The sequence below is a fragment of the Erigeron canadensis genome, chromosome 3 (assembly GCF_010389155.1).
Source record: "Erigeron canadensis isolate Cc75 chromosome 3, C_canadensis_v1, whole genome shotgun sequence".
NCBI classification, from domain to species: Eukaryota; Viridiplantae; Streptophyta; class Magnoliopsida; order Asterales; family Asteraceae; genus Erigeron; species Erigeron canadensis.
The window spans coordinates 31,505,078-31,634,438 of record NC_057763.1 but is presented as its reverse complement, the minus strand read 5'-3'; the positions used below and the strand labels follow the sequence as shown (position 1 = coordinate 31,634,438).

The 129,361-nt window shown below is 32.3% G+C and overlaps 13 protein-coding genes, 1 long non-coding RNA gene and 1 pseudogene across 19 annotated transcripts; 10 read left to right on the top strand and 5 right to left on the bottom strand.

The window, feature by feature from the left end:
- The first annotated feature begins 2,048 nt into the window (after positions 1-2,048).
- On the top strand, positions 2,049-5,587 carry LOC122593963 (nudix hydrolase 10-like). Its single transcript, XM_043766439.1, has 9 exons — positions 2,049-2,192; positions 3,350-3,576; positions 3,658-3,723; positions 3,839-3,976; positions 4,091-4,168; positions 4,359-4,409; positions 4,886-4,920; positions 5,010-5,118; positions 5,248-5,587. The coding sequence occupies exons 1-9, from the start codon at positions 2,126-2,128 to the stop codon at positions 5,428-5,430; spliced, it is 954 nt and encodes a 317-aa protein (XP_043622374.1). The 5' UTR covers positions 2,049-2,125; the 3' UTR covers positions 5,431-5,587.
- A 2,605-nt stretch (positions 5,588-8,192) lies between these two features.
- On the bottom strand, positions 8,193-10,948 carry LOC122591917 (F-box/kelch-repeat protein At3g06240-like). Its single transcript, XM_043764141.1, has 3 exons — positions 9,982-10,948; positions 9,269-9,308; positions 8,193-8,649 (listed from the first exon to the last, which is right to left on the bottom strand). The coding sequence occupies exons 1-3, from the start codon at positions 10,946-10,948 to the stop codon at positions 8,193-8,195; spliced, it is 1,464 nt and encodes a 487-aa protein (XP_043620076.1).
- Positions 10,949-22,983: 12,035 nt separating this feature from the next.
- Positions 22,984-25,889, bottom strand: LOC122594392 (protein LEAD-SENSITIVE 1-like). Its single transcript, XM_043766857.1, has 3 exons — positions 25,673-25,889; positions 24,356-24,621; positions 22,984-24,078 (listed from the first exon to the last, which is right to left on the bottom strand). The coding sequence occupies exons 1-3, from the start codon at positions 25,774-25,776 to the stop codon at positions 23,348-23,350; spliced, it is 1,101 nt and encodes a 366-aa protein (XP_043622792.1). The 5' UTR covers positions 25,777-25,889; the 3' UTR covers positions 22,984-23,347.
- Positions 25,890-42,087: 16,198 nt separating this feature from the next.
- LOC122594411 lies at positions 42,088-55,374 on the top strand. Its single transcript, XR_006322985.1, has 3 exons — positions 42,088-42,308; positions 53,779-54,874; positions 55,291-55,374. It is a non-coding gene; the product is annotated as an uncharacterized LOC122594411 (long non-coding RNA).
- Positions 53,846-55,648, bottom strand: LOC122594410 (fasciclin-like arabinogalactan protein 2). The gene is made up of 3 exons (XM_043766873.1): positions 55,252-55,648; positions 54,357-54,872; positions 53,846-54,214 (listed from the first exon to the last, which is right to left on the bottom strand). The coding sequence occupies exons 1-3, from the start codon at positions 55,646-55,648 to the stop codon at positions 53,916-53,918; spliced, it is 1,212 nt and encodes a 403-aa protein (XP_043622808.1). The 3' UTR covers positions 53,846-53,915.
- Positions 55,649-58,246: 2,598 nt separating this feature from the next.
- Positions 58,247-62,796, top strand: LOC122593160 (nuclear transcription factor Y subunit B-3-like). Of its 2 annotated transcripts, none has more exons than XM_043765529.1 (2): positions 58,247-58,951; positions 62,602-62,796. In XM_043765529.1, the coding sequence occupies exons 1-2, from the start codon at positions 58,395-58,397 to the stop codon at positions 62,633-62,635; spliced, it is 591 nt and encodes a 196-aa protein (XP_043621464.1). In that variant the 5' UTR covers positions 58,247-58,394; the 3' UTR covers positions 62,636-62,796. The 2 variants fall into 2 exon arrangements, with proteins under 2 accessions (XP_043621464.1, XP_043621465.1); XM_043765530.1 differs by lacking the exon at positions 62,602-62,796 and adding an exon at positions 62,143-62,552.
- A 1,990-nt stretch (positions 62,797-64,786) lies between these two features.
- LOC122593285 lies at positions 64,787-66,121 on the bottom strand. The gene is made up of 3 exons (XM_043765676.1): positions 65,885-66,121; positions 65,705-65,774; positions 64,787-65,117 (listed from the first exon to the last, which is right to left on the bottom strand). Exons 1-3 carry the CDS (start codon positions 66,042-66,044, stop codon positions 64,973-64,975), a joined length of 375 nt encoding a protein of 124 aa, XP_043621611.1. The 5' UTR covers positions 66,045-66,121; the 3' UTR covers positions 64,787-64,972.
- Positions 66,122-67,931: 1,810 nt separating this feature from the next.
- LOC122591514 (alpha-1,6-mannosyl-glycoprotein 2-beta-N-acetylglucosaminyltransferase) lies at positions 67,932-69,749 on the top strand. Its single transcript, XM_043763780.1, has 2 exons — positions 67,932-68,136; positions 68,290-69,749. The coding sequence occupies exon 2, from the start codon at positions 68,309-68,311 to the stop codon at positions 69,614-69,616; it is 1,308 nt and encodes a 435-aa protein (XP_043619715.1). The 5' UTR covers positions 67,932-68,136; positions 68,290-68,308; the 3' UTR covers positions 69,617-69,749.
- Positions 69,750-75,626: 5,877 nt separating this feature from the next.
- Positions 75,627-80,544, top strand: LOC122592909 (phytochrome C). The gene is made up of 5 exons (XM_043765239.1): positions 75,627-75,722; positions 75,851-78,017; positions 78,464-79,277; positions 79,722-80,018; positions 80,097-80,544. Exons 2-5 carry the CDS (start codon positions 75,917-75,919, stop codon positions 80,329-80,331), a joined length of 3,447 nt encoding a protein of 1,148 aa, XP_043621174.1. The 5' UTR covers positions 75,627-75,722; positions 75,851-75,916; the 3' UTR covers positions 80,332-80,544.
- Positions 80,545-81,145: 601 nt separating this feature from the next.
- On the top strand, positions 81,146-84,402 carry LOC122591916 (putative pentatricopeptide repeat-containing protein At5g09950). Its single transcript, XM_043764140.1, has one exon. The coding sequence runs from the start codon at positions 81,146-81,148 to the stop codon at positions 84,257-84,259; it is 3,114 nt and encodes a 1,037-aa protein (XP_043620075.1). The 3' UTR covers positions 84,260-84,402.
- A 304-nt stretch (positions 84,403-84,706) lies between these two features.
- Positions 84,707-87,519, top strand: LOC122593258 (pentatricopeptide repeat-containing protein At5g39350). Of its 3 annotated transcripts, none has more exons than XM_043765645.1 (2): positions 84,707-84,850; positions 85,194-87,519. In XM_043765645.1, the coding sequence occupies exon 2, from the start codon at positions 85,230-85,232 to the stop codon at positions 87,273-87,275; it is 2,046 nt and encodes a 681-aa protein (XP_043621580.1). In that variant the 5' UTR covers positions 84,707-84,850; positions 85,194-85,229; the 3' UTR covers positions 87,276-87,519. The 3 variants fall into 3 exon arrangements, with proteins under 3 accessions (XP_043621580.1, XP_043621578.1, XP_043621579.1); XM_043765643.1 differs by having other exon boundaries at positions 84,708-84,850; positions 85,096-87,519; XM_043765644.1 differs by having other exon boundaries at positions 84,708-84,850; positions 85,093-87,519.
- A 7,149-nt stretch (positions 87,520-94,668) lies between these two features.
- Positions 94,669-96,560, top strand: LOC122591915 (annotated as a pseudogene).
- Positions 96,561-97,883: 1,323 nt separating this feature from the next.
- On the top strand, positions 97,884-101,408 carry LOC122593082 (putative protein FAR1-RELATED SEQUENCE 10). Of its 2 annotated transcripts, XM_043765427.1 has the most exons (4): positions 97,884-97,975; positions 98,546-99,580; positions 99,880-100,323; positions 100,656-101,408. In XM_043765427.1, the coding sequence occupies exons 1-4, from the start codon at positions 97,973-97,975 to the stop codon at positions 101,262-101,264; spliced, it is 2,091 nt and encodes a 696-aa protein (XP_043621362.1). In that variant the 5' UTR covers positions 97,884-97,972; the 3' UTR covers positions 101,265-101,408. The 2 variants fall into 2 exon arrangements, with proteins under 2 accessions (XP_043621362.1, XP_043621363.1); XM_043765428.1 differs by lacking the exon at positions 97,884-97,975 and having other exon boundaries at positions 98,268-99,580.
- A 14,203-nt stretch (positions 101,409-115,611) lies between these two features.
- LOC122591914 lies at positions 115,612-118,151 on the bottom strand. Its single transcript, XM_043764139.1, has 4 exons — positions 117,799-118,151; positions 116,914-117,681; positions 116,461-116,829; positions 115,612-116,254 (listed from the first exon to the last, which is right to left on the bottom strand). The coding sequence occupies exons 1-4, from the start codon at positions 118,149-118,151 to the stop codon at positions 115,612-115,614; spliced, it is 2,133 nt and encodes a 710-aa protein (XP_043620074.1).
- A 6,064-nt stretch (positions 118,152-124,215) lies between these two features.
- LOC122592288 (glucose-6-phosphate 1-dehydrogenase, chloroplastic) lies at positions 124,216-127,963 on the top strand. 2 transcript variants are annotated; one of them, XM_043764482.1, is made up of 10 exons: positions 124,216-124,531; positions 125,072-125,331; positions 125,420-125,514; positions 125,619-125,733; positions 125,817-126,022; positions 126,438-126,587; positions 126,674-126,794; positions 126,982-127,211; positions 127,275-127,475; positions 127,560-127,963. In XM_043764482.1, exons 1-10 carry the CDS (start codon positions 124,303-124,305, stop codon positions 127,804-127,806), a joined length of 1,854 nt encoding a protein of 617 aa, XP_043620417.1. In that variant the 5' UTR covers positions 124,216-124,302; the 3' UTR covers positions 127,807-127,963. The 2 variants fall into 2 exon arrangements, with proteins under 2 accessions (XP_043620417.1, XP_043620418.1); XM_043764483.1 differs by having other exon boundaries at positions 124,217-124,531; positions 125,177-125,331.
- Positions 127,964-129,361: the final 1,398 nt, after the last annotated feature.

The window sequence follows — 129,361 nt, the reverse complement described above, 5'->3', positions numbered from 1 at the left end:
TAGACTGTATTTAAAGATCAACCATCGATATATGGTTTGATATCTAGAGAACTTGAGACCTAAAGTTTTCATTTCAAATCTTGGTACGAGTAAAATGTTATTACTTGGTACGAGTAAAATGTTATTACTTGGTACGAGTAAAATGTTATTAGGACTAGAGACAATGGTTTTTCTATAATAAATTTTCTTTAGATTTGAAATTGAATATATGAAGACATAATGTCAACTAACCCAAATTTATCATTAAAATAATATTTTTGAAGAATAACCGGTTGGATAAAGATCTTATAATAAACAATTAAATTAAATTTATGTGTTTTAGTTTCATCAAAATATTTCTAAAATGTAATTGTGTCGATTGATTCGTTTACAAATTAATCGTGTGTCAATTTCATAAGGAGAAACAGGGGCAAATTTCAAAGAAAAGGTAAAACACTTAGCATAACAAAATAGAAATTCAAAATTACTAAATAAATAGACTAGTTTTTTTTTTTAATCAAGAGATGATTACATACGAGAAAATCAATAGATTAAATTTGGAAAGAAATTTACATGTCATTAATCTTATAATTTTAGACAAACTTTTTAACGGTAATGATCATTTCTTCCAGTTTGTTAATATTCCAAATCATATTCTAATCTTCAATCATAATGACAACGAGATGGTACCCGCACAATGCGATAACAGTGGCGGCAACGGGTGGTGATGGTGGCGGTGATGGTGGTAAAGATGTGATTATTAATCTAAAACTAATTAATGTAAATGGCAGTGTAGTTATTTTATGGTTAAGGGATGTATCTGTTGTAAATAATTTTATTAAGAGTAGTATAAAGATATTGAATGAAAATATTTAAATTAATGAATAATGAGATAGATATATATATAATTAATTAAAACATTAAGAGGGTGTTTAAGATTGAATTTAAAGAATTATCTGATTATTGCGTTTGCATAACGTAATTAATGGAAAAAAATGTTTGGCAAAAAAAGTACTCGTAATTATCTGCGTTTTCACATAGAAAAAATGCAGTTTTTAAATGTAAAAATTATTTTATATAATCAATCCCAAACACCCCCTAAATCTCGGATCATAATAATTTAACTTAAACATCAAAGCTTATATTATAAAATCGCTATATATTTTTTCGAAGTTTATTTTTCAGTTTTTTTCTACCTATATGGCTATATTCAAAACCTGATACAGGTATGCACGTCATCAATCATTAAATCCCTTGTTAAACCATACACATCCTTAAATTTTGATTTTTATATGAATGCATGATAGTTAAATAATAAGACACGCTAACATAATTTTATATTATATTTTAAAACAAAAAAGGGAAGAACATATATAAAAAAGATTGATATTCGCACCATAATTTTTTATATTTTTACCGCAATGTATAAATATAGCAACATGCGGTATAACTATTTAATACACGGTTGTGGTGAAATAATTAAAAAGATTGGTACGAATATCAATTCTCATATAAAAAGTTTAGACAAACCTAAATATTAATATAAAATTATGTGGATTTAATCCAAATCGAGCCAAGGAAAAAAAAACGACTTAGTAAAAAGTAAAGTTAGTGAAGTAACCCCCAATACCCTTTTTACGGGATGTGGGTTTCAATACCGTCTTTGACGATGTTGAGAAGATTGAGATGTAAATAATATTACCCTTACCAAAAGTAGAAATGTTACTTTCAGGTTCCACCAAAGATAAAAAATGACCTTCAACCTTGTTGAGTATAATAATCGAACGTTTAACTTCAGAAACAACGACTCCCATTTGATTCAATTATGCTCCAAAACAAAATGGGCCCGAATGGGGTCGGGATTGCCTGTTTCCAAAGCCGTCCCTGTTAATTTTATATTGTAGCCTTTTAGATCAAAACAAGTGAGGAATGTATAAGAAGGTTTACGTTTAACAAACCCAAAATACGTTCAAGCACGTCAAGTACCCCGAATTAGACGCTTTTGACTTTCTTCATATTTCTCGGTCACAATCTTCGCACCTTTTTTTCTTCTATCCATCCATATGGAATCCTAGTCACATTCTCCAACCCATTTAATTATTTCAAATATATATATAAATTTCCCTCCAATTTATTCGATCCATATATGCTGCAGATGTTCAAATTTTCTAAACAAGGAAGCTCATTATTGCCCGTTGCTCGCAAATTTCATGGTAAATAAATCAATTTCTCTCTTAATTAATTAGCTATATCAAGACAAGCTTCTAGCTAGCTAGCCAGGTCAAGAATACCTATATACGTACATATGATTATAATAGTATATTCAACCATCAGACTTGACCCTTCTAGTGTCAACACTATGTTGAATGATTCTTCTTTCTGGAAAGGTGTAAAGATATAGTATAAAATATATATTTGGTCTATATTTAACTGCTACAATATGATATAGTATTCAATATATCTGTTGAAAAATATACTGGCTTCTTATATGTCATTGCTTTGAAAGTGCTCAGGTATCCCGATAATATAAATTGGTGCGCTAGTCGTTTAGTTAAATGCATAGATTTGTACTCAAAAATTTGTATACGCGTAATAACATCGTTGGAGGTGCAAGGAAGATATCAAGATCATTAACTTTTACTACGAACTTTAATCCAACCGAAAGAAATTTTTTTGTTGGTTATTCGTCGTCTTCCTTTAGTGGTTCACAAGGTACAATTTGTTGAAATTGATTAATTAAAAAATGTCATTATTCACATTATTTCTATGTGTTGGTGATTTTAGTGTCACTGGTCTTTTAGTTTGATTGTGATTATATTTGAGAACTAACGAGGGATTTTGGGGTTAAACTAATTCAACTGTAACTATTTACAAAGTTTAATTTGGGGTCAAGGGGTATAGCACTACCCCTTGCCTTGCCGGGGTCTGGGCAACACCTCCTAGTTGGGGTCCCGTCAATTTATCCCAAATGATGATTCCTGCTAAGACGAAAGATCATGTTAGTTGGTTGGTTGGTAGGTTGGTGTCTCTTTGGTTTAACTGTTCTCACCAAGAGTCACACATGTTGGCCAATAGGTGCAACCTTTCCTATATGGTCTTTATGTCAAAGTTTGGTCTCAAAAGTTCACATATATTCATGTTTACCATAGCTCTCGTTTCGTGAGAATCAATGTGGATGAAGCATATATGTTACATAAATTTTGTTAACCGCTAAAATATTTTGCCCAAAGATACATTAACATACACATTTGGTGCTCAGAGTTAGATGTACATGTGTATGCTAGATATATAATTACTTAAATCATGTATATGGAAATGGAAGCAACACATGTAATGAAGTAGTTTATTATTTGTCTCAATTTATATTCAGACTTGAGAGATAAAGCTAGAAGTGCATTCAAAGTTAGATCTACTACAAATATGGTAACGAACATGATAAAATCGTCAAAGGTCTCAGAAAATGAAGTTGATCAGGTTGATATGTTGAATGCCACGTATGATGCTTATGAAGGAGTTATTGTGAATATTAAAGATAATATGAATGAAAATGCCTTTATCAATCTACTTCAAACATCACTATCCCAATGGAGGCTGCAGGTAGTTTATGTGCTTTAATGTTTTTCTTCCAAAATCCATTTAGAATATATTTCTATATAAAAGGTTTTATATATCTTGCAGGGGAAGAAAGGAGTTTGGCTAAAACTTCCTATTGAACATGTAAATCTTGTTGAACCTGCAGTGAAGGTAAACAACTAAATATATTACAGTATATAATTAATGTTTGCTTCATACATCTGAAGAAATAAAACCGAAAGTGGTAAGTAATGTCTAACTGTGATTGGTTTGCCAAACTCATCAGGAAGGATTTCGGTACCATCATGCAGAATCAATATACTTGATGCTCGTGTATTGGATTCCTAAAACTAATAATACACTCCCACCAAATGCTTCCCACCGAGTTGGCGTTGCTTCTTTTGTCGTGAATGATAAAGGGGAGGTTGATTTAAATTTGTGCATTCATCACCCTTCCTTTTTTCCATTTACTGGACCAGAAAATTTGATATATGCAACAATATATACTATGTGAAGTTGACGTCGGATCGTGTTTTAGGTTCTTGTAGTCCAAGAGAAAAGTGGAGCGTTCAAAGGCACAGGAGTCTGGAAATTACCGACTGGTACTGTTGAGGAGGTATGCACTATATTTTTCGTTAATTGTTTGCTTTTCTTGTTTTCCTTTCCAGTGAGTAGTTGAAGACTTGAAACATAGCTTGCGATTACCGGTGAGAAAATGTCACTTGGACAAACAAAACCAAAAGACAAAGCTGGACCAAATAAAATTATGTTTCATCCGTATCATTAATCAAGTATTCTGTTTTCAGGGTGAAGATATATGTGCAGCTGCAGTTAGGGAAGTCAAAGAAGAGACTGGGGTATGTATTCTGTACTATGGTGTATTGATGTATTATCAAGAGAGTTATAGAGTAGAGTAGAGGTGGCACTGGACCACTGGTAGTTGGCACCGTTTCAACCATTTATATATAAATGGGCGAAAATCAGTTATGTTTTATCTCTAACGGGTCAAATAGCTCTGTTAAAATTGAAATGGGTCAAACATGTCCATGTGTGGCCAATGCATATAAAGTCCTAAATCACTTTATCCAAAAAGTGTATCAATATACTGATAATATTTTCTTCTGTTTTAATCATATTCAACACGCTACTTATGTTTATGTATTATACAAGTTGGTACAAAAGGCGGTTTTTGGTCAATTTGTACAAAAGTTTACAAGTTTTAATAAGTGACCAACCTGCTAGACCTTGTCCCATTTTGCCACCTTTATAATGTAGAACCAGTCAGCTTTATTAGTTAATTCAATCTAAAAGCTTCTCTTCATGACCTCTACAGATTGATACAGAATTCGTAGAAGTCCTTGCATTCAGGTAAGAAGCATAAACAAATAAAGTAGCAAAACACTTTTACTAACTCGTAAGCTTAAGTTGACTTGTATATTGTAATAATGAAAATACAGGCAAAGCCACAAATCATTCTTTACAAAGTCGGATCTAATGTTTGTTTGCATGTTAAAACCAAAATCTTTGGATATAGAGAAGCAAGATTCAGAGATTGACGCAGCACAGGTAAGACCAGTTATAAATTTATAATCCATCACTAAGAGCGCTACTTATCCCGTCATCAAAATCACCTTTCTACAATTGAAATACATTCATGAACTCACCTGACATTCCGACCCATTATTATTCTTGCAGTGGATGTCAGTGGAGGAATACGCCAGCCAGCCCTTTATAGTAAAGCACAAATCCTTTGACTACATTGCTAAAATATGTATGGAAAAAATAGATAACAAATATGTTGGCTTCTCTGCATTGCCTACAGCAACTGCTACCTCTACTAAGAAGAGCTATTTGTACTCTCATTATCACGACCAGTGATCTGATTCCAATATTCAACAAACGCCAACAACGAAAAACTTCCAAAATTCTTTATTCTTTATTGATAAATCTCAAAGATGGAAAACCACTAGAAGTTCACCTTTGTTTTACTATGTATTTAGTATATGAATGAAATATGTACCTTATCATATCGTTTGCCTACTTTTACAATTTTTGATTTAAGATGGAACTGAAGTCTAGACACAGTTGAACCAACAAGTGATTTGTAATCAAAATATTCAAGAGTATATCGCCAAGATCAAAGAGGGAATACAATAAGAAAAGTTATTGAGCTATGTAACTCTAAATTATTGCAAACAAAAACTACATACTTTATACAACAAAAAGTTAACCATACACCACAAAAATGCACTCGGAAGCTGCTGATGAAGTTCAGTCATCTCTACTATGCAATTTCCACGATAAGCAATTCTACCCTTCAGGCATCATCATGCATTCCGCCTTCAAACTATAACTTGTACCTTTCATTAAAAAAGCTATCTTTAAAGTTGTTGGTCAAGTGGCTCGCACAATTTGCTGATATGTGTAGTTATCTTTCTGATGATTATCATACTTGTATATCTGCATCTGGGTTGCCACACTATTAGCTAGTTGACAAAGGCAAAAGTCTGGTAAGATGGCATGCTGACATAATGCAAGTGATCGAATTGTATGCAGTCGATAATGGAGAAAATAATACTACATGGCTATATATCAAGTCTTGATAGAAAACGGCCCTTAATGGTCCTGCTTGTTTGTTCTTGTTGGTTTTGAAACCTCAAGATGGTTAGTGAAATTGGCATCCATGTTTGTCAATTGATGTCCACCTCCAGGTCGTGCCATGGTCTGCCAAAAGTAATCTACTAATTCCATGCTTTATGGTTACACAACCTCACTCTAATAAGAAATTTGTAATCAAACTATCAAAGTATGCAAAATGAGCCATGAGAAAGGAAACATGTCAAAATGGGTTGGGCAGGTCAAACATTGCCTATGTGGCCCAAATCTGAAAGTGTATTTGTAATGCATATTACCTCGTAAAATGCTTTATCCAAAACATTAGATTTTAATTTTGATCTTCGTTTTCGCAATCATATTTCAACATGATACTTATTTATTAGGAAATTTTGTAGGTTGATTCAATTTCAAAGTTGCATTTCTTGACTTCTCCAGATCGATACAGAATTCCTTGCATTCAGCTAAGAAGTGTTAAGTGAACAAAAACCTTTCAAATCTTCAACTTTGTTTCTGTATCATTAGCAACTTGTATTTTGTAAAATGAATTACAGAAAAGCCACAAGTCATTCTTTACGAAGTCGGATATTATGATTGTTTGAATGTCGAAACCAAAATCTTTGGATATTGAAAACCAAGATTCAGAGATTGAAGCAGCACAGGTCACGCCTGCTATAAACCATTGCTAAATATGCTACTTATCCATTCATCAAAAGTCTGATCTTTTTATGATTGAAATACATTCATGAAATAACTTGAGCTGTTATTACTCTTGCAGCGGATGCCAGTGGAAGAATACACTAACCAGTCCTTTATAAAGATACACAAATCCTTTGACAATACTGTGGACACATAACAAAAAAAAAGACAACAAAATATGTTGGCTTATATTTCTTATAGCGACTGCTACATCTGCCAAAAAGAGCTATTTCTACTCTTATTATCAACAGCAGTGATCTGATTCCCATATTCAAGAAACGCTTAAAAGTGAACTATCTGCTGCTTCACCACCACAGGGTGAAAAAAGAGAGATTCAGTGACACCGGGACTCCTCCAGTGGCATGTTCTGCCAAAAGTAACCTAATTCCATGTTTTATTGTTACACAATCTCGAACCAATTAGGAATTTGAAACCATTAATCATGGGTACATCAAATGATACTGTAGGCCTAGTTTAGCTTACGTGTTAGTCTATGTAGTGTATTTCACATAATCTGGTTTTTTGCTAGCTTGGAATCAATTATACTATACTGCCCATATAAACATAAACTATTTATTTAAAAAATCTGTTTCTTTGAAATTAATCTGAAAACTTGCATTAAGTATCAACCTACATGTAGAAAACACCGGACAGACTACAAAATCAATTAGGTATACTGTTAGATACAAACTGACATGCACAAAAGAAGATCAATTCTAAAACCATTATCCAGCGCACAAATTAAAACATGCTCATTGCTAAATAACTAAAGAGAATATGAACATCATGGTAAAACTTCATAATTGACCCAAGTCTAATAATCATGAAATAATAGTATGAATCATATAAAATTGTTTCAACCAAAGAAATAATAAATATGGCTTGTCTCTTGTTTGCAGGATTGGAGCCTTATTTGTAGCCTATTTCCGTCATTCAATCAACGATGCCAATAATGTCTCGGTCTCGGCTTAAAAGTTTTTCTATGGATTTTTAAACTTTGCTCCCTTTTGGATTTTGTTTCCCTGTGAATAATTAAATTTTGTTCCTTTTTGGATTTTTCTCTGGTATCAACCCTTCTGCAACCCGTACTACCATGTTTTCTTAGTGGTGCTACCCAAACAAGAGAGTCGATATAGTGAGCAACTTTGGTGAGTCCAAATATGTTAAGACAACTACTAAAGTGTGCAACCTTGGTTGTATCCGGATCGTACAAGGATAAAGGATTAAAAATAGTATTTCTTTCAACTCCATAAAGGAACTTGTTATTTAATGTAAATCCAATTGGGTTAATATTAATACCACTAAACTGTGAAGACACGTTATGATGTTTAACCAGCTACTCCATACTCATTCATCACCCACACCTCAAATTTACCATGTCTCGTGTGTGACATTAAACAAAGCTTTCCAGCCCAGGAGCCCAAAACCAAATCATGTCTTGTCTTTCTATATGCACACACCCTATTCAAATCTAATTTTGAGATGGAATCTGGAAGAGATATCACACTGAACGTTTCCACACCCAAGTCAAATGCTATGATCTCCAAGAATGCATCCTGATTAACAACATAGTTACGGAGCCAATGAACATGTCCATCATGACCATCTATACAGACTTCGTTAGAAGAAACATTAATCTCACGATCAATATTATTGACGGGAAACTTTTCTTTGACTGATTTCCACGAGTTTTCTCTCGTACTGTACACCTCAACTAATTCTGCCGGCCTATCAAACGGAAGCTTGACAACTTTGTAATCATCAGTTTTGGGATCATATCCGAACCTACAAAGTTCAACAGGATAAAAGTCAGTCCCGGATAATGGTGGTAGTCACTAGAGCCGATAAAGAAGGGTTCCAAATACTTCAATTTATATGTATATGTATATGTATATAGACTTGCAAATAGATAAGATAGGCCCAGTTTTATCCCCGGGTTATTTTTAAATACTTTTTTTTTTTTTCGAATACTTATGTTGTAACTTGTAAGCCTCAAGTTGTAGTATCAACCCATGTCTTCAACAAACTCTTAGAAGTGAACTATCGGTTGCTTCACCACCACAGCGTGAAAGAAGTGAGATTCAATGACACCGGCCATCTACAGTGGCTCATGTAGACAACAATTGCCCGCCTCCAGGTCGATTGTGTCATTCTGCCAAAGTAATGTAATTTCATGCATTACGGTTGCACAATCTCAAACAGATAAGGAATTTGAAACCATTCATCATGGGTACAAGGCCAAGTTTAGCCTAGATGTTACTCAATGTAGTGTCATTTCACATAATCTAGTTTTTTGCTAGCATGGAAGCAATTATATATACTATACTGCCGATATAAACATAAACTACTTGGTAAAAAATTTGTTTCTTTGAAATTAATCCGGAAACTTGTATCAAGTATAAACCTAAATGTAAAAACACCAGACAGACTTCCAAAGTTGACCACTAGTTACAGAATCAATTAGGTATAATGTTAGATACAAACTTACATTCCCAACATATATAGCAAGTAGCAACACAAAAGAAGATCAATTTCAATTCAGTTTTCAAAAATCATCATCAAAACGCACAAATTAATACAAGCTCATTGCTAAATAATTAAAGAGAATATGAAAACCTAATAATCAAGAAATATGGATCATCTAAAGTTGTTTCAACAAAAGAAACAATAAAATATGGCTTGGCTTGTCTCTTGTTTGCAGCCTTATTTGTAGCCTTCTTTCCATCATTCAATCAACCATAGCAATAATGTCTCCTAGATGCTGCAACCTGGGCTGAATCTTTTCTTATGGATTATTGAATTTTGGTCCCTTTTTGATTTTTTCCCCATGAATTCTTAAATTTTGCTCCCTATTGGATTTTTTGCTCATGGCGTCCCTTTTGCAACCCGTACTACCATCCTTTCTTACCGGTGCTACCCAAACAAGAGAGTCCATATAATGAACAACTTTGGTACATCTAGATTCATTAAGACAACTACTAAAGTGTGCAACCTTGGTTGTATCCGGATCGTACTAGGCTACAGGAGTAGACATTTTTTTCACATAAATATTATTTGTCCATTCTCCAAAAAGGAACTTATTATTTAATGTAAATCCAATTGGGTTAATATTAATACCACTAAACTGTGAAGACATATTATGATGTTTAACCCAAGATTCAGCTACTCCATACTCATTCATCACCCATATCTCAAATTCATCATTATGTCTTGTGTGTGACATTATACAAAGCTTTCCAGCCCAGGAGCCAAAAGCCAAACCATCTTTGCTATATGCATACACCCTATTCTCATCTAACTTTGAGATGGAATCTGGAAGAGATATCACACTGAACGTTTCCAAACCCAAGTCAAATGCTATGATCTCCAAGAATATATTTTGTTGATCTACAAAATATCTGTGAAGCCAATGAACATGACCACCATGACCATCTGTACAGACTTCGTTATAAGAAACAATCTCACGATCAACATTATTGACCGGAAACTTTTCATTGACTGATTTCCACGAGTGCTTTCTCATACTATACACCTCAACTACTTTCCCTGGCGTATCATACAAAAGCTTGACAACTTTGTAATCATCAGTTTTGGGATCATATCCGAACCTACAAAGGTCAACAGGATAAAAGTAACGGTCAGATAATATTGGTGGTAGAGTCACTAGAGCCGATAAAGAAGGATTCCAAATATGAATGACGGGGTGATAAGAACGACCAGGTTGAGTAGTATAAAAAGATATTAGACCATTAACCGAACCCAAAACACAGCTATTACGTGTACTAATTGAATCTAGAGATGGGAAATTAGCAGGTAACTTAATACGATCATTGACTTGGATGTCGGGTGATTTCAAGAGGTGTGCAGTGAATAATGGTTTATCTTTGTTATCAGCATAGTTGAAGACCAATACAATTTCATCGACATCTTTCTTGTGGTTTTGGGTCGTCATATGGGTTTTGATGAAGTCTGGTTGCGATAAAAGAGCAAACAACGATTTAGAAACACATCTCATCATAGCAAGTTGTTTGCTCTGTAACCGAATGAATATGTTGGTTAGAATATCCCACGAAAGTTTTTCCATTGTTGATCGATCGTTGGCGTATACTTGCATTAATTAATGATGTTTGTTTCCATGATCGCCTCTTCAATATATACATACACCCGTCCCAATATTACTCGTATAAGGAAACTTTATATATACGTCTGTCCCAATATATTAGGAAAGTTTATATGAAATCATTATTATGTGGCTATCCACATTCGTAACTCCCAGACTATTTATTATATCATTATGATTGTATTTATTGTAAAGACTCTTATATCTCTATATATAGTCATCTTTTGTAACTAAGAGGGGATCAATATCAATGAAAATCATTCTCTCTATTCTCTATTGTGTATATTATACTTTGCTATTAGGTCGTTGTTTTACAACACGTTATCAGCGCGAATAACTCTCGAAATTCAATGCTTGATTTAACATATCCTCATGGACAATTAAGGGTTGTAGATCTGATTGTGTGTTCCAGTAAACAATAAAGTCATTGGACCAAATCAGATTACACGAGTTTTGGTTTTGACGGCATCATTGAGGTAAGTTATTCAACCTTTAAGTCTCAATTATTTGTTGATCTAAAAGAAAGAAAATGTTCATATAAGAACCATCAATGTCTATATGTTGGGTTACGTTTGATAGAAACAAGTTTGATTCCATGATTGTGTCAAATGGATAACTAATATATTTAAATGATAAACATCTTAATATATAAATATAGATTAAAGAGATTTATATGTTTATACGTATTGAACATTATTTTATATCTTTCTGTGTGCTTGTTTTGTCACGTACAAAAGGAAAATGGTAAGCAAATGAGATTTTTATGTGCTCATATGTACTGGACATTATTTAGGTTCCTAAATCAATAACATCTTATTATATGTTAATCATGTGCTCTTGGCCTGTTATTCTGTTACAACTATTGTTTCTTCTTTTCGAATAATTTGATAATTATATGAAAGACTGTCAAATAAGATGAGATTACCAAATTATATTTCCATACCAAATACTAGTTCATATCTTGTACATGTAAGAATTCTCTTCATATAAATTACATTAAAGGTGAAACAAAAGCCAATATTTTGAAAGTCCTTATGTAAAGGGAGGCATAGGTATACACTACACTAGATGTAACATTTGCCTAATTTGACTTATTTGACTTGTAAGTTGACGTGTATAAGTGTGGCTATATGCAATGTAAGTTTCATGATTTATGGAATTCCATTTACTTTACTCGTGGACTTAAGCATGTTAAGGACTAGCCAATTTAGTTAGTCGATATATTTGAAGCTTCATTTGACGGTTTAATAACGTATAATACGCTAGACGAGACTTGTTGGTCGTGTGAATTTACTTGTGACGTAAGACGATTTGTTAATTTACTAGAAAACGTAATCGGGTGGACCCATTGACCCATTTGGATTGACCCATTGACTTTCGCTATTTATTTATGTAACATTTGCCATTTTCACCCCTGACCCTATCCCTAACTCTTCCACCAAAATTGTAACACTCGTTATTTTGACCGGTCAACTCTAGTGAACTCGTAAAACGGAAATTTGACAAATTGAAGTAAATGAAGTTTTGTAATGAAAAACTCGGCATGTGAATAGTCATTAGGAGCGTAATTTAAAAGTATGTGACATTGTGTCAACAAAATACTTGAACAATACTCAAGTTAAAAGTTTTAACTAAACGAATAAATTGTCGGGAGAAACTGGAACTAGCCGTGAGAGTGTTAGTGGGGAACAAAACCTTCCTTCCCTCCTTTCTTCCCCTCATTTCTCACACCCTCTTCTCTCTCTACTCACTTTTTCTCTCTTCCTTCTCTCTATTATCCAAGAACACCCTTATCATCATTTTCTTCCTCTTTTCTTGTAACATCCGCGAATTTTGACCCTTTGACTTTTATGTAAAATGCTTAGTAAATTTAAATAAAGAATGATTTAGCTCCTTTGAGATTAAATAATGGGCAAAACGTTTGATGGGTCACTTGACAACTCGTTGGACGGTATGATTTTAGACGACAAAAGGGCAACGATTTATTTGAACTAGTAATGTGTGAAGCGGGTCAACCCATGACCCAAGACCTGTGACCCAACCCCATTCCCCTTATCCCCCTCCAACCTCCACCACCCCTTTTCATTCCCCCCCCCCATCTCTTTCTCTCTATCTTCCTCTCAAGAACACACACACTTCTCTCTCTCTCTCTCTCTAGATTTCTATCAAATTTAAAGAAGCTTAAGCAAGATTAAGAATTAGAATAATAATCATCATCATATCAAGAGTTTGGGTTTCAAAGTGGAAGAAAACACCCATTCGGGTCAAAGTCGGGTTTGAACACGAGGTGAAGGTTTTGGTAAGTTAAATTCATCCCATAATTATCATTTCATGCTTATTTACAAGTTTCTAGTTGGTTGCAAACGAATTCGGGTCACAAATCGGGCCAAAATGCGATTAGGGTTTTCTAGGGTTTCAAATGAGTTTAAAGATGATTTTGGTCTTGATTTGAGTGTTTGAAGCGGATTCGTGAAATGGGTTGAGTCTAATTATGTTTATGTATGTACATTTATGTTCAAAATCGAGTTGAAAAGGTCTTTTGGTCGATCTCTAGGGCTAAAATGGTGGTTGGATGTGTTTTGGGTGTGTTTGGCTCGACTTCCTGCTGCTGGTGCTGATCTCAAGGGGCTGCAACGCAGTCCACATGCTGCGGCGCAGTTGAAAGGAGCTGCGAAGCAGTTAGATGCTCGACTTTTTGACTGCGGCGCAGTCTTATGATGCGACGCAGTTGGGGACCTGTTTCATCTTTTCGTTTCCTAGCTTCTTTTCTAATGTCCTAGGATCGTCCCGAACTTTCCGGAATGTACTCTTATGACCTCATTGGTGCCCTACACAAGACAAACCATTTGTTCAAAGTCGAGAGTCACTTTTGGAATCAAACTTGAAATTTTAACTCAAACTATATAAACGCATATACTTATAACGTTTGATCCGTAAGTCCAATCGAGTCATATGACCTACCGTTGGAATTGTAAGAGAGTCTAGATTCTTTTGGTATCATTTATGTGGGATGAATCTTTCTATATTTCTAAAAATGTCGAGTCTAAGTGTCTTATTTAGACTCGGGAAGGTTGTTTAAGCGTTAGTGGGGTTGTGACTCGACTTGAACTTGCTAGACCAACTTGTTAAGGTTATAAAAGTTGGAATTAATTGTAATATGATGTACATTGATAGGTTGTGGACACGTGGCGATCATTGAACGTTTATAACCCGAATTTAACTTGTCGTTTTGCTTGGAAACCAAGGTGAGTTCCGTAGTTCCCTACTCGCTTGAGATTCGGGCTGGAAAGTGCACCCATACATGTTTATTGATGGTTTGATTTATTAATGGTTTGATGGTTCTAATTTATCTATTTGCACTAGTTATGATTAAATAGTGTGTGTTGAATGTTGATTGAATTATGGATTGACCGATGGATTGTTTGATGAATTGATTGATTGATTATGCATATGATTGGATTATAGTAGTTATTAGGATAGTTGTGCATACATGGATGTCGATTATACTTTCAAAGAGTTTGGTATGTGGTGGGAAGGCTGCGGGTGACCCTATATATAAGCATCAAGAACTCGTTGGAAGTAGAATCCTCCTAAGTGTATGTATGCATGGTTTCGGTTGGTTGGATTGATGGATGATTATTGATGGAATTGTGATAAAGGCAACACACTTAAGCTTCGATATGGATATTGGCTAGTTTGTGGGACTTTGTGGTAAACCAAGGTTTGGGTCGGTTTGGGGAAATACATTTGGGATGCATTGGTTGGTTGTTGATGGTTCTAAAGGCAGGTTGTTGAACCGTAAGGCCACTCTACGAGTACTTGGGACATTGGCATGCATATCATACGCAATTGACATTGGCATGCATATCATACGCATTTGACTTTGACATGTATATGATTCCTATTTGGCATTGATATTGTGAGTGTTTACCATTACACGCTTGTTATATCATGAAATCTTGATGGGTTGATAGTGTGGTACTTGAACGCTACTGGTATGCTTGATCTTCCTTATATGTATTGTGATTATTGGCGATGGCTTCATGTGATCCATCTCTACGAACTCACCAACCTAGTGTTGACTTTGTTTAGTGCACTTTTCAGGTATTCGTGTGAAGTTGGAGTATTGATGGCTACTTGTTGTTCCTGCTAGAGCTTGGATTGGGACTCCCATGGATCCGTGATCCGTTGTCCACGTAGGGTTCATGTATAGTATTTATGAAATTAGTTGTAATAACCCGTTTTATTTCTCATTCATGACTTCTTGTTTACTTTGTATCTTGTACCTTAAATGTTGGTTTGGATTCACCGAATCCTATATTTTCATGTAGTTATGATCTACGATAATTCCACTGTGTGCTATATAATTTCAGTGATATTTCGGGCTCTAGCCCGGGGTGTTACATTTCTCCTTTAATTTTCAGATTTCTTCATCATCATAATAAGCAAATTAACTAGTAACTTGTACAATAACAAAAATAATCTTCAAAGATTCAAGATTTCCAATTTCATTTAGGGAGTTTTTCATCTTCAAAGTCTCTAATCCGAATTTGATTGTCCAAGGAACTTTGGTAAGTGTTTTTCATCTTCAAACTACTTGTTTATGTAGATACAAGTCTTGGATTACTAGCTATTTACAAGTTTTAGTCAAAATTAGTGTTCTTGAGCATTTAGGTCAAAACTAGGGTTTCAAAGAGGGATTTGTGATTTTGGAAGTGGGTTTGTGTTATGAATTGATGTTTATGCTTATTTATACTTGTAATTAGTTTTGTCAAAAGATTGAGCTTCGATCTCACTACTAAGTTAGTCGATTTTGTGTCAAAATTCGTTCAGGTCGAGCACGGCCGCTCAGACAGACGCACCTTGCTTGTGGCCGTGCTACATGCCCAGTTTTCTCATACTGCAGACGCTCACACGGCCGACCGTGCTAGCGGCCGCACTTTTTCTGTCCTTTCCTCAAGTTTTTCGTTCGGTTATCGGTCGACTTTTAATGATCCAAAACTTGTTTACTAGTCTTATATCATCATTTTAAGGTCAACAAAATTGATTAAACACATTCCTAAACACTTTGATTTTTTTACGTCAAATTTTGTTACTAATTAAGTCATTAAATTGTATTTAACTAAAACTCTTCAATATGGTTTAAGCATTCTTGGATCACTTTTAGATCACCCTTGGAAATTATGGCGTAGTTTAACTAGTTAGACCTTACCGTTGGGATGCCTTTGTGATATTTTGATATTGTAAAGTAGGTTGTGATCGTTGTTGAAGTTTGGTTGTGGACTCTTGATGACCGTTGGACATTCTTAGCGTGATGTTAACTTGTTGTAGCCGCACAAGGTGAGTTTCGTAACCCCTCTACTCAATTGAGATTCGGGCTGAAAAGTGTACAAACTTGTTTGATCGTTGACTGACTGATTGATTGTTCTATGGACGTATTGACTTATCACTTGGTTGATTTTGCTTACGTTATGAATACATGTGTGGTCGTTAACTAGATACATTATGATATGATTCGAGACGTTATGTTGTGGTGCTTGTTAATGGATGTTATATGTGATGTAGGACGTTATGTTGTGATACGTATTAATGGATGTGTATATGTGATGAAAGTCGTTATTGTATACTGTTGGACGTTATACTATATACATTTATATATTATATATATATGGACGTGGACGTGGACGGTGGATTGACGAATCCACACCCGGTATGATCATTGCCACATTATAACAATATTTTGTTAGAAAGTATATTATTTAAATATTATGTAAGACGTAGACGGTGGATAGACGAAGCCACACCCGGCATGATCATAACCGTGGATTACGGGTTGTTTAACCCGCATATGGACGAATATTGGACGATATTATATGTATGGACGATTATTGAATGTTGACGTTGACTTGTATTGATTTGTGATAACGTGAAACCTTTTAGGGTTTCATTGGACGTGATTAAGTACTCTAATCCTCGTATATTGTTAACGGTTGTTATCCTGACACACTTGTTTCCTATTACTTGCCCCTACGAACTCACCAACTTTATGTTGACGCGTGTTAGTACACTTTTCAGGTGAACAAGTTAGCTCATAGACGTATTGGATGGTTGATTGCTTGATCATGCTAGACTTGGACTTGAACTTCTTGGATCCGTGATTCATTTCCCGAATTAGGGATTATGCTTATGTGTGATCCGGATACTTGCATTATTGAATGGTTTGTATGGATTAGTTGATCCTTTTTATGCATTTAGACTTACTCTACATAATTTTCATGTCATGCTGTGTTTTTCTTGTGATACCCCATGATTCCGCCTTGGTGGGGTGTTACACTAGATCTATTTTCTAATCATCAATAGTAGAAGCACGTACTCCACAAAACGGGTTTACTATTACGCCGATGTTGGTTCGTTTTTATTAAAATTCTACTTGATAATAGAACTTTGTCCATCAATTCAAATACATTTTCTTTCTTTAATATATATACATTCAGTGGTTTTTTAGTCCTTGTTATAAAAGAAAAATGAAAGGAAAATTAACGGCATATCCATAATCATTGCTTTCCCTATGGACAAATATAGTGTGTTAGTTTTGTTAATTACAGTAACTTTTGATGAATCTTTCTATTATTCCACGTTGATTGGTAAATTAAGTGTGATTGCTATTCTATAGTTATCTATGTGGTAAATTACATATTGATTGGTACATTCTTGTTAAATCAAAGATCACCAGATCTTTAAATAATGTAATTGTAAGTTTTTAATCTATGGGTTTGTCTTTATTTGTATATTTTGGTAAGTGGACGATCACATGGATCTCTATTTAATGTATACGTTTTATCACATATATTTCTTTAGTTTTAAATTCTTGTCAAAATATCACTTTATATCTCTAGCAAGTAATAATTATGATTGATTCTCTATTGAGAAATATTAATATTAAAGAGACAATTGTGCTTTTATTACGGTTGATCTTATATTTTTTAAAGATCACGTTTTATATGTATATAATTGTTTCAAGGAAATTAATTTAATTTTTATACGACTTATTAAATGTGACCTTAGATTTTATGCTTGCGTAAATCTATTATTATATATTTGTTGATAACAATGTAGTCTACATGCATAGTTATAATTAAATTAAGATATGCATTAGATTATCACTTTTTAAGTATTTTTTTTAATTCAAGGCTATTGTCCTAACGTAGAAGAAATATGTTATTTTCGTATGGACAATAATAATCTATAGTTTGAGAATGTGATATAATGTAGTAGCATTTATTTATGCACTAATGTATATAGTTGGATGGTTAATGGTTAATATGTATTACATTTACCTTTGTTATTAATTGAATGTATTAGATGAAATGAAATCTGTTAAACTTATGGTTAATCACTACATATAGATCGTATTAAAGGCTTAGAAACTTAACCCATATGTTTATTTTGGTTATAAAATAAGCACAGATATAGACCAAGTTTGTTTTCACTTGCTTCAATTATTTGATACTCATGCATATAAGAGATGTTCTTTTCATGTTGGCTTATCCATATTATAAATGTCAGTAGCATTATATATTATAGTTTATTTCACATGAAAGGGCCGACGAAGAATTATCTATGAACAATTAAAGTCTCTATATCATATCTATCATATTTCATGAATATTAATCTTATCAAATTATGCTCATAATTAAGTTAAATTGTTAGACATATATTACGAGTATAACTTATGAGTATATGATTTGTCTCTCTAATGTATATGATCTCAACACATCATGTTGTTTCCTAGTAAAATGCTATGTTGATATAGTAATAGATTAATTTCTAGACTATGAATTCTATGTCTAGATTGATATCAATGCATATGGCATAATTCATGAACAATATGTGACGTTTGATAAATAGTGAATTTTCTAAAGTCCATTATAAATAAATTGACATTTTGATATTCAATATTGGTAAATGAGAATGTCTTGACTATGTAACTAATGCTTATTGAGATTATGATTCCTTATCAGTAAAATGGCTACCGATTATTATTGTGAATTGACATATACTTATGGTCAAGCAAAATAACGAGCTATACTAAAATGATACGAGTATATATTTTGCTCAATTCTTTGAAGAGGATGTGATAATAGAATGATTCATATGATGAACATGGACTAAATGTGCATGGCTTATAAAGATGTGGTTTATTTGTTTATGTTGAAATATTTTGATAACTAATCAATAATATATGTGTGCAACTTAAATTTAATATTTATTATATGATCATAAGCCAATGCAATATTATACTTAGTGTATACTAAAAGCTCTAGATCGAGCCAATATAAATTTGTTATGAGAAACAAACATCAGTGCAATTGAAGCACATGTGGTCATAAACTATATGTTTATGCATCAAGATTAATTGATTGATTGGCATGACCGGTCGGACCATCCCGGATCATTGATGATGCGAACGAAAAAAAATTTGAATTCATTATCGAATTTGAGAATGTTTGCTTAATACAAGGAAGTATATCATTGCCAACTGAAATAGGGATTGAATTCCTTGGTTTTATGGAACAAGGGAGATGTATGTAGGCCTATACATTATCCAAGATACCATTTAGTATTATAAATCGATACATCGTCTAAATGGGTCATCAAATTCGCAACATGATGTTTGCGTAATTAATTGCTCGTCTTATAAGATTGAGAGCATGTTCCATATTATATTGGCAATAATGATTACTTTTATAATGATCATTTGAGAGCAAAATGAATGATTTATAAATTGGGGTCATGTTATTTTACATGCAATAATATGAATTCGTATCATGCCAATATTTTATTGTATTTCCTCCCCACTGAAATTGGTTTATGGTCAGAAACCAAATATGTCTCATATAAGAGTTTTTGGTTATGCAATATATGTTAAAGTTGCATCAACGCAGTTTTATATTGGTTTATAGTGCCAGACTTATAAAATATCAAAAGTTGCTCCATCACAATGCACACTGATGAGACCTCTAAGAATATTGTAAATAATGTTGGGAAAATAAGCGTGTCTTAAAAGTATGTAGGCGCGTGCTTTGATTCAGTTAGAAAGTGTCTGATAAACTAGACACTAGTATGACTATTTTGGGTATGAGTTAAAACATGAAAGATGTATATGTAATCAATAAAGCCATTTATGGCTTAAGCTTCTCATAAATATGATCTGGATTTCCCAACATTAGGGGGAGATGTTCCCAACATTAGAGATATATGAAAAGCAGCTTGAAATTGAAATAAGTAAAATTGAATTATCAAAGATCCTCACACCAAATAAAATGAATATGGTGTTCATTGGATAGTTCATATATTACATTTAGTAATTGAAGTTCACTGACCAAAAAGAGTGATCAAATCATATATACAAGCTGCTAATGCTCCGATTGGTAATGAGTATGCATATGTTAGAAGCATAGTACATGAGCCGATTCCAAATAAAATCCTCGAAAGAAAAGGAGCAAGAAAAATAAGATGGTCAAATTCAAGGTATGAAAGACCCCATTAAAGATTATTGATGAATCAAGACATGAATGTATAGAGAAATCTCAGGTACCTGAAAAAGTGAATATTAAACATTGAGATCTCAATAAACAATATCATGTCTAGAGAGTTATGGAATCGATCGAATAAATGAAATCGACGTCGATAATAACTTTAAATTTGATATAGCGCTAAGTACTATGAATAAATATGAGGATCTTGAAATCATGCATGGAAATAAAGTTCTAAGATATATATGATTGGCCAAAAAAGAAAAAGACGCAAAAGTTGGACCTCGAGTCCGTACACATGAAAGTGTAACTTTTTATGATATAATTGATGAGTGCGAAAAATAAATGACAAAATCATATGTATGATACACAAGGCATAATATTCTGATGGACATCCAAGATGAAGTATTACGAATAAATATATAGTGGTTGTCCATATATGATAGAACTGGGTCATTGTGAAATTTATTATGGAATAACAATTTTTCGCAAAAGATATAGACTTGATTACGATGAATTTTATTCTCAAGTGGTGGATGCAACTTTTGATATTTTATAAGTCTGGCACTATAAAACAATATAAAACTGCGTCTTATGAATTATTTTGAGCTATGGAGATATTATATATAGTGCATAAAGTATGCGTTGTTCGTTAAATTGCAATATTGCTTGAAGTATATAAAATGCACGGAGCATGTCTAATGACCCAAAGATGCTATAAACATATTTGAAAGGTTCTTGAGGACAACACGTTTTGGTAAAGTCTCTTTGAATATATAACTTGTAGTTATGAGATTTACTTGCCCAAGGGTATTAAAGAAATATAAAACTTGAATAAGTTATGAGTGCAAAAGATCTCTATAGCAAGTTTATGTTTGAACGTGTGTGATGCAAAATCTTGATAAAACAAAGTCGAACATTCTAGTGATGAATAACTACTCAAAAGGAATTTATATGACGAGGAAAATATTTTTGTGGGCTATATCTATTTATTGAGTTTACTAAATAATTTGTATATATGATCGCTTGGTATTGATAAAGATCACTTTCATTCATCTTCGACGTAACCAATCACGCTGGGACGTGCCATACGTGTTAAAAGTGGAGATAAGTGCTTAATTGAAAATACTATCTTTGAGTAGCATCGGGACACTATAATATGCCAATATATTGTTTTTCGTTCTAGTAAAGATAGAGATCTTATTCCATAAGAATGTATTAGAATGGGTAAAACATATCACCTATGAGGCGATAAAGGTATATAAATTTATATTATACTAACCCATCAAAGAAGTTTTATTTATTTTGGTAATGCAGGATGGTCCATTGTACACATATGTGTTTATAAGTCTTGACATCAAGTTTATGATATAAAAGATGATAAACATGAAGATAATGCATCATGGATTTTTTCAACTATTCAGGATTGTATATCAATGAAGCTCGTTCGTGATACTAACGACTCAAGTGTTCAAGTGATGTGATCATAAGAGGGAAAAGATACGCGCTGCACTCTTTTTCCCTTAGCCATGGCTTTGTCCCATTGGGTTTTCCTGACAAGGTTTTTAATGAAGCAACATCCCCAAGCGTATCAAAAGAACTATGTACTCTTTTCCCTTCACTAGGTTTTGTCCCATTGGGTTTTCCCTAATAAGGTTTTAACGAGGCATATTCTTTTAACTTGTGGATAGCCAAGGGGGAGTGTTATGAAATCATTATTATGTGGCTATCCACATTCGTAACTCCCAAACTATTTATTATATCATTATGATTGTATTTATTGTAAAGACTATTATATCTCTATATATAATCATCTTTTGTAACTAAGAGGGGATCAATATCAATGAAAATCATTCTCTCTATTCTCTATTGTATATATTATACTTTGCTATTAGGTCGTTGTTTTTCAACAATATCGGTATTCTTGTATCTTAACACTTTTTGTCTTTTTCATTCACGCGGTTGTACACTTGTACGTGAATATTTTGTGTTGGTATATTTTTTTTTGAACTCCAGTGTATATGGGCTAGAAAGATAAGACCGGCCCAGTTTTATCCCCGGCTTTTTCATAAATAAATTCTTAAAAAGTTTATCTTTCTTTTATGTTGTTGTAATTTGTAAAGTTTGTAAACCTCGTGTTTTTATTACTGTATTACTGTATAATATAATAATAGAAAATAAATGAATTCTTTCAAAACATATCATTCGTTTCATCATTTGCCACAACATGTTAATCCAACGATACAATTTTTTGAATTGGACTACCCATATGAGCTTGCCAATCTTTCTGTCAACATTCAAAAAAACAGCCTTGCTTCTTTCCTTTTTTTGTCAAAATTCAAGATCATAGAGAAAATGCAACGGCAAAAGCTATTGACTTGCATAACTCTTAATTTTCGAAACACCTAATGACATAGCAATTTACACAAAAAGTTAACTATACCACACAGAAAAAATGCATGAAAAAGTTGATGATGAAGTTCAATTGCCTTTTATGCAATTTCCACAGTAAGAAACACGTCACACTAATAATAACAATGGGTTTGAAGTTTCATGGTAATGAGAGGTACAACCTGGCTCACCTGCATAAACAAAAGACCCTTCGGAAATCCCATCTCCAAATGATATTAACAAACTCGCAAACCCTTCACTTGTGCCGTAGTCAGGACGCCTTCAATACCATGATTTACATACTGAATACTTTCAAAAACATGATCATACAGGCATACAAACAAATTATGAAACACACCTTTTCTTAATAAGCAGTTTCTAATAAAAATGACTGACCTCAATGACCATAAGCTTATCAAATACATGCTGTCTTAATTTAATGTCCAGCATTGATCTCATCTTCTATTCTCTTCAACTCTGGACTATTTAATACTGCCATCATTGACTCTGTACGTGTTCGGATATTTTCAACATCTAAAAAGTGCAACGGCAATCTCCTAAATTTAACCGGAAGGGCATCAACTCGAACACCAATGTCAGAAGCATATCTGTTTAACAGATGACTCACTAGAGCAACTGAAGCCACAATAGGGGTGCCCATGAATCTTACAAGTGTCATAGAAACAATGACTGACAACGGTAAAACAAGCCAGCTATTCACTTTACCACCGATTCCACTGGGGAGATCTTGATCATTATGAACTGCAAGGCCTGTCTTGCAGTACAAAGCAAAATCCTCACAGTTTTTCATAACCACATCATAAGGTCCAAATCCATATTTTAGTAGATGCATAGCTCTCTCAATTACTGGTCCAGGTGGGTCTGATTTCGCAGTGGTGCATGTGCCACCACGGAGTTTAAGGAAGAACGCATATGTTCCCACTTCATACTGAAAAAGGTACAAGGATCTGTTTCGGCTAAAACAGTCTAAACAAAAAACAACCACTCCATTTCCACAACCGTGAAATCCACACCAAGGTATCGAACATGAGGCTTGATGTATTGGACTACTAACTATGAAACCAGAAAACAAACTATTGATGGAACCAGAACTACCATGTTCTGAGGCGCTTAAGTGGACAACCATGTTCTTAGCAACATAAATGCCTGTATTAAATTGCATTTTTATCCAACACAAAAGACTTATTAGAGAGTAGACACCTAAATCAAAAGATTATAAACAGTAGGTGGGTTGGTGGCTCATTGGTAAGGTCACCTTTGGGAAATCCACCATGGTTCAAATCTCACTTCCTATATTAATAGAAGTGGATTATTGGGGGGGAGGGGGCTCCGCATACTACTAACTAATTACTAATTCGTTGCTCAAAATAAAATAAAATAAAAGATTTTTCAAATGCAAGTATAAAGAGAAAAAACTACAGACCGTGGTGGGAGTAAACGCAGCCTGCTGTCCAAGTGTAGATATGGTCTCCGGGCTTGATTGCGCTTTGTTTCACTTGGTGAGACCACAGAGGGTTAACTTTGGAGGTCCTAGAGCGAAACTTCAGAGATTGGGGAAAGATATGGGTAAGATGATAAAAGGATTGGCCGAGAAAATATGCTTGAGCACCCAAAAGTAAGGCAGCTCTCATACTGTCCTTTGTTGAATGCACTTCAATCCAAGTTTTCCATTTTGCGGAAGATGAGGTCCTGAAGACAGAGTTGTCAAAACCAAGTCCAAAAGTTTTTTAAAGGTTAAAGATCAAATTTACCACTCGAAATACATGAAAAGAGTAAATTTGCCATTCATATTTTGAAAGGCTCTTATTTGCCACTAAAAAAAGTTATTTGCCATCAAAAACTTACCACCGATATTTTTAAAAAGACCTTATTTACCACCAGATACTTTGATTATATCAAAACTATTATTGTATATTTTAAACATGATTATAAAAGCTATATTTGCTACTCAAAATGCATGTAAAGAGCAAATTACCACTCATTTCTTATAAGGGCAAATTTGCCATTCATAATGCATGTAAAAAGCAAATTTGTCACTTAGATTGATACTAAGGTGCAATTTTGTCATTTTTGCTATCAAATTGATGATTATGTAGCTGACTAAGAATCTAGGGTCTGACATGACACATATTATTAGGAATGGCAACGAGTCAGGTGTCGGTCGGGTTTAGAATTTAAGTGGCAAATTTGCCCTTTACATATATTTTGAGTGACGAATTTACGCTTATAAAAAATGAGTGACAAATTTGCTTTTTACATGCATTTTGAGTGTATACTTTCTCAAATATGTTAGACTGTTAGGAATCATATATTAGGCTAACGATTTGATAAGATATTATGTATTTAATTATCTTGTTCAATTAAAATTACATATCAAAGCTGATAATCGGATCATTTTACCTTTAGTATGACATGTTAATCGAAAAGTGGTCAAAACCGAAACTGGCACTTCCGCGTTTACATTTAGTATGATGCAATAACAACCTTAATGGCAAATGCGTCAATTTAGCCAAAATTTATTTTTTAAATCCTCTTTTTTTTTTTAACACTTTTAAGGTTTATTTGAATTGCTAAAAATTTGCTTCATTTTTTATTAATACTCGTATTTAAAATAAAAAAACACCCATCAATTGTATTGAAATAGATCCACACACAGGGAGTAGGGGGGGAATATACATCAAGGACCTAGCTAACATTTAATTAAAATTAAATTAAAATGGATATAATAATAAAAATATACCTGGCAGGTGGGGCGATGAGCGGAGAGAGGTTTGGAGGGGTGAGACGGAGAGGGGAAGTGAGGTTGCGTGATTTCTCATTCAGAAACGACAACATTGTTTCCATATCGATCCAACCCCCAAATTGTGTGTGTGTGTTAATGAAACCAGTGCGGCGGTTTATAGACTACCTAAAAGGGTTTACGACAATTTTCCAGTCAAAGGTTTTTGCGAGGGAAAAAGGTGGGTGTTCGCTTGGTTTTTTTTTTTCTTTTTCCCCCTTAGTTTTATTTTTTTGTATAAAGAAAAAAAGAAAGCATATTAAACGATCTTGTAACTTTTTGTCTTTATTTGATTCTTTTTGTTTTTGTTTGTTTTTTTTTTTTTAACGTTTGTGTCGTTACATCCATATGGGCAGACAGTCACTAGCGACTGATCCATGAAGTCAGGGATCACAGGGGAGGGAAAATCCACCAATTAACCGCTACAGAAGGCTCAACATTAAATTGGAAGTAAAACCTCGTCTGCTCAGACTCGAACCTTAGTCTTCCAGGATCTAAACATCACTGCAGGACTTCGGAATACCGTTGGAGTTTTAACCCATTGGCGATTCTTTTTGCAATATCAAAGATGTTTGTATGTATCTATTAATTAGATATTTGTAGAAATGATGAATATGTTACGAGTATTATGTAGTGGAATAATTGAAAGACGTTAGGGAATGAGGAATTAGTTGGTTACTATTTTAATTTTTTTGAAATCCGTTTATTCTTAGTTTTTTTTCTTGATATGTAACAGTAAATATAGTTTTTAAAATTATGTATTTATTTAAGGAAAAAAAATATGATTAATAACACTCTCAAGTATTAATGGAGTTCATATGAGTTCGAATCCAAGAAGATTTGTTGTTCCATATTTTGGATGAATATAATAAAACTTCATGACCAATGGACCAATTAAGTCCCCGTTGGCCGGTTTTAAAATTATATATCTATAATTAGAAATTGATATATAATGTACAAATTGATATTTTTTTATTTTTTCCATTAGAAAAAACGATTAGAAAAAACGATTATAAAGAAACAATCTAAAAATCTCTTCATTATAAATTAAAATGAGTTTCAAAACTTATATCTTTATCGGGTTTTAATTTGATATGAATGTAAAGGTTAGGTTGATTTTTTTTAACATTCAGCCAATATACGACATCGGGAAACCTCACTCTATTAAGGTGAAGTTTTGCACGTATTTTAGACAACGAGATATTGACTTTGAGTCGGTACAAGTACTCAAAGAGAAAAACCCTAAAATTAAACTGATACACATTCTCTAAACGAAACCAAATAAACCAAACATTTTAATTAATTACATATCAGATCTTTTTTTCTAAATATTCTCATGCACAATAAATAAACACTTTACTTAGGTAGTGTTTGATAATTACTTAATTAAAAAATCATGACTTAATTTTAATTAACTTAATTCATTAAGTCAATCAAATATGTTTTTTATTGACTTAATAAGTAAAAAAACAACTATATTAACTGAATCTATACAAACATTATGTTTCTATACAGTCACTTAATGACTATATAAACATACAAGCCCTTAGAAAAGCTACCAAGGTCCAATGACTCACATATAAGGTGGTTGAATATTAAGGGTGTGTTTAGTTAGGGATTAGTTGGGAAAAAATCTTTTGTTTTTCATTTTTGTTTTTCAAAAGATATGAAAAACATAAAACGCATTCAAATCATAGTTTTCCATAAATATTTTCTACGAAAACAGAAAACACGATTTTATTGTTTTTTACTTTTTCATTGTATATTTTCTAAACGTTGAAAACTTCAAATTTTATTTTCCATTTTATAATTTTGAATGTGTTTTTAAAATTTTTAGTTGTTTTCTAAAAATGGAAACCTCTTTTTATTTTTTAAAAATTAAAAATAAGAAAACTGAAAAGGAAAATGATAATGGCAGCCCTAAGGGATGTTTAGGGCTGTCATTAACAGCTTATTACATGCATAAAAAGTAGTACTTTATATATCAATAACCGTCTTCTGAATTTTTACAAGACAAAGTACAATTTTTAATGAATCAAATTAATTAATACATAAGACTGTCATTAACAAAATACTACCCAACTAAACGCATCTTAAAATATTCAAATTCCAAGAGATCGGAATTTTGTCCCGGACCAAAACTTCATAATACATTTATTTTGCAATTTGTCTTTAGGTATTTTTTGATAATGGAGATATGGTTCTTTCCTAAAATACTATTTGTACCTTTGCGTATATTTTATTTCGTGAGCCCTTGGAAGTTGGCAGTCTATCCTTAAATTAAATTGTCAGTCAGGTGACTAATTTGATAATGTACGTACGTAGCTTAATTTGTCTTGTATAGTCAAACTCGATGACCCGTATATCTATCTTCATCTTGGTTGCCACATTGCATGCATGCTAGGTGGCAAAATACTGTGGTCATGTAGCATGCTTACGTGTTATAAATGGCCAAGTTCCATTGATCATGTTACATAGTAAGTAATAAATACCCTACGTATATGGGTTCTATACTGATCATTTAAAATCTTGGTTAATTTCATGTTATCATTCTCAAGTGAAAACAAGATAATGTCTTCAAAACGTGTTATGGTCTTACTAGTTTGTTCTTGTTGGTTGTTAATTTGCAATTCAACTTCAACCTCAAAAAAACCACAAGATGGTGTATCGTCAGTAACACCACCAGTTGCATGTCAATATCCATGCACTAATGCTCAACCCATACAGCCACCGCTGCCGCCACGTGGAGGAAGCGTGATATATGATACTCCACCGCCTCCTGTAGGCGCGAATTGTCCACCAGTGGCTCCTGTTATGTGTTGCCAAAACTCACCTCCTAATTATTATACTCCTCCCATGCTCCCTAATTATGGCAACTATACACAAATTGGCTCAAGCTTTTCAAATACACCAACATGTTCTGTTGTTTTTATGGGTTTGTTGCTTTCTTTCGTCTTTCTTTTTTGTGTTTGAAGAAGCTTTAATTAGGACCTCTTATTCGGTCGAGTTATGCAGGTATATATGTTTTTAATTACTTTATTTTTTTTTATAAAGTCCTACTCCGTATTAACTAATTAGTAGCCCCGCACGCAAAAGTATTAGGGCGTGTTTAGTTGTAGAAACACCCCTTGTTTTTCATTTTTGTTATTTAAAAATCATAACAAAATAGAAAAACGTGTTCTAATCATAATTTTTTAATAATGTCTTTCAATAAAACAAAAAACAATGTTTTTCAATTTGCAATAGTCAGTAGATCACTTTAAAAACATCTTTTTCTTGTTTTCCATTTTTTATTCCCCCTTTCTCTCTCACATCTCTAATATGTTTTCTAGTTTTTAATTAGAACACGTTATCAAAAATTTTATTTTTTTCTAGAAAAAAAACCACTTTCATTTTATTGAAAAAATGGAAAACTATAAACCATTTTCTACCACCATGCCCCAAGAATCCCTAGACAGGGTATTTGGATTTTTTTTTTTTTCAAAAAAAGTCAAATTCAACCTACTAAATAAAAAAAACAAGGTGAAACAATTAAAATTAAACCTTAGATATATATAAATATATTAAAAAAAAGAAAAAAAAATTAACAAGCATGTTGGTAAGCAGCGATAACAAGTAGTGTACTAGCGAGGGTGATTACAATATTATGTTTTTATAAATAAGAAAACAGTGATTTAAAAATGAATTTAAAAATCAAATAAAGAGGTAGGTAGGTTATTCGTAGCTAGTATAGTAGCTGCTTTCAAACTTTAACTGTAGATAATAAATCTTCAAATGTAATATACAAAATTAGTGTTATATATAAAATGAAATTAGTGTTATATATAAAATGGGGAAATGATGTTAGTTAAAACATACAATACCTATCTTAGGTAAAGTAGTGGGATTATGTAAAATTTAAAAGGATGTTATGTAAAATTCAGAGGAACTATATATGTTAATCAAATTCAAAGGTTTAATTTGTAACTTTTTTAAAAATAACAGTACCTAAGCTTAGGTAAAGTCTATAGTATAGATCATTTTCCCATATAAAATTGCTATTATTATAGATATATTAATATTATTCTCCGCGGTACTACAAGATATTTTAAATAGAAATCATTTTGACATTGTTACTTAAAAGGACATTTGGGGTTGAGTTTTGAAATGGACTTTTAGATTATTGCCTTGTAAATAATCATTGTTTAATGTTTAAAAAAAATTACGAAAATTTGATTATTGGCGTTTAATAGGTTACGACTTACAAAACTCACTTTTTTTGAAAACAACTCTCATTATACGATACCAAAACACAATTATCTAAAATTAATTTCCTACCACTTAATGTACCCTAATAGCTTTATTGTACCCTCCAAAAATACACATCACCACCATTTATTTTGATTTCTTTCTGAACCGTGATTTATGGCAATGCAATTTTTCTTTATTGCTTTCTTATTAAACAATTTTTAATTGATATCATCCGAATTTTCTAATTCTTTGAACTTTGAAGCATCCAATGATTCATATATAATATCAACAATCATTGTTTTTGTAATTACGAGGGCTTAAGTGCCCGTGCTACGCACGACGGATTTGAAATATATTGGTTGCATTTATTATGTTGACAATTTTTAAATCGTTAGTGAAACCCAAAGTTTAAACAATTGATATAAAAGAATGTAACAAATACTTAAGGGGATAATACATGTTATATAATTCATGATACAACGACCGTTTAGTTACATAAATACATACATATACATATCCTCCATAATAATCCAAAAACATATGAGAACCTGAATTTCCCACATTTCAGTTTAAGATGAATGAGGTTGAATGTGCTCCACAGAGTATCACAATGTTGTTTATAATTTTATCCTTTCTACCGGTCAATTTTGGAAGGGATTGATGTGGCAACTACGTTTACCATTGACCGGGTAGCATCAAGTTGTAGATGGTGAATTCTTAGCTCTTCCTTTATTCCTGCATCAAGAACCAATTCCACTTGTTTACATGACATAATACCTGCCAAACATGCTCAAATTCAAGAAAAGATGATGAAATGCTTAAATAAAAAAAATATCATTGCAAAATAACAATATATATCATGACACATTAAAAAAATAAGTCAGTTGTTTTATACAAAAGGCACAAAAAAAGGCTAAATATTCAAAATAAAAGCTTGTGTAAGAAGGATTGAAATAAAAGCTCTAGCTCATAACCTCATATCCAAGCTCTAGCTCCAAGCCTCTAACTACAACCCCAGCTCAAAGCTTTTGTGCAAAAACTATATATAAATTATAAAATAGAGTAGAACGTAAGAAAGATCACATTCTTCTTAATGAAGGACAACTTTGGTTTCTTCGGGTCAATTCCCTTAACTCGAGTCTTTTGCCTAATAGATTTTCTCCTAGTGACCTCTTCCAGCCGGAGCGTTCATAGGTTCTTCAAGGTAAAGGACCGTTTGGATTGCGAATTCTCTCCATTGTACATTTTTCTTAATTGCGTGGCTACTCTCATAGGCGGAACTACATGGAGTCTAGGGGTAGCCTGGGCTACGGGTCCGCTAGATCCATGTAGTGTAATTTGAATAAACTGTTGTATCAATTTTTAATCACTATTGGTGCGAGAATAAGACTTTGTTATAATGCTTGATGGTACATGTGTAGTTTCATTATATACTTCTAAGAAAGGAAGATGTAGTAAGGTTTTTGTGGAGTGAAAACATGGATTGATTGAGGCCAAGAATGCACTGCCCCAACTAATCTCAGCAATTCCTATTTTCAGATTTGCAGCTTAACCTGGTGTGGACGGACTAAATTAATGGTTGGCAGGTTTCTAAATTATTAGGCTAAAAGTAATGGGTGCATTGTTTATGGTTTCTTAAGTTTATTTTTCCACCAACCTTGTTCCTAAAAACATCTTTTATGTCAATTCAAAAGAAGTACATCATGTAATCCGTTTGTCCGAGTTTTACATGTGACCAAGTCGAAATGCATCAGCTGGTGTTCATGCTTTTCGTTTGTCACTACTGCGGAAATTGTTTCTCAACAAATTTTAACTTTGGTTCAGCCCAATCAAGTTAGCCACCTGTATATACATTTGTTACCTTTAAATTCATTTAACTAACAGCTAATCATTGGGTATATAGGGGTGTTACCTCAAGTTGCTTGGCCAACAGCTTTTGCTGGTCATTTCTCCAACCTTTCCATGCATTGTCTCATAAAAGTATTTGCAGTTCCATCAGACACGGCAGGTTGCAGCCTATACCTATTGGTCAAAATAGTGGGATGTTGTTAGCCACTTAATTTACTTTTTCGCCAAATAAAGCTTTTTTGGAGTTAGAGGTAAAAACATAACCAATGAACATAGTATATGACTCATAAGCATACCTTGGGCGGGGCAAACTCACACCGGTATTAATTCTAATTTTTGTTAAGAAAATATATATTTTATGATAGTAATAACCTAATCTTATAATAAAGTATTTAGAAGGTTGTATGCAGACTTGGGCTACTTGCGACCCATTTGACCCATTCCCTTTTAACTAATTCTTGATTTTGCCCATGTGAGACTATAACAACCTTAACTGACCCATTTTAATAGCTGAGGGATCGGAATTTCTATCTCTTTTCTTAGAAGATATCTATAGAACTGGAAATTTTGACCCATTTACTCACTTATAGGCGGGTTGAGTTCTATTGTTTTTAATCTAAAGCAAGTTAAAATGGGTCAAACAATAAAACTATCTGAAAAGAAAGAGGATCAATAAGTCGACCAGGTTGAAAGTCAACCAGCTTGTATCTTCAATGCATACATCATGTCACAACCCTCCTAAAGTGCTTTCAAAAAAAAAAAATTAATTATAACAGTGAAAACTTAGTTTTCAAGATCATTTTGACCAATTACCCAATTCGTACCGCATTTAATAACATCATCCTCTATACCCTTCACGTATGTTGATTCTCACTGGAAAGAAGTACCTAAAGTACGGTGCCACATGCAACCAGATTCCAGTATCCCAAATAAAGCTAAGAAAGGGGAAGCAAACCTTTTATCAATGGACTGATCAAGTTGTTGCAAATCAAGGCTGACCGTTTTATGACGATATTCTGCAGTATTTACAATATAGCATATCATCCTTGCTTCTTTATGGGACGTCTGCATTCATTGTCACACAACATTAACATCACCAACAGTAAGTTAAAATAAAATGGGTTTCTGCAACTGGCTGATCTAAACCTCATCAATGCACTTATCCAACATGTACACCTTAAAATTGACCACCATTAACACAATTTGGCCTTCTAACCTGTACATCTTTCCATCTCTCCTAACTTTTGAACCTCATCAGAATATCTAAAAACATACATTCTCATTACTAAAGAAGATACAATATCAATTCCAAAAAAGCACCTCCATCTATTTTTAAAGTAAGTTGTAATACCGAATCATGAAAAACATACATGAAACAAACATTTAACACTTATGTAAACAACAGCCTGAATACCGGTCTGAGATTCAGTATGTCGGCAAGAGAGCTACCTAAAGTTGCAGCATACCTAGAGAAACAAATGAACAAAATTCAGTTGTCCTTAACATGAACATTTAGACATAGTTACTTACATTATCATGATATCCTCAAAACTCGATGCGATTGCTCCTATTAAAGGTATGTAGATAAGAATTGGTGAAAAATATAGTTACAAACATGGGTAATACATATAAATACAATAAAGTCAGTACTCATGTACCTTTCTTGTATATTCTCGACATCCCACTTTAGGCATGTCGTCACCACCGCAGGCCCATCAGACCTTCCTCCAGCTGGTCCAGAAAAAAAACATCACCATCTTCCTTCAACATTTATTGGCAACCTGGATATTTTTTCCCATTTAACACCAGAATGAACGGAAGGAGACTGGTGTACATATAATTACTAAAGGAATAGTAAGCAAGCATCTATATTTTAAGATACCATGAATTGGATTTAAGAAGGGTTACTATAAATTCCCTCAAGGGTCAATTGTATTCCCTTTTACGTAAATGTAATTAGTATTAACAGAGTAATTGCTGATTAGAAAAACCTTACCCAGTCTCCCACATAATCGGAAAGCAACAAAATCAAACAACCTATAACAACTACAATAGTATCAATTTGTTAAAAGCAAATAGTAATATAAGAATTCGGATTAAACAAATGAAACACATATATTTAATCTTGAGAAAACATATCTGAATATGCAGATGAAAAACTAAACGGGTTCACCAAAGATGTGAGATTCAATGAGAATTAGATATAGGCAGATAGAAAACATACCTTTTTTTGCAGCCAAATTAATTGCTTGAGAATGATGATTTATATGTTTTTATTGTTGTTGCTGTATAGATTGTAGAATCCCAAAAGATTGGAATCTCAAACGATTGTTTAACTCCAAAAAAAGTGATCATTAATATAGACTACAATGAACCACAAGTAAGAAATCATTAATATGAGGAACATGATCGGATGTAAAAATTTAGTGTTGCAGTAATAAGACACCATTAAGAAGAGAGATTACTATATGCATAATTGAGGGTCATCATTATCATTAACTGTCAATCATGATGAGTATAACATTAAGTATAGAGATTAAGAAGAGGAGGAAAGTTTCAATGTTGATTCAGAAAACTCAGTTTTTATATTATATAAGGATTATATTTATTTCTTTTTATTAAATATCCATGGAAACCAACTCCACTTAGGTGGGTTGGTCAGAGGTATCTTCTAAATTCACTATGTGGGTCTCGGATGTGAGTTTTTTCCAAAGTCTCGGGTTCGAGTCTTGAGTTTCTCATTTCAAGGTATTTGAGTAGGGGGTTGGAGGTCCAACGAATTATTGGTTAAAATTGTCTCCAACACGTCTGAATCGAAACTAACTTTAAAAAAAAAAAATTAAATATCCATAGAGTTGAAATGCGTGCAAGTTTTTTTTGTCTTTTCTCTCAGTTGTGAAAACCATAATTTGACATAATCTTTTATTATTTTATAATCTTACTAGGTTAGTCTCGTGCGTTGCACGTTTATTTATTTCTTGTCGATTCTTCATAAATTATGCCGTAAGGATTTAGATGAATGAATATATATCATAAAATAAATGTTGTAATAGATTCAAGCAGAGAATATATATGTACTAATTGCATATTGTCACTAAGAATTCAATACTCGAACTCTTACACGTGTACTCAAGGGCGTATGTATAGTGTTGGCAAGGGGGGGTAATGCCCCCTATGGAGTCCAAATAAATTAGATTTGTCAATGTTAAATTTTTAGTGAAAGCCCAAATGCTAGTAAAATGCCCCCAACTCAATTTTGTAATGCCCTCATCCCACTCCTTCAATTATAATAATCTACACAATTAAAAGTTGATTGTACATAGTGTGAAAATATAACAGAAACACGAAACATTAGTATTAGTATCATCAATATTTCAACAACAAACATAACAAAGGCAATCAAATCATTTTCTCCTTATTTGCTCCATTATGTTGTAGCTCCTCACTTGTCCATTATACAAACTCAATTTTAAATATGATCAACGGAATTCCTAACATAACTTACAATTTTCTAAACCTTAATATTCAAGTTACTTTGTTAAAAGTATGACCCTGAGTATTTGCAAAGTTGCAATAACTTTAAGTACTTGCAAAGTTGCAATAAGTTATATGACTAAATGTCTAAATTTTTGATTTTTTTTTATCATTAGTAGCAATTTATGTAATGTAGAAAAAAAATAATAAATAAATAAAAAGATCCCCTGTTTTATTTTAAAGGATGTATCGGATTGTTTGTTTCTAAATTCTTAATTTTTTTTCTTTAACCAAAAAACTGTTTGTTTGTAGCATATAAATGATTTTAGTTTTTTTTTTTTGTTTAATGTTAGTTTCTATGCTTTTTTTTGTTGCACCATTGTTGTTTGTCGCAGTTTTTTTTCTAGTAAATTGCCTATTTGGAAGTTTTTTATTTATTTCAGTAAATTGATTGTTTTGCTGCTATATTATAGGTGTTCATTGTTTTTTTTTTCGAAATTTTGTTTGTTTTGAGGCAGTTTTGATGTTATTTATAAGCTATTCGTTGTATTTTTTCTCCGCTCATGTTTAATGGTTTTAATAAGGATTGTCAATCATCTAGTAAATTTTTTTTGCCCCCACTTAAAGAAATTCCTGGATCCGCCTCCGCGTGTACTCCTATCCTGGATTCTACGTACTACTTCAATGCATTGAAACAAAATAAGAAAATGCAAGTTAAACTACATGTGTTAAAATATGCAATAAAAAAAACAAAAGTCAAACTCTGAACTTGTCCTTTCATCTGTTCAATCAAATAAAATACAGAAGTTTTGTTTTTTTTTCTCACTGACCAAGTTATTCGCAAAATCAAATAATTATTTTTTCATTTAACTTGCTTTGTTTGTTCTCTTTTCATTCCAATGGTTAGGACCAAAATAACCAATAGATTTTATTTAATAATAAATCAACTGAAACAAAATGTGAATATAAATTAAGTGAAAAAAAATGTCTTCAAACATCAAAGACTGCCTTAAATCATGATATATTTATACTTGTTAGTATACCTTTCATAGTATAAAAATGAAGAAATTTTTAGCTTCTAAGTTCGGTTTCATTATTTGCTTGAGTGAAGATATATATTCATAAATTCAACCAATTGAAAGAAGCAAGTATGCGGTGCTACCTACATTGAAGAATAAGTATTGGGGGTCGGAAGAAATTAAACAATCATCATTGTAGACCAAATAGTATAAGTGTTTTACTTATTCACGAATCACGATCCACACGGGTTCGACTTTTGTATGCAACATTTTTTTAATATGAATGACGTGACAATTACTTAGATAAATTGACAACTTAGTTATGAGATGGCATATATATTAGGTCCATGTGGCAGCGTGTCGAGATTTTAAAGCAAAGCGATATGAAGATGACACGTAGGAAAAAGATGATGTGGCGAGCAAAGAACCATGCCACGTATGCACTTTGAGATAGAGAATTATATATATATATATATAGATATGACATGAATACAATGCAATACTCATGTATGTTGAGAACACACTACAAATAATCACACATACATTTTGTTAGTATTAAGTCATAAAATCACTTTGATTAGTGTTTTTATTGTCATTCTACTTGTTTATTTTTTATATAGTATATATTTGCCAAAAATTCAAATAGCTCATTATTGTAATATCAACCAACATAATTAAATTTAAACATTATCTTTCAGTTTTGTTATAGTTTGTTATCTAATTTTAATTATTCAGAATGCAAAATTAATCTTCAAAAAGTAATCCTATATTTTGATCGATCAATTTGTTATTTAATTTGAATTCACGATGATACTAATTAATCACTCGACTTTTAATTCAGGTGCGTGTCATTTTCAATCGAAGGCTTTCGACAAATGTATAAGAACGCTATATATTTTGAATTGATTTTGTTACAGTTTGTTATCTAATTTTAATTATTCAGAATGCAAAATTAATCTTCAAAAAGTAATCCTATATTTTGATCCATCAATGTGTTATTTAATTTGAATTCACGATGATACTAATTAATCACTCGACTTTTAATTCAGGTGCTACGTGTCATTTTCAATCGAAGGCTTTCGACAAATGTATAAGATCGCTATATATTTTAAATTGATTTGTCACTGCTCAGTTGTGCTACCATTTCGTTCAATAATTCATGACAAAATATACTTGTTGAGGTGTATATATAGTTTTTTTTCTTTTTTTTTTCACTTCAGTACTTTTTTTTATTTTATAGTTAGAGAAACTATAATTTAAATATAACACATCTATCTATTATATTAATAAAGAAAGATTGTGATTACATAAGATATTTTTAAAGTTGTCTTACCACACATCTTTTTAATTTAATTATGACATCATCATACTTTTTTTATTTAAAATTCAAAATATCCTTTTTTAAATATGTATTATTAATATAGATTTTTATTAAATGTTCACATTATTATGTAAGATTTTAATCACCTTATTTTTTTTGTTATAATAGGCCGAAAAGTATGGTGTTTTTTTCCCAGATAATGTTTAATTTTTTGTTCTTTGCCAACCGAATGTGTTTAATCATGTGTCCACAACTACACAACTATTGTTTCTGTGTAGTTTCGTTTTTTACATAATAACTTATCACAACTTTTCAACTTATTTAACGCTGTTATTATACATTTTAATATGACAACATATTTTAAAGCTACCTGAGTATCATTTGGTTCATTTGCAAAGCGTTTATCAGTTAACCCGGGTTAGCTAGTATATTACAAAACTAGATTATTGTCCCGCGTAATACGCGGGAAATACATTAAAAAATATATTAAAAGTTATGGATATATAAACATATAATTTACCATCATATAAAGTTGTTATGAAATACATTTTCAAAATCTATGAGGTTGGTGACTCATTGGTAATATCTTTGACCTTGGAAGTATCAACCTGGGTTCGAGTTTCACTTCTCACATTTGTGATGATGGATTAATCGAGCGTTTTTCGAGAGTCATGGTTTTATAACATACGTGTAATTTAAGAGTAGGATAGAATAATGTTAAAAAAAAAAAACCTAAAACAGAATTAATGTTCTTTTTAATCGATACGTGGAACTTTATTTAGGCTGAGATATGTCCTTTTAAATATTTGTGTGTAGCCCTAGTAAGACTGGAAACAGGTTTTTTTTATCCTAATTAACCGTACAATATCCGTTCTATGGGTATTAATAGTTTAAGACTTTTAAAAAATATATCAAACTTTTCCTCCATATTTGTGTTTATTAGCATAGTTAACACCAAAATAGAACAATTATCGTTAATGGATATATTTGTATAAAATTTAGAATTAATAATATTAACTTAAATTATAAATATATGGGGAATGAATATATCTTTATCTTTAACCCTTTTATAAACAGAATTGGATTAAGATTTTAAACATATTTTTTTCTCAAAATGCCCTTTTAGCATCTTTATGATTCCTAAATTGTCCCTACACACACTACAACACTATTTAGTGCATGTATAAATGTTATATTGGTTTGTTTTTTGCTTTATTATATTAGATTAGATCACTATTTTTGTTATCAATTTGTAATTGATTATAATTTAATTAACATTGATCTTTGTATATGATTTTAAAATAATCGACAAAATCTCATAATCTATATTTTTAACATACTTTATAACCAATAAATTTATCCAAAAAAGTAGTTATAAAATTATGCCGTAACGTGCAGGTACTATTGCTCATATGTATATAATATATACAAATTTTTACCCTAATTAACCATTTTTAGCCAATGGGGTTGGTGGCCCATTAGTAAGATTTTTGACCTTGAGATGATCTACCTGAGTTCGAGTCTTACTTTCCACATATGTGGGGGTGGATTAATAAGGGGTTTTTCAAGAGTTCTGGTTTCGAGGCATATTTGTAATTTAGGAATAAGAGTATAATATAATGTCGTTAAAAATAAAAAAAATTTAACCATTTTTAGCAATAATAACATCAAATCATTTTTAGAATCATATCATATCATATAATCTATATATATACAGGTATCATTATCTTGTTTACGCACAAAAAATTATATATATTTTGGTATTGTTTTTTTGAATAAGGGAAAATCAGTGGCTTCTCAATATATGTTTACTCTGGAATTGAAGTTGGCCATATGAAAAGATATACCGGCCCAAATTTGTTCTTAAAAAAAATAATCGATGGCTTCTCGTGTGCTTTTTTATTTGAATTCTTATGTTTGACTAATAATCTTTTGAACTCACCATTGATTATAAAGTTACACCTGCAACACCTTTGTCATAGAAGTTTTTTATAGATTTGAATAATTCTTAACCCGCTAGACTAAAACATCAACAGTAAATACGAACATCAGGATATAATACTATTCAACAATTCAAATCCAAAAAACCACTAAAGTAGGAGCAAGTGTCCCAAATTTACAGCTTTATAGGTTTGTTGTCAATAATCACCATGTAACAAACCATGAAAACACTAACTAAAGACCAAAGCGTGAATTGAAGACTACTAAGACTGCTAAATTATAAACTTGTACACTTTTAAATGTTCAAAGTCAAACTTTACGCACTTTGACCATATATATTTTTGTTTGTATTACATAATATTTGATGAAAGTTATATGAATTGATTGTGTTTTAGATGTTTGTTTCATTGGTATAACTTTCAACAATTATTATATAACAAAAATAAAAATATTTACGGTCAAAGTTCGTAAAATTTGACTTTGAAAATCTAAAATTGGACAAATTTAGTGGGACCCATTACGAAGAAAATATATACATAAAAACGTCACGTTATGATTGCCATGAATGTTCAAACCACGAAATTGATTTAAGTATTGATTGCAATATCATTAAAGGACGTACTTCTCGAATTCCATAATGAAATACCACCAATGATTTCAATGACAGATTACCGTCATCAATTCAACATATGTAAGTTCTCACACATGATAATACAACACCACATCATGACTGCCATGAATGTTCAAACTTCAAATTTGATTAATTATCCAACTTATACATATATGAAGTATAATATTCCGTTAGTATTTAAGAATTTATGAATGATGAATACGTAAAGGAAGATAAAAAAAAAAAATTGGAACGTAATTTTTTTGATTCATTACTTAATAAGTAACATTATATTAATAGATCTAAAAAAGGCAGATGAGGTCATCATTTAATCCCAAGGCCACAATTTAAGAGTTTTTTCATTTAATAGTTGAGACTTTTTTAAAAATGAATTTTAGGGGCTGTTTTATATTTATTGGGAGAAGAAAATCACTTGTGTAAATCTTTCCTTTTATATAAGACAAATCTCTTTTTTTCTCCTTGTACTTTTTTGAATTTTTTATTTTTAAACTATCTAAAATGTCATTACTAATATCTATTTATTTCTAAAAAACTATATTACCACTCGAAAACCCAATATATCTTTAATGAAATTAATTTACAATATCTATCTATATATTATTAAAGTACCTACATTACTCATATCACATCACGATTTACACCACTCGTCGTTGATTTCAGTTGCCACCACCGTTGCTCGTCTTCGCCATCACCACCATTTTCACCGTATTGCATGACATTCGTCTAGAAAAAAAAAAAGGGCTTAGGCCCATGTTATCAATGAATACCCCCTATCTTCATTACCGTCATATCATTCAAAAATACTCCTAACATCAATGACACATATCTTATTAAGTTTGATAGCCATACTTATAGAATTGGAGTTAATCCAATGAGTATTGTTTGAAAAGTTAAAAATAAAATAAAATGTTGCATTCAATCCTTCGACAGCACTAACACATATTAGCCTTTGATACAATGTTTTAAATACCGGTATTTTGGTCGTAGATCGGGTACCCGGTACCGGTATTACCGGTATACCGGTCGGTACGTACCAGCACGGTAATTTAATTTTTGTATTTTTATTTTTATAGAAATCCTACAAACTTGTTACAATTTAACGAAAATAGTCAAAATACAAGTACAATCCACTAAAAAGTAATACCAAATAGGTATTTCATAACAAAATATAAGTTTTAAAGTTTACAAATAACAAAACATAGCATTAAAGTATCAAAAAATATTTTTAAAAAAAATTCAAAAAAATAAATCAAAATACTGGAAATACCGGCCGGTATTGAATATCGAAAATATCAGACAAAATACAGGGATAGTTGTACCGGAGTACTACCCGATATCCGGTATTCCGGGTAATACCGACCAGTACAAACCGGTATTTAAAACACTGCTTTGATAATTTTGTTTATCTTCGTATTTAAGGATCATTAATATTTAAAAAATATTTTATATTGAAAATGGTTAGTGAAATATGTATGTTATATCTTTTATAATGATAATGATGATGTAAAATTTTAATACACATAATTCTACTAAAAAATTATGATATTATTATTTGAAATTATTTTTTATTTTAGATGATTAGTAGGTCGTGTTTATTAAACTTGAGTTTAATAATGATGTAAATTAAACATAAATAAATATATTTAATTAGTGTAATAATTAACATTTTAAAAATCATATTATTTTTTTTATTTATATATACGATATCAAATTACAAAAAGTAATAAATAATAATTTTAAACGAACAATTGGTATTTTAATTTTTGATTAGGAAATAACTTTGTTTTTATTTTTACAAAAAAATAACCCGCGTCCATCCAACGCCAATCCCGCGTCCATCCAACGCTTTGGGCTACAAAAACTATAAATACAACTTCTCACCCGCACTTGTTATAAACTCTAACCTCTCTGATTTCAAAACCCTAACGAACAACTGATTCCGGTTGATTTCAAAACCCTAATTTTATATATATATATATATATATCCAACCGTTCTGATTTCAAAACCCTAATGATACTAATTGTTCAATCAATCAATTATTTATATTTTATTATTAAAGAAACTGCTGAATATTAATCATCAGAGTCGAATAGCAAATCGAAGGATTTATGGATCTACATTGCCGTACACCAGTTAAGTTTTCTAATTTATGTTTTTTTTTTTTTTTTTACTTCAAGTTTTGATTTTTTCAATATTTAGATTGGTTAAGAAACTATTATTATTAGGGCTTGTTTGGGAGGGATATCTTTGTTAAAAAAAAATTAACTCTTTTTTTTTTTTCAAATTTCTTGAAATTTTTTGAAATATGTGTAACTTTTTTTTGGGATTTATCGAAAATTCTTGAAATTTTTTAATATTATATCAAATTTCTCAGAAATTATCGGAAATTATTTATAGTTTTAGTTGTATCATGTTTGGGGGTGAATTTTCAATGATCTGAAAACTCGATATTGATGGATATGTCACTTAAAAATTCTTAGCATTTTTTATCACTATTGCCAAATACATATTTCTGGTTAGTACAATTTAGAAACCGAAAAAGTGATTATATTTACTAGAAGAAAGACTACAGAGCAGTTTGAGTGTGTTTCCAACTGCACAAGGAAATTAGTAACAAAATGTATGGCGTCTCCTGGAAATATATTATGTGTTCTAGTTTTAACTTGTATGCTTTTTGTTGCCGTATTTTATTTAATTTTGAGTTGGGGTTGTTTTAGTTTACAATCTGGATTATATGTGGACAACCTTTTCCCTTCGGTTGATGACGACTTACATGCCTATTTTCTATGGCATTTTAGTCGTGAGATTAGTACTAGTGTAAATGGCGTCTTTTGTCATTGACTTCAACACTTTTCTCTGCTTTTTACTTTCTCAAATGGGAAGTTTTCTAACAAGCCCCCTAGTCTGACACTACCATCCTATGTGGCAAGTGTTGCCTCACCTTTGAGGATTTCCAATCATTTCACTAGAACAACTCAACACTTGTGTCAACCTATTTTGTCCTTTAAGTATAACCGTGTAAGTAGGTTGTAGTACTTTCTCAATACAAGGTCTCTTTGCTGTAGTTTTCCATCGGATTTACCGTGGTCCATTGGTCTATGCCTTTTTGGAGGTATCTGTCGTGATATTCAATCTTCTGCACACGGCTGCCTCATTTACTTTGAGGGTGCATTTTTGGTATGCTTTACGATGTAACTATGGACCCTTTCTATCGGTATGCTTCTCTATGAAGTTATGGACCCTTCCTGTGGGTATGCTTTATGATGTAACTATGCACTCTTACTTGTCGGTATGCTTTACGATGTAACTATTGATCCTTCCTATCGGTATGCTTCTAGATGTAACTATGGACCCTTCTAGTCGGTATACTTTACGATGTAACTATGGACCCTTTCTATCGGTATGCTTCTCTATTAAACTATGGACCCTTCCCGTGGTATGTTTTAAGATGTAACTATGCACCCTTCCTTCAGAGTATTCTTTACGATGTAACTATTGACCCTTCCTGTCAGTATGCTTCTATATGTAACAATAGACCCTTTCTGTCGGTATGCTTTACAATGTAACTATGGACCCTTTCTGTCGGTATGCTTCTCTATGAAACTATGGACCCTTCTTGTGGGTATTCTTTACGATGTAACTATACATCCTTGGCTGTCGGTATGTCACGATGTAACTATTGACCCTTCCTGCCAGTATGCTTCTCGATGTAACTATGAACCCTTCCGGTGGGTATGCTTTTCGATGTAACTATGGACCCTTCCTGTCGGTATGCATTTTGAAAAGGTACCAATTATGTAGCATATACTTCATGAAACTATAGAGATAATGTCTTTCAGAAATTTTCTGTGCTTTCGATTTTGGAAAGCCATCGATGTTGTTTGATGTTTTCATATTGTTTCACAATTATCACCTGACAAGAGAGAATCTGGAATCCCCTTACTAGAGCACTCCTAACAGTCACTTCAATCTGTTTTGTCCACTGAGGTTCATCGGGTGTATGTTGGTTTTTTTATGCTGTCGGGATTACTTTCTTTCTCATGGGTTCCCATGGTTGGTTGCTTGTTTCCAGAGGGTATTTATATTTAATCATCTGCAATGACTTCTTTGTTTCCGTTTTCAGTACGTTGGGTCTTAAGATATATCTAGCTTTAAATTCTGGGTATTATATATTGGAAAGCCATCGATGTTGTTTGATATTTTCATAGTGTTTAACAAGTATCACCTGGCATGAGAGGACTTGGAATCCCCTTACTAAACCACTCCTGACAGTCGCTTCAACCTGGTTCCTCGGATGTATGTTGGTTTTTTAACTTTTTTATTTAGTTGGGATCATTTACTTTCTCAGATATTCTATCATTTGTAATGGAATCAATCATCTCCAATGGCTTCTTTGTTGCCTTATGATTTTTGGCAATCCCATACCATCTTTGCAAGTGCCACCTTACCTTCAATGAGATGCAATCTCTTTATTGAAACAAATAGATTGGTGGCCACTTGCTTGTGGAGGTATGGGTGATAATATATAATCATCTGCACGTGGCTACTTTTTTTATTTATTTGTGGTTTTGCTAAATTTTTTGGTCATTATTTTTTATGTTATTTGGCATATATGATTGTGATCCTTTACTTGCCACCTCACCTTTGATGAGATGCAATCTCTTTACTGAAACAAAGAGATTGGTGGCTGCTTGGTGCTTGCTTGGAGTATGGGTGATAATATTCAATCATCTGCACGTGGCTGCTGTATTTTATTGTGGTTTTTGCCAAATTTACTGGTTTAGTATAATTATGTCATTTGGCATGATTGTCATCCTTTACTTGGAGGATTCCTTATGTGACATCCGTCACCAAAACCAGTCATTTATTTTAGTCTGTAACTTACATTCTTAATTTCTTGACTAGTCAATGTGCCTACATAGTATAACAAACGTAGAGATGTGTGATCATTCTAATATGTGACTACTATTATTTTATTTTCCAATAATTTAAGATTTAGTCACTTTACATGACATATAGTTATATGTCATATTCATTTCGAGAAATTCATAAATCTCTATACATTATTTAATGGTGAGTCAAAATTTATAATCATCAAGGTTAATTATAATATAGTAATAATAATAATAATGGTTATATTATACAATTAAATTGGAAGTTAAATAAATAAAACAAATTAAAAATTTCAAATGCAATTTGACTAGTTTATTTTAAATAACAAAACATATCCATCCAACCTTATGAATTGGAATTTACGGCTGAGGAGTCACAATCCCATCCCATTTAAATTATTCTTAATAATAATAATAATAATAATAATAATAATAATAATAATAATAATATAGCCTAATTATATCCAAACTCAAACACTCATCTCTATAACAAATATAAATGAAATATCCTAAAATAAAAACTAAAACCCTTTGTTTTTTTTTCTTCTTCTACCATCGAACAACACAAAATAAAATGGAGCACCATCATCAAAATCTTAATTACTCTTTGTCATAGCAATCTTGGTATCTTAAGGAATGATCATCAATCTTGGGGTAAATTACTTATCTTTTATTTTTTATATATATAACTATATTTTTTATTTATTAATCTTTATTTATAAGTAACCTATTTGATGAGTATATATTATGGCATATTTATAATAATGAATGAAACGGTTTTTTTTAGGGTTAAATCAAAAGCTTGAAGTATAAATCATATTAATGTTAAAAGTTTATGTATTTATTGTATCATAATAATTAATGTAATTAGAGAAATTCAATTATGAAGGCATGAAAATCATAATAACAGATGTAAATAGGTGTTGGAAAGATTTGAAAGTTTATATATGAATATTAGTTGTAGTAGTTTTTAAAATAGTAAGTTTGGGTTATTTCAGAATCTGGACAGATGGACAGATTCGGTTTGTTAACTTTGAAAGGTCGTATCTTGGTCATGGAAGATGGTTAAGTCACGTTTTTGGTGTCTAAAATTAAGTTCAGAAAGTCTACTTTCTGGTGGAAGTGGTTTCGTGTCAAAATATGAAGTTTAAGTTTGTCAAACGAATTTTATAAGAAAACTGCGCAAATCTGAGTTTTCCGAACAGATTTGAGTCGACTTCAAATAGTCATATCTTGGTCGATTTTATGAACTGGAAGTTTATTTTTTTCCAGAAACATTTTTAAGATGTTAAGAGTGTACAGTAAAAATTTGGATTTTTTTTGAAGCTTCGAAGGCCCTTAACATTTATAAAACTTTTCTGCGCGCAAACAGTGAAATTTCTGACTAGTCTGTGATTATGGAATTTTTTAAAAATAGTTAACGTGCGAAATAAATTAAGTAAAATTCATGTAAGTTTATATCACTCTAAGGTTACAGTAGTTAAGATTTGAAAACTTGATTGTTCGTCTCATCCTAATAAAAAATAGATAAAGTTACCAAAAATTTCAGTGAATAAGAGCTTGTAGAATTAAATCATAAATCATTAAAACAAATACTCTATATTAAGTTATGTGACTTGTAACTTAATAATATATGACAAATCAGTTGGGAATATTTTCAAAGTAGCCACATATATATATATATATATATCATCAAATACGGGTTACAATGGACGGTTTTTGACCATGTCCATAATTGTAACTTGTTCATATATACGTTGTGTAGATTCTAGCGACCTTGTTGGACTTTGCACAACTGCTTACTGATTGAGGTGAGTTTCGTGGCCCCTTTTTGTATTATTTCTTTGGGGGAAAATGATGCTCAAAATATTTTTATTTCTTTACTAGCTGTGCCAAAACTAATTTGTTTATTGGACATATACGTGTACTTATAAAATGTGTATGTTAGCTTGCTTGTGTTGATTTCTATGATGCAATAGATGTCTGTTGATATCTATTGAAGACTATTGGATAACTATCGACCATCTTTATACTCCAGCTAGTAGTTGTTGGTATTTAATGTGTGATTGAGTTGTTGGCAGGAGTAATGGGGATTGTGTTGTTGGATAACTATGATGGCATTGATCAGTATTCAGTATGCATACATGCTACTACATGTTTATATTTACACTATTGTCCAAACTTTATATATCATGCACAACAAACTCATTTGAATTACTTTAAACCTACGAACTCACCAACATTATGTTGACATTTTCGAGCATTCATTTTCAGGTAATAACAATGCTTAAGGAGACTGAGTATAAGGACTTTAGGAAGACTAATAAAGAGATCCTTCATGGACTCCTAGTTGCATTTGAACATTGAATTCTATTTGCTACATCATTTGCTATTCGTTGGGCGTGTTGCCTAGTCTTATCCCGCTTTTGGGAATTACATTTATGGATTTCATTTAGTATAACTCTATTATAAATTTCATGTGCTATGTTATGTCTTTTCGTCATATCCTACAATTCCGCCTAAGGTGGGGTGTGACAACTTACTTTCTCATTAAGTAATTAGTCCTATTATTGGTTTCTTGTTTGAGGATGGTATAGAAATTCAATTATCTGCAACGGCTTGTTTGTGTCTTAAGAACTTTGCCACTTCCATACTATCTTTGCAAGTGCTAACCCACCTTCAATTAGATGCAATCTCTTAACCGAAACAAAGATTTTGGTGGCTGCTTGCTTGGATGCATAGGTGATAATGTTCAATAATCTGCACATGGCTGTCGTGTTTTTTGCCGAATTTATTGGTCATTATCTTTATGTGAGTCCGCATACTCTGATCCTTTGCTTAGAGTATCACTTACTACTTTCATCAGGCCCATGGTTGCTTTGCTGTTTTCTGGAGGGTATTGATATTCAATCATCTGCAATGGCTTCTTTGTTGTCATATGTTATGTTACTCCCATACTATCTTTGCAAGTGCCACCTTACCTTTGATGAATAAAGAGATTGGTGGCTACTTGCTTAGAAGCATGGGTGATAATATTCAATTATCTCCATGTGGGTGATGTGTTCTTTTGTATAAAATTTATTGGTCATTAACTTTATGTCATTTGGCATGATTCTGATCCTTTAGTTGGATGATTACTTACCTAGTTACTTTTTCATTAGTTCCATTATTGGTTTTTAAGAACTTTGTCACTCCCATACTATCTTTGCTTGCTTGGAGGTATGGGTGATAATATTCAATCATCATGCACACTATAGATATTCGGTTATAGTTAGCTACATTCTGTAGCACTTAACCCTTTTTCTTATAGTCTTGTTTAGTACAAGTGACCAAGTTTTTCGATCTTGACTCGCATACTCTTGTTTTTGAACAAATAACCAAGTTTCACGATCTGGATTATGCGTGGATAACCTTTTTCCTTCGGTTGATGACGACTCACATGCCTATTTTATTTGGCATTTTAGTCGCGAGATTAGTTCTAGCATAAATGGTGTCTTTTGTCCTTCACTTCTACACTTTTGTTTGATCTTCACTTTCTCATAACAGAAATTTATGACATGCCCTGTAGTTTGACACTACAATCTTATCTGACAAATGTCACCTCACCTTTGTGGAATTGCAATTTTTATAACCAAGTCAGCTCAACACCCGTGTCAACTTGTTTTGTCCTTTGACTTTTTGAGGTTCACTGGTCGCATGAATTGCTTTCTCAGTATGGGGTCTCTTAGCTGAAGTTTTCCATCGGCTTTACTATGGTCCATTTGTAGGTGCTTTCTTAGAGGTACATGTCGTGATATTCAATCATTAAACACCATCTCTTTCGGACTTACTAAATGAGATTTTTCAATAAGCCACTTTGTCCAACACTCTTATACTCTTTGAGAAGTGTCGCCTTTCCCTAGGAGGACATGGAATCCCTCCATGTGAGCATCTTAAATCCTGTTATGTGTTGTTTTGTTCTTTGAGGTTTGTCAGGCGTCTGGAGATTGTTGACATTACAGGATTTTTTTTTTTGATATGACCTACGTTGGCCTATTGGTGGTCACTTTCTTGGAGTTGTGAATTATGATATTCAATCATCTGCAGATGGCTGGTTTTTCTTCTGGGCTGTTTGTTAAAGTCCTTTAGGAATTACCATTTTTTCAGTTGACATATGTCTAAGAGTTTTGTCAAGTGTTTTTTGGTTCATTTATAAATCACTTACTTTCATTTTAACTTTTATATTCGTTGCTTTTGTTATTGTTTAGTCTCATTGCATTTTTTTCATTATTTTGGGTATCTTTTTTATTGCAAAGGGTATCAGCATACCAAGTACTCTTTTGTAAACTTATTCTTTTTATAATTTCGCTTTGTATTTTAATGATAGAATTGTTTTTGGCACCAATGATTGCTTTTCTGGGTGTGTGTCCATCTTGTATAGTTTTGTTTTGTTCTCTAACATTTTTAATGGAGTTGTCCTTGGAAAGCTGTCAACCATATCTGTACTGTCAAACACGTACAATCTCCCATGAGGACTTAGAATACATTTACTAGAACACCCCCAATGGCCGCATCAACTTGTTTTGTTCATTATGATTCATCTGTTGGTAGGTTTTTGACGTAGGGGGAACATCTTTCTTGATCCAGATGGCATACCATTGGCTTACATCTGTCCTGTGGTTGCTAGTTAGAACAGCTGAACAGGTTTATATTCAATCATCTGCAGTGGCTTATTTTTTCTCATATGCCTTTTGCCATTCTCATACTATCTTATAAATTTACAACACCTTCGAGGACTCACAATACCTTTACTAGAATACCTCACCACTCCCTACAACCTGTCTGTCCTTTGAGATTCACCAGGTGTATGAAGGATCTAGATGTCAAATGGATTGTTTTCTCGATATGGCCCGTTTTGTTGTGATTTACATCACTATGGCTTGTTGTGGGTCACTGCTTGGACATATTCTAGTCATAGTTGATCATCGGCGTATGGCAATTTTGTTCTCTGATGGTATTTCCCATATTTGTTGGGTATTAACATTATATCAGTTGGCATTATGAGTGTGGTCAGAAGTATATTACCTATTTTAGGTGTTCTTTGTTTGGGGGTGATTTTCAAATGATCTGAATACTCGATATTTGACGGATATGTGACCTAACAATTCTTAGTGATATATTGCTCATGCCAAGTACATATTTTTGGTTAGTCCGTTTGTACGAGTCAGAAACCAAATGATTGATTATATAATTGCTAACCAAATGATTGATTATATGATTGCTTTTAAGTACTTATGCATCTTCTAGAGACTTGTGTTAATGGGTTTTGTCTTTAATATTGCATAAGTATTTTGAAAATGCCTGTATTCAAGTATTTTTACATATTGCTTTGCATCTGCAAGTTATGATCTTTAAATGCATTCTCACATTATGTAGGCTGGTGAAGCATGCAACATTAGACACTTGTAAGCCCAAGTGCACTTATAAGTTAGCCCCCGTTGGCACTTCTATTTTTAAAATCTGGAAATCAAACATGAAGGCGAAGGATAGAACAAAATCTTGATTGTAATATTTTGTCTAATCACTGAGGATTTGGAATTCCCTTATAACATGCGTTTTTCTTTTGAGGCTTTCTGGGTTTATGGAGCTCGTTGATGTGACACAGATTGCTTCCTCAATATTGGTCCTTCCATTTTGACTTGCCTTAAGGCTCAAGTGTCACTTTTTCCAATTGGTTATCACCTGCATGGAGTTGTGGGTAATAATGTCTTTTGTAGGTCTTTCTTATTTTAATAGTTTGTTAGAGACCTAAATTGAGTAATGTGGCCATGCTTAGCAGGGGTGAATTTGAGCAGCAAATTTTGAATGTGTTTGAACTTTTTGGGCATAATGACTTGTAAGTCTTAGTGTTGTGTTAATAATTTGTGTGCGTGTTCATTTTAGGTTATGCAAACTGCTAAATTATGGTCGAGATTTCTGTAGTAAATGGGATATTTTTCGCTGACATTTCAACTTTGATGCATTTCAGAATATTTTTCATGTCTTGTTGCTTCTCATCAGTTCCCCACTTTTTTTTTTAATAATTGTGGCAAGCCCCTTAGTTACATCTAATTTATTTATGGCATGTATGGAGTAATTTCTTGTTTCTGCATGTGAGTTTGTTACTGTTGGTTGTTATGAGAGTGTTCATAGGAGACCATGCAACCATGTACAAGCATGCAAAATGCCCAGGTTAAAGAGTTCTCTCTGACTATGCTGATTTTTCAAAGGCATTGAATTTTTGTTTGAAATCAAAATGGTAATCTTTGACTTGACAATGCTTATTATGTGGGTGATGTATTTGGCAAATGTATCATTATTCTTATACAAGCCATTACATTGTGGTTTATAAACTAACCATTTGTAATCTATGAATATTCTTGGTCGGCTTATTCAATGGACAGAAATTTGAAAACGTCTTCTGTGTTACAGGATTGCTGCATCTCTATGGGTGGACTTGTTTTTAGTTTTGTAAGTTTTTATTGGAAGCCCGAAGATGGTCTATACATATTTTTTCAGTTAATACGAGTATTTGCTTTAGACATTTGTCTAGGATGTTGTTACTAGGATTATTAAACTATATACTCTTGTATAAACATGGTATTTTCTGGTCATTTTGAGTGTCTTTCTGCAGTAGAATGCTCCCTATTATATGGAAGTCCTTTTTTCACAAGTTAGGAGGTATCATGTACCAAATATATGTGCTTAAATGCCCAAGTTGCAGGCTATCTGTGATTTTGCCGACTCTCATTAACGGTATAAACTTCTTTTCAAATAAAAAGGTGTTGTCTGACTTTTAATATGGATTTCTGATAAATTCTGAGAGAATATTTTCTATTCGAAGATTATGCTATAAAGTTAGAACTTAAAATCTTTGCACATTGATTTGTCTGTGTATGTGAGAGCCAAGGGAACTTTAACGTAATATGTGAACAAGAAATTGTATATGGTTTACCTTCACTAACCATTTGGCATGGCCTTTGATTATTGCTGAAATGGGGATATATATAGCACACAATCTGTTTTTTAAAACATAAAAACACTATCATATAGCTTTGTATGTAAAACAATAAATTTGTATAAAGCATACAAGATTCTTTAGAATTTCCCCATCCGAGCCTACTTGGAAAATGTTTGATAATCTTTGAATGTGTTTACAAGTTATATGTTGTATATCTGTATCGTGTGTGTTTTGACTAACTTGTAAGCTGATTTCTTATAATCCTTTAAGTTATGGCTTAGCACACACTCCTTTCCAGAGTTTCACAATGACTGATATCTAAATTATGTGTTTTCAGTAATCTGGGATATATCATGTAAAATCTGGTTGGTATTCAGCATAATCAATCGTAAGTGTAACGAACCTGTATAAATGGAGCGTGCTACTTCACATACCAACTAATTGAGAGCAACATGCGACAAATATGTTATATGCATTCTCATTGTATACACTTATTCTTAGAGCCATATAAATCTAGAATTGGCCTTTGGCCTAGTTTTCAAGGTGATCCGACAGCCAAGAGTAGTCTTTCTGTCATGCCCTTTATCACAGGATGGTTTGGAGTATAAATGCTCTGCTGCATCTGTGTGACGCAATTTCTCTGATGCTGCCTTTTATGTCAATCTGCACAAGGTATTCTGGCCATGTATCCGAATTGTAGATATTGTGGTTCTAGTTCATTTTTGTACTTGGCATAAGGCTAGTCAAAACTGAAAACCCTTTATGGCGTCGGAGGTTTATGCACATCTATCAAATGTATTTTTTGTTTTAAATTCATTATAAATGTATATGCAATCATCTGCAATGGCTTATTTTTCTGTTATGCTGTTTGCCATTCCCATACTATCTTACAAGTTTACCACACCTTTGGCGACTTGCGATACCTTTACTAGAATACCTCACCATTCCCTTCAACCTGTTTGTCCTTTGAGATTCACCAGGTGTATGAAGGATATTGGTGTCAAAGTAGATTGCTTTCTGGATATGGTTTATTTTGTTGTGATTTCCAACACCATGGATTGTTCCTTGGAGGTATTGTAGTCAACATCAATCATCTGCACGTGGCAGATTTGTTCTCTGATGGTATTTGCCATATTGGGTATTATCATTATATATCCTGTACTTGGAACCCCTCATAACCTGCTATATAACATGTTTTTTTCTTTTGAGGCTTTTCCGGTGATCGTTGATGTAACACAGATTGCTTTCTTGATATTGGTCGTTGCAACTTGCCTTAAGGATCACTTTTTAGATTGGTGGTCACCTGCATGCGGTTTTATGATATATCTGGTAGTTTTTTTCTTATTCCAATAGTATGTTATAGAGAGCTAAATTGATAAATGTGGTCATGTTCACGAGGGGTGAGTTTGAGCAGCAAATTTTGAGTGCTTTTGAACTTTTTGGGAATAATGACTTGTAAGTCAGTGCTGTATCAATAATTTGTGTGTTCTTTTTAGGCTATAGAAACAGCTAAATTATGGTTGAATTTTGTCTGCAGTATATGGATGTTTTTGGCTTACATGTTCAGCTTTGATGAATTTCAGAAATCTACTGTATGTCTTGTTGTTTGTCATCAGTTTCCTTCTTGTTTATTGTTGCAAGTCCCTTATTTACATCTAGTATAGTTATGGCATATATATGTATGAACTAATTTTTGGCCAGTTGTTTCTGCATGTATATTTGCTACTGCAGGTTGTTACGAGAGTATTTGTTTATAGGAGACCATCAGATAATTTACAAGCATGCAAAAACGCCCAGGTTAAAGATGGAGCTCTCTCTGATTATGTGAATGAATAACATTACGAATGAATAAGAGGAAAAAAAGTTATTTACAAAATGAATGTGACAGCGAGAACCAAAGCTAAAACCATTGATGCCACCACCCTCTCACCAGAATTAGCCTTTTGATCCGCTGCATCATCATCATGATAGTCATCCAAAGAGTCCGGCCCAGGTGCTTCCGCTTCCACGCTATCCCCCTTCTTCGTCGCCTTCTTTTTCATTTTTGCGGCCTTAGGTGTTGGCGCTGGCTCATCCGCCTCCACCACTGCACCCTTAAACAACTCACGTGGCATCAAAACCTTATCAATCTTATAAACCGCAACAGGTTCATCATCAACAACTGTACCTATATATTCCATTTAAGTAAACATGCATAATGGTTTAGTTAATCAATTAAGTTTATGAAAGTCCATTTTTAATTAAAAACATCTTAAAATATAGTATACGTTAGACATTTTATATGAGACAGAAAGAAAACAAAATAGTACCTGTAATTGTTGCAGTCACCACTTTAGTCTTCAACTTCACATCATTACCATCATTTTGCACGGTGAAATCGTACTTATTTTTGCCTTCCGTAGCCAACGTGTTCATCAACCCATTACTTGATCTCAGCATCCCCATTGAATTATAAACCGGAACACCATGGTATAATAACAGAGACGTTTTTTGGTCTGCCGTTAAGTTTTTATATTTTGGTGCAAAGGCAGTAATGGCATCATCACTTGGACAAAACACAGTTACTCCCCCGTCAACTGTACTTAAAAATGTACCTATGGCTCCAGATGTTGATAATAAATCGTAAAACGATTTGCATCCGTCTCTTTGTAGTAATGATGTTAAGTTTAGGTCTGGTGCTGAAGTTGGTGCTTCGGCTTCTGGCGAGTTTAGAATTGAACTTATTTGGATTACAGAGATGTTGTATGGCATTTCTAAGATGGATTTGACAAAAACGACGTCGGTTTGGGATGGATTGTCTTCTGGAGTGAATTGAACTTTACCACCTGTAAGATTGGTACAATATATGTATTAAAAGCAACTATTATATGTACCTGTATTATATGTACCTTTAGATAAATATTGGAAACGTATCAATTCGGCATAAACACCCAATATACGTGAGTATGCTCTTATACAGAAAATATACTCTCTTTGACCAGAAAAGTCAAAATACCATACGGGAAATATCAATATTACGGGAAGTATCAATGCATACTTCTTGTATGTATACTTCCTAATGGTGAGTGTTTAATACCCACTGCGGTAAGTATACATTGATATTTAACGTATACGAGCATACTCATCGCCGTATAGTGGGTGTTTATGTCCAACTGGGATGTTTTTATAGTAGGATCCATATTAATATCCAAGTAATACTATTACCTTTAACATCAGTAATATGAACATAACCAGTGGTGCCAGGGGCTTCACCAGTGGCTTGATACATGGTGGCAGTGGAGGTTGACCCTTTAGTGACTTGATGAAGCTTTTTTGATCCAAAATAGTCAGCAAAGACATGAAGAGAAAGTACATTTTTTATAGTTACAAGTGACAGGCCTTTGGCAACCAAAGCGGACATTGCGGCATTGTCAACCGCGCAGACCGTGATGGTCTGACGACGGTTGATCTCTCCCGCTAGGTGAGTGAGAGTGAGGTAGTGGTTGAAGGTTGAAAATTCTGGGTTTTTGTCGAGGATATGGGTGATGTTATGGGCATTTATTGTGGTGGAGAGACAGAGGAGGAAAAGAAAGGAGAGAGTGAGAGCCGGCAACATCGGCATTTTGCCAGAGATGCGACCGCCGATGATGGTTTGGGGTGGTGAACGAGAGAAGTTCAAGAGGGTGGTGAGTGATGAGTGATGTATTTTGGTGCAAGAGATTTGTGTGTGTACATTTATATATTTATATTTCTATTTGAAACTTGTCAACATTATCATGCAAGTATTAAGACCATAGTGGCAAATTAAGATCCAGCATATGGCAACAGAAATGAATATAATAATCACCGAAAATTATTGTTCATTTTTGAATTATTGCAATTGTAGAAATGAATATAAGGAAAAAAGAGAGAGACGTTCGATCACTATAGCTAAAATAGCGTTGTCCATATTAGACCCATCAATATTTTTTAGCCATATATAATAAAAATACATATTTTACAATACAATGTACAATTATATAAAACATGTATTATGTAAAACATGTATTGTTATAGATAACTAAAAGTTGTTCACTCCTTTTGTTCTTTTCTTAGTTTTTTATATATGTTTTTCACAATCACACCTCAACTTCTATTCTTTTCTAAAAGAAACAAAACTTTGTTTCTCTACTCTTAATTTAGATTCTACTAAAACCAAATACCAATAGTTGGATTGATATTCAAAAAACTTGAGATTTAAAAGTATTGTGTAGATAGGTTCAAATGTTAGTGTAAACAAAATACTTTCAGGACTGAAAACAAAATTTACTTAAAATGGATCTCTAATGTTAATATGTCATTGAAGTTGGAAATGTATGGAAGCAATGAGGTTATGCCCATTTTTTATATTATCCCACTAAACAGACCGTTAATATTATTCCAACTCCTTAAATCCATTCAAAACCTTCAATCCAAACGTACACATCCAGCATCCTATATTTTAAACACTCGACATTTATTTGCTTATAATCATAGAGCAAAGGCCCTTTGTAACATAACGAGCACAAAAATATTTGAAGATATTAATTAGTTGAGGGATGTAATCGAGAACTTGAGGGTGATCGGTGGCAACATGGATTGTCGGTGGTTATGCCACGGTGTTCACGTACTGGTATATGAAGATGCCAATTACAACTATTTTCACAAACATTATACCCACAAAATGCCAAAGCATAGGCATTTTTCTAATTTATCTAGCTTTAAACTCTATTCGTTTAATATAAACTCTAACTAGGTAGAGTTGAATCTTACCAACAATTTTCTTTCTTTTTTATAACTTGTTTAAGTTTAATCTTGTGTTTATACACCTATCAAATGATGACATTTCTATCTACAAATTGATTTGAAGTAATCAAGGAATGATCAATTATAAACGAGAATATAGTCACAATGAAAAATAAAAGTATGTCGGTCATCAAATGCTACATGAGTAATTAATATAAGTTTTCAAGTTGGTGTCATTGAAGATTCTCAACTCTACATGTGACACAACGTGAAGAACTAAAATTTAATGTATATGCTATGACTTTACAACTACTCTTACTATACATATCTTTGGGCCAATACCACTCTTGAACTTAAGGAGTGTTTGGTAGGATGGAATGGAAAGGTGGAAATGGAATGAGAATCACTTCCTTTGTTTGGTTACACAAGAAAATAGAAAAGAAGAGGTAGAATGGGGAATCATTTCTATTCTCATGATTCATCCTAAAATGGTAAAGAATGGTGAAAATAGAATCAAATTACTTTTTTTTTTCTCATGCATTTAATTATTAATTTCAATTATTTATATTATGATATTATAATTAATTTTTGTTAAAAAAAAATTTCATATTAATTTGTTTAGTTTTTATATTTCTCTTATTATGATTCTCAGTTGTTATCAAACAATGTAATTATTTTCTTTCCAAATACTCATTCTCTTTCCTACTATTTTCTTTATTAAATTTTCATTCTCAATGATTCCCTCCTACCAAATGCCCTCTTAGACTTTCTCTATGGGTTATCTTTCTAAATTTAATGTACTTTTGGATTAAGCAAGTGAGGTCCATATATAATTTGGTCCAGGCTTTATTGTCTTGATTCTTGAAGTTTAGTCTTGAGTTTCATTATTATTTATTAAATTTTTCAAATTCAGATTATCTGGTAAAAATGAGTTAATTAGGTTATCCAAAAAAAAACGAGAAATAAATGTATGCAGCCTAAACAGTGTATCTTGGGATCATATCCAAGCCTTTCCTTATCATCTACAGTATATAAGATTATACCTAAAGAAATTCAAATTAACCTAGTAAAAGAGAAGTCGATAATGTTAAACATATTGGTTAAAAAAAGAGTATGTCTTCACATATTATAGCACACATATATGCTAGTATTACTCCTTGTCCGAAGATTGTATTCTATAAATTTAGGATACAAAATCATCATTTATGCAATGTACAATAACGAATAATATATCGAAGTGTAACCTTTAACTTAAAGTCCTCGAGAAATAAAGATTCCAATACGATTTCAAACAAATCAAGAGTCACTACCCCAATCATCCATACTTGAATTCTTTACCCTACATTCCAATCCAACCATTTTCCTACATCACTTTTTTCTTATCAATAAATAACCATCTTACATTCCGCCACGTGTAATTATCCATATATAATCATACTAGCATCATTACATTACATTACAAACCTTGAACCAAATCAAACAACCAATCATAATATCCTAACTCTCTCAACAAAATCTTAAATACTTCTCTCATATATTCTCTCCCGGATAGAAAACTAAATAAAACATTTTTTGTTAATTAATTGTTACGTACAAATTAATTAATGGCGGATTCCGACACCGACAACAACAACGAATTATCGGCAAGGGAACAAGATAGGTTCCTCCCAATTGCTAACGTAAGTAGGATCATGAAAAAAGCGTTGCCTGCTAATGCAAAGATATCAAAAGATGCTAAAGAAACAGTTCAAGAATGTGTTTCCGAGTTTATTAGTTTTATAACGGGTGAAGCGTCAGACAAGTGTCAGCGTGAAAAGCGGAAAACTATTAATGGTGATGATTTGTTATGGGCCATGACTACTTTAAGTTTTGAAGAATATGTTGAGCCTTTGAAAGTTTATTTAGCTAAATATCGTGAAATGGAAGGCGAAAAAACAACTATGGCTAGTGGTCGCGAAAAAGATGGCTCATCAGATGGTGGTGGTGGCGGCGACGGAGGAAATTCTGGTGGTTTTAGTGATTATGGTGGTATGCATGGGACTAATATAATGATGGGCCGAGTTCAACAACATCAAAATATGTATAATTCGGGTTCAGGTTCGGGTTATCATAACCAATCCGTGAATTTTGGTAGATCGGACAGCTTTGGTGGAAATTCTAGGTAAAATATTTTATTTAAAGCCAACTTTTTTTTTTTCCCTTTGAATTAATGTTAATTAATAATTAAGATAAAGATAAAGTGATTAACATGAGGAATTTAAAAAAGTGAATATGGATCATCAATCAATCATCTTTGTTTTTTCGTTGTATATATAGTGATGATTGGATTTTTGTAAACAGTTACATGATTGTCATTATTTGGGGATATAGAAAAAGCATTGGTTTACAATATACTTGACTTAATTATTTTATGTTTTTTTAAAGGGGTTTGCTAAATACAGTCTTTAAAGCTGTGTTTAAGGTGCATAAATTGTTTGTACATTTACCATGAAAATTAGGGCGGATTTTTAATATGGAAAATACAATTTTTTTTATGCACGTTAAATACAGTCCTTAGGCTGTATTTAGCATTTCCCTTTTTTAAAAAAATGACATTGTAAGCGAAACATCAGATGACTATGGTTTGGAAAGAAATATATCGAGAATCACGTACTCATGTAATGTTATTAAGCTTTCTAACAGCTTTTTTATTCGAAATGATTAGTTGTTCAATTTTGTATCTTAATATATTCGATCTCTCTGTAAATTAATTAATTGTTATATATTGACATATGTGTGTATTTTTATTTCCGAAACGTATGTTATTAATTAATCTCACAATTGACATGAAATTCTCGTATTTATTGAGATGTACGTATTTGATCGTTATTATTTGATGAAAAAGGGCTTTTTAATGTTTGGAATTACTATTAAGCTTGACGTACAATTTGTCATTGTCCTCTCTCTAGCTATATACACATGTAAATTATTCTTACTATTAAATTGTACGTATTTGTACTATATAAATTTTGCTCCTCGTGCATAATTTCTTATGCTCCATTTATATTAAGGTAGACGTGCATATAGGATTAAAGGGTTGATTAAGGAAATTGTGAAATATGTTATAGTTGATCACTAGATTTTAGACCCGTGTTCAACACTGGACACGGGTTTACGATATTATCAATATTAGATCTTCGTACATTTAAGTCATAAAACTTATAATTTTGAAGATATACGATTTTAAGTGTTATACATTGCAAGTTGTAATACAATAATCATAGATTCGTCACTGTCATTATTAGCTGAGACATATTGATGGAATTGATTGTCATTGTCATTCCACAAGGCACATGCTATAATAATTTTTCTATAATAGATTTTTGTTAAAAATAGTTATACTCATAATATGATATTATTGTAAAAGATAATTAATAAATAGTACTTGACATTAAGTATATGGACTTGATCATGATGCGAACCCATAACACGCATAGGTTTACTTTTATTTTTTCCCCTAAATTACACGTATGTCTGAAAACCAGGACTTTCGAAAACCCCTATTAATTCATCCTCCTAAGGTCAAAGACCTTACCAATGGGTCACCAACCCCATTAGCACGCATAGGTTCAATCACTTGTCTTATAATAATTGGATAACAATTAAAATTGTTTTCATATTGTTTGATAAAAATTAGGACTCTTGATTTGAGTGACAATTATAACTTTAAACATTAATACACAAAACTAATATAACAAAAAAATTATGTACCTTTTTGATTGAGAGATATAATGAATTTTAAATAGAGTTCATATTGATTTGGATTTAGTATTCAAGTAAACTTCTGTTTTAAATTGTGTTTTGTTTTGTGATTGTCTCATGTTCTGTAATTTCTATTGTGTTTAGGATAAGGATGTTGTATATCATCATTTGTTATTATGTTGTGATATGTATCTAGAGTTCAAATTGTATTTTTATTAAATATTAAACTACATATTAATATTTATAATTTATAAAAATCTAATCTAATATTTGTTAATAAGTCATCAGGTTTTGAATATAATCTTTGTAGACATTATCTCATATGTTGAAATTTTTTTAAATAATTAAATGATTGTAAATTTTAAAAATTCTTTCAAGTTATGGCTAAAATAAATATAAATTAAGTATTCATGGCTAAAAAGTGTAAATTATTGAGACTTTTTCTACAAATTAAAATATATACTAATATAATAATTTATTTAGATAATGTTTATTATGATTTTTAATTTATATTTAATATAAATGATGACATAAGCGAAAGTCAATTTGATGAAATTGAGTGATTTAATTGGTTAATAAGTCATTAGTTCAACTATCTTATAATATATATTAAGATTATTTAATTATGTTGAGTGTTTGACATTATATATGCTTTAGTTGTGTGGATATCAAATTTAGGAATGCAAAGTGACTAGTTATCTGGCATCATGCCTATACTTTATGTTGGGCCTTTTGGTTAGTTTAGTATTTTTGGTGCTAATCCAATCAAACATCCGATAAATATATGATATAAAGCATTAGACGGGATAAACAAGAAGTTAAGCAAGATAAAGAAGATATATAAAAATAACCATATAATAATAATCATTTATATATGCAGGGGAGGCCGGTCTCCGGTTAGAGCATATGAAGGGGGCATATAATTAGTAAAAAAATTCAACATATATAAAATACTATGATTTTATTATTGTTATAAAGACTCATTTATATATAAAAAGAAATCTTATATATACAAAATTTTCCAAGAGCTAGGGACATATATTTCTCCAACTCGACTTGGACATTTAAATTCTTGTGACCCCATTGTATTTATGCATATGCATATTTAATCATGCAAAGAGTAAAACAAAAAGCAATGTATACTAAGGTATAATCATTTTTTTTTTCATGTCAAACTTGACCACTAGCTACATACAAAAGTGATATTATTAGTACAAACATACTTGGCATGTGATGTGATCCGATCAAACAAGAAATAGAAGAAAACGAAGACATAGACATGATTTAATTGGTAGAAACTATATCTATAAACTTTTGTTTATAAAATTAGAATTACTCATTCACATTACTTTTCTTCTAAGGCTAAGAGGAGTGGTGAGGGGCGATCCACCCCAGTTTGCCGGTTGGTTACACCACCCCACCCGACAACTTGAGTTTTTGGTGATTCATTTGGATTGGTTTATTCATTCTTCTTTTTCCCACTTTTCAAGGAAAAGGCATCATCCTTTTAACTCTAAACCACACATTTCATTTTAATAAAAAAAAATAATAATATTCAATTATTATCCTATCCCACTATTCAGGCAACTCTACTCTCATCTTTTTTCTCAGGCAACCCTTAACAATTCAGGATACCACATGACGCTCTTTGGTGCAAGTAGCCCAACCCCCGACAATTTCACTCCTCTTATACTAGACATCTTATTAGTTGACAGTGACTTTTCTAAAACTTTGTTTTAACTCTATAACGAACATATATTTTGGCAGAGTGAGCAAAGTCCTGTGCGATAAGACGTGGTTTGGCTACTTGCGATACTTTGTTCAACCTCGATATTGAAATACCTATACGGCTTCCTAGTGTAGCATGACTTAGTCTTGGACTATTTCGTGTATATAGACTTATCTAATTAAGTAGAAAATTAAATGTTATATATATTTGATGGTTTTGAGCAGATATGATGCGTATGGATATTTCCAGTTTGGGTTACGATTTCCTTAATTTGGCAGCCAAATTAACTTCAATAAGGTTGTTCTCACTCGTTCAATTTTTTTTTTTTTCTTTTTGAACAGCCAACGAATATTATTAATTCTAGCAAGATGCTAGAATAAATCCGAGTACAATCTTCTCACTCCCTCGATGCCACTCCATTTGGAGAGTTGATTCATAGTTACTACTTAGCTTACTGATTACCCTGCTTAATGGGCAGAAACTGAAACCATTGTTATATTTAAGGAGACAAAGTGAAAAAGATAGAGATAAGACGCTTTTGGGATAACTATGAGTGCACTAATTAATTCAGTGGTCCTCTTTTTCTCTATTTTATTCATTTCAAAACCTTTATTGTCACTAAATAAAAAAACTTTGGCAAATATATATCTAATCAAGTTAATGGTATGATTAATTAGAAAGTTAATGTATAGGTCCGACGTGTCTTTGGTGAATATATACATATGAATTTGTAGATCAAACTCAAGTTCCATACGCATATAGTTAATTGTATGAGATCGAGCGAGCATAAAATCGTTGAATGATTCTAGTTGTAAGGTCACAAATTTATTTGATATCTAATTAATGTATATGTCAAAATGTTTTCGTTGGTGGATGATATAGATATGTAAAAACAATTTATAACTATATGTGTATGTCATGTAGATCTGTGTTTTGTGTCATCATAAGAAAATTGTTCAATTTGTTCATTTTTTTAATCTAAGATGGTACGTTAACAGTACACATCTAACGTTTTGATTAAAAAAGTTAATGAATTGAACCTTGTAATCTATACTCCCTGTTAAAAATTATTCACCCTTGTTGAAAGTTTATACAATTTGGGACATGCAATTTTACTTTTGTGTCCTTGGTCATCTCCTTACTCCAACAATCTGAATTTTTCAACTCCCAATAAAAATTACCAATTAATGATATATTACATTATCAGTCCTTATTTTTTAAAATATCTAAATTAACTCTTTACATCAATTACTTTTACATCAATTATTTACACCACTTGACGTCACCTTTACTACCAAAAATCGTCCCCCACCACCACACCGTCGCCGCCCCAAACAGGCAAACACCGCCGCATAGCGTGGGTACCATGCTATTCTCATTAAAAAACCTGAGAGATGCTTTGGAGGTTTCCAAGATTAAGAAACCTTTGATCCAAAAGTCAAATACCATTTAAGGTGGTTTGCTAACACGTACAGTAACACGTCATGTTATTCAAGAACTTTAGTCCATTTAAAATCATCGTTAAGCTAGATAGCTTAATGAGCATTCATGACAATATCCTGAACTTTTGTACTCAATTTTATAGATACCTAGATAGGTAATCCCATTTATTCGTTTCATTCATTTCTCCTTTTCCCATGTTACAAGATCAAACGAATATCGGTCCATCTCAAGCCCATTCTAATGAACTTTGGCATGTTAACTTATTACCTCCTGCAAATTAGTAGCAAACGTTAGCCCATAAGCCCATTCGTTTATAGCAAATAGTTGTATAAGTATATGTACTAATGGTGAAATAACACAAATCATTATACCAATTGAATGTGAACAGTGGTATTTTATCTTTATATGCATCTTTAAGTTAAATATTTAGTTTAGTAAACAATATACAACACTTGGGTTTGTTCAAATCAAGTGCTCTCATGTTGTAATTTTAAGTGAGATTATTTTTTTTTTACTTTTAAAATTTTAAAATGACAATTTACCCCCTCTATTCATTGTTAAACATCTTTTTATACATTTTGTTATAACTTCTTTTCTCTCTCTTTTTTTTTTATGATTTATGATTCTAATAATACTCGTATTTTTTTAATATTCTTTTTGTAATATTAAATGTTTTAACATTCATTTCCTAATAACATTTTTTTTAAACATTTAATTTTTGTAAAAAAAAATAATTTTTGGTAACATTTTGTTATATATATATATATATATATATAAATTTAGAATTATTTATCTTAGACTTTTTGTTGTATTTTTTTATTTAATTTTTAATTTTATTTTTTTTAATAACGTTATATCTCTTACACAATTTTAGAAGTGAACATAAACACGGCTTTAAATAAATTGGACACGTAACAACGTGATTGTTATTTAACATTTGTTTTATTTTGGATTGAACGAATACTACATATTTCTTTAAGAAAGTTTTTGATTTCTTTCATCCAGGCTCATTAACGCATACGCTTTTAAAAACCGATGGGCGGCTATGAACCACCTAGTTATCACCAAACAAGCTCAATAGAATGGATTCACAACTCATGAATCATAAATTTTGTTATATCTTTTCCTCATACAAAATACATGTATATATAAGTCGAAATAGACAAATTCATGTTGTTAAACTCATAAAATTTAAATACTATGCGCGATCTTAAACCAAAAGATCAAGAAATGTATCATGCCCATATCAATTTCTCATACTCGTTAAAATCATCGAATAGGTGTCTTGATCCAACCGTTGAGAAAAGCAATGGCTAAGATGATAAATGGTGTAGACATGCCAAGAATGATAATGTAAGGTAGGGGCGTCTTCATCGGATTTTCCCCTTCCCTTTCCCCAGCCGTTTGCCAATACCTACACATTACAAGTATCAGAGTATATATATGTTAGATGTTGTAATTGATATACATGGCTAGCTATTTTCCTTAAACCAATCATCAATAGATGAATCAGTACTTAAGGAACTTGAGACTTTAAGGTATTCGGGTCAAATCGGCTATCAGCAAAATGTTCTCAGGATTGGGGTTTTACCGGAGTTGGGTATATTTATATAATTATATGTAGAAATAATAAAAGAGGTTTTTAAAAGTGTGGGTGTTACAAGTTGATATGCTCGATTGTATAGATGGGCCATTTTCCATAAAAATGAGTAACTATTTTTTTTTTTAACAGCAAACTTATTATCTAACTAATACACCAAATAATACATCAAATTGCTCCTATATATGAAGACTTGAACCTTATAAGCTAACTCCAAGAGAGGCATGCCTCCCACCACTTGAGCAAATGCCCAAGGGCAATGAGTAACTACTTAGGAGAAAACAATCTACATGGAACTACTAGTAACTTGGGCTAACATATAGTCTAATAGCCAATGGTGCATCAGTGAGTCACAAAAGCTTCAATTTAGTCTCTAAGAGGTCAAGAATCGAAGTACTTACTGTTCGGGTTCTTGTTCTTTAGTAATGAACTTCTTCTTTGAATCTTTAATGACTTCACCATCATCTCCTCCTGCAAAATAACCAAAAACCCATCTCTAAAACAACAAAAAATATCCAAAAAAAAGTCCAATTTGATTAAAATAATGTAAACTGATCATTAGAAAGGAATATGAGAGAAACCAAGTTTGGCTTGAAGTTTGAAGAGGCGATGAGTTGGGTGTGTTTTTGGAGGGAAAAAGGATTGATATGGAAAAGGTTTTGGTGGGATATGAAGCTTGGTAGCTAATGAGGTTGCTGATAAAGAAGAAGAATTAATTGAAATGGAGATTTTGGCAGCCATTTTTGAATGGGAGTTTGGGTTGTGTTGTGTTTCTGGTATATCTATTGAATTTTGGATATGGAAGTAGTGGCAGTGAAGCCTTTGTGTCCTAATTTCCTTTTTCAATTTTTTTACGTATATATTTTAGCAACTAAAATATTTGCAAAATTAGATGATTTATTAATAGAATTTTACTACTAAATTACTAAATGGATATCCGCATAATGTGGAGGTGATAATGGTGGTGGTGGGGGCGATAACGGAGGTCTGGTAGTGATTGTTGTGACTATTAGTGATAGTAACGATGTCGAATGATATAGGTTGATGTAAATTTATTGATGTTTTTTTAGAACGACATTTTAATCTACTTCTATTACTAAATTACACGTATGCTTGAGATGAAACTCAATACTCTCGAAAAATCCTTATTAATTCACCCTCATAAATATGAGAAGTTGAACTCGAACCCAGATGGATATCCTAAGACCAAAAATTTTACCAAAAGGCCATTAGTAGTAGATGTTATTGATACATGTTTGAGAAAATATGACAAGTACGGTGAATGAGTTAATTGTGAATGTAACATAGCATCTTAATTACACTACATCGTATTCAAAGGTAGTTATATAATCATGATGACTTTATGAGGATGGGTTGGTTAGGTGATGCATAGTTATCAAATGTTTACTAAAGTTTTATAATAATAAATTAATTATTAAATTAAATATTAAATATTGAATTATGACAAAGTTGATGTATGAGATCTTCATGATTAATAATAATTTTCAATTATGTTGAATAAAACAATTTTAAACTTTCTTAAAAAGTAAAAGTGTATTTTATCATTATAAAACATTTTTTTAAATAAAAACTATTAAAAAAACATTCAAATACCAAATTAGAAAAAAATAAACTTTTGAAAAAGCATTCAAATACCAAATTACTGTAATTAGGGGAAAAAAAGAGTATTCTATCTTTGAAATAAAAGTTACTGAGAATTGTAGATATGCGATTTATAAAGTGTAATCATAAGCTACAAAAAAGAAAATTTTGTTTTCGGTTGAGATATTTCTAAAAATTCATATATGAATAGTATTTTTTTTTCATGTTTTCATTTTAAAAAAAAAATCCAAAAAACGCACTTTTTTTGAAAAATTTTCTTTATAAAAGTACATAAAATACAAAAATGTTTTCAAATATGAGTTTTTCATAAAGAAAATATTATATTAAAAACATAAAACTCATACTTTGAACATATAATGGCAAATTTTCAAACTCATTTCAAAAATACTGATTTTTTTATACATCTCATTTAGCTTGTCTGTGTATATAGAAGTTTGTTTTGAAACCCGGCATAAGATCAAGTTGGGTTGAGCTAAATAAGATCAGATCAGGTTCTATATATAGAGTATTAAATAAATATAGATTTATATGACAAATTGACAATATGTTTAGATTTTTACTCCTTATGTATGGATCGTATAGTTGTATGATTCTACATTTCTACTCACGATCTTATAATCCAACATACGATTCTATTATATTTAAGATCTTATTACAATCCTACATATTTTTTTGGTTGTTATCGAGGTCTTGATAATAATGTTATATAATTAAATAATAAAGTTGAATTATATATTTAAAAAAAAGTTTGTATACATTAAATAGCTCTAAGGTATTTATTTAACATTTCTTTAAAAGAAATATAATTATATGTTATACTGTTGCTATGAGCTATAGATAACATTGTGTATATCAAGTTGTTAATCTTAGAATAATATTAAATGAAAATGTAATAAAATTAAATGAAAAGATAGATTTAGAAAGAAAATAATACATTCAAAACATCCAATGCATTACCATTGACCGTTTACTTACAAATTCAGTCAACAACACCTGGCTATGAATCTAGTCCCCATTTTACCATTTCTTGAAGTTTCCAATTTTTGATTAAAATTATCATCTACTCTTCCTAAACTCATCAAAATCTTCACTTTCCCAAATACAACAAAACCCATGTTTATTGATCTTCTAGCTCACCAAATTTGAACCATAAACCCTAGCTCATTTTCATGGGTTTTATGTCTTGACCATCAATCTTTCATAGTTTGAGGTTTTTACCACTTACCCTTTTCATTATTTACTGTTTACTGTATTGGGTTGTTATCAAAATTTAATCTTGCTTAGTTATATATACATGAGTAGTTTCTTGATTATTTGTTAGATCGCATAGTTTTGCCCACCAACTGTTTGTTATTATGTCTAGAAATCACATTGATAGAGCTATGGCGAGTTACAAGAAACCCCGGATTCGAGACGGTGCGGTTCGTAGGTTCCTTTTTGTAGTATCTTTAACTTTGGCTTGTGTTCTTATGTTGTTGTTTTTTGTTGGGATGAATTTAGGCAGTAGTGGTAGTAGTATGTTTGTGGAAGAAACTTCGGTTGAAATCGATAGTGTTAGTGAATTTAACTTTAATCTTAGTAATTTGGTTGAGAGTATTAACCTTCCTAAACATAATTACTTGTCAAAAATGCTGGAGAATAAAAACCAGCTGCCTCCAAGAAACATGGAGTTGTATCCGAGTTTGGCTAAAGACCGCATAGTGATTGTTCTGTATGTTCACAATCGGCCTCAGTATCTTAAGTTAGTGGTGGATAGTCTTTCTTGTGTGTCGGGTATCAATGAAACGTTGTTGATTGTTAGTCATGATGGATACTTTGAAAAGATGAACAAGATTGTGGAGGATATTAAATTCTGTCAAGTAAAACAAGTATTTGCGCCTTACTCACCTCATATTTTTCCAAATAGTTTTCCGGGTGTGTCAGTTAATGATTGTAAAGAGAAAGATGACCCGGTTGAAAAGAATTGTGAAGGGAGTACTGATCAGTATGGGAATCATCGGTCACCTAAGATTGTGTCATTAAAGCATCATTGGTGGTGGATGATGAATACGGTATGGGATGGACTAAAAGAGACAATTGGTCATTCTGGTGATATTCTTTTTATAGAAGAGGATCATTTCATTTTTCCTAACGCATATCACAACTTGAAGATCTTGACGGAATTGAAACCAAAGAAATGCCCCGATTGTTATGCTTCAAATCTTGCTCCAAGTAATGTGAAGTCAAGAGGTGAAGGTTGGGATAGTTTGATAGCCGAGAGAATGGGTAACGTTGGCTACACCTTTAACCGTACAGTCTGGAGGAAAATACATAGAAAGGCTAAAGAGTTTTGTTTCTTTGATGATTATAACTGGGATATAACAATGTGGGTGACTGTCTATCCTTCATTTGGTGGTCCAGTTTACTCTTTGCGTGGACCCAGGGCTAGTGCTGTCCACTTTGGGAAATGTGGGTTGCACCAAGGTCAGGGAGAGAATGCTGCCTGTGTTGATAACGGCATGGTGAAAGTTGACACTGAGGAGATCGATAAGGTTGCCAATGTTAAACCCGAGTGGCATGTACATGTGATCAGTAACCAAGAAGGCTATCAAGCTGGATTTAGAGGGTGGGGAGGTTGGGGAGATAAAAGAGACCATCAGTTGTGCTTGGATTTTGCCAAAATGTATCACACAAGGAGGAAAACGTATTGAACGGTATGATTATTTAGATATTTTGTTGTACGTAGGAAAAAAATTAACCGTTACGTGCTTTGTAATATGCCATAGGCACCATACATGTTATTTTAGTTTCTGAAAATGGAATAAAGATTTTTGCTTACTATTATGAACTTACTGATGTTTAATGTGCTTGCACAACCATTAAGCGAAGCTTGATTGCAAAGTAGCGTCTCATGATCTATGGACCTTTGAGGTTGTACAGTTTGTTTTTATAGCATAGAGATTTAGCATGTGACAGTACGACTGATAGAGCTAGTTGTACAACACACGAATTACTGATTAGACTTCAGAACACCGGATAGTTGCCATATCAGTAAGATATGACACAAGCCTTCAGAAAAAGAATAGAGTAACATATGACACAACAAAAGATCAAAGTCTATGCGGTGTGCATAACGAGCCACGGAAACCTTAACATTTTGTTCATTACAAGTTATACGAGTAGTATTTTTTTGGAGGGGATAAATGCTTCAAAATGTAGATAACTTTGATCGAAAAGTTACAGTGTGCACGAACTTTTAGAAACCTTTATTGTATGCACGAACTTTGTAAAAATGTTCATGTAACTAACTATGACCGACCAATTAAAAACTTGCACGTGACAACTCATATGAGGTTACACATATACCATGTTACATGATTTGAACATTTTTACAAAGTTCGTGCATACAATAGAGGTTTCTAAAAGTTTGTGCACACTATAACTTTTCGGTCGTAGTTACATACATTTTGGTGCACTTATCCCTTTTTTGGGAGGGTGTGCATTGCAAATCAGTAGTGATAAGAGCATACGGTATGGAAAGAAAACCCCGATCCCGAACATCTACATGGTAATCAGCGCCGAGCTATCTTCCATCCCTCCGCCATCCGGCACCAAACACTACATCAAGATTCTTCATGTTCATGCCGATGTTCGGTGTTTTTGGTTTGCTTTGTCTTTAGTAAATTGATTGGATGCGTCTTTTTTTTTTTTTTTTCCATTCCTTCTCTCTTGTTCTTTTTTGTTTAGTATTTGCATATATTTCTTTCTCCTCTCCCAATTTTTCTTTTGAATTTCTCTGTTTTTCTTGTACAGTCAAAATATATAAAGATATGTGTATGTATGTAAATTGCAGAGAAAGTCACATGGAAAGATGAAATCAAAATGTCAAATAATGCAGCCACTTGATATTCTTTTAATTTAAATTTTCAATTAAAACCTTAAATCATTATTATATTTACATAATAGTTTATTTTAGTATTATGTTGTTTTTCTTTAATAGGTTTATACTTTTATGATTAATATGATTTATACTCAATGGATGAAATGATAAAAGTTGATGTAGTGTTAATGTGCCGTTCTAGATGATCCTGCGTGAGTAACAATATGCTCTAAGAAGTGCTTCTACTAATTTTTTTTTTTGTGTGGTGTAATATGAGAAAATAGAAGTGATATTTTTAAAAATTGTAATGTAATTTAAATTTGCTATTTTGTTTTCTAAAACTTATAAATAATTAATGACTTTAATATGTTTAGGTTTCACAGTCATTATTAAAAATCATTAAACACCAACGAAAAAAACTTAATTCCAATACATTGTATGGACGATATACTAGTATGTTTACAAACATGCCTATATGTAAAGATTCAAGACAGATGTTTAAAATAAATGGGGAGATAAAAGAGTAGAACAAGTGAAATTTATGTGTTAAAATAAAAAATTTAAAAGGATTAGAATATGTAGATGTTGAAATAAGAGAAAATGATCTAAATAGTTATATCAGATGGTGTATGTGCTACTATAGCCACCTACATAATAATTTACTAATATGGTCAAAGTATTTTTACTACCTAACAATTTATGTAAGAAATATTATCAACAATTCAAAAACTAACACGCGATGTGTTGGGTCCACATTTTGTACTATGTATATAGAAAAAGCATATAAACAAATACTAAGTTTTTAATCCACCATTTTGTTTAGAAAATATTTAGGTATATAGATATATAGAAAATGTACGCCTTAATTATTAAGTTCTCATAATAAAAGCTGGTCACTGTTTCGAAGGTTTTTAGCAACTTTGATATTGAATCTTTTAATTATTACAACTTTTTTTTCCGAACATTCAGTCGGTATATGACATCTTGGAAAACCTCACCGTATAATAGTGAAGTCTTGCACGTATCCTAGACAATGAGATATCGACTACGGGTCGTTACAAGTATTCGGATGAAACAACTCCAAGGTTTGCCATCTCTAAGATCAAACTCAAGACCTTTGGTAAAACTGAGAGTGTCTTAACTTCTGTCTTTATGGTGTGGATAGAAGTATAACATTTTTTTTTATTGAAAAGCTTTTGATTGATCAATTGCAGTATACGAATGATTTGCTAAATTTTTGTACTTTCTTTTATGCTAATCGATATATCTTGTTCGTTAAATATTAAAGAACTTTTAATTTGTGGTTCTAAGTCATGATTGATAGTTCAGATACATGTTTCATGTCGTTAACACTTACGATGGTGGCAAAAGTTTTCATTATGACTTTCACTCTAGCTATATGTATTTATATTAAAATAGATACCCATTTTGTATGCATATCCATTTTACAAACAAGCTATTACGATGGTGGCAAAGGTTTTCTTACTTAAGTTGTTAGAGCATCAGGTATGGATACAGGATGCAGAACCATCCAGACTACCATCTCAGCGTCACATAAGTTTTCATCATTTCATCAGTTCTAGACAGTTATGGATACAAAACCATCCAGGACGCAGAACACCACTTTACCATACTTTATTTAATATATCACATATATTATTTTTTAACTATGTTTCATTCAATAGTGTATTAATAAAAAGATATTACTAATAATAGATTCATATATACTGATTACTGACATGTATATATAAAAATAAATAAAGGTCAATATTTAGTATTAATAAATAAAAGTCTGCATGTGATAATTTCATTGCAATTCATACGAAAAGAAATAAATTGTATGAACTAATAGAGAGCGAATGAGACTAACTAAAAAAATGCAAAAATGCAAGTAGATATCTTCATTGAATAAATAAATAAATAATGAATATCTAACATGCAAATAAACAAATAAGTTTAGCTGTTCTATATTAAATAAGTTATTTTATCAATAGATGGGGCCATCAATTTAAAAAAAAGCTAGATGCCGAACAATGGCAAAGAAACCACGGATCTTCATGTGGTGCTCGGCGCAGAACAAGGCAGAGATGGAAACTTGTTAGGCACCGATTGCCATGTAAGCTTTCGGGGTCGACATTTTGGTTCCATACCCTATGCTCTTAGGTAGGAAGAATTCTTGGACCATATTAATAAAATTTTATGTAGATGTCCAAAATAAGATATATATGTTTAAATATGACTATGTACGTAATTTTCCTTTAAAATAATCACCAAAAATTAAGCGAGAAAAAAAATTTCATATATTTAAAAAAGAAAATTTAAATTTGCTTTATTAGATTAAAAAATATTCATAATATTTTTATGACTGGAAATAAAAATTAAACGATAAAGATGAAATAGTTATATACTTCAACATTATTATTGATTTAGGTTTACACTTAATATATTTTTGTTAATTCAATAATGTTTGATAGATAAAAATAATAAATAAGAATAAAATAATAGGAGAGAGAGGCGGAAAAAGTTTTATTAAGAAAGTTTCTGAGTGTATTTTCTTACTTCTCGTTTAGTTATATAATATCAGATTATTAGTAATATAATATCAAATTATACTTTCTATATATTGAAATTTATGATAAATTATTTTATACACGTCAATAACTTATATAATTGTCATTATCAAGACTCATTCATCCAAACGAAATGTTACCTTTCGGTGGTTACCAAAAGTTCGAGTTTATAGAAGTTTGAGCATGTTTTGATGTAGTTTCAAATGTCTTGTCTTGTTTAGAATGTTGCCAAAAATTGAAATTTGTGACACATTATATTAATCGTGAATGCATACAATCGAAGGGGGAAAATACACACAACTCAGCCACATTTGTACTCGTGGTGTCACCTTCTATGTTTAATCCCTTGTGGTGAGATCAAGTTCGATAAATGAGATTGATGTTGGATTTTTATACCTTTTTACTTGCGACAAATTGTTGTTTGGTACAAAGTGTCTTAGTAAAGTAAGAACATCAGTTTTAGAAATTTCCCACTGTATCTAAAAAAGATTTGTTTATCTAATAAGGTTTATCATATGTTTTGTTATTACATATCAACCCTTGCTTGAGTTGATCTAACAAAAATTGCCACTTTATAATAATTCGGAATTAGATATATAAGTGAAAACTAGAAATTAAATTAATTAGACATGTGTGATTTAATACGTTTAATACGTGATCATATATAAACACTAGATTATAATTAAAAGGGTTTGCTAAATACAGCTCTTAGGGCTGTGTTTAAGATGCATAAATTGTTTGTACATTTACCATGAAAATCAGGGGGCGAACTTTTAATATGAAAGGTACAAGTTTTTTTATGCACGTTAGATACAGTCCTTAGGGCTGTATTTAACATTTCTCATAATTAAATTAACAAACCCGAATTCATGTTCACCTCGATTGACCATACTTATAGCAAAATAAAAAAAAACTTGGTACACCTATAATTGTATGCTTTATTTTATTTTATTTTTCCTTTTAATTTAATTTTCTAGTTTCAAAATGATTTTAACGTTTCTAAACCGTTCAAAACGTTATTATCATAAGCAAGATATTGTTCATTCAAAACTTAATAACGTTGGATGAAACTTTATACAACAAAATATTAAACGACTATTGTTTTACACAAACAAATATTTCAAATATGGCTAGATGGATTGATATTTCTGTCTTAATCAACTAGACAAAAAGAGTTTCTCGAATCATATAATAGTTACTTTGATAAAAGCTAATTTTATAAATATATTAAAGCCAAACTTCGTACATGACTCTCTACAAATGGTCCTCAACTCTCCATCTCGTCCTCAACTCTCCATCTCTCCTCTTGTCTTCTTCACCCTCTATTTCTCTACTTTCTAATAAAGTAAATCCCTCACCCCTATTAAATATTTCTGACTTTAAAATACCTTATTTATCCTTGGATTTTTTTCCCCTCTACGTAACTACCCAAAATCCCTAATAAAACAGACTATCTTCCCCATTACTGTCGTTGCATCGCGCATATACCATGCTCGTTTACTTAAAAAGAGAATTGCTTTTCTTGTGTAGTCGACTTCAAATGCCTCAAAATATACTCCAAACAAGCCAACCAAGACAAAGTTAATACAAAACTAAAATAAAGTTATCTTAAAATGATTGCATTTAAATTAATGAAGTTAATTTTAATATTAAATTGATTGCACCAAAATTCCAGCCCAATCCAACTGACAATTTTAGGCCAAATCAACAAATATGGAAAGAAAAAATGTTAAAATAAAGATAGTCGGCCTCACATTCACGTGCAACTCATTACATACCCTGCAAATTTATATGGGTCATTTTGTGGTCCCACTAATCTTTCCCAAAACAATTGTTTTGTAACAAAATTATCATCACAAAAGTTAGGAATTTTATTTTTTTGACTTCTTATTTTTTTCTTCTTCTTTTCTCATATTGAATTGAAGTTCTATTATGTGTCGCTAATAAAAGTTATGGGCTTTGAGTGTTCTTTATGAAGAAACTATATTTAAAACAATAATAAAGCTAGAATTATATTTTCTTGAAGAGATAATAATTTTATCTTTTTAACTTATTTTTTTTTCCAAAATTTTTTTTCCCTTAGGTTTTGTTTATTTTCTGTATATTGAGTTCAAGTTTTCTTTTTCTTTTTTTTAGTAGTTTTTTAAACAAGTTTACATATTTATATTAATTTACCATTTTTGGTTGATATTGAAGTAATGGGTCACTGAATTATATGTTTTTTGAGTGTTCTTTATTGAGGAAATATATGTATAAAAAAAAGGCCAAATTATTATCTTGTTGAAGAGAATATAATTCTATATTGACCCTTATCTTGTTTTGTGCTTAAAGTTGCAAGCTTTCTCTAGAGAAGAATCTAATCTTGAGGTGAGTTGTTCATATTCTTGATCTTTATCTGTGTAACTTTAATCTTTGTGCTATGCATTTGATATATACTGTTTGATTCCAGTTTCCAAATTGGGTTTTAACCTTTATATATTTTCTTGAATTATTAGGGGAAAAAGTTTCAATCTTGATTAAGATTCAAGGGATCTTGAATTTCTGTGTCTGAACCCATAAAAATGTCATCTAAATCAACTAGTAGAACTCATTGTTCCAAAAGTAGTTCATCAAGGTTGAAACATGGTGCTAGAGTAGTATTACAGACCCCAATTGATGCTAAACTTCATGTCGATTTTGAAGAATCCGAAAGACAATTTGATTACTCGACTTCTGTCGATGTTAATGCCTCGACTTCAACTAGTAATGTTCCATCGTCGACTGTATCGTCTTATTTACAAAAAATGCAAAGAGGGAGTCAAATACAACCTTTTGGTTGTTTGATTGCCATTGATGAACAGAGTTTTGGTGTCATAGCGTATAGTGAAAATGCCTTAGAGATGCTTGATTTAGCTCCACACGCAGTCCCCAGTATAGAGCAACAAGAGGCTTTAACATTTGGGACGGATGTACGAACCCTTTTTAAATCCTCAAGTGCATCTGCACTTCAAAAAGCAGCTAACTTCCAAGAGGTTAATCTGTTGAATCCTATATTAGTTCATTGTAGGAGTTCAGGTAAACCGTTTTACGCCATTTTACATAGGAATGATGTGGGGTTGATGATAGATTTAGAGCCTGTGAATCCTGCAGATGTGCCCGTAACTGCTGCTGGAGCTTTAAAATCTTATAAGCTTGCAGCTAAATCAATATCTAGGTTACAATCTTTACAAAGTGGGAATATATCACGAATGTGTGATGTGTTGGTTAAAGAAGTGAGTGATTTAACCGGTTATGATCGTGTTATGGTTTATAAATTTCATGAAGATGAACATGGTGAAGTTATTGCTGAGTGTCAAAAACCCGATCTTGAACCTTATCTTGGCTTACATTACCCTGCTACTGATATCCCACAAGCTTCAAGGTTTCTTTTTATGAAAAATAAGGTTAGAATGATTTGTGATTGTGCGGCTCAATCCGTGAAGGTGGTTCAAACCAAGAGTTTGTCCCAGCCGTTGAACCTCTCTGGGTCTGCTTTGAGGGCACCACATGGATGTCATTCGCAGTACATGGCAAATATGGGCTCGATTGCATCTCTTGTGATGTCTGTAACGATCAATGAGGGTGATGATGACGATGAGGATGATGGTGAGGAATCTGAAAGTGGAATCTATCAGCAACAAAAGCAAAAGGGGAAAAGATTATGGGGTTTGGTGGTTTGTCATCATTCAACTGCTCGATTTGTACCATTTCCTTTGAGGTATGCATGTGAGTTTTTGATTCAAGTTTTTGGTGTTCAAATAAATAAAGAAGTTGAACTGGCTGGTCAATTGCGTGAAAAACATATCTTGAAAACACAAACCGTGCTTTGTGATATGCTTTTGAGAGTTGCTCCTATGGGGATCATGACTCAATCGCCTAATGTAATGGATCTTGTTACATGTGATGGGGCAGCTCTATACTACAAGAATAAGTGTTCATTACTCGGGATAACTCCAACAGAATCACAAATCAGAGATATAGCAAATTGGCTTCTGGAAGAGCATGCAGGGAGTACTGGTTTAAGTACGGATAGTCTCATGGATGCCGGATATTCAAATGCTTTGATTCTGGGACCAGCTGTTTGTGGAATGGCGGCTGTCAAGATTACCTCGAAAGATTTCCTTTTTTGGTTTCGGTCCCATACAGCTAAGGAAGTGAAATGGGGTGGGGCAAAACATGATCCTGATGATAAAGATGATGGAAGAAAAATGCATCCACGATCGTCATTTAAAGCGTTTTTGGAAGTGGTTAAGAACCGGAGTTTACCATGGGAAGATGTGGAAATGGATGCCATTCATTCTTTACAATTGATACTTAGGGGGTCTTTGCAAGATGACGAGATGGTAGTTGATGCTGCTGCTGATGATGATGGTATGAAAACAATATGTGTTCCCCCCATTGATACGAGCATACAACGGGTTGATGAACTGCGGGTTGTAGCTAATGAAATGGTTCGGCTTATTGAGACAGCTTCGGTTCCTATACTCGCAGTTGATGGTAATGGAAATATCAGTGGTTGGAACGATAAAATAGCCGAGATTACTGGATTGCCATTGGATCAAGCTGTTGGTGTCCCGCTAGTCAATTTGGTTGTCGATGACTCGGTTGATGAAGTGAAAATGATGCTCTCCTCTGCTTTACAAGGTAATCTTTTGCACACACGTGTTAACGGCTTTCCAATAGAGGTGGCAAATGGTTTGGTCCAGTGGGTTGGTTAACGGGTGACAGTGGATAATTTTTGTTACAGGTTGAGCCACAACACTTTTTGTCTATAGTTTCAGAATATATTAATATACACCTGTGGGGAATATGATTTGCAAAATATACATTATTTCGATAATTATCAACTTTATAGCTTAAAATGGTTTAGGAGGTTTATATACATTACAACTACACTTTGGACAACTTTCTACCAAATTGACCATTTTTGTACCATGTATTTTTCTTGTTCTCCCTGACTAACCCGTTAGATAAGACATAACCACAAATGGGTGGATTAACCACATCTAATAGTTTGTGTTGCTCTTGTATTGTCTTTGTTCTTATATGTAACCTTGTGTGTGACAAATGATGTATGCTGTTCAATGCAGGGATCGAGGAGAAAAATATTGAAATTAACCTTAAATGTTTCGGTAGTCAAGAAACAGATGGTCACGTGACACTTGTTACAAATGCTTGTTGCAGCCGTGATTTAAGTGAAACGATCGTAGGGGTATGCTTTGTCGGACAAGATCTAACAGGTCAAAAGTTAATCACAGACAAATACACAAAAGTCAAAGGTGATTATACTAGTATTGTGCGTAACCCATGTGCTCTTATTCCCCCGATCTTCATGATGGATGAGTATGGTAAATGCTTGGAATGGAATGATGCCATGGAAAAGTTAACCGGTTTGAAGAGGGAAGAAGCCAGCAACCGTATGCTTCTTGGTGAAGTTTTTACTGTTGGTAGTTTCGGCTGTCGGGTAAAAGAAGATACTCTGACAAGGCTCAAAATATTACTAAATGAGGTAATATCTGGGTTAGATTCAGATAAATTGTTGTTCGGGTTTTTTGACCAAAATGGTAAGTACGTGGAGGCGTTACTTTCTGCCACCAAAAGAGTTGATGGAGATGGAAAGATTACGGGGGTTTTGTGTTTTCTACATGTAACGAGCCCTGAGCTTCAACATGCCATGTTGATGCAGAAAATGTCTGAGCAGGCTGCTTTAAATAGCCTTACAAAGGTGTCTTATTTGCGCCATGAACTAAAAAGTGGTTTAAACGGGATCAAATGTATTGAGGACTTGATGGTAGCAACAGCATTGCGTGAAGACCAGAGACATATTGTGCATAAGAGTCACTTGTGTCGAGAACAATTAGCACAGATTGTAGATGATTCCGATATAGAAAGCATCGAACAATGGTATTGTTTTCTAACTGATCTTATGAGATCTTTTATTCATATTTTGATTTTTAATATGTTTGGATGTACATTTTGAAATAGATTATCTCTTGACTTCGATTTGAAGCTACAATAAGCAAATTTATGTATCGTATTATAGAAAGTTTCAACTTATTCAGTTTTCCCTTCTAAGCCATCGAGCTTTAGATAAATAATTTTGAGGGACTTTTATTTCCATTCCACAAAATGCGCCTACTTTTTTCATAAAAAATAACCCTTTTCATATTTTATCAATGAATTTCCATAATAATCAGAAGTTGGCAACACTCATAAAATCTGATTAACTGATTAGTACAATATGAAATGGCAGTACCACATCCAAACACCATTTATCCATTTTGTATTAGCCCGTTCTGTTGCATCTTATTTATATCTGATTATTCACTATCACATGATGTCTTTCAGCTATTTGGAAATGAAATGCGCGGAGTTTAAACTTGGGGAGTCTTTGGAGGTGGTTTTGAACCAAATCACGATCCTGAGCCGTGAACGGAAGGTGGAGGTCGTTTATGATGCACCCGAACAAGTGTTATCGTTATCTGTATTTGGTGACAATTTGAGGCTTCAACAAGTCCTTTCTGACTTCTTATCAAATGCTCTCAGTTTCACTCCTCAATATGAAGGATCTTCAATTCAGTTTCGTGTGACTCACAGGATGGAACACATAGGAACAAAAATTCAAGTTGCACATCTTGAATTTAGGTGAATGATCTCGCCATACTCTCGTGTTTGAAATATTTATATTGAATCTATACATAACAAGTGGTTTTGAAATGGCAGAATTACCCATCCGGCACCTGGGATCCCAGAGAAATTGATTCAAGATATGTTCCACACCAGCAGAAGTGTCTCAAGAGAAGGTCTTGGACTTTACATAAGCCAAAAGCTCGTGAAAATCATGAATGGAACGGTACAGTATCTCAGAGAAGCCGATAGAGCTTCTTTCATTGTTTTGATCGAGTTTCCAGTATCACACTTGTCGACTGCTGGCAGTAAACGCTCAAAAAGAAACTGATAAAACGGAGGCCATTGAGTGTTTCAAGTCAGAGACATGAAAAGTTTGATTGGTCCACCGTGTTTGTAACCTGGTCCGTTTTTTTTTTTTTTTTTTGGTTTTTGTACAGGAGAAGAGAAGATGATGTTCATCAAAGTTTCATGAATTTCTTTGTACCGGATTTTGAATGTTAAATATTATATATAGTATACCATAGTGTTGTAACTTGTAACATGCATAATCCATTTGTTACAATTTCTTCTTGTATAAGTTTATGTTATAGATAGAAGCTATTTCAAGGAATAATCAAATCTTGGTACTGATTATATATTGAATATGATTGCATAAAAATTCTTAAATCATAATTTTTTATTTTTATTTTATTGTTTATGACAATGATTTTAGTCAAATATTTCTTTGTGTGTAATTTTGCATCTTATTTGTTCCTGTTTTATCTTTTCTGATACTAGGCTAGTGTTCGGACAATTTCAAGTAATTCAAAATAAATAAATAAATAAAACTTTGGGGTTTGTTAAATACAACTCTTAGGGCTGTGTTTAAGGTGCATAAATTGTTTGTACATTTACCATGAAAATCAGGGGGCGGACTTTTAATATGGAAGGTATAAGTTTTTTTATGCACGTTAAATATAGCTTTTAGGGCTGTATTTAGCATTTCCCTAAAACTTTTTATGAAAGTTCGAAGAAACTTAAAATTCTTTGTAAGACCATCTTTGACGCTGAATGTGTTATTTTGTTTAAAATCTATACACATATATATTACTAGTGAAGTAGTGATTTTGAAAACTAGAAATAAATTTACAAAGAGTGTAACAATGTTTCAAAGTAACACTTTATTATTAACACACAAAAGGCTAATACACAATTCGAAATGTGTATACCTAACATTGGCGCCATTATTTTTTCACACAAAAGAAACCTTTTTTATCAATATCCCTCAAACCCCAAATCCATCAAAATATGAATCACTTCTTAACAAATATCAATATTCTTGTTCTTTACAAGATTCAAAGCAACTTCATTTACACATTTTTAAAAGTGGGTATACTTGTGATGTATTCTTGGTCAATACCCTTATCAATATACATACACGAATCGGTGATATGGTCTCTGCACGTAATGTGTTTGATGAAATGCCTGTAAGAAACTCGATTTCTTGGTCTTGTTTGATTTCGGGGTATACAAGAAACCATATGGAGGGTGAGGCTTGTAATGTTTTTAGGGAGATGATTTGTGAGGGGTTCCCGCCTGTTCATTATGCTATTGGGAGTGTTTTGAGAGCTTGTCAGGTTTTAGGAAGTAGTGGGGTTGGTTTCGGGCTGCAAGTTCATGGCTTTGTAGCGAAAACTTTGAACGCTTTTCATGAGGTAGTGTGTAATGGGTTGATTTCGATGTATGGGAATTGTATGGGTTCGGTTGATTGTGCTTCTCGTGTTTTTGATGAGATGGAAGTTAGAAGTTTGGTGTCGTGGAATTCAATTATTTCGGTTTATTCTAACAAGGGAGATACAGTTTCCGCTTTTAAGCTCTTACATGGTATGCAAGTTGAGGGGTTTCGCCCAACTGAATATACATTTGGAAGCCTAATAACGTCAGCTTCTCTATTATCAGAACCGGGATCATTTTTGCTTCAACAAGTGATGTGCACAATACAAAAGTCTGGAATTTTATATGACTTGTATGTGGCCAGTGCTTTGGTGAATGGGTTTGCTAGGGCTGGACTAATTACCACAGCTAAAAAGATTTTTGAATCGATGGATGTAAAAAATGTAGTTTCGATGCATGGACTGATGGTAGGATTGGCAAGACAAAAACGCGGAGAAGAAGCTGTTGAAGTTTACATGGGGATGAAAGATTTAGTCAGGTTAACATCCGATTCTTATGTAATTCTTCTGAGTACTTTTAGTGAATTTTTTTCAGTTGAGGAAGGGAGAAGAAAGGGCAGAGAGGTTCATGGTTATGTTATCCGTAATGGGCTAATTGATTCTAATGTTGCGATTGGAAACAGTCTGATTAACATGTATGCCAAATGTGGCTCAGTTATGAATGCCGCCTCTGCGTTTAAAGCTATGATAAACAAAGATGAAGTTTCATGGAATTCAATTATTACTGGTTTTGATCAGAATGGTTACTTTAGGGATTCAATTATGATGTTTCACGCAATGAAGAGAAATCAATTGAAGCCGGCAAATTTTACTTTGATCAGTGCTTTGAATTCGTGTGCTGGTTTGGGTTGGCTAAGGTCAGGAGAACAAATACATTGTGAAGGGGTTAAGTTGGGACTGGATACTGATGTTTCGGTTTCAAATTCTCTCATTGACTTTTATTCAGAGACGGGATGGATAAACAACTGCAAGAAAGTGTTTTCATCGATGCTTGAATATGATCAGGTTTCTTGGAATTCCATTATTGGTGCATTTTCTGATTCTGATAATTTAGTTCCAGAAGCTGTTGAATATTTCATGAAAATGATGCGTGGTGGGTGGCAGCCTAACTTGATAACCTTTGTAAATATCCTTGGAGCAGTATCATCTCTTTCAGCAAGTGAACTGGTGAGACAAATTCACGGGTTAACACTAAAATACCGTGTTGCTGATGATAAAGCAATTGAAAATGCAATTCTTAAGTGTTATGGTAAATGCGGACATATGGATGATTGTGAGAAAGTTTTTTCAACTATGGATGGTCGAAAGGATGAAACGAGTTGGAACTCTATGATCTCTGGCTACATACACAACGAGCTACTGAACAAAGCTATGGACTTGGTTTCAGTTATGCTGACCAATGGTCAAAGACTAGATCGCTACACTTTGGCGACTGTTCTTAGTGCATGTGCATCAGTTGCAACACTCGAACGTGGTATGGAAGTCCATGCTTGTGGGATTAGGGCTTATTTGGACTCTGATGTTGTGGTTGGGAGTGCTCTTGTTGACATGTATTCAAAATGTGGAAGAATTGACTATGCTTCACGGTTTTTCACATCTATGCCTGTTAAGAATGTTTATTCTTGGAACTCGATGATATCTGGATATGCAAGACATGGACATGGAGACGAATCTTTAAAGATTTTTAAGAAAATGAAGCTAGAAGGTCAACTTCCTGATCATGTGACTTTTATTGGTGTCTTATCAGCTTGTAGCCATATGGGTTTGGTTGATCAAGGGTTTGAGCATTTTAACGACATGAGTAAAGTATACGGGCTAAACCCCAAAATGGAGCACTTTTCTTGTATGGTAGACATTCTTGGACGGGCTGGCGAGTTTGATAAAATGGAGGATTTCTTAAACAAGATGCCAATGAACCCAAGCATGCTAATCTGGCGAACCGTACTTGGAGCTTGCTGTAGAGCAAGTGGTGAAAGAACCACAGACTTAGGTAGGAGGGCCGGGTCAAAACTTTTGGAACTGGACCCTGATAATGCTGTAAATTATGTGCTTCTTTCTAACATGTATGCAGCTAAAGGTAATTGGGAAGACATGAAAAAGACTCGTTTTTTGATGAAACGAGCTGCAGTGAAAAAGGAAGCTGGTTGTAGTTGGGTAACCATGAAAGATGGTGTTCATGTTTTTGTAGCTTCTGACAAATCACATCCTGATACCGATGCAATCTACAAAAAGCTCAAGGAGTTGCTAGGAAGAATGAGGGAGATGGGGTATGTACCCGAGACTAAATATGCGCTTCGTGATCTTGAAATCGAGAATCAAGAGGAGATCTTGAGCTACCATAGTGAAAAACTTGCAGTTGCCTTTGTTCTTACTAAAAATTCAGAAATGCCCATTAGAATAATGAAGAATCTTCGCGTCTGTGGTGACTGTCACACGGTCCTCAAGTATGTTTCAAAGATCGTGGGGAGGTTAATCGTTGTTAGGGATTCACATAGATTCCATCACTTTTCTGATGGTAAATGTTCTTGTGGGGATTATTGGTAGGGTAGATCTGTTAGGCTTACAAGTTGTAAGAAAAGATGTTCTCTTAACAGTTTTAGGATCATAGTTTTTCTACATTCATTTGTTCCATGTTATTATATCAAACCATATGTATCCAATGTAATGACCAACAGCGAGATAGAAAATAGAACGATTTTGTCTTTGCTATGTCGTTCTTTTAAAATAGAAAGATTTTGGCTTATATAATATTTTGTATTTATGAATGTCATATATGAAATTGTACAAACTTTTAAAAAAGGTTTTTAACCTTAGGAGGATCGTTCAGGATTCGAGTCTCACTTCTCACATTTTTTGTGATGGATTAATAAAGGGTTTTCCTGAGTGTTGAGTTTCATCTCAGACATACAAAGATAGAATCTTTCTAAAAACAACATCTAATGTGTGTGTAAATCAAAATCACAAAATGGACCAGTAGAGATAATGGGCCAACTCAGTGGAGTACAAGGCCCACTTAAAACATAGTACAGTCCATATTACCAAACTAACTTTACTGCCCTAATTCTTGATTTCTTCCCGGCTGTCCATTATCGCCGGTGACTTTTTCCGGCGGTTCAAACCCTAAAATTCATCACGGTACGTTCTAAGTCCTCTATATACTTGCATGTAATAAAGTTTCTGACTTCGTGTAAGTAGTTTGAATTTGGAGCTCATTGGGAGTTAGTTCAACTCCTTATAACTGAATTTGTTGAAAAGATAGTTTTGTATGAAATTAAAGTATCTGAAACTAGCTGAAATATATCTTCTGTTGTAAAAAAAAAAAAAAGATTAAGTCTTTGTATTAGTTGTGATGATTCTTGTAAATATTGAAATTGTAGCAGGTACATTTTGTTATTTATGGATGCCGTTGTCTTAATTGTTAGTGTATGATGAAAATTGGGAGAAGTACCGAAAATTTTGACCCTGGTATCTTTTTCAGTAGCCATTTAACTTAACAGGTACTCCTGAATAAGTCATGAATGGCACGTCAAACGCACTTCTGAATATTAGTAGCTTATTCACCCGCACTACAGTCCCAACCGCGGCTCATGTTGAGTCTTTGCTATATAGTTATGCTGCAAAAAAATCTCTCACGGACATCACGAAACTCCATGGCCATCTCATCATATCGGGATTCCTTGCACAATGGGAATCTAGCTATGTTCCTGGTCTTCTTGCATCTGGGTATGCATTATCTGGTCATGTTCCGTATGCTCGTCAACTTTTTGATGTATTGCATCTGAGAACTAAGCGTGCGTACAATAGTATGATAAGGTTGTATACTGAGAAGGGATATCCGTATAATGCACTGGAGGTATTTTTGGAAATGTTTAAGTCAGGAAGAATGAAGGCAGACAGGCTCACCTACCCTCATGTGGTTAAGGCTTGTGCTGAACTATCGATGTCTCAGTTTGGTTTATCGGTTCATGGTTTGGTTATAAGTACCGGTGTTGATTCTAATACATTTGTGGGTAATTCATTGCTTGCAATGTACATGAGTTTTGGTGAGCAAGATGGGGCCAGACGAGTTTTTGATGAGATGCATGACAAGTGTGTGGTGTCTTGGAACACTTTGATAAGTGGGTATTTCAGAAATGGATGTGCTAACGAGTCTTTGAGGGTTTTTAATGAAATGGTTAATGCAGGTGAGGATATTGATAAAGCCACTGTTTTATCAGTACTGCCTGCATGTGCATATCTGAAAGAGTTGGATGTAGGGAGAAAGGTTCATGATTTGGTGAAAGAGAAGGGTTTGGCGGAAAGTTTGTTTGTTAGGAACGCTTTGGTGGATATGTATGTTAAATGTGGTCAGATGGACGATGCGCGAATTATGTTTAATGAGACTAGTGAAAGAGATGTGGTGACGTGGACTTCCATGGTAAATGGTTACATTGTGAATGGTGATGCACAAAGTGCCATATCACTCTGTCCATTTATGATGCTTGAAGGTGTAAGGCCTAATGCATTAACTCTTGCTTCTTTACTTTCAGCGTGTGCAGCTTTGAAGGATTTGAAGCAAGGTAAGAGCTTTCATGGATGGGCGTTGAAGAACTATCTTGATTCTGATGTTAATGTGGAAACTGGACTGATTGACATGTATGCTAAATGTGCATTTGTCACTTATAGCTTCAGTGTGTTCAATAAAACATCAAAAACAAGAACAGCCCCATTTAATGCAATTCTTTCTGGATGCTCTGAAAATGGGCTAGGTAGAGAAGCAATAATGTTGTTTAAAGAAATGAGGCTGGAAGGTGTAGTAACCAATGAAGCAACTTTAAAAAGTCTTTTACCTGCGTATGCGATTACAACAGATCTTAAACAGGTAACAAGTTTCCATGGTTATCTAATAAGATCAGGGTTTCTTTCAAAAAGTGATCTGGCCACTGGTTTAATCGATATATACTCAAAATGTGGAGCTCTAGAACAAGCTCACATGGCCTTCAATGAGGTTCCTTCAAAAAAAAGAGATATTATATTATGGAGTGTGATTATAGCTGGTTATGGGAAACACGGGAATGGGGAGGTAGCACTTTCACTATTCAATCAAATGGTTCGATCTGGGGTGGAACCGAATGAAGTCACATTTACTTCTGTTCTGCATGCGTGTAGCCATTCAGGTTTGGTGGATGAGGGTTTGAGCTTATTCCGGTTCTTGCTAAAAGATCAGAAAGTCAACCCCCGTCCTTCCCATTACACCTGTATTATCGATCTTCTCGGTCGAGCAGGGAGGCTTGAGGAAGCATACGAGTTAATTGCAACAATGCCCACTGCTCCTAATCATACAGTTTGGGGTGCGTTATTGGCTGCGTGTGCTGTTCATGAGAATGTGGAATTAGGGGAAGTGGCTGCAAAGTGGCTTTTCGAGTTAGAACCTGAAAACACTGGTAATTACATTTTGATGGGGAATATTTATTCTGCTGTTGGGAAGTGGGAAGAAGCAGAGAACATGAGAAACTTGATTGATCAAATCGGACTCAGGAAATCTCCGGCTCATAGCTTTATAGGGGGCAGACATGGATGAAGCCAATTTCTGTACAAAGTGCTTTTGGGCTTGTTAAAAGTACATTTATTAGTTAAAAACGATTTCCAAGTTAATTGTACAACAATACAGCTCTCTAAATATGGTTGAATCTGAGAATAGACAACTCTTGTATTATACAACAAGATTGATTATAATGATAAAATCAATGTACATATGCTTTTATCATAGATCAAGTCATCTAGTATACACAAAATGAGTATAGGCTCCCGAACAGGGTTGATTATGTTGTGTAATATGTATGATTATTTATGGGATGGCCGGCAGATGTTTGATAATGCCTGATATAGATCTGGTTTCTTTTCCAGCTATAAGGCCAGCTTACCAAGAGAAGATATGCTTCTCAAACCTTGAATCTTCTTGTGAAGATTATAAGTTCAGGTATTTATATTGTTAATTGTGTGAAGCAAATCTGCCGAGTTACAAAGAAACTGGAATTGCCAACCTGAAAATTCGTTTTACTTTACATGACCATGATTGCTTCAGATTGAAATGATGGCACTTTTAACTCTAATTAATAGTGAGTGTTACTGTAATGCATTAACTTCAACATACCTTGATTAGGCCAAGTTCCCTGGTAATCCTTACAAGAAAAACCTCCTTGTTTATGTAAAACTAAGAACATGTCATGCTCCCTTTCATGATATATACTTCTATGACAATCCTTTTCTAAAAAGTTGTCTCTTTCTTCAGAGGAGTTATTGATGTTTCTTGGCGGTTCTTTCATTCGATTCCAAGACAATTTTGGCTTGTTTTTCCCCCCACAAAGTTCCATCTATTTAAAGTTCAATCATGTCAAGGGAATATTAGGTATTAAAGATTCACTTTTGAACAGGGATTACCAAAATGGGTCGGGTGCTCAAATGAATTATAGGCATTCTATGACATTTCGACTCTCTAGATGTATTTCCTTCGTCCATTTATGTTTATCTAATTATAGATGTATACTATGATCTTTTAGCCTTAAATCCACGAGGGAATTCGGGTTTATAAGGTGATCAAGAAATAGGATAGAGAAAATGGGTGAAATGAAGAATACATTGTTACTAATGGTTAAGTCATTGAATGCAGATCTCTCTGGTAAACGATATCAAACATGGTTCTTGTGGGTATGTCATGTCACGCTAATAATATAAACCTTTATATGTGTACCTTTTATTCTCCAAAAAGATTTGATTGTATTTCAAGTCCAGGGTGTTGCAAAGCATGGAACATCTATGCGTGTTAGCGTGACACGAAGCAAGAAGGAAACGATTGCGTGCTTTGAGGACCAAAAGTCAGCTTCGAGTGTGGATACATGGGGCGAACTCTATCATTGCTGAGACCACCATTCTCTGGAGCAAATCTTAAACAAAAGTTAAAGTTTGTCATGACCCTTATGTTTACTTGCAGAAATACTACCCCCTTTAATGTTGTTATTATTATTTTTTTGCATGAGAACCAGAGAAAAATCAACCGGAAGAATATGACGAGCATATGTTCTGATTTAGGCCCATTATAACTGCCTGTATATGTTAAAAAAAAATTAATTGTCTTTATGCCGTTATGTTCCGGCTCGAGTAAGAATAAAAAGAGCCAAATGAATCCATATCTATCCATCCATATATGTTCCAGCTTTTTTAAGTTGCAAATTTTGGTCCTTTATGTTTCGAAATTTAAACTTCTGAAAGATTTTCATCACAACAATTAAATCGCTCGATCGTAGCCAGGGTCTTTGTCCCTTAGACCCGCTCCCAGGGGCGTTCTCCTCTCCGCCGTCTTCGCTCCTAAGATCATAATAAATTCAAATAAATGTGCACTTTTGCATCTTCATACTTATATGATGTCTTATTATGGTGAAATTGGTCAAACAAATTATTCCATTTACATTAATTTATCCAACAATTTCATCTTTGAAAATGTAGTTGATATGACAATAAGAAAGGTTAATTTCGATCTTTGTTGTGGTCATACTTTCATTTCATATGTATGTCATTTCTTTGCTCAACATGGGTCAAAAAAAAGGGTGGGGGTGGCGCACCATGTGGAGGGGCAAAAAGGTTTGTGGTATGTCCAAATTATTTCTAACGTTTAATAATCTTTTATATACACGGTTAATGTATCAAAATGATAGTTGTTTTTTTTTTTTTTTTTTCAAATAAAACTCAACTTATTTTTCATTATCTCAAAGGTAAATTAACTTGATTATTGTTATATTAAAAATAAAATAAAATTTACAATCTTCTATAACCTTAGTGAGCAAAACATAATTTATAAACTTGAATATTGGGGACTACACATTTAAGCGCTTACATATATCCTCAATTCCTCATATAAATCTAGCATAAAACACAAGTCATATTAAGCAAAGTATTTAATAACAATGACTTTTTATCAAAATGTGAATGTTTTAATTTATATAAAAGAAAGGTTGTCATACCTTAAAACTTTAAAAAGGTTGTCATACCTTAAAACTTGAACAAGATAACACTTTATACCAATTATATAAACATCTGAAATAAATATTCATTAGACTTTTTCATATCTTGACCGTTTAAGTTATTTTTAACTTGGGAAATCTTTACCCAATATAGATATAAATGAATCGTGTAAAACGTGACCTTCCAAAACGGTGACAGGTTACCTCTTTATCTTTAATAATTAAAGAGTGCTTATGTGGCTGCACACTCACAATCTTAATCTGGGTTTACATACATCATATGACACCACCAGAATGTATCTCCATGACCCCATTGATCCATATATACATCAACATCGATCCATATATACATACATATATAACAGATTATATACAACAAACCATATGAACACCACCAGATTATATAATTTCAATATATACATCGATCATATGAACACCACCAGATCCTGACAACAACATCGATCCATATATACATACATACACCAGATTATATAATTTCCAAAGCACATTTGTATATCCATCCCTACTTTCTCTCTGATATTTTGTTGTTGAAAAGATTTTGACATGAAAACCACCCAACAACTACCTGACGTGGTTATCTCAACAAATCTGACCACCTACAAGGTTTTGTTTACAATATAAGTACTACTAATAGCTTCCTTAGGATATTCCGACCAAAACCTAGAAAGTCCCACCACCACAGCCTCCCACGCGCCGCCTTACACATCGCCGGAATCTACAAGTTCCGGCCAGATATAAGTTTTCCCGGCGAGTCTAACATCACCGCTGCTGCCATTTTCTAATTCGGTAACTTCCGAACAAACTCATCTTATCAATTTCAATTTTGCTTCCTCCGCCGCCATCTGCCGCCGCCGAACGCCGTTTTAGATGCTTTGTGGGCTGTTAACCTATTAAGAAATGAATAATGATGTTTCTGCGAACAAAAATTTCATCTATTAAGAAATGAATAATTATGTTTTCATTACTGTGAAACACATATGAGGGTATACAATATCTAATATGTGGGGTTACTGGGAATTTGATCAATAATGAAAAGGTTGGGAATATATTATTTTTGGGGATATATGTAAGTTAAATATATGATGTGGCTATTGATCTAGAACCACGTGGCAGGCCAGCTGGGTTGTTACCGGCAAACATAATTTTCTAGCCGGTGACTTACATTATTCATTCAATTTACCGGGTTTTTTATATACAATGAACTCAAATAAAGTTTCTTTCTTACAATAATAAATGAAAAAATGAAAGACAAGTTACATACCCACCAAAATACTTTTCCAAACAAAAAACATATGTAAACCCAATGCCCATATTTGGTTTCTCTTACCTACAGTGTTCTCACATCAAAATTAATTTTGATGAATGAATTGTTATATATGAATTGTGAAACGCGGGGGACATATAAAAGTATTACATTTATACATATTAAAAGCTAACACAGTCATAATAAAAAGAAATACTTAAAATTTATAGAAACTGATACAATCTATATCTATATATATATTAAAACAGTAGTTAATCGAGCCTTATGAAACACCTTTCAAAGTCAAAGTTATGTTAAAAATTTGTCATGTAGGATCTACCCGATGTGGCAACTCTATATTTTATTTGTATATATCTATTTAATTTAAATACATTTGAATTAATTAATTAGGTAAAGATTATATCAAATAAATATTACAATATATTTATTTAAAAAACTAATTAATAACTCCATTGATATATTTTTAGAATTATATTAAACTTTGATAAGATATTCTATAAGATATTATGCATTCAAAATCAAGACATGTTGTTTTATTATTTTTCAATTTATGGTCAAGTCTAAGTATAGTAACTTACTCGATTTTAGACTGTGTCTTATCAATATTGAATCATCATACATTTAAGTCATAAAAGTTTATAATTTTGAAGATATACGGTTCAAAGTTTTATACTTTGCAAGTTTTAATACAATAATCATATGTTCGTCACTGTCATTATTAGCCGAGACATATTGATGAAATTGTTTGTCGTAGTCATTCCACAAGACACATGCTATAATAATTTCTTTATAATAATTTTTTTTTGAAACCAATTGTACTTATAATGTGATATTATTATGAAAGATAATTAAGAATTAAAATATAACATGCATATGTTTATTTTCAATCACATGTCCAATGATAATTAGATAGCAATTAGGATTGTATTTTCATATTCTTTGATAACAATTAGTATTTTAGATTTGAGTGACAATTGTAACTTCAAACATTAATACGCAAAAATAATATATAAAAAAGGAGAAAATTATGTACCTTTTTATTGAGAAATAAAATGAATCTTGAATGAAGTTCATATTGATTTGAATTTAATATTCATGTAACCTTCTGTTGTAAATCGTGGTTTGTTAATATTTATGTTTGGAATATTTAATATTCATGTAACCTTATGTTGGATAAAGATATTGTATATCGTCATCAATTATTATGTTTGGAATATATATATCTAGAGTTCAAATTGTATTTATATTGAATATTAAAATAAATATTGATATTTATATTTTATACATATCTAATCTAATATTTGTTAATAAGTCATTAGGTTTTGAAATAATTTTTTATAGACAATACTTCATATGTCGAAATCCTTTAAGTTAATTATATGATTGTAAATTTAAAAAAATTCTCTCAAGTTATAGTTAAAAATAAATATAAATCAAGTATTCGAGGCTAAAAAGTGTAAATTATTGATAAAAACAAAAAAAATGTAAACTAATGAGACTTTTTTTTACAAATTAATATAATATAAATACTAATATAATAATATATTTGGATAATGATTATTAGGATTTTTAATTTATAGTTAATTTAAATGATGACATAAGTGATAGTCAATTTGATAAAATTGAACGATTTGATTGATTAATAAGTCATTAATTCTATATATTAAGATTAAGATAAGTTGTTTTCTTATTAATATTTATACCGTAATAGTTAGGTTACAAACAACTAATATGTTTTTTTATTTGTATTCGCATAACCATAAATATAAAGAACACTTTAATATTATGTTAACTAAACCAAATTTGATTAATTATCAATATCAATATTAATAGTTTTGATAAATTAATTAAACTGCCGCACATCGTGCGGGTAAAAGACCTAGTAATAAATAATTTTAGAATAGTCACAATTAATCTAACTACCTATAGTCACAAAATTAATTTTAATATGGTTAGATAAATAAAATATTAATTTTAATTAATATATGTATTCTTCGAGCATTTTATATGTAGTTGAAGGAATAAAAGAATATTTGACTGAAAGTTGAGTCAATGATGATGTCAACATGTTGATCCAAGGGTAAATAAAAAAGGAAGAAATTCAACAAGGGTTCAGATTACTTTATTTTTAAATTGAAGTTTTTCTTTTAATATTTATTAGAAAAGATAATAAAGCATCATTTTATAGTGTACGAGAAGTATTTTATATAGTGTATTCTACTTTTAGTCAATGTTTATTATCACCTCCTTCAATACTAAATTTGTTTTGTTTATTATCACCTAATACTAAATTTGTTTAGTCATATGTTTATTATTACCTACTTTAATAATATATTGTTTAATTTAATAATTACTCATGTAATACACGATATGAACATATTAACGTCGAATATAATATTATTGTAGTTATACCTAAAACATATTGAAATATGATAGTAATATTATTATTAAAAAATGTTTTGTATTGAAAATGTTTTATTAATACTACTCGTATACTATATAAAGATTCTATAAATTTTTTATATAAAAGAGAAATGCGAAATGACCATCAATCCGTACAGATTTAATACTATTAAGACTATCATATACTATATACAATCATGCAATAAACAAATCTGAAACACTCTCAACTAAGGCTGGCATAACAGGTTATACGAAACCTGTTAAAGTCTGACACGAACACGATCTGTTAACAATTCGTGTCATTTTTTTCAGACACGAACACGACACGTAAATTAACATGTTACCTGTTAAACCTGTTAAGAACATGTTAACATACATCTTATCTTGATTGATAACAACCACACAGCTCTTTTGATTTTTACAATCCACAACAAGTTCCTATGATTTGTAACATACATAATTGGATAGATTTAAAATTATGTCAAGCAAACATGACAAATTCAGAACTCTAATATTATGACTTTCTTTTTGTTACTTTAGTAACACTACATTATAACCAATTAACCAGAAGAAAAAAAACAACATCAAAGAAAACAAAGTCATTATCAAATCAAATTAACTTAATAAGCATTTGGGTAACAAAAAGAAATTTTCTTCTATTGTTGAAGGACATTCCAAAGATACAATCAGTTTAGTTAAGCACAAACATCTCGTCGTTGCAGTAGATCTTGCCAGATCTGATTTGAATGGAAATCTGATCTGAAAAGTTGTAGTCACAAATTTGTGCTTATTTTTGGGTGTTTTTGTCGTAGTACATTGGTACAAATATATATATTATATATAAGTTTTTTGTTGAATTTTTCAGCCGAGAGAGAAGAGATGTGGTTGTGGTAGTTTATAATTATTTGAGTTATGTTTTCTTTATTAGGTGTAGAGAGAGAACGGAATGGAATGATGGATAAGAGGGCTGCCAAATGAAACAGATCTAGGGTTTACTTTATATATATAACTTAACAGGTTTAACAGGTCCGGACCTGTTAAGACACGAACCTTAACAGGTTTTAACAGGTCCAGACCTGTTAAGACACGAAACCTGTTAAGAACAGGTCGTGTCGTGTTAACAGGTTTCGTGTGAAATTGTCAGCCTTACTCTCAACCTTATATGTATATTGAGCTAGCTAGCATCGATCTAGCTAATTTCTTGAGTTATTTCTTTCTATTTCTCTCAGTCCCACTCTAAAGCAATTAAACACACATATACACACAAAATGAAAAATGGAAATTACCGTAAACCATCGGTGGCCCTTATTGTAGGGGTCACGGGAATGGTGGGTGTGGCCTTAGTCGAAGCCTTAAGGAAGCCAACTACACTAGCTAGGTGGTCCATGGACGGTCTACAGTGTCTCAAGACGAACATTGCCCCCTTGGTTCCCATCCTCCTTCCTAGACAATCACATCATGTTAGACACCTTGAACAAAGAAAACACGTACAAAATCCTCTCACCTCCGTTCTCCTCCCAGATCACCCATGTTTTTTGGTTTGCTTTAGGTGTCAACGAGACAGGTACAAAACAATATTTGGGGCCGATTTTCGACTTAGCCCTTTCATCTCAACTCGTCCCTCATGATGCACCCTTCAGAGAGGAATATCCTAGAGTTCCTTTTCCGAATTTTTACTATGGTTTGGAAGATATTTTAGCTTCCTACCAACAATCTTTCACATATTCCATACACCGTGCTTCTATAATCTTTGGTGCTTCAACACGAAGCTACTAGAACGCACTTCTTTTGCTCTCGGTTTACGTATTGGTTTGCAAACGCGAAAACTACCCATTCAGGTGCGCATGTCCAACTTGTCAATATACATCATGCCTTTGAATTAGATATATAAATTTTTCTAAAGTTATAGATATGTGTATCAGTGTATATAGTTGTGTTTTTTTTTTTTTATGTATGATGATTTCTTGCTACACCTAGTATTGTAAAATTCTGCCTGAGTTGAGAATAACTCTTGACAAAGAGGGTCTAAAGAGTCGAGTAAGGCCGATTCGGGGTCAAACTCAGGTCAACAGGTTAAACTTTGGTCAAACTTGATCAAACTCTGGTCAACTCAGTTAAAATCGGGTCAAACTCAGGTTAAGAATGGTAAAAATAATTTAACTTTTTTTGTTTGAAGTATTATGTTTATGTTTCAAAACAGTTAACCTTGAACACTAAAGTATTATGTTTGGATAAAGATCCTCTAAAGTTATACTATCAACTTTATAGGTAAAGTTGAAAGAATCTCAACTTTTGAATTAAAATCAAAGGTCATATTCAAACTTGATTTTTTAAGCTTAACCTTTGATTTCAATCAAGGTTAAGGATTGTCTAACTTTACCTCTAAAGTTGATATAACTTTAGTGAAGTTTGAAATTTAAGTCATTTCTTTATTTTGTATTACATATAATTTCAAAATTTGTTATTTTCATATATATAAATCTTAATCCTAGTACTCCTTGGTTATACCTTGCCAAGTTGATTTCGAGTCGTGGGTTCCCCCAATATAGAACATGGATTTTAGCTAATTAAATACTCCGTATAATTAGTTGTCATTTTTTCAATATAGCTTTAATCATCAACTATATATATATATATATATATATATATATATATATATATATATATATATATATATATAGGTATGTTGGAAATAAGTATAGTTGGGATAACTTTTAGGATGTGTCCGATGCCAGAGTGCTAGCCGAGCAACAAATATGGGCATCGGTGACAAACAAAGCTAAGAATCAAGCTTTTAATTGCACAAATGGGGATGTGTTTGCGTGGAAAACGTTATGGAAAGTGCTTTGCGATGTGTTTGATGTTAAGTTTGTGCCATTCAACGAGAAACACAAGTTTAATATAGTGGATTAATTTCATGAAGGATAAAGGGGATGTGTGGGATGAAATTGTAGAAGAAAAGGGACTTTGCAAGACGAAAATGGAGGAGATTACTGACTTCGGTGGACTTGATGTAATATTAAAACTCAAAATACAACATGTTTGTAGCATGAATAAGAGTCGTGAGTATGGATTCCATGGGTATGCAAATACACTTGCGAGCATAGAGCATTGGGTAGAAAGATTGAGACAAATGAAAATACTTCCCAAAATGTTGTGAACGTTTTAATCGTTTGACTTGTCATGAATATGTATTTTGTTATTATCCGTACGATGTTATATAATGTTCAATTATATTTTCTTTTTAATAGTAAAAGTTAAATATGTTGTTTTGTTTTTTCAATGGGGTTTATCATTTTGTAGTTTTTATCCCCGACGTTAACTTTTGGCCAAGATCATCCCGGTTGTTTTTCGTCTCTATTGCCGTTAAGTCTTCCCATGTGCAAGTTACGTGAGTGGCATTTTTGTCATTTTACCCCACTTCTTTTTCTCTTATTCAAAACCATTTGTGTAGTTTGGTGGTCTTGCAATTTTCATCTATGTCATTAATATTTTTATTTTTTAATTCAGACATTTAATCAAATACTGCATTATCTAACTCTGTTATATATATATAAATATATAATTGTGAACTTTATGATATGTATAAACAACAAGTTCCATCTGGAGAAGCAAAGTCATGATAATAATCAATTATTGAACATCAAAAAACATTAATCGAAAATAATGAAAAAGATGTTTTTGATATTTTGTACACGGTTGTCCATCATACTTTTTATTGATGAGGTTTACCCACATACTTTTTTTTGTACACAGTTGACCCAAAGTTGACCGATTTACCTGTGATAGTCGGTAATATTGGTCAACCGTGTACAAAAAAAAAGTATGTGGGTAAACCTCATCAATAAAAAAGTATAATGGGCAACCGTGTACAAATAGGAAAGTACGTTGGTCTTCCCGTGATTAATCCCTATTTTGTTTGGCCTACAACATCAACCTGTTTATTCATTAGGTACCCATGAGAACTTGTGATTTGATGTTGACAAGCCTCCTAATCTGGCAAAGCGAATCAAATGCTATGGTGAAGTAGCCCCAATCTTCCTATGGTTTGATTTTTTTTTATATTCAATTATCGATTTATGCTATGACTATGTTTCTTTTGAATAAGACTTATTGTTTATACATATCATAACATTCACAAGTGTATATGTATATAGTTAAAACAAAGTTAGATAATATCAACAATATGTTTGATTAAATATCTTAGTTACAAAAATAAAAAATTTAATGACAAGGATGAAAATTACAAAAATAACAAACTATAGAGATGATTTTAAAAAAATGAAAAGAATTAGAATGAAATGATGAAAATGCCCCTCAAATGTGGGGGACAATAGGGACAAAGTATAAAACACATAAATAATTTTGGCTAAAAGTTAATAATAAGAATGAAAAGTGACAAACCAAAGGGATGATTGTTGCACTTTACCCCAATAATAATAAAATGGAAGTGGGTAGAAAAACAAAAAATTAAAACAATGGTGAACACCTGAAAATCAAAATTAAATTCTTTAAATCTGGGGTTTATGATTCTCATCTCCAAAACCCTAATAATTATTTCTTCTTTATTTTATGGTACTTTCATTTCCTCTTTCTATATTCTCTTTTATATATATATAAAATAAAAAATTGCTTTGATTGATTGTATACTATATGCTGTTATTTATCTTGTTGATAATCTTATAAAGTTAGGATACCTTAAATTCCCTTCTTACCATGAAATATTTGCAATATATTTCTGCTTTTTGTTTGTGTTTGGTGTTTGTTGTTCTTTTTAGCTTTTTATAAACAATACGAAATTCTACAGTATGTATCCTACTTTAAAATGTGTTTTTTTTATGTATCGAACTTTGATTTTTATTAACCATTTGATGTACCACTGGTAACGTCGCGCCCCTTTGATGGTGTGCCGGCTTATAATGGCTGCTATGTCAGCAGAATTACCGTTTACCTGATGTAGTGGTTAGCCGATAGGATACACATAATAGCAATGAATTGAAATGTAGATACTCACAAAAGCTAATTTTAGAGTTGCACGTACTATAGCGTTTCTTTTTAGAGTTGATTACATTAAAAAAAAACACTGAATCCTTTGAAGTTGATAGGAACTTATTTAAGTACTCATCGTATGGGGATTTCTGTTAGTCAGATCAGATGACAACAAAAGTGTTAAACAACATATGGATTCGACGTCAGCAATGCCCGTGTGGAGATTGGAAATGTTATATGAAATACGAAGGAGATAATCAAACACCTGGAGGGCCTGAATTGGTAAAGAGTGATGGAACAAAGGCGTCGTCGTCAGATGTTATTTTTACTCCGTATGTGTGTCAGATATTCAAAACTGATGATGAAGCTTTTGAGTTCTATGGAAACTTTGCCCGAAAGAACGGGTTTTCAATCAGGAAAGCACGGTCAACCGAGAGTCAAAATCTTGGGGTTTATAGGAGAGACTTCGTTTGTTACCGGTCTGGGTTTAATCAGCCAAGAAAAAAGGCGAATGTGGAGCACCCGAGGGATAGGAAATCAGTAAGATGTGGATGTGATGCAAAAATGTACTTGACAAAAGAGATTGTTGATGGTGCAACACAGTGGTATGTTTCTCAGTTTAGTAACATTCATAATCATGAATTATTGGAAGATGATCAAGTACGTCTCCTCCCGGCCTACAGAAAAATACAAGAAGCTGATCAAGAACGCATTCTTTTACTTACAAAAGCTGGGTTTCCCGTGAACCGCATAATGAAGGTTTTAGAACTAGAAAAAGGGGTTCAACCAGGACAATTACCCTTTATAGAGAAAGATGTTAGGAACTTTGTTAGGACATGCAAGAAAACTGTTCAAGAAAATGATGCCCTGCTTACTGAAAAACGAGAAATTGATATGCTGGCACTTCTTGAGGCTTTCAGGGATACTGCACAACAGGGTGATGGATTTGTGTATAATTATACAACCGATGAGAATGGTAAAGTTGAAAACGTGGCGTGGGCATACGGGGATTCTGTTCGGGCTTTTTCAGTGTTTGGAGATGTGGTAACTTTTGAAACCACTTATCGGTCCATCACCTATAATATGCTTCTTGGTGTGTGGTTTGGTATTGATAATCAAGGTAAGGCTTTTTTGCTCGGGTGCGTTTTGCTTCAAGATGAAACCGCCCAGTCCTTTTCTTGGGCCTTACAGGTATGGTACCACTATGTCCATGATCATTCAAAGGGGTGTTTGGATCTGTGTTCTAGAGTTGATTATCTGTTTGTTTGTTTTTTTTACTTGAAGTCAAAAAATCAGTTTTAAATGTAATACTTGAATGATTGATTTTCGGAATGGTACAGCTTCACACCATGAAAGCACATCTCATGCAACCGTTTTATTACATTTGATTATTCAGTAGCGCATAATCACTTTTTAAAGATCATATCCGAACACCCTCCAAGTATTTAAATCTCTTATTTCTTCTTATTGTGATCTTATGCATAAAACAGGCTTTCATCCGATTCTTGAGAGGAAATCACCCACAGACCATAGTCTCAGACATCGATTTGGCTCTCAGAGATGCTATCGCCACTGAGTTACCAAATACTAAACACGTAATAGGTGTATGGCATGTGCTGTCTAAATTATTCAGCTGGTTCTCTTTACCTCTTGGTTTGCAGTATCCTGAGTTCAAATCCGAGTTTGAGTTGGTATGTCATCTTGATAACGTAGAGGATTTTGAAAACCAATGGAACCACCTCATGGCTCGGTTTGGAATTGAATCTGATAAGCATATGGCTCTCTTGTTCTCTTACCGAGCTTCCTGGCCCGTTGCTTACATCAGAAGTTACTTTCTTGCCCGCACAATGACAATTGACTACGTGAAGTCTATGGATAAATTTATGAAAAATATTTTAAGCCCACATTCATCTTTTAAGACATTCTTTGAACAGGTTTGTCAGACATTCATTATTTAAACTCTATTTTTCACAGGTGGCCATTTTTACCTAGTTCCCTGAAAACAGATCGATTTGGGTTTTTACCTAGTTCCCTAATGTTTAACATATTAGTTATTGATAATTTTCAAATATAAATAGGTAATAAGTGTTGACTGGTCAGCCCAACCTGACACGGTTGGTTTGGACCAAAACTAGAAGATACTTTCTTTGGCCTGAACCTGTTCTGACTTGTCAATCGACCGTCCTGACCAGGCCATGTTGTTACCTCTATTGTTTCCTTTTTACCTGGTCCAGAACGTTGGGTTTTATATTATATTTGTTCCCAGGTTACTGTAGCTGCAACTCGTGCTTTTCAGAACAAAGAGAGGGCACCATATCCACCCATAAAGACATGTTTGCCTCTTGAAGAACATGCTCGAAATATTCTTTCCCCGTATGCCTTTAGTGCATTGCAACAGGAACTTGTGCTATGCATGCAATATGCAGCATCAGATATGGCTAATGGGTCATATCTAGTGAGACATTACAATAAACTAGAAGGAGAATCTCTGGTAATTTGGATACCAGATAATGAACAAGTTCATTGTTCTTGTAAAGAATATGAATACTCGGGTATTTTATGTAGACACTCTCTTCGAGTACTTGTACTGAAGAATTACTTTCAAATCCCTGACAAATATTTTCCCCTAAGATGGAGACTCAATAGCTCTTTGGTAATGTCCGATGATCATCTAGTGCCACTGGATAGCAATGATGAGTGCTCTGAGGCCTTCCATTCTCTCACTTCAAATTTGTATTCAGAATCAGTAGTATCTAAGGAGCGTTTTAGTTATGTTCATAGAGAAATGACACAAATTCTTGAAAATGTTAGAAATATGCCTGCTTCTGATGAAGTTGCTTTGGATTTAACACCTAACAATGTTACCTTATTATAAATCTTCCATTCGCTGTGTATCCTTATATGTTCTAGTAACGTGTGTATTCGTTTTATCAGATGTATATTATATAGCATGGAAGATGTTACATGATACAGGACTAAAGCTCGAATCTTTTTGACGAATGTTAGTTGAGTTATTTAAGTTGATGCTAGCAGACACGGTGAGTTTACTCCAACCTGAATCGTTGCATTTTTAATATTAATACTTCACAATATGTTAAAATTATGATTTCTTATATTGAATTGAACTTTATATCATAATTCATCATTCATGTTTATAGACTTATAGTTTCTACTATAACATGATTTAGTGGATGAACCAAGGGGTAGATTATAACTTAAGTTACTTGGTAGAGGGACATAGATGTAAAAGTAAGTTATGTATCTATTTCATCCCCATGTTCTTGAAAAGTTCCTCCTTTTTGCTGCTGTCTTTTCATTTACCGAACAGTCCTTTTTTTGTGTGTATTTTATGAACTTTTCATTAAAAATGTATCAATACTATAGTTGGAGGTTAACCAACGTAGAAGAGTTGAGTTGGCCACCAGCTGCCATTTTTTAGGAGTAACCTGGGTTCGAATCTTGACCGAGTCAGAATTGAATTTAAGTGGTTGAATTACCTTGACACTATCTCTGCGGGGGTTATGTGGGTACCAATTCGGCAATGGGATCAAATGGTTCCTATCAATTTACCGTTTTTACTATAGTTGGAGGTTTGATTCTTTTATAACAAGTTTTTTTAGTTCAAATGTACTAGGTTTTTAGAAGTTGTCGGAAAAAAAGTTTTAAAAACGATCAAAAGTGTACCTCGGTCAGGTCACGTACATCTTACTCAAATATCATATTTTTTTCAAATAAACTTGAAAAAAAAAAAAAAAAAATCATTTGTTCGCTCTATTTTTTTTTATTATCAAATCATATGTATATTACTATATTATATAATTAGTGGCATTATATAACCCATGTTTTCATTTGTTCAGATTGTAATTCTAATGTATCTGGGTCCCATATGCTTATTTGGGGGTTCAAGTTCTTGAGGGGGTCAAGTAGTCTCTGATTGAGCCTCCAATTAACGAGATATTCTTCAAGCAGGATTCTTCATCTTCTATCCACTTGATGTGACAATATCGTATTCAATGAAAACTTTTCCCAAATCTAATAACTTTGGGTAAAAGTAAACTGATTTATTTCATAATTAAGATCCGTGTCGAACTGTAATATATGTTAAAAAAACAATGAAAAAACCGAATTGTGGGCGCATGTTGAATCCTTCAACCAATTAATATGTTCATAATGTAATTATAATTATATTGACTCAAATATTACACTTTCGTGGGTCTTCCCCTCAAATTACAGAAAATTTAGATATCTTTTCCCCCTAACAAACAGCACATTTAACTATCGAATACCCCACCACCCACCCCTTCTCCCTCTTCTTTCCATTGTCTATATATAAAGTATTACGTTACATTTCAAATGCATATCATCATCACTGCACTTAAAGAAAAGAAACTCGCTAACAAATAACAAATGGAGGAGAAAGCATACGAGACATCAGGAAATTTGAGCATGCTCCGCACTTGGAATAAATCATGCTTCATCTTCGCCGTGTTATTCGTTTCTTCTCTGTCTTTCCCTTTTCGATATCCTTGTTTTGGTTTTACATTCACAAACTTTCTTGATGACGATTATCGGCATTACATGTTTCTTTTCTGCAATGGAATAATTCTCCTCTTCCTTTTTCTTGAATCCGGTTCAAACCACACTTCCAAGGCCTCCTATTCACAAGAAACTCAAGCACTAGGACCAGAAGTAAGACAGAATGAATGTAATGTGATATCGTTCGGTAGTGGTTTACAAGAAGAAGAAAAAGTGACCCCTGATCAAATTGAGGATATGGAAACAGAACGTGTTATTCACGTTTACATTGAACATGAGAACGAAACGAATGTGAAACAGATTGATCTTGATGATCATCATGTTGAAGAAGATGATCAAGAAACAGAATTAATGGCTTTTGACTGTGAGCATGAAATAGAGGCGGAAGTCGTTGTAGTCGAACAAGATGATGATCAACAACAACAAGAAGAAGAAGAAGTACATGATCAATTTCAACAGAAATGTGAAGCATTTATAAAGAAAGTAAGACAAAGCATGCATCATGAAGGTCCGATGATCGATTCCGATCACTATGATGACGAATTATAATTAAAGCTCATATCCTTCACTTCTACATATGATCAAACTTGAGTTGTGCATTTTGGTGTAATAAGATTACATATACTTATGTAATCTTTGTCGTTCTTAATTTTGTAGCTTAAGTTGTTAAGATGTCTTTGGAAAGTTATTAATTAGGAGATTAGACCAAGTTTATTGGCTATGGCATGGCATCCGACATGCACTCGATGATATTGACGATTACGTACATTTCATATTGATTAGAATAATATACATTCATAAAATAAAATATAATTATATCTTTTTTTTTTATAAAACATTTTACCCCTAGATTTGATCTCTTAAAATTATTAGGATCCTTAATTAATTACTATTTTAACCTTTACTTACATTTGATATACCTTCATTTATCTCTTAACTTTTATAATATTTACATTAATTATTTACGTCAATTATAAAGCAGCATGGTTTGATCAGTGGTAAACACCCTTGCCTCTAGAGACAGAGGTCATGGGTTCGATCCTTATCCCATGCAAAGGTTGGAGGGCCTTTTCTACCATTTAGGTAGAAACTGGAAGCAGCCTCTTTACTTGGTAGAGGTAAGGTCTGCCTATATCTTAACCTCCCCCATATACCGTCGAGGTATTGGGGCTCAAAACCCGCGAAAGATAGCACTGAGTAGTTACTTATTTACGTCAATTATACCTACGCTAAATAAAAGTTCACTACTTCTCAAATCACTAATCCCCGTAATCAACCGTTTTCATAATTGATGCATTTGTAGCCTATACATCGCGTCAAGACCGACCTGGATGGGTCATCAGGGCCTTAGACCATGTGTGTCAATGTCACACGGAGTTTTCTTAATGGATTTTCGTATAGCAATGATCCAATTTATTTACAGTTTTAAAAATACAATTGTACTCCGTATTATTTATAAGGGAAAAATTCATTAAAAAAAAAAACCTATTTACATAAATTTCCTATTAAAGATAACCTATTTTGCTTTGACCCTATTTCCAAAAATTTCCTAATAAAGGGTATTTCGTTAGTTTTTGACAGACGACGCTCGTTAAGTGCCACGTTTGCTTTGTGTCGAGTTAATTTGGACTCAAGTTTGAATCGAGCTCAAGTCTTCAAATTTTTAGGAGCAGAGTTAAGCTCGAGGTTTACTGACAAAAATTAAACTGGTATGGTTAAATTTAGTCTCGTGTAATATACATAAAAAGTTAACGACATCTACCAAAATATATATATAACAATGTGCTAAATTCATTCTTAAACAAATAGGAACCTTTGGATTAATTTCATTTTTAACTTATAACCATTACTCCATTAAATCAAATTTAATTATTTCATCTTTATTAAATGACAATATTAATAATACTTATACTTTACATTGTTTTGTCAAAATATACCCTTATTAATTATTAAAATATACCATAAATATAAATAAATAAGAATATGTCGACTTTCTCATTCTACAAATTGTGATATCTATTATGATTTTATATTATGGTGGATATTCACTTTCCATATTAGATTCACTACTACTACTAGTAGGGGTGTTGATGGGTCGGGTTATTTGGGTTTCGGGTTATATGGGTCGGGTTATTCGGGTTTGAGCCATACAAAATGTGACCCATAAACTGAACCGAATAAAGATTTGGGTTTTGGGTTTCGGGTTAAATGGTTCGGGTTAGTTCGGGTTGGGTTAAACCGAAATTAACCAATTGAAAAGGTTTTGAAACAACTACAAAAACTTTCACCGTGAAAAATAGGGTTAGTTGCCCATTTACATGTACAATACCGTATTTTAGCTACATAACAATTCCAACATATGAGTATTGAAATACATCATCATAAGATACTAATGTATTATAGTCCAAAAGAATGTTTCTTCTTGTATTTCCAAATCCAATTCTTATATATCCTGTTATAGTGAAGAGTCACTCTAAATTCTTATATATCATGTTATAGTGATTAGTCATTCTAAATTTGAAATACAAACAGTTTTTGTTTCCAATTTTTCAATAACAAATAACATAATATTAGACAAAATTTATATATATTGAAAGATGTACTGGAGAAACAAAATTACAATTGTCAACTTTCGTTAGTATTCTAGTAACCATGACAAAATTTAATCGGGTTAACCCAAAATAAAGTTTTATCACCCACAACCCAAACCGATTAAGTTTATATGGGTATGGTTAACCAAATAACTAACCCAAAACCCAAATAACCCAACCCGTATAACCCAAACCCATTTGGGTCGAGTCGGGTTAAATGGGTTTGGTTATTTTCAACACCCTTATTAGATTGTATGTATATCTCTAGAACCTTCTATGTGTTAGCCTATAAATATAAGGCTTTGTTGTAACCCTAATGCTCTCTCATTAATAAGATTATCTCTTCTCCTCTCTCGATTCTTCTTTCCACGTTATAACACGTTATCAGCACGATAGCCTCTAAATCATAAAAATTTAATTCGGCCGATCAATATATATATCAGTGAAGTCATAACCTTTGGAACATCACATCAAGTTTAAAACATTAATTGGCTGACAATTTTGTTTAACAATTTTTTGCGGTATAGATTTCCAGAAACAAAGTTTACGTTTGCTTTTTAGGAGTCAAAGGTAAATCTTCACTTCTATCCTATTTACATATTATATTATTATTGTTTATATACTATTAAGATGTATATTATAATTATATTATGTGGGAATAATTATATTGAAATCGTAATCTGTTTTCGCAACTCACATTGTTACAATCTTCCAACTTTTGTGCGACTGAAATTTTTATTTGTAACCAATCGAAGGAAGTGATATATATATATATATATATATATATATATATTTAAGATTATTAATATTTGTTATAGTCATCGAATGAAACAGTTTTTTTCTTTTGAATTATGATTGTCCGGATTCGCTACTAACAGTTCTTGAACTTGGTTACGGCCTTGTTTATCTCGACAAGTAGTTGGATTTGGGTGACTCTCATTCCTAAAAAGAAAATATATGTCTTGTTCATGATTCTATTATTTGTGTTATAGATATGTATGTTTGAATGATTTATCTGAATTGACTACTAACGAGACTGAAGTTGATTACGATCATCTTTGATTCGACAAGTGGTTTGATTTGGATAATTATCATTTGATGTACAAATTAATTGATGCAAGAAAACAATTTATCGGCTTCATGCTTCATATTTTGTTTTTACAATACGCTTTATGCACACATTGTTAAATTATTACCATAAAAATTGATAAAGAAGTATAACATTATGTTTATTGGACAATTTTTTGGTTTGTATAACCATATACTTTACTATGTTTGATTATATATGTTTACGTCAACTTGATCCGTTCTCTAAATATATTTTTTGGCTTACTACTTTTTCTGAGGGATATCAAATAAACCATCACATGGTTAAATTCAGATTTAGTTTTCCCTATACTTTATATGTTATCAGACAAAAGTTCTTTTTGACATGTCAATCTTACATCCAACACGTTTTCATGAGTCATTGTAAGTTCGAAACTCCTTCATAACTTAATTTTACTTTATTTAGAAGTCGAGTTATTTGGCTGTCACTTACAGTATTCAAACAAATAGATTTTTTTATGGTCATAATCATTATTGAGTATTAAAGCTACGTATGATTATATCATATGTTAGATATTGATTTTGAATGTCACGTTTTTTTTTTCCTGGAAAACTAATGATATCATTATCAATGAATTGGATTTCGAAGTTATAGTAAAACGAGGTAAAGTCATATAATCGATTGAAATTCCAAGCTTATTATTGTATTGTATTATTATTATTATCGTTATTTAAATGATCGAGGTAAAGAACTTATAGTTTTTTTTTACATTGCTTGAAGCAAGATACAATTTCATAATATCAGTTATGCATAAAAGAATGAATTGTTCTTTCGATATTCACTAAAGTGAATCATAACGTACTACCGTTATGCATAAGAAACTTAAGGTTTTCTTTCATTAATTTTTAAGATTGCTTGAAGCAATTCATGATTTCATAACATTATTTATGCAATAAAAGAACTAATTGGTTTTTCGTTATTCACGACAGTGAATCATAACTACGGTTATGCATAAGAAACTTCAAGGTTTCCTCACTAATTGATTTGTTCGTTATTCATTAAGGTGAATCATAATTACGGTTATGCATAAGAAACTTAAAAGTTTCATTTTTTTGGATTGAATAACATGATCAAAGTTATGTTAAAAGATCATGTAGTTCTTTGCTACTCTTTGAATTTATTCAAAGCATAAATAATTGTAGCTCATAAAAGTACATAACAATGGTTATTTACAATGACAATTGAATTCAATATGAAGCTAATAAACTAAGGTTTATTATGCAAGAGCTACAAGTAACTACATATTCTCGTATATTATAGTTACAACGAAAAATATTGCAAAGGTGGAAATAATTGATATATCGAATTCATCAATCTCCAAATAATCTTGGAGTCACAAATTAAAGTTGGATAAGACCACTTTGCAAGAGCATGAAAAATCAATGATTTTTCTCCAACATCACCTCCATGAGGATTTTAAAAGCAAATACATAACGATGAAAGACTCGTTGGAATCATGTCAACGCTTGAATATTTAACGGTGAAATACCCGTTGCAATTATGAGAAATCTCAATGGTTAGTTGACAATTATTACAAATCAAAAGCTCTTAATGATTCTTTATAGAGAATCATAACTACATGCTATGTCAAATGGACTAAAATTATTTGAAAGAAATACCATAACTAGAGTTATGTTTATTTGACATGAAGTTGTTTCTAAATTCTCCGTAGAGAATGATATGGATATGCCATTAATTACTACTACTTGTAGTTCATATATAATAAAGAACAAAAGGTTCTTGTATGATTCTTTGAACACATTCAAAGAATATTTAGGTTATCGATTTTTTTTGACATTATTTGTCATTTCAATAAACTACGTCATGTAGTTCGAAAATTCTTAATGATTCTTCGTTGGGAATCATTACAATAAATTATTGTACAACAATATATAACTTTTGATTTTGTTGGATCAAAAGTTTGGTTTGATTATGAATATCCACGTGATTATGTCAACAAAAAAAATGACATAAAATACTATGATGAATTGTCATATGAAAACTTCAAGTTCGAGAAAAATTCAATTTTCTTAAAGAAAAGGATCACCAAATTGGTGTGATATAATCACGAAGATCAATTATAAGAGCTCAATATGAGAGCACATCAAAATCTGTGACAACGGTCACTTTAGTTAGTTGCACATGAAGTTTCAAAATTATAAAATATAAGAGAGTGCAATATCACATAGATGCTTATATGAAAGCAATTTGATAAACTTCTAAATACATCTAGTGGTGTTGTATTCATTCATTAAAGTGAATGCAATTACATGCGATCGGAATGCTCAATATGTGTCATGGTCATGGACATAAGGACATTCAAATATCAAGGTGTTTCTTTTAAGAACACGAGATAACACTAGCAATGATCGATTTCTACGAGTTATCACATTGAGTGACCAAATTATTAGTGACTAAAGAAAAATGACTATTTACATTATGTCGTTATTTCACTTCAAAGACATTTATATATGTATTCAAGATTGTCATATTATTGACATATTGTTGGTTCCCAAAGAGCTACTTCGATAGCTAATAGAATTTGATCAAAAAGGAACAACATATGAGAGTAAATGATACACTTTGGTATCATCGTTGTATATGAACTATACAATGCAAAAATGCACTTGAATCACATATGGTCATAACTAAAAGTTTATGAACCATGATTTTGTTATTATTGTTTGGCATGATCGGTTAGACCATCCCGAGTCATTATGATGCAAAAGAGAATCCGTAGATCTTCAAAGTAATGAGTTCATAAGCTCTTAGAAAATATCAAATATTCACCAATTGCTAGCCAAGTGGGGACGAATTCCCTATATCTAAAGATGATACAAGAGGATGTATGTGGCCTATACATCTAATATACCATTTAGTTATTCAAAAGCGATGCATCGTCTAAATGGTCAAATATCATGAATAACGCAACATGAAGTTTGCGTCAAATGGCTTAGCTAATAAGTTTGCGTCTAAATGGTGGTGAATTTTAAAGCGCTTATTAAGCGTCTACTGCAAATTAAATGATTATGAGAGCAAAACTCTGAATTATATGTTTGGGCAAAGTCCTTATACAATATGATCTTGCATCATGCCAACAAAATAAAAAAGTTCCTCCTCGTTTTCTAGGATATGGTATATATTCTATGACAATGCAAAAATATGTATTTCAAAAGAGAAATCTATTCAGGGTCGTATCTCAAAATGATGGCTTATAAGAGTCTATGGCACTCACAAAAGGATATCGATTCCAAATAAAAAGCCTCGAAAATAGAAAGGAGCAATAAATGTGATGGTCATATCGAGGTAAAAAGACCCAAACATATGTCTTAAAGAGACAATAGACATGATGGTTCATGAAGAACTGATGATATTTGAATAATGAAGAGATCTCTTTCAAATATATATCATGTCAAGTATTGAATTAAATCGAAATAATGGAATCGAAATAAGATTGATGTCGACAACAATTATATGTGCTATATGAAGCTAAATACTATGCATGCGAAATAAGAGTATATATGCTATGAGGTGCGAAAATTGAGATACGTAATGCTACTGAATATTTAAAGCCTCTTATCGTGCACGAAGTTTTTGGACAGGAAGTCCATGTATAAGAATGTGTAGCATACTTTATCGGTCTTTGTGCTAAAGCGAAATGAGAAATTGATATATTGACGTATATGGCGCAATTGATGTTACAATAGATTTTCGCAAAGACCTCGATATATTTCTCCCATGGTTGATCATATTATTGGTATATTTGAATACCGTGATATACAAATAGTTATTTGTATCTCCTTGCTATCATTAGAGCCTGCAAATGGCTTTAAGTTTCAAATGGATATAAAATGCTTGGAGCATGTATCATATTTTTAATGATCAACATATATATGAATGGTTCTTATGAACGATATTGGTTTTAAGATTATTATGTCATTGTATTGAAAAACAAGGTATGTGTATGGCACAATTGCCTACATGCAATATCATCAATTAAGTATTGACATCATTATGTTTTAACGAGCATAATTTTGCAAATTAGACATCTAAGGGGGAGATTTATAAATAATTAATGAATGGATGTCAAAAATTCATATAACTGAATCTCATGAAGAGATGGATATACTACAGCTTAGTGTTGTATTATCTCGAAAAATTGAGCATAAATTGAATGAGACTTTTGTCCATTATGAAAGTATATTGACGAAAGGTCAAAGAACTTCAATATTGGCTAGGCTTACTCATTAAGCTATTATCGGTTTTCGAACTAAAAATGAGATTTTGGTTTATCTTATTAGTGCTACACATAGTATTACATATCCCCGATATTGCATTTTCTAAAAATGTGTTAGCAATACATGGCTCCGAATCAACAAGCTAATAACGGGTGAAACTGAAGACATACTTCGTTCCATACGAAAGGAAACTATTTGATCAAAAGAGTTCACTTGCAAAGATTGGATATGTTGAAGCTAGATATTTGTCTCATTCGCTCAAAGGACAGTCACAAACAATTTAGTTTTTCATAAACTGTGACACTACACATTGTATGAAGATTAAGCAATCATCAACATCTACATCATCAAGCTATGAAGATGATCATGGTTAAAGATCAATGATGAAGATGCCCAAGAAGAATGTGTTCGTAATATTGGAAAGAAATATTCAATAGTATCATTTGAAGATAGTGCGGTATTTATAGATCAAGTTCAAACAACGGTAGAGTCAATCTCGACATATGACAACAAAACAGTGACACAATTAAACTTCATCGAACTTGGTCGAGCAATATTTGGCAGATTATTTTTTCATTTATATACAAGATCGATATTCGATATTTTGAAGACGGATATTCAAATGAGGGGGAGTATTATACGCGCTGCACTCTTTTTCCCTTCACCGAGTTTTTATCCCACTGGGTTTTTCTTGGTAAGGTTTTAAATGAGGCAGCAAACACCATATTTGCGTATAATAAAATGTGAATATCCAAGGGGGAGTATTATGATTTTATATTATGGTGGATATTCACCTTCCATATTAGATTGTATGTATATCTCTAGAACCTTCTATGTGTTAGCCTATAAATATAAGGCTTTGTTGTAACCCTAATGCTCTCTCATTAATAAGATTATCTCTTCTCCTCTCTCGATTCTTCTCTCCACGTTATAACAATATCATTGTATTATTTATTTATTATTTTATTAACATGGATACCAAAAGTAACTTAAATACGACTGTGATTGTATAATAAAATGTCGAAATAGTTTAATTTATTAATATGGATGATCATCACTTTTATTAACTTACTAGTCCTAATATCCGTACGATGTAAGGTAGTTATATAGATTGTATTATAAAGAATTTTTTTCTTAGACTTATAATCGACATGTGAATATTAGGTCAGCTTAGAGATCAAAGATGACCTAATTTAAGAGAGCTTATCTAACTTAAAAGAGTACTGACTCAATTTAAAACTAAAGACTTAAACATTCTTTTACACTGTTTATTATCAACAAATAACTCCATTTTTTGATTTATCTCATCTATTCCAAGACCGGAAGCCACATGTCGCTAATCAGTTTCATTAGGACTCAACGTGTATATATTACTAAACAACTTTGATAACTTTTTGAATAATAATATCATCATATTATTTTTGAATAGTAATATCATCATACTTCAACTTATCTTATCTACCTAATTATGTTATTATGAAAACTTAATATACTAATCTCGCGTATTACGCGAGAAAATAATCTAGTTTTTAAAATAAAATAATTAACAAATACGAGTATTTAATAAGAAATCTTACTAATTCATATTTAAAAATATAAAAAGAAAAACAACTGATAATTTACGTTTTTGGTATTACCAAAAAAGTCAAGAAACTATTATAATATTTATTATATGGATATTCATTCTCATATTTATATAATTGTATATTCTCTAAAACCTTCTATTGGAGTCTGGCTATATTGTAACCTTAATTGCTCTCATTAATAGAATTTTCTCTTAACATTTTTCCGCCTTATTCTCTCTCAATTTTATAAAACGTTATCACGATAGTCTAAACACCTTAATAAAAAAAATTTACGGCCGATAACTTCCTGTTGAGTTATATCGATTACTTGAAACATCATGTGGTGGTCAAATTTTTTTTTCTTGTAAATTCCAATCAAATTGTTTCCCTTCTATTAATTGCATGACTATCTTTAGTTTTTGTTCACCGACTAAGATTTTTCTCAAAAGAATATTTTATTAACTATGATTATGGTTTTAGCAATCAATTATATTATAAAAAGTTATTGGTTTTTCTCGTTTTTATACGTACTTGAATTTCATTACATGAGCATATAGGTTATTGTTCTTATGAATTAGTTATATTAACTAGATTTAGACCCATATCAAATACACGGATTATATATAACATATTAAAGATAAAATTAAATATATGTAATCCAAGAAAAGTTGTGAAAAAACCAATCAGAGAATTCAATTATATAAAATTTAATTAAAATTATGAAAAAATAAACTGGTAAATTAAAATATAATAATGTAACAAAAATCAAACTAACATAATATAATACAGAAACATTAACAAAAGCGTTTAATTTATTTGTCTATCAATATCATATCAGAACAACCTGTTGTAACTTTTTCTTAATCATACAACTAAAGAAACTACTTGTAATTTTTGTTGTGATATTTGTTTTTCATAAAAATTTTAGATAATATAGTTGTTATCAGTTAAATATATTATATTTTTTATATATACTCATTTATATTACGATAACTTATAATTAAAAATAACTTGAATAAGTTACAATTATAGCTGGATAAAGACTAATTAAAAGCAAACTTGGTTTTCTTTATTTATTAAAAAGAGATTTTTTTTAATTATTTAATTAGTTGGATATTTGAGATAAACATTAGTTTATAATATATATATATATATATATTATTTTATTAAGATTATTAATTTAAGAAAAATGTTTAAAGTGTAAATTAATGATGAAAAATAACAAAGTGTAAATTATTTTATGACATGTGCTAATTTAGATAAATTAGAGAAATTGGACGTTGTGATTAGTCAATTAAAGCTAGGTCAGTTGCCTTTTAATATATATAAAAATAAAGATAAAGATTAAGATTAAGATATTTAAAATATAAAATTTACACTTTCTAGTATTTTCTAGAGATTTTTTAGAGAATATTTTAGCTTTTTAGATCGGCATTTAGATATTATAGTTGTATTAGACTTGTAGTTGTACTTATGTAGAGGTTTGTTTTGTTTTGCTTATCGACATTTAGTTTTATTTCTAAATAACACAATTTAATTTTAATATATTGAATTAAGTCACATGTTTAATTTGAAAATTTATAAAACTAAGATCAATTAAGGTTAGGGCAATTGTTTTTTAGTATATACTAGATTTTATATCCGTGTCCAACACTAGACACGGGATTTACGATATTATCAATATTAGATCTTCATACATTTAAGTCATGAAAGCTTATAAATTTGAAGATATACGATTCCAAGTGTTATATTTTGCAAGTTGTAGTATAATAATTACATGTTCGTCATTGTCATTATTAGTTTATATATATTGATGAAATTGTTTTCCGTAGTCATTCCACAAAGAACATGCTATAATAATTTATCTATTATAGAATTTTTTAAAATTATTTTACTCATATAAATTAAGATTAAGATATGATTCTTCAAACTGAGATATGATTCTTCAAAGCGAGAACAAAAACTTCACTATCTTCGTAGACAAGGTGATTGTTTCAGGTAAGCATGTTGACTGTTGAGGTAGGTACTACAACCATTCATATGATTCCTTCAACTATTTTTTCAAAAAGTATATGGTGTTGTTAACCGACTTAAACCATTGAATCTTTTCAAAGGAATATTTTAGTGATGGTATTTATTAATCTTTGTACTAGTTATCGAATGAAACATTTTATTTATTTTTTGTTATAATAGTCCGAATTTGCTACTAACTGTATTTGAACTTGGTTACGGCCTTATTTATCTCGACAAGTAGTTGGATTTGGGTGACTGTCATTCCTAAAAAAATTATATGTTTTGTTCATGCTTATATTATGTGTTATATATATATATATATATGTATTTTTGAATGATTTATCTGTATTAACTGCTGACGGTAGCTAAACTTGATTACGATCATCTTTAGTTCGACAAGTGGTTTGATTTTGATAATTATCATTTAAAATACAAATTAATTGAAAACCCCGAATATATTATTCGGCTGACACAAATTTTGTGGGATACCTATCTTTTTTTCTTCAAGATAAGTTTTCATATCACGGATATAGCCTATAGGTAATATCAATACTAAGGGGGAGGAAATGATACCCTAATAGGTTAAATTACCTAATCTTTCATCCAATCAAAACTTTCCAACTCACAATTATCTAATTCTACCCAATTCTTATCAAAATCATAGGCAATACATACCCAATTTCATTTTATTTTTCATTTTTTTATAACACCAATAATTAAACCCACAAGAAATCACAGCTTCTGTCTTCATCTCCGGCTATGGATGGTCGCCTGAAATCCAGTGGAAACGTGTTGGAAACTCCTTGGAAACATTTCGGTTATATAGAAATGGGCTATAAATGTTTCGCTACCGTTTCATACGCGTATCTGTTTCCATGTCGTCCCCGAAACGGGAACGTCACCTTGATAGGCGTTTACGTGCATCAAAGGGGCAGTGGCGAAGCTAGAAAATTTTGAGTAGGGGGTCGGATCTAAATTTTTTTTTTCCTAACGCTATTTTCCGGGTAATATGTTTGGGTCGGTGATTCGATTCGGGTCGGGTCAAAAATTAATCACTATTATTATATAAAAAAAAGTTTCAATCACTAAAAAACTAAACATTTGTCCAAGACAAAGTAAATATTAAAAAGGAGACAAAAGGGTTGGTACCTGGTTCGATTCACGAAAGAAATTAGAGTTCAGCCTTTCGACCTTTAAGAACCTTGAATTCTTCAATTATGGACTCCGCATCAAACTTGCTAGCAATTTCTTTTTCTATGTAAATCACCATACTGTTTGCTAGATTGTCATCAGACATCTTATAACGTAGGCGAGTCTTGAATATCTTCATTGCCGAAAATCCCTTCTCTGTTGTTGCAGTCGAAACCGGAAGTGTCAAGAGTAGCCGACATACTCTTTCAACCAAATCATACATGCTATTTTTCCCAGTTTCTACAAGAGTTTGGCAGAGATCAGATAGGGTTTCTGCCTTACTTAGCTTGGCATTATTTATCCTTTCAACTTGAAAAGTCTCCAGTTGACATCTTAATTGATTTCTCTCATGCTCAATAAAGTCCATAGGATAATATTTCTCAACAAGAAGAACAATGTCACCAATATTAATCTTTTTTGAACATAAAGTCGCACAAAGAGATAACAACTCTACTGATTGCTCATTGAATCTACAATCCATCTCATGTATTTGTTTATCCAATGTCTCCATAAACAAATCTACTCGGTAAAAATGTTCAAATGTAACATGAAGATCATTTTTACGAGGCCGATACTGGGTAGATTTATATGGAGCTCTCATATCGGGCTGCTCTATGTCATATCTTTGACAAAAAAAAAAAAAAAAATTTTCTCAATTAAAGAATTCCATCCATTGTTTCTAAAATCATTTAGAGTAACCTTTGTGGCTGAAACTGAATGCATTGCATTAAGGATGTCTTGGGATTTTTTTTGTAATCCTTGAGAAAGTGTATCAGTCTTTTGCATCACCCCTTTCATCATGTGAAGAACAAACACAAACTAAAATGACTTCAAGTGAGTATAAGCCACTTGAGCATTTCCACGTTGAGGACAGGTATCATGAGTAGTGTTGTCCATTATTCCCTTGAGAACAGCCCGGGTGACACCAAACATGTTAATCAAACTACAAATGGAATTATAATGGGAACCCCAACGTGTATCCCCGGACCTTCTTAATGTCCCGACCTGGTTTTTTCCTTTTCCCAATTTGATTTCACCAAACTCTAGTAATTCTTTAATCTCAATTGCCATCGCTTTTCGTAACTCATCGTGACGCTTACTAGAAGCACAAACCACATTTATTACATAAGCTAATTTATCAAATAACTCGTGTACTAGATCAACTTCATTTGAGACACAAACTAAGGCAAGTCGTAACCTGTGATAAAAAAAAATTGAACTCCATATGAGTATTTAGTCAAACCAAAAAAAAAAGAACAACCAACAATAAAAAGTAATTAACTTGTGAGCAAAGCAATGAACGTAATATGCATAAGGATTATACTGTCGAACGAGTGCCTGTAATCCGTTCCATTCCTCACTCATATTGCTAGAACCATTATAACCTTGACCACGAATTTTTCCAGTATCAAAGTTTTGATTGAAAAGTCTATTCCACAAACTAGCCTTTAAAGTCACCGCAACAGTATTTTCTACATGAACTATATCCAAGAACCTTTCTCGTATCACCCCTTTCGCATCAACAAATCTTAAGACTATGGCCATTTGCTCTTTTTTGGATTCATCTCGTGACTCATCAACCATGATACAAAACCAAGAATCCCCCACTTCTTCCCGTATATACTTTCTCACTTTATTTGCCATAATATTAAGATTTTCTTGTTGAATATCGGAAGATGTATACTTGGAATTTTTAGGAGCATTTGCCAAAATAACATTTGCAAGATCATCATTATAAGAAGCTAATAGTTTTAGCAATTCAAGAAAGTTACCTTGATTCTTTGAATTGGAAGATTCATCATTTCCTTGTAAAGCACAAGCTTGGTATGTTAACCAACGAACTACATCAATTGTACCATTCGATCTTAAACGGTTTTTCCTTATTTTCTCTTCACTTTGTTTTTCTATGAAATTTTGAATGTGTGCTTCTTGATTCACTAAATTAGTAGCAAACACAAATGCCTTTTTGTGTGTTGAAGATTTAATGTGCTTCAAAAAAGGACAATTATTCCCATCATCAACCTTTTTCCAATTGTCAAGTTCTTCACAACTAAATGCATTATGACCACTTTGCTCATTTGGTTTATCATTATACAAATAACATAAAAAACAATAAGCCTTGTGTGTTGTTGGAGAATATTATAACCAATTAGGGAACATACCAAACCAAGCATATTTAAATCGACGAAGATTATTCTTTGGACCTCTAAGCTTATACACTTCAAGATTAGGTTGATACACTCCTAATGATATATATGCTAGCCTTACTTGCTCACGTACCTTAACCGGATATTTCCACATTTCAAGTCGTTTAGCAGGATCTCTTTCTAGGCTACTAACATCCACTTCATTGATGTTAGCTTGTGGAATTTGTTGATTACAAGTATCTAGACCAATAACCGGTTCGCTTGTTGAAGCTTTTTGACGTTTACTCTCTTGTTGTTCTTCATCATCAGTTCCTTCTACTTGTTTTTCTTGATTCTTTCTTTTAAAAAATAAAGTTATGGTTTTGTTCTTCATTCTTTCTTTTAAAATCTGTCCTACAACCACAAAAATTGCAAATAATAATTAACAAATTAATCAAGTAATTAACAAATCAAGTTAATAAATCAAGTAATCAACCCCAATTTCAGTTACATGTACAATTAACAAAAACACTATCTCAAATTCTCAATTAACAATTTACAATTTCTACTTAAATCCCTAATTTTACTAAATCCCAAAATTCTATTAAAAACTAAATCCCTAATTTCCATTAAAACCCTAAATAAAAGACACACATACCTGAAATCAATGGGAGGGCAGGAGGCTGGTCGGACGACGGTGCTACTGTCGGACATCGGCGGACAGCGGGACTGCAGGTGGAGGTGGTCGTGGGTGGCAGGGGACAGAAGGGGGGAGGATTGGAGATTTGGAGATGAGGGAGCAGGAGGTTTTTGTTAGTCCGTTCCTTTTTTTTTTAACTATTAATGGGCTAAGTAACTAAGTAAGTAATTAGTTTATGGGTTTTAGTTTGGGCTAAGTAATTTTGAATGGGCTTATGTAAATGTAATGGATCAATATTACTGTTTGGTATATAAAAAAAATTTCACATTAAAATGGGGGTCGAAACCGAATATATCAAAAAATTTCTATACGAAACATATATTACCCCTTACATTGTAAAACAAAATTTCGGGGGGTCGAGCGCCCCTCCTGGCCCTATGGTGGTTGCGCCCCTGCATAGGGGTCCACCACATGGCAACGTTTGAATTTGGCTTACCCGCTCCTCGGCTTCACTAATCAAACACATACCCGATTCTATCTACCCGAAGCTTACCTAAGAGGTTGAAATGGTGTACCCGATGGTGGTTGGGGTACCCGATCCCCTACCCGATGGGTACTCCTTCCAGCCTAATGATATGGTCGCTACACTTTAAACTAAATTAAACTTTACGGTTCAGTTTTAAAGTTTTCTGATATTTGATAAGAATACGAGCTTTAAAAATCTAAAATAATTTTTCGATTGTATGGTCTTTTATTATCCAACATAAACTTAATTTTATATTTTTGGATAAGTAAATCAATATGTACGTGTATTAGATCACGCACTGTTAATGTTATGCGTGTTGTTATGTTTTATGATTTTACTTATTTATTGTTAACATAACAATAAAGCAAATTGTTGTGTTCAACTATACTATATATGTTTAACGCTTTCTATAAAATTGGTTGAAGCAATACACGATTATATAACATAGTTATACATAAATGAACAAATTCTTCTATAAATGAACTTATAGTTCTTCTTAAGACTGCTTGAAGTAGTTCATGATTTCATAACATCAGTTATGCATAAACGAACTAATTGTTCTTTCGTTATTCACTAAGATGAATCATAACTACGGTTATGCATAAGAAACTTCAAGGTTTTTTCACTAACTGTTTTTTTTCGTTATTCACGAAGGTGAATCATAACTAAGGTTATGCATAAAAAACTCAAAGGTTTCATCTTTTTGGATTAAATCAAAAATAACATGATCAAAGTTATGTCAAAATAGAACATGTAGTTCCTTGCTACTCTTTGAGTTTTATTCAAAGCATAAATAACTGTAGCTCATATAAGTAAATAACAATGGTTATTTACAATGAAAATTGAATTCAATATTTGTTAATAAACTAAGGTTTATTAAACAAGAACTACAATGGACTACATATTATCTTATTTTGTAGTTATAATGACAAATGTTGGAGAGGTAATAAGACCTCTTTGCAAAAGCGTGCAAAATCAATGATTTTTCTCCAACATCACCTCCATGAGGATTTTAAAAGCAAATATATAACGATAAAAGACTCGTTGGAATCATGTCAACACTTGAATATTTAACGGTGAAAGACCCGTTGCAATTATGAGAACATATGAATATTTAACGGTGAAAGACCCGTTGGAATTATGAATAACTATAAGTTATTGAATAAAACTACTACATGTAGTTCATATATGATAAAGAACACAAGGTTTTTGTGTGATTCTTTGAACTATAGGATATTGATTTTTTTGACATTATTTGTCATTTCAATAAACTACACCATGTAGTTCAAAAGTTCTTAATGCTTCTTCGTTGGGAATCATAACTATAAATTATTGTGCAACAGGCTACAACTTTTGAATTTGTTGGATCAAAGGTTGGTTTAATTATCAATATCCATGTGATTATGTCGAAAAATTGACATAAAATACTATGATGACATGGCATATGCAAACTTCAAGTTTGAAACACTTCCATTTTCTTAAAGAAAATGATCACCAAATTGGTGTGATAATCACGAAGATCCATTATAAGATCTCAATATGAGAGCACATCAAAATTTGTGACAATGGTCATAAGAATTCTATGATAATCGTAAACATGTGATTCTTTTAAAGACTCGCTACAATTAGTTGCGCATGAAGTTGAATTTTTTTCAAATATAAGCAAGTATAACTTCACATGGATGAAGTAACAACTTGATAGACATTTTCTAAAGCCGTCCAATGGTGTGATATCCATTCACTAAACTGGATGCAATCACATATGATCAAAAGGATCAACATATGACATGGTCGTGAACATGATAAGTTCACTTATAATAGTGTTTTTATTATGAACACAAGTTGTCACAAGGAATGACTAAGAAAAACGACTATATATTGGCATTAATGGCCCTTATACAATATGTCGTTATTTTACTTCAACGAGTAATGTATGTGTATTTAAGTTTGTCATATTATTGACATTTTGATGGTTCCTAAAGAGCTACTTTGATAGATAATAGTATAATATGATCAATAGGAACAATATTTAAGAGTCAATGATACACTCATTTTTGGTATCATCGTTGTATATGAATTATACAATGCATTATGAAATTGAATACAATATGGTCATAAATAGAAGTTAATGAACCATGGTTTTGTAATTATTGTTTGGCATGACCGATGAGACCATCCCGGGTCATTATGATGCAATAATATTACTTTAAGAATCCGTTGATTCAACAATATATGAGATTACATGATGCTTATACGCTCTCAAAAAATATCAATTATTCACCAATTGGTAGCCAAGTGGGGACTAATTCCTTTATATATTTAAAGATGATACAAGATGAGGTATGTAGGCCTATACATCAAACATACCATAAGGTTCATATGGTGATTGATTCACTTGAATTTGGCAATTGACTTACACGCTCACTAAATCAAATAAAGCCATATACACTGATTTCAATGCTCCAAATTGATCATATCTCAAAATGATGACTTATATGAGTTTATGGCACACACACAAAAGGATATCTTTAAATAAAAAGCCTCAAAAATAAAATGAGCAATAATTGTGACGGTCATATCGAGGTAAAAAGACCCAGAATGTATCTTATAAAGACAATAGACATGATTGTTCATGAAGAACCGATGATATTTGAATAATGAAGAGATCTCTTACAAACATATATCATGTCAAGTATTGCATTGAATCGAAAACATGGAATCAAAATAAAATTGATGTCAACAATGATTATGTGTACTATATGAAGCTAAACAATATGCTTGCAAATTATAAGAGCATATACGCTATAAGGTGCAAAAATTAAGATACGTTGGCTAAAATAGCAATACAAGTAATGCTACCAAATATCTAAAGCCTCTCATCGTGCAGGAAGTTTCTGGACACGAAGTCCATGCATAAGATGTGTAGCATCTTTATATAATTTGTTCTTTGCGGTAAAGCGAAATGAGAAACTGATATATTGACGTATATGACGCAATTGATGCTACAATAGATTTTCGCAAAGACCTAGATATATTTCTCCCATGGTTGATTAATACTATCGGTAGATTTGAATACCGTGATATACAAATAGTTATTTGTATCTTCTTGTTATCATTAGAGACCGCAAATGGCTTAAAGTATCTCATAGATATAAAATGGTTGGAGCATGTATCATACTTTTAATGATCAACATATATATGAATGTTTCTTATGAACAATATTCGTTTCGAAGTTATTATGTCATTATATGACCAAACAATATATGTATATGGTACGATTGTCCGTTGGCAATATCATCAATGACATCTCAAATATTAACGAGACATAACTTTGCGAATTGGACATCCAAGGGGGAGATTTATAAATAACTAACGAATGGATGTCAAAATTCATATAACTGAATCTCATAAAGAGATAGATATAATACAACTTAGTGTTGTATTATCTCGAAAATCGAGCATTTATTGAGTGAGATTTTTGTCCACTTACGAAACTATATTGGCTAAAGGTCAAAGAGATTCGATATTGACAAGGCTTACTCATTAAGCTTTTATCGGTCTTAGACCGCAAATGGGATTTTAATGTATCTTATTAAGTACTCATAAAGTACTAATCAATACAAGGCTTTGAATCTACACGTCAGCATTGGAAAAAACTTGTGACATATTTAGGTACATGATATCAGAAGAGTTCAATGTCAAAGATGGTTAAATATATTTGTTTGGTCCGATCAAAGGATAGTCACAAACAATTTAGTTATTTTCACAAATAGTGACTCTACAAATTTCATGGAGATCAAGCACATCATCAAACTATGAGGATGGTCATGATCACCAACAAGGAATTAGCCTAATGGTAAGGTAAACACTTGGTGACCTTAAGGTCTCAGGTTCGATCCCCACTTGGGGCAAAAAATAATTCCTTTAAAGTACCCGTTACCAATGAAGCCTAGACCCATATGTGAAGTTTAAATACGTGAGTTCGATCCTTTGGGGTGCCCAGATCATATGGGGATTAGGATGGAGGTATTGTACCGGCATCATACGACTCATACGTATGAATATCCAAAGAGGAGTATTATAATATTTATTATATGGATATTCACTCCCATATTTATGTAATTGTATATTCTTTAAAACTTTCTATTAGATGCTATAAATACATGGCTTGTCAATATTAAATCTCTTTGGCTAAAGGTCAAAGAGATAGGTATAAAACTTTCTGTAATTGTATACTCACTCTCTAGTTGCTCTCTCGTTAATAAAATTCTCTCCTAATTTTATAATAGAAACAAAATTTATGTGAAAGTGTGAAACCTTAAAAGTTAAAATTAATGTATTTTAACATCATTATGCAAGTATCATGTTAGATTGTTAATGAGTATTATTTTACATGTAAACCAGACCAACCTTTATTTTTTAAATGTTATGATATGATTACTTTTAAAACAAACTTTCTAACATTAGAGAACCAACAAACAAGCACATTACTTGTGGAAAAATATTAGTGTCAAAGAAAAATTAATTATTTTTTTTTTTTTTATCAATTTATCAAATTAGGTTTTTTCTTTTTAAAATATTAAAATGAACGAGTCTTTAATTTGGTTTAAATCAATTAAGTTAGATAAGTAGTTGGAGCTCTTAGCTCTAAAGACAAAAATCAAGGATTCAATGTTCATATCTAGCAAGATTAGAGTTTTTTTCCACCTTTGTTAAAATCTGAAATCAACCATTCTGAGTAGAGTAAAGAGTAACTGCTCAGGGCCACCTTTCGCGAGTTTTGAGCTCAATACATCGACGGTGTATGGGGGAGGTTAAGATGTAGGCAGACCTTACTTCTACTTATGTAGAGAGGCTGCTTCCAGTTTCTACCTAAATGGGAAAAAAGGCCCTCCAACCTTTACATGGGATAAGGATCGAACCCAAAGGTGTTTACCACTTATCCAATCATGCTGTTTCAAATCAACCTTTCTACTTTTAGTAAAGATATTAGAACAACAACAAACAACAACAACAACAACAATACTCTATCTATAAGATACAGGGTACGAACGTGAGGGTCTTCTAACCGGTGGTAGAGGCTGAATCAAAATAAAAACACTCTTTCAATAAAAACATCCGGACTGGTATAGAACTAGAATCATATCATATCATATCATACAATATAAAGTTAAAAAGTATTTCAAAATAAAAAAAATATAGGCCTCATAAACAAGATAACTACTTAAAATGGGGTCCCCTTATATAAAGATAAAAATCAACAAAATACAGTATGATTTTTATGCAGAAACAAGTGTATTGTATATAAACCATAGTTAAATATCTGTGACATTGATACTCAAATCCTTTCCTGTTTGATCAAAGTACAATAATACTTGCATGGCTACACAATTCAGTCCTTGTTGTTCATCTTCCACCACTTTCTCACCTTCTTCCTCATCATCACTCAATCAAGAAGCATTTTCTTTTACAAAAATTTTGAATTTCTCAAGAAAATCTTCTGCCCACAAATGGGCTTTTAAAATTCAGTCAAGATTTAATCCAAAAAACAACTTTGAACTCAAATCCTCAAATGGGTATCCTCTTAATGCAGTTTCTTTGCAAGATGGTAAGTGTTCCTAATTTTCATCACCAGCTTGTTCTTCAGTTTTTTTTTTTTTTTAATCTGGATTATGGATTTAGGAATTTATTTTGCAAGTTCCAATGTTTGAACTGTCTTAAGTAGCCCCTATTGAATTCACTGTGTATTAGATATAAGGAGTTAGGACTAACAGTGTATTGAAAATTGAAATGTATCCGATGTTTGAACTATATATCTTAAGGAGACCCTATTATTTTTAACTTTTTCTATGCTAAGGAAAAAGAACAGAGACGGAGCCAGAATATTTATCTCCAGGTGGCAAATTTAGAATGTTAGTCTTACGTTTTGTACGTGTTCAGTATAAATTCAAGATTCTGAGTAAGAACACCTTTTACCAAATTCTGGCACATTGGTCTTGTAACTTCATTTTAGTTTTCATTAATGTACATTATTTACTTGAATCAAACTTTAAGGTAATGTGATCTATGCATCACAATGCTACTTGTTCCAAAAAGTAACAATCTGAAGTTTTTTGTAATCAATTCAAAATCTTGTGATTTATGACAGTCGGTTCAAACAATGTTATCAATGAATCGCTTCTGTCTCCTATCAAACTGCTGAGACGCTTGTTCTTGATTTCCTGTTATCATTGTCTGCTGGCTTTTCGAGTAGGTGCAGCAGAGAAGCCGTTAGCAAAAGATTTCGTGTTGCCAGAACAAACTGAAACCAATTTGAGTGTGACCATTGTTGGTGCTTCAGGCGATCTTGCCAAGAAAAAGATATTTCCTGCACTTTTTGCCCTCTTTTATGAAGATTGTTTACCTCAGGTTCTTATCTTAAGCATTTTTGTTTTTCGTTTATTCTGATGGATTAATGTGAATTTGAATTGTTAACTTATAATTAATATTTATGAAGACCTTCACTATATTTGGTTATGCCCGAACCAAAATGACCGATGAGGAGCTAAGGGAAATGATTAGTAGAACTCTAACTTGCAGAATCGACAAGAGGTAACTCTCATGTCTGTATATGCTTTCATATAAACAAGTCAAATATATATGAGATACGTTAAAAAGCACATATGTTGTTATTAATGTAATTTGATGATCTGCAGAGAGAACTGTGGGGACAAAATGGAAGAGTTTCTTCAAAGATGCTTTTACCATTCTGGTCAATACAACTCTGAAGAAAATTTTGCAGAATTGGACACTAAGCTGAAACAGAAAGAGGTTCGACTCATAGTTATTTCTGATTTAGTTTCTTGTGCAATGTGTTCTGTTGCTGTTAAAGAAACTTTGCCTGAACGTTTCAGGAAGGAAAGTTGTCGAATAGGTTGTTTTACTTGTCAATACCTCCAAACATTTTTGTGGACGTGGTTCGTTGTGCCAGTAGCAAAGCTTCTTCCAAAACTGGGTGGACAAGGGTAATTGTGGAAAAACCATTTGGGCGTGACTCGGAATCGTCTGCTGAGCTAACAAGAAGCTTGAAGCAGTACTTGGCCGAGGATCAAATCTTTAGGTATTTTTCTATTAGAAGTGGAAGTTTGACCCGTTTACTTATGTATGTCTGGTCAATATGGGTTATGTTTGCTCTCTAACAGGTCAAACATGCAGAATGAAAAGGTTTGCTAAAACAGAAATGGCTCAAACGGGTTCAAGTTCATCATAAGTGTGTTTATAATGCATAAAACCATCTAAACCATTCTATTATAATGATCAGAGTTTTAGTAATCATATTTGACTAAATAATTATTTATAAAAGTTCAAGAGTATGGCGAAATGTGTTGCAGGTCAATCTGACCCAGTATGGTCTATTTCGATCAGAACCAAATATCACATGTTTTGATCTAAAGCTGCTACCGTACCTGACCAACCCACCCCCACATCTAATGAAGGTAGAAAGATATATCGTTTTAAGTGTTTGGTTGTTTCAGGATAGATCATTACCTGGGCAAGGAGCTAGTAGAGAATTTGTCAGTTCTTCGTTTCTCAAATCTTGTTTTTGAACCACTTTGGTCGAGAAACTACATTCGCAGTGTACAATTTATATTTTCCGAAGACTTTGGTACAGAAGGGCGAGGAGGGTGAGTTAACATTTAATCCTAACGATTGTATTACTTAATTTGTATGCTTTAAAGGTCAGGCCAAATTACTTGTTTTTGGATTGTAGATATTTTGACAACTACGGAATTATCCGTGATATAATGCAAAATCACCTCCTACAAATATTAGCATTGTTTGCAATGGAAACACCTGTGAGTTTGGATGCTGAGGACGTTAGAAATGAAAAGGTATTCTTAAATTCTTGAATGATGGTTTCTTTATTATAGAAGCAGAGGTAGCAATTTTAATATGTAAACGGATGCAATGGTCAAAGTTCGTCCTGAAGTATTGTTAATCCGTACAAGTGTTAAGTCTTGCCGCCCATTTTGCTCCCTATATTTAGCAGATATACCAATTGCTTCTTGATGTGTTTAGGTCAAAGTCTTGAGGTCAATGAGGCGCCTAGTGCTCGATGATGTAGTCGTTGGTCAATACAAGGGTCATAGCAAGGGGGGGAAGACGTATTTAGGATACACAGATGACCCTACTGTCCCGAATCACAGTGTCACTCCAACATTTGCAGCAGCGGCTCTCTTCATTGATAATGCCCGGTGGGACGGTGTTCCATTTCTTATGAAAGCTGGAAAGGCCCTGAATACTAGACGGTATGTTTTCCTTTTGAAATTACCTCTTTTGACCTGTTACCAACCCACCCATTTTGATTGCAGGGCAGAGATAAGAGTTCAGTTCAGACATGTTCCCGGTAATCTCTACAAAAGAAACTTTGGAACAGATATGGATAAGGCTACAAACGAGCTTGTGCTTCGTGTGCAGCCTGATGAAGCCATTTATCTCAAGATTAATAACAAGATTCCTGGTATTGGAATGAGGCTCGACCGAAGTGACCTTAATTTGCTCTACAGTCTGAGGTGATTCTCTAAAAAAAAATTTGTTTGATATCTTTAAACCTTAGCATTTGATAATCTTAATTTGAACTTGACCCAATGATGAAGGTATCCAAAGGAAATTCCTGATGCATACGAGAGGCTTTTACTGGATGCAATTGAAGGAGAAAGAAGATTGTTCATTAGAAGTGATGAGCTTGATGCTGCTTGGTCTATATTCACGCCATTGTTGAAAGAACTCGAAGCTAAAAAGATTGCACCGGAGTTGTATCCTTATGGTAGCAGAGGACCAGTCGGAGCACATTATCTGGCTGCAAAGTACAACGTCCGGTGGGGAGATCTTGCAGAAGAATGACTGATTTATATATGTATATGTATGTGTTATTTCTTTCTTTTTGTCCTATTTTTCCAAAAAATGCTTTATTATGTGCTCCAATAGCTCGAAATGACTGATAAATAAAGTGATGCTCAATTAAGCAAACTCGACAGTTATAGGTCGAATAACTTGATTATACTGCGACTCGTTAGCATGCATTTAAGAAAAAAGAAAGAACATGTCCGGTGCCGCCTTTCGCGAGTTTTGAGCCTCAATACCTCAACGGTATATTTGGGGGTGGGGGGGTAAATTTAGGCAAACCTTACCTCTACCTAAGTAAAGGCTGCTTCCATTATCTATTTAAATAGTAGAGAAAAGACCCTTCAACCTTTACATGAGATGAGAATCGAACTCATCCAGAGGTCATGATATTTACCATTAATTCAACTATGTTGTTTTTCAATATTTTTAACCAACGGATTCATTTTGACATATCTAACCACTTATGATCGTATTAACTTAAAGGCCTCAGTTGGTTCATTTAAGCATTACCATACAAATTCTTTCATATTAGGAAGCCACATTAGGCTTTTAAGATTTTGAATTGTAGATAGTCGATGGGTATCCAATTGTGGTATTAGGGCTATGCATTACTTTTGTTTTTTTCTTTTCGAAATTTGAAAAGGAAAATATATATATATGGAAAAGTGAATATAAGGATGTCTGGCACCTAAGCTTAGGTGTGGAACCCCTCATATACAAATTTTTTAATATTTCTTGATTAATGAATAAATGCTTGGGCCTCCATGAATTTTATAGATTAAAAAAACAATATGTGAATGTTCCACTGCTAAGGTTAAGTATCTAACAGCCTTATATTCTCATCCCCATATATATATATATATATAGGGGTTGAGTATTGTAAAACAAATATTAATGTAAAACAAAAAAGACAAGATCTTGACCCTTGGATCATGGTTAAATTGATGCACGAAGATTCACGAAATAAATGATACACAATAATTTTAATGATGCACGATGATTTTCAATGAAGAGAAACATATTGTTTTATTTGTTTTACTTTAATACTTGTTTTATTTTACCTAAAACCTATATATATATATATATATATATATATATATATGGTAAGGTTCATGTGAGAATTATTCACATATGAACATAAGTGATTTCAATTATAATTTGATTTGTTCATATGTGACAAATTTGTTCACAGACACCATTCACATATGAACATTTAGAGGTTTTCATGGTTCTTACAATTCAAATGGTTCTCAAAAGCTCTTTTTATTTTATTGTCCCCCGATATCTATAATATAACTAAAAGAGTGGGTTGGGGTACATTTGGCACCCATAATCCTCATCCTTAAGCCTAATACTCTCTTCTCATTAATCCTCTATTTTTTCTAATATTATTTATTCTATGACTGACCTATTACTTTTAATAAAAAAAACTTTATTATTATTATTATTATTATTATTATTATATTATTATTATTATTATTATTATTATTATTATTATTATTATTATTATTATTATTATTATTATTTATCTATTTATATATATATAAAACCT

What these genes read in the sequence shown, in the direction of transcription:
- LOC122593258 (XM_043765645.1), top strand. Translation starts at nt 85,230, where the DNA reads ATGAATGGCACGTCAAACGCACTTCTGAATATTAGTAGCTTATTCACC.
- LOC122591914 (XM_043764139.1), bottom strand. Translation starts at nt 118,151, where the DNA reads ATGAAGAACAAAACCATAACTTTATTTTTTAAAAGAAAGAATCAAGAA. An exon ending in CGTCGATTTAAATATGCTTG is followed by an intron (nt 117,682 to 117,798) that starts GTTTGGTATGTT and finishes TAATGCATTTAG; the next exon opens with TTGTGAAGAACTTGACAATT. An exon ending in GTGGCTTATACTCACTTGAA is followed by an intron (nt 116,255 to 116,460) that starts GTCATTTTAGTT and finishes TTTTTGTCAAAG; the next exon opens with ATATGACATAGAGCAGCCCG.
- LOC122594410 (XM_043766873.1), bottom strand. Translation starts at nt 55,648, where the DNA reads ATGCCGATGTTGCCGGCTCTCACTCTCTCCTTTCTTTTCCTCCTCTGT. An exon ending in TCATATTACTGATGTTAAAG is followed by an intron (nt 54,873 to 55,251) that starts GTAATAGTATTA and finishes CCAATCTTACAG; the next exon opens with GTGGTAAAGTTCAATTCACT. An exon ending in GGTGACTGCAACAATTACAG is followed by an intron (nt 54,215 to 54,356) that starts GTACTATTTTGT and finishes TGGAATATATAG; the next exon opens with GTACAGTTGTTGATGATGAA.
- LOC122592909 (XM_043765239.1), top strand. Translation starts at nt 75,917, where the DNA reads ATGTCATCTAAATCAACTAGTAGAACTCATTGTTCCAAAAGTAGTTCA. An exon ending in GCTCTCCTCTGCTTTACAAG is followed by an intron (nt 78,018 to 78,463) that starts GTAATCTTTTGC and finishes TGTTCAATGCAG; the next exon opens with GGATCGAGGAGAAAAATATT. An exon ending in ATAGAAAGCATCGAACAATG is followed by an intron (nt 79,278 to 79,721) that starts GTATTGTTTTCT and finishes GATGTCTTTCAG; the next exon opens with CTATTTGGAAATGAAATGCG.
- LOC122593160 (XM_043765529.1), top strand. Translation starts at nt 58,395, where the DNA reads ATGGCGGATTCCGACACCGACAACAACAACGAATTATCGGCAAGGGAA. An exon ending in AGCTTTGGTGGAAATTCTAG is followed by an intron (nt 58,952 to 62,601) that starts GTAAAATATTTT and finishes CTTTTTGAACAG; the next exon opens with CCAACGAATATTATTAATTC.
- LOC122591514 (XM_043763780.1), top strand. Translation starts at nt 68,309, where the DNA reads ATGGCGAGTTACAAGAAACCCCGGATTCGAGACGGTGCGGTTCGTAGG.
- LOC122592288 (XM_043764482.1), top strand. Translation starts at nt 124,303, where the DNA reads ATGGCTACACAATTCAGTCCTTGTTGTTCATCTTCCACCACTTTCTCA. An exon ending in AAGGCCCTGAATACTAGACG is followed by an intron (nt 127,212 to 127,274) that starts GTATGTTTTCCT and finishes TTTTGATTGCAG; the next exon opens with GGCAGAGATAAGAGTTCAGT. An exon ending in AATTTGCTCTACAGTCTGAG is followed by an intron (nt 127,476 to 127,559) that starts GTGATTCTCTAA and finishes CCAATGATGAAG; the next exon opens with GTATCCAAAGGAAATTCCTG.
- LOC122593963 (XM_043766439.1), top strand. Translation starts at nt 2,126, where the DNA reads ATGCTGCAGATGTTCAAATTTTCTAAACAAGGAAGCTCATTATTGCCC. An exon ending in AAGTCAAAGAAGAGACTGGG is followed by an intron (nt 4,410 to 4,885) that starts GTATGTATTCTG and finishes TGACCTCTACAG; the next exon opens with ATTGATACAGAATTCGTAGA. An exon ending in CAGAGATTGACGCAGCACAG is followed by an intron (nt 5,119 to 5,247) that starts GTAAGACCAGTT and finishes TTATTCTTGCAG; the next exon opens with TGGATGTCAGTGGAGGAATA.
- LOC122593285 (XM_043765676.1), bottom strand. Translation starts at nt 66,044, where the DNA reads ATGGCTGCCAAAATCTCCATTTCAATTAATTCTTCTTCTTTATCAGCA. An exon ending in CAAACTTCAAGCCAAACTTG is followed by an intron (nt 65,775 to 65,884) that starts GTTTCTCTCATA and finishes GTTATTTTGCAG; the next exon opens with GAGGAGATGATGGTGAAGTC. An exon ending in AAAGAACAAGAACCCGAACA is followed by an intron (nt 65,118 to 65,704) that starts GTAAGTACTTCG and finishes TGTAATGTGTAG; the next exon opens with GTATTGGCAAACGGCTGGGG.
- LOC122593082 (XM_043765427.1), top strand. An exon ending in CCTTTTCTTGGGCCTTACAG is followed by an intron (nt 99,581 to 99,879) that starts GTATGGTACCAC and finishes TGCATAAAACAG; the next exon opens with GCTTTCATCCGATTCTTGAG. An exon ending in TTAAGACATTCTTTGAACAG is followed by an intron (nt 100,324 to 100,655) that starts GTTTGTCAGACA and finishes ATTTGTTCCCAG; the next exon opens with GTTACTGTAGCTGCAACTCG.
- LOC122594392 (XM_043766857.1), bottom strand. Translation starts at nt 25,776, where the DNA reads ATGGAAACAATGTTGTCGTTTCTGAATGAGAAATCACGCAACCTCACT. An exon ending in CTCATCGCCCCACCTGCCAG is followed by an intron (nt 24,622 to 25,672) that starts GTATATTTTTAT and finishes CTCTGTCTTCAG; the next exon opens with GACCTCATCTTCCGCAAAAT. An exon ending in CTGCGTTTACTCCCACCACG is followed by an intron (nt 24,079 to 24,355) that starts GTCTGTAGTTTT and finishes AATTTAATACAG; the next exon opens with GCATTTATGTTGCTAAGAAC.
- LOC122591916 (XM_043764140.1), top strand. Translation starts at nt 81,146, where the DNA reads ATGTTTCAAAGTAACACTTTATTATTAACACACAAAAGGCTAATACAC.
- LOC122591917 (XM_043764141.1), bottom strand. Translation starts at nt 10,948, where the DNA reads ATGGAAAAACTTTCGTGGGATATTCTAACCAACATATTCATTCGGTTA. An exon ending in TATGTCTTCACAGTTTAGTG is followed by an intron (nt 9,309 to 9,981) that starts GTATTAATATTA and finishes TTCTGTAACTAG; the next exon opens with TGGTCAACTTTGGAAGTCTG. An exon ending in TCTGGTGTTTTTACATTTAG is followed by an intron (nt 8,650 to 9,268) that starts GTTTATACTTGA and finishes TGAACTTTGTAG; the next exon opens with GTTCGGATATGATCCCAAAA.